This window comes from Delphinus delphis, chromosome 12 (genome assembly GCF_949987515.2).
Source record: "Delphinus delphis chromosome 12, mDelDel1.2, whole genome shotgun sequence".
Classification (NCBI taxonomy): domain Eukaryota; kingdom Metazoa; phylum Chordata; class Mammalia; order Artiodactyla; family Delphinidae; genus Delphinus; species Delphinus delphis.
The window spans coordinates 3,671,355-3,793,353 of record NC_082694.2 but is presented as its reverse complement, the minus strand read 5'-3'; the positions used below and the strand labels follow the sequence as shown (position 1 = coordinate 3,793,353).

The window sequence follows — 121,999 nt, the reverse complement described above, 5'->3', positions numbered from 1 at the left end:
CCCACAGCCTGTGACGGAGGAGACATTGATAATTCAAGAGCTTGACAGTGCTGCGAAGGCTTCGGCCAATGAATATATCTTCACTGATTATATAGAGAAAAGCATGAGAAACAACTATATTTTAATGTTTTCCTTTTTTTAACTTGAAGTATAGTTGATTTACAGTATCATGTTAGTTTCAGGTGTACAGCTCAGCGATTCAGTTATATTCAGACTATATATGTTATACGTTCTTCTTCGGATTCCCTTCCCTTATAGGTTATTAGAAAATGTTGAGTATCGTTCCCTGTGCTATACGGTAGCTAAACCGAGAAACAACTATTAAAGGCATCTTACATCTCTCCAGAAGCCAATTTGGGTTGAAAGTCTTATTCACGGCAAGTATAAGCCAACTTGAGTCCCTCAGGCTCGAGAAACCCTTTGACCACAACACACGTCTGGCAGGCGGGGCCTGGGAAGGGTTTCCAGACCATCCTCTTTCCTGTTCCTCACCCTGTGCTACTCTGGGCAGCCTTTGCTATCTTGCAAGAATTCTTGCTATCTTGCAAGAATTCTTGCTATCTTGCAAGAATTCTTGCTATCTTGCAAGAATAACTTGCTAGAAGTACGTTAAACTTGTCACGTTCAATTCTCTGTCCTGGGAAGCAGAGTACAATGTGGCCACCCCAGTGGTTTAATCGAAAATCTGTATTAACCACATCTTTGATTTTCTGTATTCTGATGCTTTGACATCCGGGCCCTGGCTGACCCTGGAGAGGTTGCCGCTCCCAGGACTGGCTGGCTCCTGGAGACACTGAACAATTCGCCTGCGAGCGCCCCTCCAAATACAAAGCAGCCCAAGCAGCGCCCACACCCCACCGCCTCCTCTGTGAGAGCTCACACCCCGAGCTGCTATCCACCTGCTCCAATGCCCCAGGGCCAGGGCCAGACAGCCAGGGACAGCCCCTGGGCCCAGAGCCCATGGCAATCATTCCACCTCGCCAGCCCCAAGCCTGCCCAGCTGCCTCACCCCTTCCTTCCCTTGGAAACCACAGTGAAGGCTCCTGCCCACGTTCTCCGACCCGCCCTGTGCCTCCTGCCTGGCCCTGGTGCTTCCCCATGTGGCTGGTGTGCCCCCTCCCCTGTGAGGAGGGTCTCCGGGATCCGTTGAGTATAAAAACTATCTTTTCAGTGGCAATTGTCTCCTGATCCGTTGGCCTTACTATACCTCCAATTTTTTATCCATGTACTATATTTCATTTAAAAAAATTTTTTTTTAATTTTATTTATTTATTTATTTTATTTACCTTACTTTTGGCTGCATTGGATCTCCATTGCTGCAGGCGGGCTTTCTCTAATGGCGAGCGGGGGCTACTCTTCGTTGCAGTGCGCAGGCTTCTCATTGCGGTGGCTTCTCTTGTTGCAGAGCACAGGCTCTAGGCGTGTGGGTTTCAGTAGTTGTGGCGCGCAGACTCAGTAGTTGTGGCTTGCGGGGTTCTAGAGCGCAGGCTCAGTAGTTGTGGCGCATGGGCTTAGTTGCTCTGTGACATGTGGGATCTTCCTAGACCAGGGCTCGAACCCGTGTCCCCTGCCTTGGCAGGCGGATTCTTAACCACTGTGCCACCAGAGAAGCCCTCCATGTACTATATTTTAATACAAGGGACTCTCCAAATAAACTGGCCACAACATTCTGTTTCTTTTTTGGGGGGCGGGACTCCTTTCCCATATAAATAAAAACCATGTAAAGACCAAGATGAATGGACCCAATACCAGATGGACACGCTGGCTGAGGCTGCCCCTGGTGGGGGGACTGCTGGTCTCTCTACAGCACAGACACCCGTGTTTCTCTTCCCCCAGAACTGGGATGAAGCCTCGGCCTCCAGCCTCATCTGTCACTGTCCCCTGCCGCCTTCCCGCGCTGCAGAGTCATCAGATCCTCTTTCTCTCCATCCCCACGGGGCCATAAGCCCGCTCACCCCCTCACCCTGAGTGTAGCACTCTCCCTCCAACTCCGTGCATCTGGTCCACCGGCACTGCGTCCTCCGGCATTTGTCCCCCGGGGCTGTCATTACCTCCAGCAGGGCTGAGACCAGATGTGTCTCTCACCAGTTTTTCTGCAGAACGGAGCACGATGTCTGGCACGGAGCATCTTCCACTATATACTTGTGGAATGAATGAATGAATATACGAATAAATGAATGCATGGATTGAAAAAGGAAAACCGCCCCCTTAGCACCTTGCGTACAGCTCTTGGTAAGGTGAGTCTTTTAGCCCCTCAGCTCCTGGCCCGGGGGGGTGTGCGCCCCTGGCACGGAGGCGGGTTGGGAATGGCTGAGCTTCTCTGTCAGCTGCTACAAAGCAGCGTATTTTCTAGTATTTGTACAAACACCAGATACCTGGAAATTACACCAGGAAATTACACCAAGCCCAAACAGGAGGGTGGCACAGCCCCTGCGCGTTTCCAACACGCGGTTGCATGCAATTACGGTCAGAGGAGCAGAGGGGATGCTTGGTTACGGGGGCTCACATGTGCCACGTGCCGGGACAGCCAGCTGCCCACCTGCAGTTAGGGAACCCTTGCTGCAGGTGACCCGCAACACAGGTCTGAGTGCAGGTGTGGGAACAGCACCAGACTCCTCCCAGCAGACAAAGAAGCCAGATGGGAGGAAACGGGCTGGTCTAACTCCCTGCTTCCCTGATTAGCATGTTGGAAGAGGTGAACTGCAGTCCTCACCATCCCAGACCCCCCCCCCACGCCCATGCACACACACATATGCACGCACACACATCCACATGCTTGCACATACACGCAGGCGCGCACACACACACACACATACACATGCACATACACACACACGCACGCACACACTATGTGACCTACCTGAAGGCAGGAACCGAGCCATAATAGCAGGACCGACCACCTAAGCAGGGGCAGGACCAGGGCTCTGGGGACGGGCATATCTCCTTCCCTCCCTGAAAGATGTTAGAGGTTTGTGTAAAGAGAGGTTCAGAAACCACAGGGAACTCTGCTCAGTGCTCTGTGGTGACCTGAATGGGAAGGCAATCCAAAAGAGGGGATATATGGATACATAGAGCTGAGAAACTAAACAGCAGTGTCATGCAACTATACGCCAATAAACATCAATTATAAAGAAAGAAGAGAAGAGAAAAGGGCAGCCGCAGACCAGCTCTGGAGCCAGGGGCTGCACAGAGGGGCCTTCTTGCTGATTGCAGCAACGCAATGAGATTCTTGCAGCTGTTGCCCCGGGCGCTCAGACACGTCCGCGAGGCCGCTGCAGAGGAGTTCCTGTGCGTCCCCGAGGCCCGAGGTCCCAGAGAGCAGCATTTGGCATCCCAGGCTGGCCCATCCCGCTGCTTTGTCCTGAGACTAAGGCCTAACACCCAGAGGGCCCTCAGCCACCACCTCCAGGCTATGGGTGACACCACGGCCGAGGGGAGGTGGCCTGCCAGGGCCACAGCAGAGGGTGCCAGAGCCCAGTGAGACCCTAGTGACAGCGTTTTACTTCCCAAGTCACACGTGGCCTGCGGGTTGTGTGTGTTGCTTTCTAATTCCTTCTTACCTCGTGTCTTGTTGCACTAATTTAGGACTCTGGATTGCAGGCTGCATTATAACTATTTGTTTCCCTTCCCCGGCTGCAAAAAGCTGCAGAGAGGGGCTTCCCTGGTGGCGCAGTGGTTGGGAGTCTGCCTGCCGACGCAGGGGACACGGGTTCGTGCCCCGGTCTGGGAAGATCCCACATGCCGCGGAGCGGCTGGGCCCATGAGCCATGGCCGCTGAGCCTGCGCGTCCGGAGCCTGTGCTCCGCAACGGGAGAGGCCACAACAGTGAGAGGCCCGCGCACCGCAAAAAATAAATAAAAATTTTTTTTTAAAAAGTGCATTGTTTAAAATGTAGTGAAGCAACACCAAAGGATTTGAGGAACGACCAATGCAAGTGCTTTTGCAGGAGCTGGAAGGCACCACCAGGGCAGATGACTAAGTTCTATGGCCCTTGGGCTATTAGGCGCCACGCGAGCGGAAACCATCACGTCACCGAGACAACGTTTATTTAAAAAACAATTACAGGAGGGACAAAGAATCAAAAGAATTTTAATAAAATCAACAAGTTTACATTTGTACATCTTGTGTATTTGGGATCCAACCAGGGGCAAAGGGTAAAGTTGAAAGGACCAGGTTTCCGTAGGTGGGCGAGGGGGAAGCCCAGGTTACCCTGGCTGTGTGACAGGCAGTGACTCAAGGGTGGTACCCAGGGCCCTTGCAGCCCCACTGCAAGCACATCCGGGGCTCAGGCCCGGGCCTTCCGGCCCTGCGCGTGGGCTCGAGACTCCATAGCCCACGTGCCACTCCCACATGGATACCTGATAAGCGACAGCAGATAACCAGCTCGTGAAAATGAAGAGTCCTGCCCAGAGAATACTAACGTCAGCTGAGTCCAGTTCATGCTATTTTAACTAGGATGGTGACATCGAACCGACCCAGGGGGACAAGGGCCAAGTGATGGCTCTAATTCCTCTAACCAATGGCACAATCACAAGACAGCAGGTCTTTAGAAAGAACCACGTACTTCTTTAAAAAATATGATTTGAGAAAACGGCCTTGTGGGAGTTAGAGAAAGGCAAGGTTTTTAACAATTCTGCACAGGGTCAGAGAATTCTGCTGCATTAGAGGATTCTAGAGTAGAGATAGAAACTGCTCAACTTCAGTTCCCATCATGCTAAAGGATAACAAACATTTCAAAATATTGATCAATGTTCAGAGCAGAGAGAGACCAGTGCCCCCAAGTGAGAAAGGAACAATCAGAAGGCTTTTCCAGGACTGTACCCATCTCGTGGAGAGAAACAGTGCTTTTAAAGGTGCAGTTTTCCGTGTCCTAGTCACTTGTTCTCTGAGGGATAACCCCAAACTCACGAGTCGTAATGGGAACGTCCCCAGTGACATGGCCGTTCCTTCACAGCCATCCGCAGTAAGACTCATGACTGGGCTTTCATTCACACCAGCTTACACAGCACACGGCTGAGCTGCAAGGATTTCTTCATCATTTATTCTTTAGAAATCGAGACACAGTAGGGAAGAGTGCACAGATGCCTTTGTTTTCTGGACCCCCTGGAATCACAAGAGGAAAGAGAACAGTGACCGTGATCAGTACAGAAAGCGTCTTCACAGAAGGGAGGATGAGCTCTCCACCCTGTCTGTTAAGGGCTGGGCTGAAGGAGAGGGGCCAGATCCCGGGGTCCCCTCGTCACACGCACGAGCTGATGCACGTTTGCCAGGCGTCACGGCATCTTTCTTCTTAGTCCCCGATAGAGTCGATAATCACCAAGAAGAAATTCAGAAGAGGGCAGTGAAGTAACAACAGTGTCAGCTTCTCTGCGATGCTGGACAGAGACGCGGAATGGACGCGGGGTCTGTGATGCGGGGAGGTGTCTGTCCTGTGTGTCCAGGAAGCCGCAGGGCAGGCGTGTAAAGTGCTAGAGGTAAGGCAGCCCGCCTGGACTTCCTCTGGGGGTGGCGCTCCCTCGGGAGGGGTGACATCCCCATCGCGCAGGGCAGCCGTCACCCACGGCCCGCCCTGGCCAGCGTGGAGGTGACCACCAGCCTCCCCGGAAGACACGCTCAGCTTGTGCTCACGACCTTTCCCTTTTAATTTCCCGAGGAATCAGTGGGGCGGGGGGTGGTGCAAAGAAAAACGTCCCGAATGAACATGATGGAGGTGAATTTCCAAAAGAGAGAAGAATCACCACGAGGATATAACGCCAAATTAAAAGTTCTAATCGAACATGTTAATCACGGAGTTATAAACCGGCGGGCGATGCGCCGTGTGCTCCTGGCCCCACCGTCGGCTCCAGACCCACGAGCAGCTCGTTCCGGCGCGTCACAGCTTCTCGGAGCCTTCACTTGCGAGGCAGACAGAAGTGGATGAATCTACCCCAAAGGGAGGGCCTGGGTACCCAGGCAGACCTTTTAGGGGCTGCAAGCCAGATGGGATACCTCCCTGAGGTCAGCTGTCCCTCAGGGCAAAGGCAGAGCCCACAGGGTGGCCGGTGGCCAGGCGGTGAGGATGGAGAGCTCTGCGCCCTGGCCGCTCGCCCGCCAGGACGCGGTCCCCTCCGTGCCACCGGAGCAAACGTTTCCAGTGCAAATACGTGTCTACAGATCGGGGCTCGGGGTGCGGGGTCTGGTTTGTCCGGGTGGCACAGGAAGGCTCATTTCCTTTCAGAGCAGACATCTGTTTTGGGTGGCGATGTCCCTGGACGGGTGAATCTGGCCTGTCTCTATTTCGGGGATTATCCATTTCCATCCGATGCAGGGGGTCGGCCGCATCCCATTTCCCACGACTGAAGCCCCCCGGCACCAGATGGCGGCTGACGCGGCCGCCTACTCTGTGCACCTGGCCGGCTTGGTAAGGCGCCCTTGGCCCAGCCTCTTCAAGTCCGAGCCCCGGGGCTGGGGGAGCTGGGGTTCGTGTGCCTGCTGGCCGCACAGTGGGTATGGACGAGACCACCGTTGGGATACCTAACAAACACGGGCTCGCAAAAGGGGTTTCGGCACATCTGGCAAAGCTTTTTGTCCGAGAGCCGAACTGAGCTTCCTTTCAGCTTCATCTGCAAAAAGAAACAAAGACAGGGACGCCTGTGACATAAGTGACACCGGTCTTCAGAGCTGACACGCATCACCCCGGGGGTTGCTACCATCACTGGTGAGGACAGCGTTAAGATCAATTTCTCGAAACAGAGTATCAGCGGTGAAAATAAACAAAAACACCCTCCGGAACTGGAGAAGTCAAAAAAGCTACAGAGCTGCCTTATTTCACAAAAGCAATTGCTGCTTGTCTGGCGGAGGAATTTCTCACCAAGATCTTTCAGACATTCTCTGAGCTCTGATCTATTCAAGCAAGGCCTATTACAGAATCACGGGGCGTTAGAGCTGACAAGACCATGGAAGCTATCTAATTCCCTGCTCCCCTCGTTTGCAGACAAGAAACGTTAAGGCCCAAATAAGAGACTGGGTCAAACCCATGGGGTTGATCCGTGGCACGTTCCCGACTGGCCCCAGGAAACGTCATTTCCTTTCTTTAAATGTTAACTAACAAAACTTTATTATTTCTTGTCTGATTAAACAGGACTTGAGCTCTGCAAGCTAAAAGCCTTTCTGCACAATTTGCGTGAATCAGCCCAGCAAGTCAGCCTAGTGGCAGGACAGAGCGACGGCTTAGTGAATTCACCCTACTCATTAGTTTCTTTAGTCATTCAGCAAACATTCAATGCCTTCAAGATGCCAGGTTGGCTCAGGAATACCGAGATAAGTAAAGGAAGTTCCTGCCCTCAGAGAACCCAAAGCCTAACAGGGAAGGGGACAGCTACAGACGCAGCACGTGAGTCGGCACACGGGGCACCCGTGTGCTTCAAGGGATGGGAAGGTTTCACAAAGGAAAGACTGAGGCGGGGTTTCGAGTAGGCGTTCACCAGGCGCAGAAGGAAGAGGTGAGCCGTCTCAGGCAGAGGAGACGGTGGGTTCTAAGGCCGTACGTACGAAACGGCAAGTCCATCGGGAGGGTCTGAGCACCCGGGGCCGGGCAGGGACAGGCCAGAGGAGGGAGGCTGAATTTTGCCGGCCTCGGCTTCTCCACTGGGGAGTCAATGAAGGCTTCCCAGCGGGAGGAACACGGCGGATTCCTGCTCTGGAAGGACAGGTTCCTGGCTGCGGGGCGTCTGGGCCTCACCAGAGAGAAGCCTCCTCTGGATAAGCTTGGGGATGTTATGGACTGAATGCCTGTATCTCTCACCAAACGTCGAGGCCCCGACCCCCAGTGGGATGGTGTTTGGAGGTGGGCCCCCAGGACAGCCTCAGGGCCCTTATGGAGGGGAAGAGACCAGCGCTGGCTCCCGGCCCCGTGAGCTCAGCGAGAAGGGGGCCTCACTGGGCCCCGAATCTGTCGGCGTCTGGACCTCGGGCTCCCGGACCCCCGACGGTGAGAACCGGATGCGTGTCATCTGAGCCCCCGCCTGTGGGATTTGTTACTATTAGTCACAGCAAGCCCAGGGGACAGAGATGGGGACCCGGAACGTGCAGCTCTGAATCGGCCTGCAGTCCACAGCCGGGATCCTGTGTCCTGTGTCACCTCCTGGTGCCCCTGCCCCCCTTCTGTGACGGGGACGCAATTGTGCCCAGAAGCGCTGTGTGGATGCAGTGACACCGTGACGTGCAGCGTGGACCAGGGCCCGGAGCGCGGCTCTGCGGACCGTCAGTGTCTAAAAGGGGCGGGAAGCTGCCCCAACCATACACCTGCCGGCCCGGCTCCCGCCTGGGCTCACACACCTGTGTCTGAGTGAAGAAATCACGTGTGTTGAAGTTACAGAGAAGAAACGGACAAGGACTCTTTTTCCACGGGTAAAACCGACCTCAAATCACACGTCTCGCCCGAGAGGGCCGGGCTCTCACCTTGTCGTACTTGTAGATCAAGTTTTCGGACTTGGCCAGGCCCATAGCCACCTGAGTGGTCCTCCGGGCGTGGACGCTGTCCCTCACGGCCCCCGTCAGGAACGGGCAGAGCAGCTGCACCGACCACGTGCCCGGCAGCAGCTGCAGGACCTGGGCCGCGTCGAACTCGGTGGCACGGCGGTTCAGGAGGTCCACGGCGGCCATGGCCAGCTCGGGCGCAGAGGGGCCGGGGCCCAGGTATATGGCCAGCAGCAGCTGAAAGAGCCGCCGGCGGTAGGGCGGGGCCCGGCCCTCGGAGCGCCACAGGCAGTAGCCCTCCGCTGCCGGGAAGTCGGCCAGCTCGTGGACCAGGATGCGCAGGGCCTCCTCGTGCTGCTCCAGCTTCCCGAGCAGGATGGCGCTCTCCATGGGGAGCCCGGCGCCCCGGATCCTGTCTGTGAGGTGGGACCTGCTGGTTAGAAACGGCAGGGCCCGCGCCAGGCGGTGCCAATCCAATGCCACAACTGAATGAGCCACGCGCTTAAGAACGGGCAGAGCAAGCCCGGCTGCCTGGACGCCCCTGAGCTCTGCCACCAGGCTGCCTGGACGCCCCTGAACTCTGCCACCCGGGCTGCCTGGACGCCCCTGAACTCTGCCACCCGGGCTGCCTGGACGCCCCTGAACTCTGCCACCCGGGCTGCGTGGACGGCCCTGAGCTCTGCCCCCTGGGCTGCCTGGACGCCCCTGAGCTCTGCCACCCGGGCTGCCGGGACGCCCCTGAACTCTGCCACCTGGGCTGCCTGGACGCCCCTGAGCTCTGCCACCCAGGCTGCCTTGACACCCAGAGTTTAGGGGTGTCCACGTAGCCTCCCAGGAGGGCTGCCATGTGCCTTAGGACAAACTACATGTGTCACACGAGCATCATTCAGGCCTGAGTCATGTGCTGCTGGCCACGAGCTCAGTGTCATTGAATCAACAACATACGTTAAATAAGGTGTCTTTAAGCAGAAACACACATAAAGAAGGTGCCATATTGAGCGGTTGGTGAAAATGATGTGACCAGAGGCTCTCAGGAGCCTGACCTGCATCCCTCCAGGTACGACGGCTCCGTGTCCGAGAACTCAGTGTGGAGACTCTACAGGACACAACTACCGCGAACAGTGAGAATGGGTGTAGTTAATGGTCAGAGAGCGGTGTTAAACGCTGCTAAAGAGAAAGGTATTAACCCAGTAAGGACAACCCGGAAATTCCACGGTGCCCGATACCGCAAGAGGCAAGTTCAGTCTGCCAGGTGCTGCTCGGAGGCTCGTACACAACATGGACACCGTGGTTTCTGCCCTGGAGGAAATGAAAACCAGACGCCCTCCAGGACCCCCGCCTTCCTCCAAGCCTGGGGCAGCCGAGTGGGGTGCTGGGGGCAGTACCACCCTCAAAGCCGTGATCAGAGCTGGAGCCTCAGAAGGAACTGACCTGAGGGCTTCCAAGCCGAATAAGCAAGTTCAAAGCAGCTCATCTCAGCAGACATGCAGACCTCCCAACGCCCAGGGCAGCCTTCGTGTCATCAGCTAAGGGGCCCTATCCGTTTCCAGAGGGTGGAGGACGGACGAGGGGGCTCGCCTGCCCTCCAGGAGGCTGACTTTGTGCCACAGAGGCTCACAACCCACCCCCTGCCCCCAAACAGAGACCTCCGTCCCTGCCCCCACCCCCCACCCCCGCCGGTGACGTTTATGCAGAGAGATGCACTCACCCAGCAGAAAGTGGACTTGGTACAAATCGGATTGCTGGAGCAGGCGTCGTAGCTTCGCCTGCGTCTCGGTCACTTCTGCATCCTTGCCACTGGCGCTGGGCCTCTGCTGCAGCACCTCGTCCAGGTAGAGGACGGCTAAGTGCGTGTGGTACCCCTCCTTCTACAGGACAGGAGGACAAGCAGACAGACAGCAGTTGCTAGGGGAGCCCAGAGAACGCCCCCTAACCAACCAGCCAGCAGGTGCCTGAGACCGGACGTGCAAGGTGAGCGGGGGCTACAGGACAACCACAGAACACGCGTACTGGGGCAAGAGTTTTCAGAAACCACAACACAGAGGAGCTGAATCTAAAATCTATGGGAAAATATCTCATTTTGAGAAGTAAGGGCCACGGGATTCAGGTATTCTCCAAAAAGGGGACAGCTTTCCTCATTTCCTTTAAGAATAACAACAAGGAAAAAAAACTCTAAAAAGAATAACAAGGAAGGAAAAGAGAAGAAAATATAAGCGGAGGGGACAAGAGATGGAAGGTGAGAAAAAAAGCTACTTGGGCCGCGGGTCTCTTTCACGAACATCCGGCTCCCTCCCTGACCTCCCACGCGTACAGACTGAGTGCCGGGAACACGAGACATTACGTTAGACCCACGGGCCAGTTCAGGTCCCCGTGATGCCACCGCAGCCCACGCAGCTCAGCCTGCGCTCTGGGGCCTCACCTGCAGTCTCCTGTCCATGACCAGATGTTCTAGGTACTTGACCAGGGCTTGTGGGTATTTCTTAAGGCAACTGATGATATCGTCTGGGTTAAATCTACTCTGCTGTTCGTCCACAGGTCTCTTGGTGAAAACTTGAACTCCGACCTGAAAGAAGAATAGGAATTTATTTATCATGCTTTGCAAAGACCCCATCTTATCTTCATTCTGAGCACTATACGCTTTGGTTAAAACCACTGTCAAACCCATGATGATTTGCGGGACTTCCCTGGTCATCCAGTGGTTAAGACTTCGCCTCCCAATGCTGGGGTTGCAGGTTCGATCCCGGATCGGGGAACTAAGATCCCATATGCCTCGCAGCCAAAAAACCAAAACATAAAACAGAAGCAATATTGTAACGAATTCAATAAAGACTTTGAAAATGGTATACATTAAAAAAAAACAAACAAAAAAACGTGACGATTCTGAAAAACAGTGCAGATGAAGCACTGACAGAGACAGGAAATGCCGCAGAGCTCCAGCTGGAATTCCTTCTAAAAGGGTCGGAAACTAAGGAACCAAACATATATTGGTGGTAGGTTTTGACAATCCACGAGGCAACAACTCTGTAACATTTAGATCATCCTTGCTGGATCATAAGTGAAAGAAGATACAAGCGGCTGAAGATTCAGTGAACTCGATTCTCCAAACGCCCATACCCACCGTGTGCATTACCCACGTGGGACCCAAGCCCACGCAACAGCAGCAAAGACCCAACACAGCCAAACATAAATAAATAAATAAATTTATTTTTAAAAATACTAAAAAGAGCCCCTTTCAGTTATTATTGCCAAGTAATGCTGCATTTTGCGCATATACATTTTATTTATCTAGCCATCAAGGGATGGACACGGTTTCTTCCTTCTTTTGGCTGTCGTGAATAATACCGCCATCAATATGCATGGACAAGTTTTTATGTGAATCGAGGTTTTCATTTCTCTTGGATGCAAACCTAGGAGTGAGATGGCTGGCTCACATGATAACTCTGTTTAACCGTTTGTAGAACCGCCAGACTGTCTTTCAAAATGACTGTACTGTTTTACTTTCCCACCAACAATGAACGTGAGTTCTAATTCCTCTGCATCTTTGCCAACGTGTACTATTGTTGTCTTTTAAATTTTAGCCGTCCTACTGGGTGTGAAATGGTTTTGATTTACATTTCCCTTAAGGATTAATAAAATGACTGATGAAAACAAACAACAAAAAAGGGCCCTTCTATGTCCCCAACCCACCCCCTCAAAGGGGGTTGGGGACATAGAAGCAAGGGCGACGGTTTGCCTGATGTGCCCCAGGCCCGGCTCCACGCCCTGCAGGGCAACAGTCTGGTCTTTCTCCAGCCCGCAGAGAACAAGGGACCAGATGCCGTTAGGGATGGGGGTCAACACACGGGTGTTTAAGAAGATGCTAAGACCTGACCTGCGGTGCCTTCTGCTTTCCTACACAGTGGCCTGCCCCCGACACAGGTGTGCAGAAGCACCGAAATGCAGAAATTCCTCGAGAGCTGGGATTCGGACGGCTCAAGCCATGTATTAAAAGGGGGGGAGAAAAAAAGCGGAGAGAAGGGTTAAAGTGTAGCTTGTTTTCCCACCTAGAATCAACTTTTCTGTCCATTTTCACCAGTCCCCCTGACGCCCCTGAACGAATGCGTTTACGAAGCACAAACCTCCGGATTTTTCTGCAAGACCCAGTCAGCATACTGCCACACGAGGTCCGCGTCGAGGCTGTAGGTGAGGAAATCCACGATGTACTCGTACAGGTCTGAGCGCGTGGAGTCGTGAATATCCCCGTTGACGATGCTCACCCACAGCTGGAGAGGAATAAAGTAGAAGGTAGGGGAGGTTACGTACCTCTTAGAATTCGCTCAGAAAGGGCACGTGTTTGTTTGTCTGGCCTTTCAGTATTTCAAAGTGGCGGGAGAAACTTTAGAGGCTTAAATCCATTTTAATTTTTTCACACACATGAAAACAAAAACGAGGGGACACGGTCCAGGAAATCAGGAACATAAAGCACCAGGTTCTTTCTCTTTCCTTTTCAATGAGATTACAGTAATACAAATAGTAAATAGAGCATATGAGGAGACTTGGATGCATTAAAAAACGTCTCTTCCTGAAATAAAATCATCACTGACAATGTTTGGACACAGAAGAAATTCACCTACAGCCATCAGCCGGGCTGTTTCAGCCTTCTCCGTCACAGGAATTTCTGATTTTGAAGACCTTTTGGGACTGTGAGAGTCTGATGTGCTTTCAAAACCTCTGGTGACCCTGTGCCCTGGTGTTCCTACTGTCTTTTGCATGGGGGCTCAGGGTAGATTTTAATAATAAAGTCCTTTGCTATTTCATCCAGACACTTCCTTGCCGTGTAAACTGAATCTTTTTTTTTTAATGCTCCACTGTGCATATGTACTATTGTTTTCATTTTTATAATTTTTATTTATTTTATTTATTTTTTATTTATTTTTGGCTGCGTTGGGTCTTCGTTGCTGCGCGCAGGCTTCCTCTAGTTGTGGCGAGCGGGGGCTGCTCTTCATTGCGGTGCGCAGGCTTCTCACTGCGGTGGCTTCTCTTGTTGCGGAGCACGGGCTCTAGGTGTGTGGGCTTCAGTAGTTGATGTTCGTGGGCTCTAGAGCGCAGGCTCAGGAGTTGTGGCGCACGGGCTTAGCTGCTCCACGGCATGTGGGATCTTCCTGGACCAGGGCTTGAACCTGTGTCCCCTGCGTTGGCAGGCGGATTCTAAACCACTGTCGTCACCAGGGAAGCCCCTGTAAACTGAATCTTACTTTCAGAGCCTCAGAATGAAATGGCATCACGAGGCGTGGCAGAGACGGGGGCTGCCTGAGAGCCCCCCTGCTCATCGTCCGTGCCACGGTAGCAGCACACCAATGTTTTTATGTTACTAGTTTCTTCAGCGCTGAATTCCCCAAATCAAACAAACTATTCACACAGCCATTGAAATGTGTCATTAAAAACCTTCTGCCCTATATGGTGATTTATTCCATATGATTTCAATTTTGTAAACTCCTGTCTATGTAGCTTTGCTAATGTTATTAACATACTTATAACAAATTCTCAGAACATGGTGTTTTAAAAAAATAAAAATTTTAGCTTTGACACCCAAATCTGCTCTTAGCCATGGGGTGTATGTTGATGGGAACCTTTTTTTTTTTTTTTTTTTACCTATTCCACAATCATGCTACCATGGTAATTTCTCAAAGCAACCGGATACGCTTGGTGAGTTTGGTGAGCAGAGCTGATGCTCTTGGCCGCTCACAAAAGATGCAAGACAAGAGACAAGATGAGAAATTTGGGCGCGAGAGCCTCTGCCAGGGCCCTGAGCACTGGCTCAGTCCCCAGCTCTCCTGCTGACCAGCGGTGCCACCCGGGCAAGTGACTGGCCTTGATCAGCTTTAGTTTTGTCACAGATGACATGACAACCCAGCTCTCTGGCGAGACTTATTGCCATTAACAGTGGAAATTACAACCTGTTACTCACAGCCTTCATTTTTGATAAGGCAGTGGAGTCACAGGTCTTGTGGCTCAGTAAGAAATCCTATTTTTCTTACATTTTAAACAACTCAGTCTTGACAATGTTCTTTAAAGAGATGGAAAGATGAGGCTTCCCTGGTGGCACAGTGATTGAGAGTCCGCCTGCCAATGCAGGGGACATGGGTTCGTGCCCCGGTCCGGGAAGATCCCACATGCCGTGGAGCGGCTGGGCCCGTGAGCCATGGCCGCTGAGCCTGCGTGTCTGGAGCCTGTGCTCCGCAACGGGAGAGGCCACAACAGTGAGAGGCCCGCGTACCGCAAAAAAAAAAAAAAAAAAAAAGAGATGGAAAGATGAAGAAAAGAAAATTCTTGGGGTTTCCCTGGTGGCGCAGTGGTTAAGAATCCGCCTGCCAATGCAGGGGACACGGGTTCGAGCCCTGGTCTGGGAAGATCCCACATGCCGCGGAGCAACTAAGCCCGTGTGCCACAACTACTGAGCCCGCGTGCCACAACTACTGAGCCTGTGCTCTAGAGCCCGCAAGCCACAACTACTGAGCCCGCGAGCCACAACTACTGAAGCTCGCCTGTCTACAGCCCGTACTCCACAACAAGAGAAGCCACTGCAACGAGAAGCCTGTGCACCGCAACTAGAGAAAGCCTGCGCACAGCAATAAAGACCCAATGCAGCCATAAATAAAGATAGAAGAAAGAAAAGAAAAGAAAAAAAAGAAAATCCTTGGCCAACATTTCTCAAGCATTCACTTTCTAAAACAGTACTATTTTTGTTTTGTAAAAAAGGTTGTAGATCAGCCAAGACTGGTCTCTTTCAATTTGTAATTTTTTTTCAAACAGGCTCAGTAGTTGTGGCACACGGGCTTAGTTGCTTAGCAACTTAGTTGCTAAGTTAATGGTGGTGATTTTTAAACAGTGCTGAGATGCCTTTGAACTCACCTGAACGGCAGCAGCGTCTTGGTGGTTGTAATGATAGAGCAGCCCCAGTGCAAAGTACCTGGAAGAAAACTCGGGTAAGTGCACCCTCTCCTGACCACCCACTGCGGGCAGTACCCCCACAGCAACGCCCTTGGCCCTGGGCCCCCAGCCCCACATGTGCTATTCAACTCAGTTCAACAACAAATTTCAAGCACCAGAAAGATCCTCCTTTCTGTTTATTTACTTATAGTCTGAAAATGTATTCCCTATCAATTTCCAGAAAGGACTGTATTCACATCTAAGATGAGCTAAAAAATAAAACTATAATGATACTATGGAAAATCACATTTGGAATTGCTTTGCAACTTGCTTCAAATACTAGTGTGATTTGCCATCTCTTCAGTTAACCATTATTAACTTATCACGAGGTATTAAGACCGTTTGGAAGGGATGCTGTCTGAGCCATTCTGGGGTAAGGATTTTCAACGGCAATAAACGCCAACAGTATGCAGGCACTGCAGAGAACAGAAGGTCAGGGAGAGTCAGGCTGGGGGGACCCAGAGTTCCAGGCCCTGACTTTCAATCCAGGCTTCGTTACTTCGGGACTGTATGACCTTGAGCAAGTAGGTTACCTTCCTTGGCCCTTGCCTCCTCATTTATAAGCGGACAGGGTCGGTGACAACACAGGCATCGCCCAGGCTGTGAGCTGTTGCCACCCTCCCACGCTCACAGGTGCGTCCTCTCCTGGCCCTCTTCCCCAGCAGGTGACCAGATCAAGCTGCCCCAGGGGGCCATCGGATTTCTTCCCTCAAAGAGCAACCTCTCAAGATATTGAACTATTCCCTAGAACCCTTCTCTTCTCCCGAAAGCTTTTAGAAAGTTACACTGACCCCGCCAGACCCTGCCATCCCAAGTCACTGCCATGAGCTGTCAGTGCATTTTCTGGTTCCTAAATAAATCACTCCATTCCACGGTGCCTTCGGGAAACTGAGGGAAACGGCTGAACGAGCCACTTCCCACGTGGAGGCCAGTCACCAGCCCATGACGTCCTGCATCTGAACAGGGTCTGGATCGTGAGCCTGGGTCTCCGTGGAATTTCACCAGCACCTCCGCCATGTCAAATGCATACCAAAAGTCACAGACAAAGAATGTTACAGGGAGCGCTCAACCCCCCCAGGCCTAGAAGGGTTAGACCACCGCCTGCCCCCAGGATGAAGAAGCTGCCCGACTTAACCACGTCATCACTGCAGACGGGCCCCCATCGTACCCGGTGGCCGGTCGGCAAGCGGGTGGGTGCCGACCAGCTCACGTCCGTAATGAAGGAGTTTGACCCCATAACCTTTTATCCACAAGATCCGGAAGCCTCCCTTTCTATCTGTTTATCCAGATGCCCATCTGTCCACTCAGTCTGGCCATCAGTGGCTGCAGCGCACTATTGGTTTACCGACACGCGTGTGGCATCTCGCACGGCTGAGTCCCAGCCAGATGGACACTGAACAAGCACACCATTGACTAACAAGGCCTGTGACTGTACGATCTGTCAGGAAGGAGCTGGCACGAGAGTTGTGCCCTCTAAGACCCCTGCGGTGGATCTGCAGACCGTGATGAGGCTGATGGATCCCGAGGGTGCCGGGTGGTCCCCTGATGAATGCCTGCGACTCAGAAGTCACGCTGGTGCCTCAGCTGCACGACAGCTTCCCGTGGGTGGGGGCGGGGAAGGGCCAGGCAGGGAGGCCCGGGTTCGGGGGGAGCGTCCGGGGGCCAGAAACACTCACTTTTTGTGCTTCTCCAGCCAGGCGGCGCTGTCGGTGAGCAGACAGAAGTTCTCGGTGACCAGGAGGTCCAGCAGGCTGTCGTGGTCAGCCTCCGTGTACAGCTTGAGCAGAGCTGTGTCGATGTCCTCCTTGTAGCCGTTGGCCACCTCCGTGCTGCGGACTTCGTTCAGGTAGCTCATGAGGAAGCGCTTGCACTTGGCCACCTTCTCCTGGTCGCCCTGGGTCAGCTGGTTGAGGTCTGCAAACTCGTGCAGAGGAGGGTGGGACCGGGTGAACGAGGAGGACGTGGGCAGCAGGAAGGGGTACAGGGAGATCAGCTCCCGCACGTCGAGCTGGCCGCTTCTGCAATTACAGTGTCAAACTAAATGAAGCAAAAAGAGAAAGAGAGTGCACGTAGGCACACAAGACGACACTGGACGGGTGCACTGTCTGCACGCCGTCCACAGCTGCACGGGCTGCAAAGTACTGCGAGCCGGGCACCGCCCACCCCCAGACCCCACGACAGAGCAGAGGGCTCGGCGGCCGCAGACATGGCACCTCCAGTGCTGCAGTGGGACATGGGTCCCCGCAAACCCAGATGGGGGGAAACAGCAGGAGGCACAGCGGCTCTGATCAAAGGCAGATTCGGAGGAGGCCCCGTGTACATCTCCTCCATTACGGCTCTGAGTCGTGCGGAATCTGTTCTACGCGAACATTTGGAAAACTACTTCTACAGGCGATGCCTTCGTGGGACACTGAAGGGTGATCACAGCGGGTTTAAGTTCATCTTCTGAGCGAGCGTGAAGAGCACTGCTTCCCAGGGCACACCTGACCCCCAGCCCAGAGGAAGGGCTGCTGGAGGGGGGAGGGGCTGAGACAGGCCTGGGCTGGGGAGGGAGAGGGGTGGGATGGGTGCTGGTGAAGGGGGAGGCCCACGCGTGCAGGATCCATGTCACGCGGAAGGGACCTCAGCTTCCTAAGACGGTGGGTCAGGAGCGTGCCGTTTACAACGTCCTCAGAAGAACAGTTTTTCAAGTCTTCCCAGAAGCACCTGCTCTTTCTCTAAACTCAGAGCTTTTGGTAAAATCTCTGGAGGAAAGGGAAAGTGAGCCATCGCGTTTTCCTAGGAATCCTTCACAGGGCGTCAAACACGCTCTTTAGAGTTGCCTCCTCGGGCTTCCCTGGTGGCGCAGCGGTTAAGAATCCGCCTGCCAACACAGGGGACACGGGTTCGAGCCCTGGTCCGGGAAGATCCCACATGCCGCAGAGCAACTAAGCTTGTGTGCCACAACTAATGAGCCTGTGCTGTAGAGCCCGTGCACTACAACTACTGAGCCTGCGCTCTAGAACCTGCGAGCCACAACTACTGAGCCCATGTGCCACAACTACTGAAGCCCACATGCCTAGAGCCCGTGCTCCGCGACAAGAGAAGCCACCTCAATAAGAAGTCCACTCGCCGCAACTAGAGAAAGCCCGCTCGCAGCAACTAAGACCCAACACAGCCAAAATCAATCAATCAATAAATAAACTAAAAAAAAATTCCATGTTCCTTATAAAAAAAAAAAGAATTGCCTTCTCCTCTCCTAGAGGACCACTCTGCGCCTTATCTGCCCTACCTTCAAGACACAGGACAGTGACCCTCGGGCTAAGGGGGGCAGGGGGCACGAGGGGTGTACACACGACGGCCTTGCTACTTCTCGCCGGAGCACAGCACCCGTGGCGGCCTTTCCCATCACAGCCACAGTGGAGGTCCGACCACGGAGGGACACTTAGAAGGCTTGCTACCGACACCGCAGTGGAGGTCCGACCGCGGAGGGACACTTAGAAGGCTTGCTGCCAACACCACAGTGGAGGTGTGACCGCGGAGGGACACTTAGAAGGCTTGCTGCCGACACCGCAGTGGAGGTCCGACCGCGGAGGAACACTTAGAAGGCTTGCTACCGACACCGCAGATTACCTGAAGAGTTCTTTAGCCTCCAGGAACTGAAGCTGCGCAAACTGTATGAAGCCCGCCTGCTGCAGGATCCGCCGGTACATGACCTGCAGGGAGAGACAGGTTTCATCACTCTGACCTGCCCTGGAACCACGACAGGAGGCGAAGCTAAGTTTCTGGTCATAATCCAGGCTAACTGTTAACGATTACATGGAAACCTAAAGTTACAACGTAAGGAAAAAACGAGGCTTATACAAAATGATTTTCAACATATACACGTATACATGTCAATCAACCCCTCATTCCCGAGACCAAGTTGTTCTCTGTCTAAGCATCACTTTCTTCTTCGTGGATTTCCCCTCCGTCCCGATCCGTATTCCTCCTCCCGCGCTCCCTGGCTTTCTTGATGCTTCCACCTCTGGTGCTCAGACGGATGTGAACATCGCCGGCGTCCCTGGGAGCCCGGAAGCTGCCCATCCTTCTTCATTCTTGTGGAACTGACTCTTCACACCAGCACTTCTGAGCATCCTTCCAGAGCACAAGGCCTCTCCCATTTAACGACAAACAGATAAATACGCAGGTTTTCCTGCCGAAGCTTGGGAGACACTGTGTGTTCTGTCCCCTCCCCCCAGCAGTGATACACAGCCACATCCACACCGCAGTCCGAGGATTCCTGCAATAAAAGTGCCGTCGATCTGTGTCTAATACAGTCCTACCCAAATTTCCTGGACCACAGAGCCCTTTGTTCTGGTAACTTCCAGAAATAGCAACGCACTTAAGGAAGCTACCCTGTGGTGTCTGTAATGCCAACCCCTCCCTGTCACTGTCCAGCCGGTCAGCTTCAAGCTTTGTCCGCCTTTGTCTGAAAGGCTTTGTGGACCCGTCTCTGCTCTGTCCTCACTGGCTCCATCACCACAGCCCGGGCCCTCACCACCTCACAACTAAAGACTCTAACTGTGCTTAAGACCCTAGGACTTCAATTCCTCCCCTTTCCAATCCGTCCCACTGTTCGATACGCCATAAATTCCTTGAAGGCATGTACATAATTCATCTTAGCATCCCCACACCCTGGCGGAGTACCTGCCGTTTAAGTAATCACCTATTGACCTGATCAGTTTTTATGAAACTCCACTTTGTCACTCGCTGAGCCCGTTTTACAGATAGGAACATCCTGTTCAGAGATGCTAAGTTTTCAGCCCAGAGTGACTAACGTGTAAGTGGTTGAGCCAGGGTTGAAACCCGCCCCTTTCTGCTTCTAGAGCCCAGTTCCTCCCTCTCACTGGCTCACCCAGGTACACAGCAGGAGGCTAACACTGTTACCCCTGAAGAAACGAGGGAGATGGAGACACCTAAAGGCTGTTGCTTCTGATCAGCTCTCAGAGGGGCTTGTTCGCCAAAGCACAGCAGCATCTCCTCCCGTCCCTTCAGAGCAATTCCTGCAGAGACGGCAGGAGAGGCAGCTGTTTTTTCATGACTCTCTTCCCCGACACCAGCTACGTCTGACGGGAAAACTGGCCTCTGTATGCCACCAGCAGTAAGTAGACAGGAGCGAGGCCAGGTTCTGTTGTGAAGGAATGCCAGTTCCGTCTCTGAAAGGAGAAGCAACAAAGGCCAACCGCTTAGCAAGAAGGATAAAAAGGCCCCGTCAGCTGCGGCAGAAGAATTCTCATTCACACTCTGGCTCGCTGGTGAGAAATCCGCTGAATGACCATTTTTTCCTCGTGGCTGCAGGATTCAAATGTCACCCACTCTTCCCCTTCCTAAAGGGAAATAAAAAGTACGTTTGCGGGGCTTCCCTGGTGGCTCAGTGGTTGAGAGTCCGCCTGCCGATGCAGGGGACACGGGTTCGTGCCCCGGTCCGGGAAGATCCCACATGCCGCGGAGCGGCTGGGCCCGTGAGCCATGGCCGCTGAGCCTGCGCGTCCGGAGCCTGTGCTCCGCAACGGGAGAGGGCACAACAGTGAGAGGCCCGCGTACCGCAAAAAAAAAAAAAAAAAAAAAAACCCCGTCCCTGGTCACAGGTTAACACGTGTAATTGTGGGAGTGCAGAGCAAGCACTCAGGGATGTGGTGGACTCAGAGAAAAGGGCATATCTGAGCAAGGTATCGAAACCTATACTCGGTGGAGTTTAGAAGTTCACTCCACTGATAGAAAAGAGCACAGATAACAAGTAAAGAAAACAGGGCGTGCGGGGAGGTGGGTGAAAGCACGGGGCGCTGACGGGGCAGCGAGGCTGGCCCGGCCTCACCCAGGGATGCGCGGAGGCCAGCCGTCCCTGCGGTGGGTCTCTGGACGGTGGCACTGGCTGTTCCTGACTTGTTCTCAGGATTAGAAGTGTTTTAGGATGGCTCCCGGAGCGCCTGCACAGTGCAGGGCTCAGGCGCAGGCGCAGCTCAGGCCGGGGTCACGGGGGGAAGGAGGCCCCTGGTGCAGACTTGACTGTGGCAGGGAGGCACCCGCGGAAGGATTTCCAGCTGAGGGTTTGGTGGACGCGTCAGAAAGCTCCTTCCGCGGGGCCGTGGAGGACGGACTGCAGACACGCAGGAAAGGGGCTGTGAAAACAATTCGGGCACAACGGGATAATGCCCAGCAGCCACGTGGGCCTGAGAACGAGAGCCAAGTTCAAGGTCACTGGGGGTGCACGTCTGGGGCACATACCACAGGGGGAAGGCGGGGTGCGTGCTAGGTGGACAAACCCCAACTGGGATGGCAGACGGCAGAGCCAGACGAGCGCCAGCACCATCCACTATCCACTGCGCAGCTGCTCTCAGGAAAACGGGAGGAAAAAGCAAAAATCCAAGAACACGGGCAGCCTCCCTAAGAAAATGGGACCCACTTGAGGCGTGCCCTTGGGTGTGTGCAAGGAGGGGGCCCCCGACACGTGCCCGTCCAGACACCCACGAGCTCCCGGGGCCCACCCTCGGGACGGAGAGGAGCTGAGAGCGGCAGAGCAGTGGCCAAGGCCGTCTCAGCACCCGCCTCCCACGCGGACGCGCAAGGAAAACGCGGCAGAAACAGGCGCTCCCAGCACAGAAACACGCCCTGAACTGACGGGTTTCTTCTTTGTGCTTTTGCTGCCCCCTGCTGAATGCTCATAGATCATCTCACTCAAAAATGAGGAATACGATGGGCAAGGGAAGGACTGAGTGTGGGCTTAGCAGATGCAAACTGTTCTCTGTAGGACGGAGAAACAACAAGGTCCTACTGTAGAGCACAGGGAACTACAGTCAACAGCCTGGGATAAACCATAATGGAAAAGAATATGAAAAAGAATATATATGTATAACTGAGTCACTGCTGTACGGTAGAGATGAACACAACACTGTAAATCAACTATACTTTAATAATTTTTTTTAAATGAGGAGTAAAGATGGAAAGTTGATCAGTATTTATCCTGTGACCATAAATGACACGTCCTGACCTCTTCCACCTTCTACCCTCTGCAGCATAAAGCCACTGAGGCCAGAAAGCACAGCTTCATTCCACAAACCACATCGTCCTGAAAATCTGGCCAACAGAAACAAGAAGGGGACCGCTATGAATTCATTAGAACGTTTAATGATGGACTTAGATGTTCACACGAAGCGTGCACACACCAATACTACGCTTTATAATTCTCAAATACATAGAGTAACCCGAACTCACCTCGCAACTGATCAGGGAGCAAGTTTTAGGAAACCTGATTTCATCAGACATGAGAACAATTCGTGTTTGCTTCATCAATTGTATTGATCATACCAACGATATTAAAGTTAGCGTTTCTAAAATGCATTAAAAGTTTTCTCCTAAGGAAATGAATTAGATGGATTCCGGCAACATTAGATGGTTTATCTAATGTTCACAAAGCTTTTTCTGTAGATAACATAAACCTAAACTCTACAAATTCAACCCCATCCCAACAAATATAAATTCTGAATTGGGAGACAAATTAACCTGAGGTTCCCTCTTTTCATCTGTAACAACTGTGCCCTGAGGCTCCTCTGGAAGAAGGACGATGATTAGAAATACAACTTGGTGAATTAAGTGCGGGAATTATGTCAGAGGCTCAAATCCCGACTTCGCCTCTGCCGGCAGCGTGACTTCATACAGCTGTTGGTCCGGCTGCTCTGCAACCTGCTTCCTTATCTGTACAGCGTGGAGACGCAGAGAAACTTGAATGATGGACAGGAAGCAGTCTGCAGGGCCTGGGCACTTAGATCCTAACGTTTTCTAAGCCGGCGGCCTGGGGGCCCACTGATTACAAACCTGAAATTTTTCCTTTGGAATGTTCCTCCGGGCGCCTTTCGCTAGAACCAGAGCCTCCTCCACTCTCCGGCTTGCTAGAAGATCCTGTATTTGTTTTTCCAGAGGTAACGGAACCAAGACGTAAACTCCTTTACTCGTGGCGACGATCAGTCTTCCTGGGAAGAAATGGAACATGGTTGGAAAGGGTAAGAACACAGTGCTGGGAAGAAAACACACCCCCTCGCCCAAAGACAGCACAAGCGGATGTGTGACCAATGTCATCACTGTGCCCCAACCCCCAGTTCCCATGGCAACCAGAAACGAATGCTTCTCTTTCCTTCTTCCCACCATCAGAAAAGGGCGAACTCTTTTTTTTTTTTTTTTTTTTGTGGTACGCGGGCCTCTCACTGTTGTGGCCTCTCCCGTTGCAGAGCACAGGCTCCGGACGCGCAGGCTCAGCGGCCATGGCTCACGGGCCCAGCCGCTCCGCGGCATGTGGGATCTTCCCGGACCGGGGCACGAACCCGCGTCCCCTGCGTCGGCAGGCAGACTCTCAACCACTGCGCCACCAGGGAAGCCCAAGGGCAAACGCTTAACAGTACATTTCCGAAGTATGGGATATTAAAACGTTTGGCCTTTTTTTTATTCTGAAGTGCTGCTAAATTTAAAACCAGCTGAGTAGGTCCATAATGAGGCTATAGTGCTCAGTCCTGGAAAATAAGCAGTAAGAATTACGCTATCCCTCATATAAAACTTCTGAAAAATTCTTTTCTCTCCAGGGTAGTCAGTTTACAGGAAACTAAGATTACAACGCAACATTCTGAACCATAAGATAACGTTTCACACTCGCCCATCATCCAGAATCACCCGATCTCGGCGTTACCTTCTCCCTTCCCCACAGCCCCCTGGCACCGTGATGCCTGGCACGGTCCCCTGGGGAGTCGGACCTGCCACCCAAGGCAGCTCCACCTGCCAAGCTTCGAGAGCGACTTCTGCTCCCTCTGGAGACACGTTTTAAGCTAAACTATCACCTGTTCCCAGGAAGCAGTAGAACGACCTTGTCTGTCTGTCTGAAGGTCGTTCAGGGTCAGCAGAGCCTTTTCTTCTCCGTCTGCTCCTCCCTCCTTGGGAATCATCGTGTGCATCCCAGTCCCACCGCCTGGTCTCTCCCCGCCTGCATCTCCCCTTCCTGGCCTCCCTGCCCGGCTCTCTGTCTGCATCATCTGTCCTCCATGTCAAGCTACATCACTGTCCTCGCACTCAGATGAGGTTCTGCCCCTGCCCTGCACTGGTGTCCCTCCTTCTGGGAAGCCTCCCCGTGTTCCCGCCGGGGGTGGGTTACGTTGCCAGCCTCTGCGTGCCCGCAACCAATCCCCTGTGCCCACCACCACCCCTCAGTGTGCACAGCACGGAACACTGTCATGAATAAGCTCTCCCGGCACGCGTGTCAGGGCCCCAGTCAAGCCCTGACATGCTTCACGTGGGACCTCGAGACTCAGCAGGTCTGCATCCCCAGCACCTAACATAGGAAGGGCAACGTCTGGGGAGCCCCAGTCCGGACACGGCAAGGGCAATGCACAGATCTAGATAAGCTCCTGGTTTGAAAAGGATATCATCAAGGGCACTCTTAGGAAGCCGGGGAAATCTGACCACAGGCAGGGGCTGAGAGCACATTTCTGGGGTGTGAAAAGGGCTTTGTGGTCACGCGGGAAAACGCCTGCTGAAGGATTCCGGATTAAGCGCCATGGTCTCCTCCACTTACTTCCAAACTGCTCAGCAGCATGTGAACCGGTACGAAAAAATCTAGGTGAATGGGGGGCAGGGATTCAGTTTGTTTTTCTTTCAACTTTTCAGCACGTTGGAAGACGTTCATAATAAAATTTAGGAAAAGTAAAATAAATCCCTCCCTCCCTGGTGCCCTGGTCCGCTGCGGCCTCACCCAGGCCAGCCCTCCTCATACAGCAGGCGCCACAGTCCCTGTGAATCGCTTGCGTGGCCCGGAGCCCAGAGTTCCTCCTTCGGCAGATTTGCGCCCGCCTTCCCCTCTGCCTGAAGGTTCTTTCACACCACATCCACTTGACAGGTTCCTACTCATCCTTAAAGGTTTGGCTCAAACACCGTCTCCTACAGGAAGCCCTCCCTGGTACTTCTAGGAAATACTTCCTCCTCTGCTCTCCCAATTGGCCTTATTTTGCTGCTATCAAGCTCTCAAACTGCTGTGGCCATTTGTTTCACTGTCTCCCTTTAACCTCGGTGCCCCTGAAGTGCAGAGACTGTATTACCATTGCCTGCGGATCTTCCATGCTCAGCAAGAGGCCAAGTTCCCAATGGACCCTTAAGAGCATTTAGTGAAGAAATACAAGCATAAAAGATTGACAGCTAAATGTTGTTAAGATTCCGTGGAAACTAGTACCTTCAAAATCCTGGAGGATGTGACCTTCCTTGAAGGGCAGGGTCTGCTTTTGCTGCTGGTCCAGCATGCTGTGAACGGTGATGAACTCGCTGTCGAGGGCAATGACGTATGGGAAGCAGACGGCTGCCCCAACCACGTTCTCTGACCAGTGCACGGGCGCGCGCTGAGATATCCCGGCCACCGTGGCAAACATGCCTGGGAAAACAGGAAGGGTCAGGAGGGCTTCAAGGAGCTGGGCTTTGCTTGTTTGTTTTCTGTAGATGTGTCTCAACGCAGAATACCTGCCCCTTCATTACATTTCGAGATGGGAAAGATAATATAACAGCGGCGTGTGCAAAGGACCCTCCGTGACTATTCTCGTGAAGAGAGCCGCTTTCCCCAGGATGTCTACATCAGTATTTCCTTCCAATTAAACGTGACGTTAAAAACGTGTACATGTACCCACATGAAGGTGTATACAGCCCATGTCCTCACGTGTGGGGAAAAGTGACTTTCACACAATTTAAGAAGTTCACGAGCTTGCTTCCACGTCCGGTCCTCCAGTGGGTTTGCATCTCTAAGTGCCAGCTCTTCCCTATACATTCACTCAGCACTGAACGCATTCATTCAGATACTTATTGAGCACCTACTGTGTGCCGGGCACTCTACAAGGCTTCCTATCCAGAACTGTCTCTGTTCAGAGTTCAAGTCTAATTCTGGATACACGTTCTCTCTGATGCAGGGATACAACCAATCTTGCAACTGAAAACAGAGAGCTGTTAAGTGTTTGTCAACGATAACTTCCATAGTCAACCACGGTTCATCTATTTTGTACACAAAGCACTAAACGAAATTTCCAAATGAGCTGGATAGAGTCCATAGATACTGGGGTTTATGAAAATTCACATTCACCCAGTGAAGTCAATCCATTTTAAGTCAGTTTTCAAAGTGCTTGACATAAGACACCTTTAAAAACATGGTATGTAAATCAACTATACTTCAATAAAAACAAAAAACAGCATGCTATTGCCTGCAAATGATAAGGTATTCCTACAGTAGAAAAACGGTTTCTATTACACAACAGAGAAGTGGGGAGAGGGAGAGAGACAGAGAAATACAGACAGTACTTTAAAACAATGGAAAGTATCTCAAATATACGATAGGAGCAAACTTCCTAAGCCTATGAAATCACTGACCCTCCTAAATTTTCCATGGTTACAAAGAGTGAAATGTATTGCACTTAATCAAGTACAAACCTAGCTCTTTTCCTCCAAAGTAGGCTGTTCTTGAAAATGGGTATCAGGGGCTTCCCTGGTGGCACAGTGGTTAAGAATCCACCTGCCAATGCAGGGGGCACGGGTTCGAGCCCTGGTCCAGGAAGATCCCACATGCCACGAAGCAACTAAGCCCGTGCGCCACAACTACTGAGGCTGCACTCTAGAGCTTGTGAGCCACAACTACTGAGCCCACGTGCCACAACTACTGAGCCCGTGCGCCACAACTACTGAATCCCACGCGCCTAGAGCCCGTGCTCTGCAACAAGAGAAGCCACCACAATGAGAAGCCCGCCCACAATGAAGAGTAGCCCCCGCTCACCGCAACTAGAGAAAGCCCATGTGCAGCAACGAAAACCCAACACAGCCAAAAAAAGTAAAATAAATAAATTTATAAAAAGAGAAAATGGGTATCAGGTGGGATCACACATGCGTGTCCACGCTGTGCTCTTGCCTGACACAATCTGGGGCACCTCCTGCAGGGGCCACTTGTACGTACAACACTTGTTTGGTTCTGCTTCACACTTAAAATATTGGCTCTCGTCACGTCAGTAGCACCAACCAAAACCCTGTCAAGATGACAGAGCAGTGAGCCTTAGAGAGAGAGTGAGAGAGTGTGTGTGTGTGTGTGTGTGTGTGTGTGAGAGAGAGAGAGAGAGTGCATCTCCTACTAAGGAAACACATTCCTTCCCCTTCAGTATTTCCTTTCCACCCTTAAAAGTCTCTTAAAATCATTCCGAAAAAGACTAACTCAAGAGAAAAACAAAGGATATGCATCAGTAATTCACAGAAAACAAAATGCAAATAGCTAACAAATTCCTGAAGAGATTCCCATATTCCTTAGTAACCAGGGGAACAGAAATTTAAAAAAAAAAAAAAAAAGTAAAAAACCAACTTACACCCATCAGATTGGCCAAAGGTTTCAGACTAACAGCACCAAGTGTTGGTTTGGTATGAGGAACACTTTTGGAGAATAATTCTTTATCAGAACTGAATAGACACTGACATGTTAATCTGCTGATTCTACTTTTAAATCGATGGCCAATCGACAAGCACAGTGGTCACTGGGGTGTTTTGAGGAACAGTGTAAAATCGAGAATAACGCCCCGAAAGAGCATGTGGCTTCGGGTGAACCCACCACGAACAGAAGAGAGAGCTCAGGTATTAGATGAGAACAGATGAGAAGAGCTGTAAGTCCGCATGCGGGGCGTCAGCTTAAAGCGACAGCCGACCCGAGCCGCGCCCAGGAGCTCCCGGCGGTGAAGGGGTTCAGGGAGATGCACTGGTAACTACCTCCCCGATAAAAAGCAGACACAGGAGGATGACAGGAGGCCAGTGAGGCCCCCGCGGCAAGAAGCACGAGGGTCCCCGGGATGCAGGGAAGTGCGTATGTGGCCCCGGAAGAGAGCAAACCCTGCCTGGGATGTTGAGGGTCAGAAAGTCAAGTTCAAGTTCGGAGCAGAGCAGGAAACGCTGACGAGGAAAGTCAGGCTGAATTCGTTACAGGGTTACAGGGGCCTTAGGAAGGCTGGCCTGGCAGGAGCCTGGAAGGAGGGACAGACCCAAACTCGGGGGAGGCCAGGCAGCCGCCAGCCACCAGGAAGGAGCCCTGAGTCAGGCCAGCCGGGGGGTCTGACCGAGGAGGGGTAACTTCCGGGGCGAATCATGGAACTGGGCACCTGACTTAGAGGGAGCGAGAGTCAAGGCCACTGTGCGCCATCAGAATAAGGACCGACACGATCGGGCGGGTCTGAGACCAAGCCGGGGTCAGGATGCAGGGCTGGCAGGGCATGGACCTCTGGGAGGGGCGCCTGGAGCTCCAGTGCATCCTCAGGGGTGACGGCACCCTTCCTGCAGCAGGAGAGCCAGGGGACGCCAGGCCATGGGGAGAGGAGGTTCCTCTGAGGCTGGCGAGCGCTCCTCCTTACTTCTTTCCAGAGCAGACCAGGAGTCAAGGAGTTCGGTGGAAATGTGGAAAACCCCGGAAAGCTCAGCGCCAGCAGGTAAGAGGGGCCGACAGGGCGGTGGGTTCTGGGCCAGGGGTGGAGAGGGCACAAGAGTGAAGGCATGGACTTTGGCACGTCTGACACTGTACAGTCACAGAGAGGACGGAACTAAGGTCTGAGTTACCCCACAACTGCATCGCCGAACTATTCAAAGAGCGTGAAACACATGGAGGGAGAGAAACTCGAGGTGCAAAGCTGGAGCTTGGCAGGAGGAAATGAGGTTCGCGCCCTCTAGAATTTTCCGAGCATTTAGAACCAGCCAGCGAAAGAGCCCGAAGGGAGAGAAAAGCACACCGTCTGCACCCAGATGTCTGGCAAACGTAACCTGGTGACGGGACAAGCATACGGCAACCCCAAAGAGCCTGTGAATTTCAGATCAAACAACCGTGTTCTGGATAGCACAGCTCTCATGGGAGCACGGACACCAAAACGCTGTCCAGCCTCGCCCTGGAATTAAATCAGGGTCGCCGCACTTACCCGCTAAGGCCGGGCATCACCCGACCGGGGACTGTGCAGCACAGAGGCCCAGACATGAATGTTCTTGCAATGAAAAGGGCAGAAACCAGAGATCCAGAACAGAGGCTTCCACACAAAAAGGAAAGCACAGGATTTCACCGGAATAAAAGAGCAGATCAGTAACTGGCAACCAGGGGTCCAGGTCAGGTGGAGTTAAGGCGCCACAGGTCCACTCAGGAACAGGGGCACCGTTGTTGACACCCACCCACCGATTCTATGCTTGAAAGCAGGTGACACGCGCTATTGTTTCTGTATTGTCAAAGGCACACAAGTGCTGTCAACCTGCAAATGTACCACGTTTGTAAATGGTACACCTTCAAAAACCATTGTTTTCCACTGCGTTATTTTTCCATTTAGACGGTTTCCACCCTCTAAATATCAGGGGACCCCCTTATCTGAGCTGGGAGGGGGAAGGGGGGCCATGAGAGGTACGGAATAGCTGAATTATCTACACTGTTCAAGAAGCATTATCCAAGGATAGAGTTTAAAGTCACAATAATCAATTGTATTATGAAATTTTCAACAAAGCGCTGCTTAAAATAGTGCGATTTAAACTAAAGCAGGGAGTTCCCTGGTGGCCTCGTGGTTAGGATTCTGGGCTTTCACTGCCGGGGCCCAGGTTCAATCCCTGGTCGGGGAACTGAGATCCTATAGGCTGCACGGCCCCGCCCAAAAAACAAAACAAAAAAAACACAAAAAAACTAAGGCAAAAAGTTAAGAGCAATTTCTCATGACAGGGCAGTGGGCACATGTGATCTTCAGGGGGGAAGGCAGTGGGCAAAACGAAAACACACAGCGTTCATATGTCTGATGGTGCATGTGCATTCATTACAGTAATTGGCTTGAACTTAATCTCTGAAGCCTTTTAACGATGGTGGTGATTACTGTGTTGTACACAGAGCCTGCATACAGTGATGTATTACAGAGCTTACGAGGGATCTCCAATGTGCTTATAATCACACCTATTACAAGCAGAACAACAATTAAGAAGGTTGGTTCATTTACCATGAGGCCCAGGTAGTTGAGACAGATTAAGTTTGAGGAAAAATGAGGCCTGAACATGATTGACTACCATTTCCCTTCAATCTGGACACTAAAACCAACACAAGGATACTGGAGTCAAATGTTTTCACAGCAAAGCCTTTACATCCAAAGCAGGCTCCGGCTCATCAATAAGCAATCGGACTGATGGAACAAAGCAGGAAACCCATCAGGCGAGGCCCAACGGCATGAGGAAACTGACTGTACCCGAGAGGCAGCCACCGCCACCAGCGAGGAAAGACAGACTCCTGAAGCAGGTGTGGGGAGAGCAGACAACCACACAGACGAAGAGGAAATCGAATTCACTCTTCACTGTAAGAAATGAAACCATAAAAGTACCAGCAGAAAATCCGGGTGAATCTGTCTACAACCTGGGAGAGGGGGAAACATCCCTAATAATTATGACTCAGAAAAGAAGCAATGAAGTACAAAGGTTAATACATTTGATTATATGGAAACGTGTAAGAAACGCTTTTTCAGGGTAAAAACTGGAGGTATTTGAAACATGTCTCAGACAAGTTGGTATCTCAAATATATAACAAATGCTAAAGTAACCAGCTAGTGAGAAGGGATAATTATCAAAAGAAAGGCAAATGGCTCTTCAATTCTTGAAAAATGTTCCATCTTGCTTACAAAAGGAGAAATGTGATTAACACCACTGAGATACCATTCCTCATGTGCCAGACGGGCAAAAACACGAAAGTCTGACAATATATGGACGCTGCTGGCAAAGCTGAGGGGAAACAGGCGCCAGGGGAAGAAAAAACGGTACCTACCACCTTTGTCGGGGGTGGGTGGGGGGTGGGTGGTAGTGTCCCCCTCCAGATTCACATGCGTTTACATGTGGACTCAGCAACCCCATCTTTAGAAAGATTTCCCACAGATACACTGGAAAAATCCAAACAGGTAAGCTCCTACTAATACCATGGACTGGAAAAAACCCAAATGCCCACCACCAGGGCCTGACTGAGGCACGGTGGTCCCTCCACACGGGAGAGACAGCCTGCAACTCTGAAGGAGGGAGATACACATATCTACATATTCATTTATAATTTTTATTTGAAAATGAAAGGACAAACACTAATAAAGGTTACCTCTGGGGGAAGGAGAGAGTAGGGGAGTGTGCCTTGCTGTGTGGATCTGACGTGGAAACTTGTACATATTTACAGAAGAAAACAATGAGAGAAAGCAATTTCTAGAAATGGAAAGTGAAACGAAGCACATCCGTCTAACTGTATATCCCGTCGTCGGCATAGCCACACGGATGGGAACTACTCCCAGTGACTTTAAACGCAGAAATGTGACTGCACGTTCCTAGTGGGTTACACGGCCCGTACCCTGAGGACAAAAGAACTACAATCAAACGTTTTCTGGTGATTACATGGCGGACGCAGTGGTGTCGGTCCTGTCCTTCTGCTCTGTGTCCTGTGGGGCAGATCAAAGGAACAACCACGTCACGGTGGGAACTTACTAGGATTTGGGGGTGGGCGGGAGGAGACACAGGCACGCAGACAGACGGGGTCAGGGCCCGGTAGCCCCAAACTTGTTCCAGCGATATGCTCTCATGATGGGTTTTATCTTTAAATAATGCATACTTCCCAGCTCTGTCCACCCAAGAGACCTAGAAACAGCAGACCCCAAGCACCTCCAGCACCCAGACTGCGGTCTCTAAACATCAGGGGTCCTTGGAGAAATGGCGGAAACCAGATCTAGGGCAGGAAACGTACAGAGGGACCCCGGACACCTTGTCACAGCAGAAGGCAAGGGAGATACCAACGTTCCCAGGGCGTGGGGAAGGGGCTTGCCGTCAACCTGAATAAACCACCCCCAAGGGCAGATGGACCGAAACGCCACATACATTTACATCCATGATTCATGGCGACACTTCACTTAGGGAAGACAGAAGGGTCATCTTTCCGAAAACCTCCTTCTCCTGCCTTTCTTATACGATGATCCTGGGGGCAAACCAAGTTAATGAGAAGCTTCTCTTGCAGAAGGTTCCAGTCGACAGGAAGGAAGAATGGACAGCAACAGAATGCTGCCCTTCGGCAGCCCCTTGGGACTTAAAGGATCCAGGCATAGCCACGGACATCACCAAGTTGTAAGAGGGCAGGAAGACAGGTTAAAGACTATGGGTGTTAAGGGAGACTCACGCGTCTCAGCCTCTGCTTGTCCCAGACACACACACTATGAACCATCCACGACCATGACCACAGACGACATTGCCAGCTCTGATTCTTAGGAGGCAGCGCGGAGAATGAGGAAGGCTACACCAAACAGCTCAAGCCCTTTTAAGGAGCTAGCTGCTAGACGCTTTTTGGTGGGACGAAACTGCAGTCAGTAAGAGAAAACCGGGGACATACCCTTGGAGCCTCCACCTCTGAAATCATCTGTTAAGTGAGCTCCCTCAGCTCCTTTCAGAATGGAGAATAAAAACAATCCGCTAGGAAACCCACCCACAGGAGAAAATCTTATCGAGAAGTCTTACAGATTCTTCTTCGCGTCCTTATCCCCTTACTGGAATCCTCTCCCCAGAGCCATCGTCAGGCTCTACTCTGGCACAAAGGAAATGTGATTCTAAGAGCGGCCTAGTTTTGTTCCATTAAACCCACACTCACAAAACCATCTAATGAAAACTGCGCAAGCACTGGGCGTGCAGTTCTGTTTGCACGAGCGTCTAGCTTTCAGAACCACAATCTGCCTCTCCGATCTCAGCGTGAATTCAAGGACGGAACGCGGGGAGACCGGGCAGAGGTCGGCCAGGTTAGCCGAGGCGCCTCACCCAATCCGCCGGGGCCTGCCAGGAGGAACTCCTGTCTCCCTATCCTCTTGACGATGGGCCGCTTCTCCTCGCTGCAGAAGGGAAACAGGTCCTGGGCGACGCCCGTGCTATAGTTGAGGATGATGTACTGGGTGGTCAGGGCCAGGCACAGGAAGTGGCCGTCCACCGCCACTGCCAGGGGCTGCTCCGGAGTGGACACCTCCCTGACGATCTGCACGCGGTCCTCGTACACCAGGAACACCTGGATGGTTCTGCGCTTGACGGAGATGATGCAGACCTCCACGCAGAAGGGGTCTCCGCTCACCGGGTTCTCATTCAAGGCGAAGGCCGTGGCCCCCTTGATACGGGCGCCCGAGGGCACGGGCTCCAGGCTCAGCATGTGGACCAGGGTGATGCAGCCGTCACAGAGCACCAGCAGCCGGTGGAGGGCCGACGCCGCCCGCAGCTCATTCACCGGCTTCTTGAAACCCAGGTGTCTGTGCAGCTGCTTGGTGGCCGTGAACGTGGCCGACCCGCCGGGCACGGTCTTCTCCTCCAGCAGGAAGTGGTACACGAAGCAGTCGCTGGTGCCCACGTACAGGTTCCGGCCGCAGCACTCCACACACTCCAGTGATACCCATTCCCTGTCGCCCATCAGCTGCTCCCGCTCGACGGCGGGGACCAGGGTGAACGCCTTGGTGCTCATCATGTCTGCGGCTGACCTGCGGGAGAGGAAAAGAAAGGTAAGTTAGAGGAACGAGGACTAAGCAGAACCATTTCCGGTCACGATAAATATACGTGGATTCCCAGCTCTGATTTCAGGGAAAGGAAATCATTCGGCGCTATTGGAAAAAAGTGAAGGAGAGAAAAGATTTCCGGGCTTCCCTGGTGGCGCAGTGGTTGAGAGGCCGCCTGCCAATGCAGGGGACGCGGGTTCGTGCCCCGGTCCGGGAAGATCCCACATGCCGCGGAGTGGCTGGGCCCATGAGCCATGGCCGCTGGGCCTGCGTGTCCGGAGCCTGTGCTTCACAACGGGAGAGGCCACAACGGTGAGAGGCCCGCGTAGCGCAAAAAAATATATATATTTCCCACTTGGTCTCCTCCCACCAGGCAAACAGAGACCCCGGCAGGAGAGCACACGCGCGCCTCTAACGAAGTGTCACCCTGCCCGTTCTCAAGAGAGCTGAGACTTATAGGAGCCTCCTTACACCGCTCCTGGAAACACACCTGTGGGCAGAAGACAAGCACACCTGTTCACACAGACAACGCAACAAAAACACTTCAGAAAAAGGCACAAGTGATCCTCACTGATGTTCCCCTGAGCCTCACCAGCCACTAGACTCGGTGACTAAGTGAATGGCGGACAGCAACCTACATTGTGTGGTTAATTCCTGCCCCTCAGATCTCGCAGGAGACACAGAGGCAGGGATCACACCCCAAATTCCCTTGTATTTTTCCCACTGAGGTACGCACATTGCCCCAGCACCGTATTTGGCTCCCAGAGGAAACTTGTTCGCTGGAGCAGTAGACGTGCCTCGGGACTTCCCTGGCGGTCCAGTCGTTAAGACTCCGCGCTTCCACTGCCGGGGATGTGGGTTCGATCCCTGGTTGGGGAACTAAGAACCCACATGCTGCACGGCGTGGCCAAAAAGAATAAAAGAAGAGATGTGCTGCAAATCTCCGAGGCTTGCAGGTGGTGAGTTGAGGTACTCAGTGGATTTGTGAGGTTACTGACAGGTCAGTTAATGGATTACTTCCACCAGAGGACAGACTGCCCCACACTCTAACCCTGGGCTTTCTACTTCTTCCTCCGGAAAGGACACTGGTTTCACACTCCACAAAGTTAGAGGCAGCAAGAATGAGCAAGATGGCTTTTCCCTGATGTTTCCGCTGGCCAGAAAGCAGACTCACGCCCAGTAGTCCCTGACAGCCTCAAGCAGGAGAGGGGGATTATGCAGCTCTAAAGAGAACTGCAGGGCCTGATGAAGTCAGAGGGAGGCTGGCTGGACTTCTTCTCACTTCCCGTATCCAAAAGCGTTGCCTCATAAGAGACCAAACCCCTAATTCTTTGATGCGTTCCAGCAAAGGCTGGAAGTGGAAGACCTGTACAATGAAAGCTACAAGATGTTGATGAAAGAAACTGAAGAGGACACAAATGGAAGGCTACCTATTGAATATGTTCATGGATTGGAAGAATTAACATTGTTAAAAGGTACTTACTACCCCAAACCATCGATAGATCCAATACAATTCCTATCAAAATTCCAGTGGCATTTTTTACAGAAATAGAAAAAATAATCCTAAAATTTGTATGGAATCACAAAAGACCCAAATAGCCAAAGCAATCATGAAAAAGAAGAACACAACTGGAGGCATCAAACTTCCTGGTTTCAAGCTATACTACAAAGCTATAGTAATTTAAACAGTATGGTACCGGCATAAAAATAGACACAGAGATCAATAAAACAAAATAGAGAGCCCAGAAATAATCCTCCACTTATACAATCACCTAATATTTGACAACGGAACCAAGAATACTCAATGGGGAAAGGACAGTTTCTTCAATAAATGATGCTGGAAAAACTGGATAACCACGTGCAGAAAAATGAAATTGGACCCCATCTCACATCACTCACAAAAATTAAATCAAAATGGATTAAAGATTTAAACATAAGACCTGATACCGTAAAACTGAAACAAAACATACGGAAGAAGCTCCTTGACTTTGGACTGGCAATAATTTTTTGAATATGACACCAAAAGCACAAGCAACGCAAGCAAAAGTCAACAAGTGGGGCTACATCAAACTAAAAATCTTCTGCACAGCAAAAGAAATAATCAACAAAATGAAAAGGCAACCTACAGAATGGGAGAAAATATTTGCAAACCATATATCAGATAAGGGATTAATACCCAAAATATATAAAGAATTCATGCAAATCAATAATAATAACAACAAACAATCCAATAAAAAGTGTGCAGAGGAACTAAATAGACATTTTTTTCAAAGAAGACATCCAAATGGCCAACAGGTACACTAAAAGGTGCTCAACAACACTAATCATCAGGGAAATGCAAATCAAAACCCCCATGAGACATCACCTCACATGTGTTAGAATGGCTATGATCAAGAAGACAACTAGTATTGATGAAGATGTGGAGATAAGAGAACACTTGTATACTGTCGGTGGAAAACTGGTGTAGCCCCTATGGAAAACACTGTGGAGGCTCCGCAAAAAATTAACAATAGAAATGCCATGTGATCCAGCAATTCTATTTCTCGGTATATATCCAAAGGAAATGAAAAAAAGAAGTTCGAAGAGATCTCTGCACTCCCATGTTTACTGCAGCACTATTCACAATACCCAAGATATGGAAACCACCTGAGTGTCTGTCAATGGATGAATGGATAAAGAAAATGTGAGACATATGGACACACATACACGCACACATACATACATATACGTCTGTACAAAGGGAGTATTCTTTAGCCATGAGAAAAATGAAATACTGCCATTTACAACAGCATGCGTGGACCTTGAAGGCATTATGCTAAGTGAGATACGGCAGAGAAAGACAAACACTGACTGATCTCACTTATATGTGGAGTCTAAAAAAGCTGAACTCCTGAAAACAGAGAGTAGAATGGTGGTTCCCAGGTGCTGGGGGCATGTTGGGGAGATTTTGTTTAAGGGTGCAAGTGTGTATCTAGTGCTAGATAAAGTCCCGGAGAGCCAATTCACAGCACAAAGGTCAACAACAGTGTATTATAAACTCCAAAGTTGCTAAAACAGAATTACATGGAGGTAAATGAAAGCTGACACTAAACATTCTGATACTTAAAAATGATTTATTCCTTTAAGCAGCAGGAAAATTTCCTCCATGATCTAGTCGCATGATAAATTTACTTGGATAAAATAATGAATCACAGAAAGATAAACTTTAGGCTCTACCTCCCTATATTAAGTCCACCTTACTGGGGTCTGAATTCAGAGAGGTTTTAACATGGTAATAAGATTAAAAATTTCTCTAAAGTGTACAATTCATACTTTATCGTGTGATTGCAAACTGATCTGATATTTAAACTAACTTTTTCTTAGAACTGCACCTTAAAAGCATGGCTGTAATTTAAAAGATCAATATTTCAGTGTTCTCAAAATTACAAAATATATACCTAGAGAAAAAAAGGGAAAAATATTAATGCATTCATGGACAATAAAAACAGATAACATTACATATGCAACAAGCACCTGTATGTGGGCAAAAAATGTTACAAGACACTGTGCCTTTCCCCAAAGTCTCCCAATCTCATTAAGGACATAATAGAAAACTACACAAGTAACAGTATAAAGCAACATGTGTGCTAAGGGCCAAAATTTAAATATTAGTGATTACTTTCCACCAAATTAAGAATATACACACCACCGCTAGTGATAATCAGAATCTGACTGTCTTTGAAAATGTTAATGTAAAAATACTAGTTTTCTTCTACAGATGTACACAGTATCTTGTAGTTACACCTGAAGCCACTGTCCAAAGAACCTGTTGCTTTGGCAACTTCCTAGGTCCCTTTAGGTTTCCTAGGAAACCTCAGTTCAATAAGTCCCTTCTTGCTGCTACACAGAGACCTGGGCAGCAGATTTTGAGATTACCCATAAGCTTCAAAAATGTTTTTCTGTGTTCTTTACTTGAAGAACTGTTACAACAGCCTTCTAGAGGCCCTACTTCTCTTCGTAGCACTTGGCCGAGCCTGGGAGAGCTGATGCACTTACACAATGCAAGACCTCGGGCTATACTCTGATTACATGGACACTGTCCCATAAAATAAGCACCAGGTCCAGATGCATCTCCTAACAGTTCTACCAGACCTTTGGCAATCGCATAATTCCAATTTTACACAATACATTTTCCTGAGAATAAAAAAGAAGAAGGAACGTATCCTACTTCATTTTATAAAGCCAGTGTAAAGTATAACTTCGATATCCAAACCAGATAAGGATATAGGAAAAAGGAAAATCATAGATCAGTCTTATAGATAAACATGCAAAAGTATTAAATGTTAGCGCACTGAGTCAAGCAACACATATATATGTGTGTGTGTGTATATATATGAACACAATATGAATAAGTTGGCATGCAATATTGGTTTAAGGTAATAAAATCTGCCAAGTTTAACTGAGCACATTTAAAGATTAAAAGAGAAAACACATAAAAGAAGGAACAAGACCCTTATCATCTCTTGTGAGTTGAATTATATCTCCCCAAATATGTTACAAAGTCCTAACTCCCGGGCTTCCCTGGTGGCGCAGTGGTTGAGAGTCCGCCTGACGATGCAGGGGACGTGGGTTCGTGCCCCAGTCCGGGAAGATCCCACATGCCGCGGAGCGGCTGGGCCCGTGAGCCATGGCCGCTGGGCCTGTGTGTCCGGAGCCTGTGCTCTGCAACAGGAGAGGCCACAACAGTGAGAGGCCCGCGTACTGCAAAAAAAAAAAAAAAGTCCTAACTCCCATTACCGGTGAATAGGACCTTATATGGAAATAGGGTCCCTCCAGATAATCAAGTTAAGATGAGGTCATTAGGGTGGACCCTAATCCAATATGAGTGGTATCCTTATAAAGAGGGGAAATTTGGACTCAAGACAGACATACGTAGAGGACGGACACGTGGAGACCCAGGGAGAAGATGGCTATCTACAAGCCAGGGAACACCCAAGGCTGTGAGGACCTCGGGGAGAGGCCTAGAATAGATTCTCCCTCACAGTCCTTAGGAGACATCACCTCCGCCACCACCCTGATCTCACACTTCTCTACTCCAGACTGCGGGACAACAAAAATTTATATTGCTTAAGCCACCCAGTTTAGGGTACTTTGTTACAGCAGCCCTAGCAAACTAATACACCATTGGTAGTCAGCATTGTAATGGAAGTCTTCGCCAGTTGAAAAAGAATAGTTACAAAGAATTGAAGACAAAGACATAAAACTATAATTGTTTACAGGTGATAGTACCGTTTGCGTGGAAACTCACAAATAATCTATTAGAATTAATAAAAGGTTAGAAATATCCTTTAATCAAAAAAATCAGTATACCAAAGTAATCTTCATTTCTACACACAAACAACAATTAGAAATTTTAATCTTGAATAAAGGACATTTACAGTAGTATAAAAAAATTAAGGTATGAAGAAATTGTCTAGCAAAGACGTGTAAGAACTTCAAGGAGAAAATCATAAAATCTTATTGCTAGATATTAAGGAAGACCTGATTTTTAATCTCAGCATACATTTCTGCAGAAATTGACAAGCTGGTTTTAAAATTTAAATGGTAATCCAAGTACCTAGAATAGTCAAAACAATCTTGAAAACGAAGAACAAAGTTGAAGGACCTACACTGATTTCAGCAATTGCTATAAAACTGGAGTAATTAAGATATCTGGGTAGGAAAATAGATCAATGGAACAGGAGAGAAAGTCCAAAATTAGACCCACACATATGTATTCAATTGGTTCTTGACAAAGGCACCAATGAAATTCAGTGGGGAAAGTAAAGTCACTTCCATCAATGGCACTGGAACATGTGGATAACCTTAAATGGGGTTAAGAATTAACCTCAATTATCCCTTCCTCATACCATGTACAGAAATTAATCTGAGATGCGTCAAATTATTTTAAAAGCAAAAACTAAAACTATAAATCTTCTAGAAGAAAAGGCAGAAGAATATCTTTGGGGCCTCGGGGTATATAAAGATTTCTTAGGATACAGAAAGCACTAACCAGAAAAGAAAAAAAAGGTGATAAACTGGATTTTATAAACATTTAAAATGTGAATCCATTGAAAGACACCATTAGGGAAATGAATAGGCAAGCCCCAGGCTGGGAGGAAAATCTGTGATATACATATCAGGCAAAGGGCTCATTTTCCAGAATATGTAAGAACTCCCACCAACCAATAATAAAAAGACAACTTTAGTTGTTAAATGGGAAAAAGATTCAAAAGTGAAGGTATGTGAATGACCAATAAGAACATGAAAAGATGTTCACCATTATTAGCCATCAGAGAAATCTATTTTAAGCCATGAGATACCATTTCACACCTATTAGAATGGCGACAATTAAAAAGACTGACATGGGCTTCCCTGGTGGTGCAGTGGTTGAGAGGCCGCCTGCAGATGCAGGGGGCGCGGGTTCGTGCCCCGGTCCGGGAAGATCCCACATGCCGCGGAGCGGCTGGGCCCGTGAGCCATGGCCGCTGAGCCTGCGCATCCGGAGCCTGTGCTCCTCAACGGGAGAGGCCACAACAGTGAGAGGCCTGCATACCGCACAAAAAACAAACAAACAAACAAAAAAGACTGACAACACTAAATGTTAATGAGGATAAAGGACAACTTGAAACCTCATACTTTGTTGGAAGGAGGATAAGATGGTACTGTTGCCTTGGAAATCTGGTGGTCTTTTACAAAGTTAAACATGCATATATCCTGTCACCCTGCAGTTCCGCTCTTAATGTTTCCATTTCTCCGGAGTACATGCCAACACCCACAATAAGACTTGTACCAGAATGTGCATAGCAGCCTTATTCATAATAGCCCCAAACAGGAACCAGCTCAGTTTTACCCATTTGTACCCATACGTGGAGTATTCACGAAGCAGAATACAACTGGGAAATAAAAAGGATAGACCACCGCTAAAGCCAACAGCATGAACCTCAAAAACACTGAACGAAAGAGACCATACACATACGTGTGTCTGCGTGTATATGATGTGCAAAAGCAGGCAACACTCATCTACAGTGACAGAAGTCAGAACACTGGTTACTTTGGAAAGAAAGGGGTGACACAAGGGAACTTTCTGGGGTGACACAAATATCCTACGTCTTGTTTGAGGCATTGGTTGCACAGGTGTATGGGTTTGTCAAAATTCACTGAACTGTGCGCTTAGGTTCGGCATATTTTACTGTATGCAAATTCTGCTTCCATAAAAAGCAAACTTGCCCCTAAAAGACACAGAGAAAAAAATGCAATTCCAATAAAACTGTAACAGGTATATATGTGTGTATCTGTGTGTGTGTGTGTATAACTCAACATGAAGACTATAAAATTCATATGCAGAGAAGGACCAAAAAAGGCAAGACACTTCTGAAAAAGGTAAGGTAAGGGGACTTGACTCAACAGATAAGATGAAATATAAAGTGATGGCTATTGGGATACTGTGGTGCTGGTACAGGACGAACCCAAGAGAACATACCCGAGGGCTCAGAAACAGACCGTGCATATACGGAACCTAGAAATATGGCAGGGGGGCACTGCATATCACAGGGTGTATACAGAGCACTCATCTGCTCAGTAATCACTGCTGGGCAACTGGATATCCACACAGAAGAAAAAAGATAAACCAGAGTCCTACGTTACACCATACATCAGAATTATTCCAGATGGATGAAGAGTCTTAAGTTTGGAAGGCATAACTTTAAAACTTTGAGAAGAAAATAGGGGAAAAATATGTTAATGACCTTAAGGTAGGGAAGAACGTCTAGAATAAGATAAAAAAGCACAAACCCTAGGGAGAAAGATAAATTTATTCACGTTAAAATGTAAAACCTACGTTCTTCAAAAGATACCATCAAGAAAGTGAAAAGTTAAGATGAAGAAACATGAGGATGGGGGAGAAGACGCTGACCTCACACGTCTGACGAAAACACGCCCGGATGGTCCAGAGAACTCGCACAGGAAGAAAATAACACGAATCTCACAGAAGATCGGGCAAAAGGTGAGCCGGCTTCTCACAGAAGCGGAGACGTGAATGGCCAGCAGCCGTGGAGGAGTGATCAACCTGTAGAACCATCTGGAATTGCAAATTGCAGCTACAAGGAGACTTCGCTGCATATCCACCAAGCGGACCACACCTCTGAAGTCCTACGACACTGGGGATTTGCAAGAACCTGGAGCAATGGAAATGCTCACGCTGTGGGTGAAAGTCACAGCAGAAAGAATGAACATGGAATAAAAGCAATGTCTGAGGTAGAAAGATTATCTAGACGCAGAAAGACACTCGTAGACCCAAGGTTACAAGATTAAACAAGGAAAAAAATATATATGTACATATAGACTCCCGATCTGAGCCAGAAATAAATATATCCTGCTAAAAGAATGCTATGACAAAGGGCTGTTTATCAAGATGGGATCCTCGCCAATAATTACTTTTCTTGAACCAAAGGACACTGTTTCCTCCTGTCACAGAACATTCACATAATATGAGAACAGCCTTAAGATGGGCATGGCATCCTGTGTGTCTGCAAAGAATCACACATTTGAGGATTACATCAACACTTTAAAATCAAACAAACTCTATAGAGCCCTACGCAGCATATGTGCACCAGAGACGTATCACTTTAGAGGTGAAAACCCATCAATGGGTATCACAGCCCTATCACAGGAGGTGCTTCCCTATGGACCAGCTAAAGATTAATTCTTACCTACATTTTAAAAAGGACACTTTACCTAAAGGCAGATTTGCTATTGTCCCATTTTACTTTTTTTTTTTTAATTTTCTGATAGTCCTTTATAAGTGAACAGAGATCAAACGGTCATTCTAACGTTTGGACCAGAGCCAGGCCTGATTCTAAGCCAACACAGGAAGATGGGCAGGACCATGGACCTCACATCTCAAACATCACGTCATCACCCCCCTTAAAGTGCTTCGGAAAGTGTGCCACTGCCTAAAAGATAAACTCCAAACTGATCACAAGATGCGAAACCCTTAAAAATGTAAACTTGGCCAACCTTTCCTCTTCCTTATAGAGAAGTTACAGTCATTAACCTATTCATATTATTCCACATCAGTCACTTGTTTTATTAGCTACATTCAGTTCTGAATCCTTGAATTCCTCAGGCACTTGAGCTGGAAAGCCATGTCTACGTCTGCAAGCACGTGAGGTGCTCTACAAACCCACCAGTTGTCAAAGGGGATCGGGGGCAAAAACCACTCCCTGGGCACCGTTTCAAGGGATGGAAACCATTCATTAGAAAAGAGATTTCATTGGTGGTCCAGTGGTTAAGACTCCACGCTTCCACCGCAGGGGGCACGGGTTTGATCTCTGGTTGGGGAACTAAGATCCTACATGCCGCAGGGTGCGGCCAAGAAATTGAAAAAGAAAGAAAGAAAGACTCTGACTGGGGGTCAGAGTCTCGGAAGTGGGCCCAGGGAGCATGGCAGAGACCCTCCGAGAGCCTGCCACTGGTCAGAGGAGTTCAGGCGTTAGCTGTAAGAGAGCTTGCATTCCTTGAATCTGCCTGTCATTTACAGTATTTCTACAAATGCAACTATTAAAAAATTTTATTTTGCCATTTTAACAACAGACTTCCATAGAAAAAAGTTTCGTAAGAAGTTTCTCGATTAACCTGGGTAAACGCATTTATAAAGACCTGAGATACCAATACTCTAGAAGGGGGAAATCTTTGGGAAAACTGAAAATAGCAGTTCTACTGAAATCAGGTCTGAAAATATCAAACCTACAAGGGAATTAAAGTTGTCACACATTCTCACGTTCCAGGAAAGGGCCAGGGGGGACATACACAGCCTCCCAAGTTTCACCAGCTGTTTTCAACCCCACGTCAACGTCACGTTGGTCCCATACGATCAGGAGAGACAGCTAAGGCCCAGAGGACGGAGCTGAGTGGAGGGGTCGGAAAGGAGGGTTCACAACACCGCAGGTCACCTGGCCTCTCTCCCACGGAGGCTAAGAAGGAAGCTTGGGGCCAGTTTCTCGTGGACCCAGGGAGAAGACTGAGCAGACGCTGGACCAGGGTAGCCGGGAAAGTCTGGGATGGACTCAGGTGGACAGAGTGTATTCCTGGCAAGTCACTTAAAGTCTGCGCCTGTCCCCTTCTTGAATCTGGGTGGATGACACGCTCCCTCTGGGCTATTCTCTGGCTCCTGTGGAGGACAGGGTAGTGATAACAGTATCCTAGGGAAGCCACGACCCCTGCGATGCTCCTCACGTGCCAGGCTCCGGATCAAGCGGGCTATTCCAGCTTACCGCGGTGGCCGACCAGGCCAGCACTCTCATCACTCCACTCCGCAGGGGGAGATGGAGCTCTCACAGGCTGAAGGACCACGGAGAGCGGGGCCCTAACCACTGCACCACACTGCCCACCCCGGGCTCAAGGCCGCTCTGAGTCTGGATGAAGGGTGGGCACCAGCTGATTGTGGCCCTGGGCCCCGGGTTTGGACAGATGCTTCGCTTCGAGAGGCGGGTATCACTGTGGACACAGAGGCTACAAAGCCGCAGGTGAAAAAACTGGGACTTCAGCCCCGTTTCTGTTTCTGACTCCAAGGCCACGTTCTTCCTACTGCATTGACCAAAGGGGGCGAGTGTGACTTCGGATCCCCGAAGAGAACTCAGACAACCCCAGACACAGGGGGCACCATGGTGTGAGGCCCTCCCCGGGGGACCCTCAGCAGTAGGTCCTCGCTTTCCATCCCGAGGCTAGAAGAGGGGCCCCAGGACCCGCCTCACCCTCCCTTCTAACGTTTCTCTGTGGCCAAACGCCTCGCCCCCTCCCCACGCCCCCTAAACAACCTGTGTCACAAATAAACGCTTCTTCCCAAATGGAGTGCAGTCAGCACCGCCTTGCTCAACCTCAGATACAGAGTGACACGCGGACACGTTTCTCCGCTAGCCCGGTAATCTTATCTAAACGGGACACACGTTTCTGTGGCGTCAATTGTTCTGAGGGACTGCAGCCCATGCTGCCCCTGTGCTTCTCTCAGCTCTCACAGCCGGCTGCTCAGTGACCCGGTCCTGAAATCCGCCAGGAACCGAAAACACATTTACCAACCTGCACCAAAGACAACTTTTCCCCCTTTTGAAAGTCAGGACACCACTGGATGACCATTTAGTGTTCTCTTTTGCACTCATGTGACAGAGATATTATAAGGCTAGTTACATCACAATAAACCTGTTTCAATGACCTGAAAGAGTATCTTAAAACAGAAGAAAAAAAGACAGCTAAGGCTGAACAACTAACTTGTCATCTTGATCGTTTCCCAGTACATACCTATATGTAACTATTCATAGTTGGGACCCTTTTCCTGGGCAATATTAATCAGAATTATTTAAATACGTATATATGTGAATATACACACACAAGTGTATGTACACATACATATATACACATACCACATATATGCATTTGCGTGTCTCTGTGTATATATATCATATGCGTCCTGGAACAGCAACATCAGCAGTTATAACTGAAGCAGGGATTTGGGAAGGGCGGGGCAGGGGAGGCGGAAAAGAGCAGAGGAGGAGTGTGGATCTCCAGGCATTTCCTTTGTGACGTCTTCCTCAATACTGGACCTTCAAACCATCATAAGAATCACTGAGGGCCTACTGGATGCTAGGCAATTGTCCTCTTCCACACGTTATTTTTCCTGAATCTTTAATTTACCCAACAGCAGCTACTTGACTATCAAAAGATCTTGATCTCAAATCATCTGCACGATTTCACAACACGCTCAATGACTACTCCTGCCCTTCTGCATGGGGCACTCCAGCTCATTCGGGGTAGCCCCAAATTAACTTGTTACTTCTACGTCCATTTTGTAGTACAGCATTGCTTAAGAAAGAAAAATGGGTCAGGTTTGCCACAGAGGAGATAAGTTATAAAGTACAGGCCAAATTGTCAGGCGGTATACAAACACCTGGCTACCACAAATGATTAACGTATTTCTAATGAGAACTGAGACCAAGATGAAGATGCTTAACTCGTTAAGTCAAATTTCCTCGAGTTTTCTTAAAGGATCACAAAATTTTAATCTTAGCCTGAAGGAATAAACCATAATAACTACTTTTTTTTTATGAACAGAAATGCTAGCTGCAAATCAGGCCTGGAAATTTCACGTTTTTTAAACAGTGAGCTCTGTGCTTTTAAAACTTGTCAACTGGAGCTGCCTGAGGGAAGAACAGGCTCCTGACAAAAATCCCTGTCGCTGGAGGGTTAGGCAGAGGCTGGAGCGTCCTGGGAGCCTGCAGTGGACGGCAACTTGCCTCCACCTGTAGGACCCAAGGACTGCTGTTCACCGTCTGAGTGGAAGAGAAAAGGCAGAGGACGTACCTGAAGGCGAGGGCTAGCACCACACCTGTCCCCCGTGTCTTTGTAAAATGTACACAGCAAACTGGAGTTCAGAGCCCCCGGGGAGTCTCACCCCAGAAGAGAGCCCTCACTGGGTTAACGGTTACTCAGAGCCAACACCACGGACTTCAGAGCTGAGACAGCTACCACCCCACGTCCTCGTTTCTATTTAGTAACAATAATTCATCGAGCACCTACTAAGTGCCAGGCTCTGTGCCCAATGCACATTTTCTTCCTGGAATGCATGTATCTTTCCTCATATTCCCCCTATTTTGATTGAAGAAAGTGAGGCTCAGAACGTCCAGTGAATGCCCTGGGCTCCCAGTTAGGAAGTGGCAGTGTCAGGGTTTGAACCTGCAGCTCCACGCCCACCACCGCCATGGAGCAGCACGGCCCCTTTTCACAAAGGAACGGGGCCTGCGAAGGCTAGCGGTAGATGGCCTCTAGGGCCACACGCCAAAGAGGCCGCTTCAGTGACCACTGAGGCTGTGTGGCTGTCAGAAATGGAAGGAAAAATAAAAGGAAGCAGCTGGCCAGATGTTCCTTCCTATCCGACCACAGGGCTGGAGTTTCCGGCTGACCAACAGAGAAGCGCGGCCAGAGGAGGGGTAGTGGGCTCGGGGGGCGCCTCCAGCCGTGAGCTCTGGGCCAGGGTCTGCCAGCTCACACCGCAGCGGACCCTCCTCACACATTCTCCCGGGTCTTCACCTGCCACCACTGTCCCCGCGGCTGCCTGCCCTCCCCAAGCGCTTCCTCAAGGATGGAACCCTGATCCGACAGGTTGGGACCCCAGCACCCAGTACAGTCCGTGTGCATTAAGAGGCGCTGTGTGAACCCCCATTTCCAGCGGCCAGGTAGGGCCTGGGGGGTGATGGTCACCCAGCAGCCCGTGGCGGAAGCAATGGCAGGTGCGGGCAACTGCAGGCGGGAGCTTGTGTCTTGAAAGCCACCCCTTAAAACACAGGAGGCGAGAAGCGGAGAACTCAACTTCCTTCCACCCGTACATCCCAGGGGAGAACAGGGGCGAGATCTCCCCTCGTCCCATCGCACCCCTGCCCCGTCTCCCAGTACAGGCCAAACAGGCCCGAATGTGGCCCGGAATCTGCACCCTCAAATCCCACGAGCTCCAGGAAACGTCAAGCACAGCGACAAAACCATCGCACGCACGGGTGGAGGGGAGACGGGCGAGGGGCACGGGGTGTCGTCCCGCCGGGCTCCTCCCTCCAGAACAGCGAAAGCCCACCCAAAGCCGGACCAAGTCTCGGGTCTTCCCTGCCCCGAAAGCGCGCAGCCGCACAGCCGCCCCCTCCCGGCGCCGCGCGCCCGCCACCCGCGCACCTGCCTGCGCGCACCTGTCCGCGCACCTGCCCGCAGGCCGCCGCCCACCAGCCCCTGCCGACCCCAGCCCCACCCGCCCCGCGCTCCCTGCCCGCCCCGCGCTCACCGGCCCGTGCTCCGGCTGCTCCGGGCCCCGCGCCCCGGGCTGCGCGCTCCTGGGCCCCGGCCCCGGCCCCGGCTCCGGCTCCAGCCCGGCCCCGCCGCTTCCCGTCACGTGGACGGCCGAGGGCGGGAGCGCCAGGCCCCGACCGGCCTGCTGCCCCGCGTCGCCTGCAGACCCCGCCCCGGCCCGGGCTACGGTGAGGGGAGCGCCCCTCCGGCCTCAGGTGCCGGGGGTCTGCAGGCTTCCCGGCGCGCCTGCCTCGGGGGTCCGGGGGTAGACGCGCCGATCCCCGCGGGCGCTCGAGCGGAGCCTACCGGGCGCAGGGCGGGGTCGGTAACGCGGCGAGGCCGGTAACGCGGCGAGGCTGCCGCTGTCGGGGCCGCGCTTTCTCCTCCCCCGCGGCCTGCCGGACTCGCTCGCCGTCCTGCTTCTAGCACCGCGACGGCGCTGGGCAGTGCACCTGCCGAAGGAATGAATGAATCCATCCACCCATCCATCACTCCTGGGAAGGGCTGGACGGCGCTGCCACCTGACGAAGTCGGGCTGTAGGAGTGGACGGCTGCTGGTGGCCCCCCTGGAACCGCAATGTAGTGCTGGGCATGAGCCGCCCGCCTCCGGCCCACCGCTAGCCGCGAGCCCCAGGGGCAGTGTATTCCAAGGTGTCCGTACTGAAGCAGGGAGTCCTGGGGCTAGTTTACCCACTCCTTAAGGAAAGCCCATCAATAGCTATTCCTTTGGGTCAAGCCACAGTGAAGACTCCTAGGTTACGAACAATCCATGCGCCTCTCTTCAATATATAGTCAAAATCCAGTTTCACGATGAAAAACTTAGAAAACTCCCTCCAGAGCTGTCAGTGCTCAATTATCAGCATAAATTATAAAAAGCCCAATTTTCTCAATGATTTTCCCTGACTTTAGAGGTCCCCTGTGACCTCAGCTTTCCTCCAGCCCCTGGGGATTACAGAATAAAACCGTCCTCCAGAACCAGGAGTCATACCAGATTCTACTCTGTGGTCCTCTGCTTCAAATGGAGAAAAACAAATGACACCCCCCCCCCAAAAAGTTAAATGAAGGAAATAAAGAACCATCAGGAATTAATCTTCTATGGCCTTTTACGCCCTTCCCTTCTGAGTTCATGGCCACACATGTGCCCCAGCCCCAGACAGTGCTTCAGCCCTGACCCAATGGATCCAGTGTCACTGGCCCAGCCTCCAGGTGGGGAAGGGGTTTCCCAGAGTGCACAGCTATGTGTGCTTCAAGGACAAGTGGCGATGAATGGGCTCCCAAGTCTAGTGCAGCCAGGGAGCTGGAGAACACCAGAGTAAATACAGCCGTCTCCTCATTTTGCCCAGGCCTGTGGAGAATATGTGACTGGTCTTCAGCTCATCACTGGCCCAGCGGGAGCTTGAATCCACTCTGCGCTTTTTCATTTCAGCGCTCTACCATGGCCTGGCATGAGATTAGGTGCAGAGGTGACACCTACTGACTGCCAGCTGGACATTGGGCTAAGGGGCTCACTGCAGTGATCTCATCTAAGCCTCGCCATATCCTTATGAAGTAGGCACTGCTGATTTCTGCATTGTACACGCGAATTCACAGACGCAAAGAGAAGTGAAAGGCTTCTCCCAAACTCCATGGAAGAAAAGAGCAAGGATAAGAACCCAGAACTCAATAACACCATAAATTTTTTTATACATAAAATTAAGTTTTGTTGGTTGAATGGTTTATGGAATATTTGTGTTCTGCTTTAAACAATCTAGGAGTGCAAACGTGTTAACGAAAAAGGGGAGTAAAGGAGGTAATTCAGAAATAATTATTTCCTTTTTGAAAGGATTTGCCATAAGATTCTTAAAATGGCAAACTCCACATGTGCTCATTATTCCATCTAGAAACATTTGTTCTTCCTGAACTTTCTGAGAGGTCTATTTCACATATGTCCGGCAGCGGTATGTAAGTAACTATTCCATAAATGTGCAAAGATCTGCATCAGGCTAATTCAATATTTCTCATGTTGTTTTGATTGGTCATATTTATGAATTATCAAAGTCATATTTTCAAAGGAATTATTAACTTCATTTATTATATTTACTAAATATCCCTTGGGCTCATACTACACACGTTAGAGTATTTTATAGAGTTTGAAAAAAATGGTCTAATAGATTAAGCGTTGAATAGGTACAACCGAATACTTTTAATAGTTGCTATCTACTCCCAAAACTTAACATCCTCACTTACACATAGCAGAACTGTGGCTCTAAACAGCTAAAACCACGGGTCCAAAACATGAACTGTTTTTTGTTCTATTCACTTTGAAGCATTTTATGGATGCTCAGATATAGTTGACAATACATCTGATAAAATATTCGTAAGTCTCTTAAATATTACACTGCCAACAAGAGGAATCAACACCCCAGGTTCTCAGTTTATATCGTGTTCACGATTCATTCATTCAGTAGACACTTACTGAGTACTTAAGTACAAGCGCTGTGCGCGCCAGGGACCGGGCGGAGATTCCAAGGACACATATGTACCCTGCCCCAGAGGAGCTCATAGCCCAGTGAGGTGATGATGCCAGGCAGGGCAGTATTTGTTCGTTTCCCTCAGCTTTGTTCTTGTCGACTACAGGCACCAAATAAAAATGTTAATGAAAACCTCATGATGTTTGAGTGAAGGGAAAATTCTCATAATAAAACTTAAGCATTTATGGTTACTATATAAAACTCACAGATAATACTGTAGCAGGAATAAACTTCAGTCTACAAACTTAAATATGCAACAAATGGAATTTTTTCTGTAACTGAGCTTTATTTCTACTTTAAGCCCCCACTCGGCTGCAGTGACAATAATCTTATCAGCGGAGGCCGGCCCCCTTCCTCAGGACTGTGTCTGGTTAGGGAATTTGTGAAGTACCAGGGGTGAGGAGAAGCGAGAGAGGTCAGGTCCTCGCATCCCTGGTCCCCACACGGATTCTGACATGCTCTTGGGCCACTCTGGGGTTTGGTTTTCAGTCTTTTGGTTTTGGTGCTGACAGGCCTGACCCTTCCAATCACGGTAAAGGCCTGGCTTGAAGGTACCTGTAGCTTCCTTATTTCGATGTGACAGGAGTCTCTGTGAGGTGGTCTTTCTGCCTGGACACGTTTGAAACATAACCTTAGAACTTGTTAGAAACGCAAATTCTCCCTGCCCTATTTCCTACATCAGAAACTCTGATTAAAACACAGCAGACCACATGTTCTCGTAGGCTCCACTCTTTAAGCCTCTGCCCAGGATGGAGCCGGGGCAGGCGTTACCAAAGACATAGTCTCTCCTTCCCTGGAGCAGGGAGGGGTGTTAGAACCGAATTCTACTCCCTCCTCTCTGACTCTTGGTTTTTTCCTTCTGCCCAAGGGACGCTCTCTCTATCCTGAGATGTTTGTTTCAGAGGTACCATGAGTTATCTTAATGGCTTTAGTTTTAAGCAGGGAAGTGCTTTTAGCTTTAAACTGGAAAATATCGGCAGAGAAAAAGCGCACAGATCTCACCTGCCATAAAACATTTTTGCTGATGAAGAGCTTGAGGCTTCAGGTTAAGTCCTGAAAACCACAGGGAGAAAGAACACAGCAAGAACCGGTAACCCCATTTTCAGGCTCTTAAATTCTTTTCCCCCACCTACACCACCGTCCTGCCACCTCTCTCCCCTGATGACAGTCAACAGGCTACAACAAATGTCCGGGTAGATAGAGGTAACAGGCAAGGGACTTTCCCTGCTTTGGCTCCAACTTCACAACACTGTGAGGTGGCGTTATCATTCCCATTTCACAGCTGCGGAAGCTAAACAAAAGTGCGGCCGTGTCCCCGGCGCTTCTCAGACGTTATTTTCATGTTTGAGCAGTTTCATTCCGAGTATTATTTCAGGGAATAAATACTTGAGTGCCTACTATGTGCCAGGCGGTGGGGTTTCAGGTAATTAAACCCTCTGGCCTTACACCATATTGAAGGAAGATTAAGAAACAATAAAACGGTTAATAAAAGAAACCCGAGACGCTCCCCACGCCATACTTGGGATAACGTCTCACCCGCGCCGTCTTCCCGCGAGGCCATCCTGGGGCTCCCATTGGTCTCTGCCCCTGACGTCACAGGAGGCGCGACCGGGCGCCAATGGTGGGCCGCTCCGTGAACTTCGCCTTTCCCTCTCTTCCCGCCAGACTGGAAACGCCAATCGTTTCCTCGGCAGAAAGACCTTTCACTTCTTTCGCCCCCGGGGGTATTCCCCGGCGAGACCCCATTCGGCGCCCCAGCCGACCCTGAGAGGCGGAACGGGACGAGCGGCGCAGCCAGAGTGACGGCACACCCGAGGCCGCCGCGCCGGACGGGACGTCACTTCCGGGACGCTTCCTCGCGGGGCCTTGTGGGTAGCCGGCCGGGGTCTCCTGGCGACGATGATGGCGGGGGATGTGGGCGGTCGCAGCTGCCCCGATTCGGAGCTGTTGCTGCACCCGGAGCTGCTGTCCCAGGAGTTCCTTCTTCTCACCTTGGAGCAGGTGCGGCGCGCCGGGGCGGGCGGGCCTGCTTGGGGGAGGCGCTGGGACTTGAGCTCGCCCCGGGGAGTCCTCGGCGGCGCCGGACACACCCGCCGCCGGCACGTCGGCACGTCTGCCGCCAGGTCGAGCTTCTCTCCGCCCCGCTCGGGCCGGCCGGGTCTCCTCACTACCCTGTCCGGGAGAGAGACGTCCTCAGAATATCAGGAACTCCCGGGAGTTAGGACTTACGTTTTTGGGTCCTGGTGACTCGGAAAGGGGAGTCCAGGCGACCCCCGCGGCCTGGATGTAAGCAAGAGCCTCCGAAGAGAGGGGCTGGGGTAGGTCGTAGAAGAACGGGAAAGACGGCTGGCGGTCCCCGACTGCCAGGGCTGGAGGGCATCGGAGAAATCGACTGTTCTCCACTCTCACTGCGTTCAAAGATGGGGAAACTGAGTCCCAGAGAAGTGGCATCACTTCTGTGAGGTCACACCGTTGGTAGATGGTGCAGACAGGCGAACTGGCTCTCAGTGCAGCGTTTGCTCTTTTTCAGCTGGTGTGGCCTCTGATAGCAGAAGAGAAATAAGACCAAAGAAGTGATGAGTTTTGTTCAAAGTGGTAGAGAATTACCGAAAGCTTTTGAAGGGGTTTAAGTAGCATGTTTTGTTGTTTTTCTTGTGTTTTTTTCCTCCCTCGGTACTGTTGCTCTGGTTTTCTCAAGCTCCCCTGCTAAGTAGATTATTTTAGGGATGTCAGTTACCTTTCTTACCTGTGGTTCTCAAACTTTTTAGGTAGGTCACAGTCACCCCGGAGCTTGTGAAAGCACAGACTGCTGGGCTTCGTATCCAGAGTTTCAGATTCAGTAGTTTGGGGTGTGGCCTGGAAGTTGCCATTTTTAACGAGTTCTTGCTGCTGGTCCAGAGACCACAGTTTGAGAATCACTGTCCTGGGGCAGTGCTTCCCTAACTAAGGTGTTTATGGATTCCGTAGGAATGTTGTCCAAGAGAAGCCCTAGCGTTTCCCCGTTCTTCTGAGTGAGTACAGGTGACACTTGATAATAAAGAATGGTCCAGTATGAGAGATAAAAGAAGTAAAATTTGTGCTTTAAAATTTTGAAGAACAAAAGGAAAGGGGATCAATTTATCCGAGGGCAGATTGGATTTGTTTTGTCAGTTCTAAGCACAAACGTTTCCACGCCTTTCTGAATTGTTGAGCCCACAATCTCCTTTCCATCCTTATTTTCCTTCCTAAATCCAACTCTATCCGTAACTGCTCCTATGTGTCTGCTGTATGTTTTCTGTTGAGAATGAATCGGAAAGTGAGGTGATGCAGAGAGGGATAGTTGGACGATGACTGGGAGCCATTGAAAGGACTGGTACAGACATGAGGGGCCGCTTGTTCTAGTGTGTGCTGTTATCAGGACCATCATCAGTAAGGGGAATGCAGCTTCCATCCGCAGAGCCATTGAAGTCTGGGTGGTGAACTTCAGTTTAAGAAGCACTATTAGGGAAACATGGGGAATAATATACAGGGTGAGACCTCCAGCCCGCTAATCTGATCATGATAGTAACACTCCAGATAACTTTTTGACAGGATGTAGTAATTGTTATCATTGTTTGTTTTCTTTTGTCTGGTCTCCCCAGAAAGTCCCTCATTTTCAGTTTTGTTCATAGATTAAGATGCTGCTACTGGAAATGGTCTTTATGCCTCCTGTGTGGGCTGAGCAGTGTGGACAGCTGTCCTTGTCGCACTGAGGACATATGACCGCTGTCTTTAAGATGAAGCTGAACCAAAACTTTGAAGAGCTTAGTGTCTCTGTAATACTGTTTCTTGCAGTATCATATAGAATGTTAGGCATATGTCTAAACGTGAAAATGGTTTTATACTTGTAATTTAAGCAGTTGTGTTTTACCCTGTTAGGTGGGCAGTTGGTTAGTTATTAAAATGAGAGATGTTGTTTTGAAATTACTTTTGTTTCCTTTTTTACAGAAGAACATAACTGTTGAAAATGACATGAGAGTAAACAAAGACAGTCTGACCGATCTTTATGTTCAGCATGCAATACCACTGCCTCAGAGAGATTTGCCAAAGAATAGATGGGGGAAGGTGATGGAAAAGAAAAGAGACCAACATGAGATAAAAAATGAGACGAAAAGGTACTTTTCCGTCGTTCTGGTTACCGTCTTATCTTATATGACTAAACAATTTTGCTTTTCTTTTTTCCCCAGATAAACTTAGGTAAACAATATTGACTCAGCGACTGTTTATTGAGTACCAGGTACTGTGCTGTAGCCTGAATAAAACTGACAGAATTCCTTGCTCATATTTTAATTGGGAGAAACACAATAAAAAAGTTAAGTAAAATACAAGGTATGCTACATTGTGGTAAATGCTAAGGGAGAAGTGAAACAGGGAAAGGGATGACAATTTACCTAAAGTGGCCAGGAACAACTTCACTGAGAAGTGACATTTCAGTAGAGAGACCTGTAGAAAGTGGAGGGCAAGCCAGCGTCCCAGGCCGAACCTGAGAACCTGGTCAGGAGTGTGTCCACACGATGTGCCAGGAACAGCCCAGAGGCCATCAGGCTGGGCAGGGAGAATCAAGGGCAGAGCAGGGAAGGAGGTGCACAGGGGTGAGTGCAGGAGGTGGTCAGTCGTAAGAACCTTGGCTTTGCTCTGAGATGAGAGCCATCGGAGAATTTTGAGCAGAGTGATGACACCATCTGATGTACATTTTAAGAGGTTTACTTTGGCTGCTGTACTGAGAAATGATTTAAGGTTGGGGGAGGGGAATAGGGAAACCACTTAAGGGGTTGTGCTGTAATCCTAGCAGCAGATGGCAGTGACTTTGACTGAAGTAGTGGACTTGGTAAGAAGCGGTTGGGGTCTGGATGTGTTTTGGAGGCAGAGCCAATAAGATTTGTTGAATTGTCAGAAAAAAGTGGTGTCAGATAAGACTCTGAGGTCTTCGAATAAAATAGAAATGAAGAGATGGTCGTGTAGCTTCAGGTATACTATTTTAAAGTTTTAAATTCCAGAAAATTTTTCATAAAACCACAAGCAAATGAATTTCCTTTTATAAAGAAAGTTACATTTAACTAATCAGTGTAGCTGGTTAGTGAGGACCAAGTATCCTAAGATCCCTGAATGGGCTAATTATTTCTTTTCTTGTGTCTGTTTATCACAAGTGGGTGCTATTGATTAATTGCTGAATTTCTTTTCAGAGCCTTACTATCACAGGCAGTGCACTAGAGAAAGTGGGGGAAGATGGAGTGAGAGGGCTGGGTGAGGAGAGCGCGGGCTCTGAGTTAGTGGCTTTAATCTCTAGGTACAAAGAAAAATTCATGACTGATAGGGAGATCGTTCCCCAAGTCTGAGAATAGTTGAAGAACGTAACGTGTGCTCATCTGCGTATAGTCTTTTGGAGAACAGATGTGTGTGCAGTGTCACTGTTGGTCAGGAGCACATTCAGTTCAGGGTGAGCATCACTTTAACTCCGTGGTTACAGGCCGTGTATTAGTGTTAACTGTTGTAAACCTGTGAATTATGCCGTGTATACCTTTAATTTATTTTTGCTGACTCTTGTTAAGAAAGTATTTTCTTCTTGACCTGCACATTCAGGCACATGGTCGTAAGCAAAGCTTTCAATACTATTATGTTTTACTTCCTATGGTAATCCCTCTTAATTCCTCTATATCATTTTGGAAAGGGTCTTTGACTGTTTGTAAACATCACAGTTTGACTCTCAAATCAGAGCATTAAAGCTGGAAGGATCTAAGAGACCATCAGGCCTTTTTGAATTGCTGATGCTTTTCCCGGAGGAGCTGAGCTCCAGAGGGGCTCCGGTGTCCCCCAGGGCACACCACGCAGGCCCGGCTCTCGCTGCAGCGCTTCTCCAGCTTCAGCGTGGTCCTGAGTCTTAGGCCGGCCTCTCCCCAGCCGGAGTGTCCTGCCCTCAGTCCTGCTGTCTGTTCCCCTCTGAGGTGGCAGTGGGTGGACATTGAGCTTGTTTTTCATCTTCTACCAAATGGTGTTCACTGGTGACCTAAGAATTGGTGAGTCTGGCCAGTCACCTAGGATCTGGGTAAAATGCAGATTCTGCATCGGTGCAGGTCACAGCCCAGGTGCTGCGTTTCTTTTGAGCTCCGAGATGGTGCTGAAGCTGCTGGCCCCTGAGCAGCAGAGCTGAAGTGCTCTTCCTGATGACTCAAGTTCTTTTACCATGTTTATTTTAAATAAACAGATCATTTGAGGTATAATTAATAATGAACAAATGAATGCTTTTATTATTCATCTTTATGATTAAGAGTGGAAGTTAGGTTTTCGGAAGCTAAATGTGAAGACCTGCCAAGTTATAAACTTAAAATTATACAAATGTTACAGTTAGTTTAGAAGATGCCGTGGCTTTAAAGACCTTTAATGAATGGAGTAGGATGTCCTGTCCCGTTGTTTGTAGACTGCCATTATGGTAGTTTAGTATAGTTTTATAATCTGTTTCCTTTCTAAATAATCATTGATACATGGGTAAGATAACCCTATCAATAGGATGGTGATTTTTAAAAATTAAAAAAAAAATTTTTTTGTTACTAGGAAATCCTGTTTTAAGTTTTGGGGTTAGTTGGTGGATTGATGCTTTAAAAATAACTATGTACACATGAAAGGTAACTTTAAATTTTTGTCAATAAATATTTTAAACTTAAAAGCACTGGAAAATTATCATTTCACTTAAACTAATCATAGAAAACTGCATTTCTTGCAGTCCTATTTCCAGTAGTCCTACTTAGAATAGATTAGTCTTATCAATAAATCTTTTTCGGTCATTGTTTTACCTTTGAGTCCCAGGGAACTGGTTTGCTGTCCAGAGGGTATTTTTCATGACACATCTCTCCGATTTCAGGAGTAGCACTGCAGACGGGTTTCGGAAAAGACCCCTCATCGTGTTTGACGGGAGTTCAACAAGTACAAGCATAAAAGTGAAGAAGACGGAGAACGGAGACAATGACCGACTCAAGTCCCGGCCTCAGGCCGGTGCTACCAGTAATGCCTTTCGAAAATTGTCAGATTCCTCTTCAGGTGTTTCACCCCTAATTTTGTCTTCCAATTTGCCTACGAACAATAGAATGGAACACAGTAATAATGACACTAAACAGAACCATGACTTAACACATAGGAAAAGTCCTTCCGGCCCTGTGAAGTCGCCGCCTCTGTCGCCTGTAGGCAGTACTCCGGTGAAGTTAAAGCGCGCCGCTCCCAGGGAGGAGGCCGAGGCCGAGGCCGCGGTGAGTGTGGACAGGACGTGTAATCGTTCTCCAGCCCGGCAGTGAGCCGGCTCACTTGTGCACCTCGTTTCTCGTGTGTTTGAGTCCTGGACTCCATGATGATAAGCTAATGTTTCTTAAAGTGCACTCAGTTTATTTCTGCTTAAAATGTGTAAAGAGAATGTCTCTTAGGCCGTTTTCCTAGATTTTCCTCACTTAGATCCTTTAACTATCTTGGAACTAAAAGAGAGAAATAGTCCTTTGTTAGCAAGGCTTAGAACATTAACTCAGTTGCCCAGGGTCGCACATTTATTAAGTAGCATTTTAGAGCTTGACCTTAAGTCTGTTTTGCACTTACCTTGAAATCACACCAGCATCTCTAGGAGTTACCCCTTGCCTCCTCCACCCCTCACACGTGCCTGTCTTTAGAAGGCTGGAGTCTCCTCTGTTGCGCTCTAGTAGACTTAGCATTTGGATGCCTGGATTTCGTACGGCAGATTGCTGTAGTTACCGTGGTTTATTTTGAGTTTAATTGAGATTTTACATATCTATATATATTTGATCTTCCCATAGTCTTCTCAGAAAAGTGATTTCACTTTTAAACATCCAGCAGTTTTATAGCTTTTATTCCTTATTTTAGTTCATTCAGGCTGGTATAACAAAAAATACCATTGACTGGTGGCTCAAACAATAAACACTTATTTCCTACAGTTCTGGAGGCTGGAAGTCCAAAATCAAGGTGCTGGCAGGTTCAGTGTCTGGTAGGGCCCACTTCCTGGTTCAGAGTCAGCTGCTTTTCACTGTGTCCTCACATGGCAGAAGGGGCAGGGGAGCTCTCTGGGGTCCCTTATGGGGGCACTAAACCCCTTCATGAGGCTCCACCCTCATGACATAAGCGCCTCCCAAAGGCCGCGCCTCCCAAAGGCCCCGCCTCCAGGTACCATCACATGGGGGATTAGGTTTCAGCACAATTCTGAGGGGACACAAACATTCCATCCATAGCATTCCTGTAAGTATACTTTGGCTTTATTATCATCTTCAAGTTGTGTGTCAAAGGGAGCAAAACACTGAGTGGTTCAGACCTTCTAAAATAGCAGACCTGGGGCTTCCCTGGTGGCGCAGTGGTTAAGAATCCGCCTGCCAATGCAGGGGACACGGGTTCAAGCCCTGGTCCAGGAAGATCCCACATGCTGTGGAGCAACAAAGCCCGTGCACCACAACTACTGAGCCTGCGCTCTAGAGCCTGCGAGCATTAACTACTGAAGCCCATGTGCCTAGAGCCCGTGCTCCGCAACAAGAGAAGCCACCACAATGAGAAGCCTGTGCACTGCAACGAAGAGTAGCCCCCGCTTGCCGCATCTAGGGAAAGCCCGCGCACAGCAACAAAGACTCAACGCAGCCAAAAATTAAATTAATTAATTAATTAAAAAAAAATCTAAAATAGCAGACCCTGGAGAAAGCAAGCTGCTCTGTATCTGAACCGCCCAAAGTTCTCGTGTTAGTTCTTCACTGACTCCTTCCAGCAACCCTGTGAAGGAGGTGCAATAGCTTTTCCCCTTTCACAGATGAGGGCAAAGAAGCTTAAATAACCTAAATGACCTTGTCCAGGTTCCAGAGTCAGTAAGTGGCCAGCCTGCAGTTTGAATCCAGGTCTGTGTGGCCTCAGCGGACGCACTCCTGACGGCACCGTGCTGCCTCTGCCCGCACCCGTCACTCCTGTGGGGTGAGCGGGACAAGCAGTCCAGACCGTGACTATTGGGATAAGAGTGAGCTTCGAGGAGTTTTTCCCCAGTCTCTTGGAAAGCATTTTTCTATCCAGAAAGCTTTTACTGTTTCAGAGGTGTGATTTTTTTCTCTTTTAAATCTTGTATTAAGGTCTTAGATTGTGAGGTTGGGAGGAGATGGGCTCGGCAGGGAGGAAGCAGGTTGGGAGCAGTCAGTGGTTCTCAACTCCGCATGTGCCTGAGGTCACCTCGAGGGGCTTCCAGAAAACCTGGCCAGAGCCGGAGCCTCGTCCCAGCCCCCTCCCGTGGCCGCTGACTGAGTCGGTTCTGCGATAGGGCCCAGGCCTGGGCATGTTGGTTAGTTGGTCAACTTTACCGTGGGTGAGTCTGCAGGGTAAACATCTGAGAACCACAGCTGGCAAAACGGGAGCCCGGGGCTTGCCTTATTTCCTCACCTTCCCCACCAGGTGGCAGCAGTGCCCCACCGTTTCTGCCTCGGTGGTCAAGCTTGGTGGTTTAAAATGTGCCTTTTGGGTATTCTCTGACATTTCTGCAAGTGTAAACTGACTTCTTCTCATGTCTTTTCAGAATAACCTGAAGCCCCCAGAAGCAAAGAGGAAGATACAGCATGTTACGTGGCCGTGAAGGAAAGTTTCCAAAAACGTAAATATAACTGTAACTGTAGTTTTTCAAACAAGTTCACATTTACTGACAGTATTTACAGAGATCCTGATTATTGTGGAATTTTCTTAAGAGGTTTAAATTAGGTTCAAAAAAATAAAGTCCTTTCCTTTCCTTTTTCCCTCCTTTTCCTTCCTTTGGGGGGAAGAAATCTTGCCTTTCATGCTCCAATTAGGAAACAATCTTTTTAAACAAATGATTTAGTATAAATCATTTATATTGGCCCTACTCAATTAGCTGCAAGTCTGGTATAAAGCATTTGATGAATTTTAGGAATTATTCGCATTAGTCTCTTTTGGTCTTTGGGGAAATTTGAGGTTTTTTAAACTCGGATATTTTAGAAGTTCACAATTTTCATTTCTTTTCCCAAGCAAAAGAAAATAACAATTCATTGCAATATTCTAGTGAATTCTGCCAGACTCCTCCTCAAGGTTCCCCGTGGAAAGCTGTCCAGATATACAGATAAAATGGCTGTTCTTTAAGTGCTCATGTTGCCTCTTTCCCTAAAAATCAGAAGGGGAACCAGTGCTTGCTATCGCTCCTTCCCTCTAATTGTGAATTGACTTCTTGTGAGTAGACCGGCCCAGCCCTTGGACGCTCCTGTCATGTGGCAGCCCTGCCCCTCTTCTCGCGGTGGCTCTGACCTCCCTCTCAGCTCCTGTATCACTCTCTCCTGGGAGCTTAATCTTTTCCAAATGAGGCCGACTTCAAACTCTTCAGGGGAAGTAATCACTTTAGAGGTGGTACCTGATGGCAGAAAGCTTACAGGATAGGAAGGGTGGGTAGAATTCTAGAACCTGAGAATCCAGGAAGCCTGGCAGTGAGGGGAACTCAGCGCGTGTGCAGTCTGCAGAAGGGGGTTTGCTGAGTCGGAGGTCACGAGAGAGCAGCGTGGGGGCAGGGCCCGGCACCCGCGGAGGCACTGCTGAGGTTTCGTTGGTGTTAAGTGGTGTCACTCCAGTTGTGTAGCAGAAGTCAGGTTCACGAGTTCTGGTGTCCACTTGCTGCTGTGTATTTCTAACCAAGGCCAAGGGTACTTTATACTCTTCCCTCGTATGACTGATCTCCGAATGGGGTTTGCCTTTCAACACTTTTTAGAGCAATCCATTCCTTTTTTGATATGTTAAAACAAGCATTTTAGTTCAGCTGTTGAATAGCCTTACAAAAAATTAATTCAGCCTTGCAGGTAAGTACTGTACTAAAACTTTAACCCTACAGTTTTTAGCCTTTCTGTCTTTATCCAGACTATAAATCCATACCGGTAAGACGAAAATGAAAGACACTGAGTGTGGCATAAGTTGTTAATGTTATGCTAAATTGTTAAATGTTTGGTTGTCTGCAGGGCTGATATTTGGAATATTGTTGAAGGACAGCCATAATCCTATACACAGCTGTGTGTTAAGGGAGCTTTTAAAAGTGCAGATTTCAGGGTAGAATGACAAAGTATATTCTACATTCTGTTGTCTCTTCTGCTTCCATCTGCATTTCTCTCTTAGTTAAGAGAGAGTTAGCCATTTGACAGTTTTAAGTCAGTGGAAACTTGTTTTTAGTTACTCAATAAAATTAGTTTTTAATTTGTATATTTAACTTACAGAGTAGGTTGGTAATAACAGCTGAACTGTGTAACATTGTTGCTTCAAATTGAAGTTTATATTATGAACATTCAGAATCAGTGCTCATATAGCAGCATATTATTGAGCTATTTTGAGTTTGAAAAGTGGAGAAGCCTCAGCCCTGTGCCGTGTGTCACGTACACTGACATCCGAGCGCTAGGCCTCCTCGCGGTGCGCGGACACAGCTCCGTGGGCCACGGTAGGGATCCGAGGTGGTGCTCTGTGGGCTTTAGAGCTTCCACGGCCTTGGCGTGAACGGCGCACACCTGGACCCCCCCTCGCTCCCTAGCGTGGGCTCATCTGGTGGCTTGGAGCCCTTCCTGGGGTCAGCGAAGGGCAGTCGGTCGAGTCAGGTGGCTCCCAGGGAATAGGCATGTGTCCACTTCCTGCCCTTAGCAGCTGGTCCTGTTCTTCCCCCCCCCCACACTTTGTTCTCTGTTTTCCTTTCTCTTACTCTCCCCTCCCCCACAGCTCACTTTCTCTGCTCCTTCTCCGTCACCCTGCAGACCCTGAGCTCCAGGCTTAGGTTTACAAGTTGTGTTGCTCGGCCCGCTTATCGCTGGGGCCGGGGCTAGGCGAGCGCCGTGCTTCTTGAGGACCGCAGACGCTGCTGCGGGGGTCTGCGAGTCTCAGGGCCCTGCGGCACCGGGCGCTGAATTGCCGCAGCGGCTCTGGAGGCGGGGTGGTTTACCAGGGCGGCTGCCAGGCGCTCTGCAGGGCTGGCTCAACTACTGCTGGGAGGCTGTGGTATTTCTGCTAGTATTAAAATTCTTCATGATTGCAGTTATTGTTTGAAAGAGTGTTTTGGTTAACTTAAGTTTTGAGAGGTGATGCTAAAACTGATCTAGAGACTCATTTAATAGCAACAACCTGTTAAAAACTTACATTAAGTGAAACTGCCAGTGGATTAAATCATATGTATGTAAGAGCTTCCTTTGTTTACTACTGTGGGACCTCAGTAGTTCTGAGGCTCCAGAACGGTCACAGCGTTTGTAAGTGTTGTGCTCTTTCCATTAAATGCCTGTGCAGGTTTTGTAATTCGGTACAGAAAGGTTAACCTTGTAATGTACATTTTTGTATGTAAAAAGTCTTTTAAGGAGCCTTATCCTTATTTAAATAAAAGGAATAAAATTATTGAGTAGGTTTCTCATTCACAAAAAAATAAAATGGAAACACACTCTGTAGTGATTTGATCTCTTTCCATTTCACTAAACTATGTCAAAAAGTGTTGTTTATTCTTTATAGTACGGCCTTCTGTGCCCAGGTCAGTGGGGCTCAGCCCTGGTGCCAATAGTCCAGCCGCGTCTTGGGCCTGCGGGAGGTGCTGGGTCGCCAGGGCAGCCTGCTGTAGGGAGGCCTCCTGCGCGGCTGACTCGCTGGCGGCCACTGCACTTCGTGGGGTGGAGACACAGTCCCCCGGGCCTGTCCTGTGCAAGCTTTCCTACCAGGGGGGCACTGGCCAGAGGTTCGGTCGGGGGGTTATTTGTGTTGGGAGTGATCTTGAAAAGGTTAATGTTTTTTACTGGTATCTTAAAGTTGGAGACTGAAGCTCTAAATTAACTAATTAACTTGGAAAAGCCTCCGGTAACTTTAATACCTTGAACTTAAAAGTAGATCTTTCATTTTTTGTCTGGACAGAAGAGACGAAAAAATCTCATTTCCATTTAGATCGTTTTTTACTAAAGTGCCCTTTGCTGGCTCACGTGCTCTGTGCTGTGGCGCTGAACTCGGTTGTCTTCCCTACTGAGGCAGGAGAGTTAAAGACGTGCGTTAGCAAGTTCCTGCTCAGTGAATGACAGGAAGAAAATCAGTCACGAAACAGTTGAGGGATGGGGGGAGGGCGAGGAGTGGTTAGGGAGGGCCTCCGAGAAGAGATGATGCTTTAGGGAAGGCGGTTTTGGAAAGCTTTCCGGAAGAGCTTCCTGTTGGCGGTGGGTTTTAAAGGGCTGCATGGTCTTTGTTGCTTCTCCCGTCGAAGGCGGAGTCCGTGTCCCCTGCTGGGTGTGGCCTGGCCTGGTAGTTTGTGTTGATCAAACTGGTGCTTCTCACTCGTGGAGCCCTGCAGCAGCCGTGGGAAAAGGCTGTGGGAGAAACGTGTCCCAGCCAGCAGCCAGCACTAACCCCCAGACCTGGGACCGCTCGTCACCCTTCCCCACTTGCTGCCAGGTGAGAGCAGCCCAGGCAGCTGACTCGGAGCCATGAGGGAGCAGAGTGAGGGGTGTACAAAGCCACCAGGTGTTGGAGTGCTTTGCTCCTGGCCCTGGATAACTCAGATGCCAGCCAGGGGCAGAGTGGAGCCCTGAGGCTGGACAGGATTTCACGGCAGAAAGGCTGGTGTGGCTAGGATCAGTGAGAGACTTGGGACGCTAGTATGAAATGACCCCAAAGCAGGGGGCCAGGAGCCAGGTTACACAGGACTTAAACGGGCCGTGTAAGGACTTCGGATTTGATTCTAAGAGCAACTGGAAGCTCTTTGTTAACTGTGTTCAGACTTAACCAAGCGTTCAGTTTAATCAGAAGACTGAAATAAGACTAGTTCAATAAGTATATATAATAGCCCTAAACATTTTTTTATCTAGTAAAATTATCTAAGTTTTTGTTTTAGCATATTTGAATTAAAATATTCATTTTAAAAATATGGCTAATAGAGCTTCCGTGGTGGCGCAGTGGTTGAGTCCGCCTGCCGATGCAGGGGACACGGGTTCGTGCCCCGGTCTGGGAAGATCCCAAATGCCGCGGAGCGGCTGGGCCCGTGAGCCATGGCCGCTGAGCCTGCGCGTCCAGAGCCTGTGCTCCGCAATGGGAGAGGCCACAGCAGTGAGAGGCCTGTGTACTGCAAAAAAAAAAAAAAAAAAAAAAAAATGACTTAAGTACAGAAACTAAAAAGTGTAACACGTTTAAAATTTTTTTATTTTGATTGAGATATCATAAAATACTATGACTTTTAAAAGTCTTATACAGCTCAGTGAATCTACATATATATGTATTTATGAATATATGTATATAAAAAAACACTGTCCAGATCAAGATACAGAGCAAGGTTGGCAAACTTTCTGTAAAGGGTCAGATAGTAAAAATTTTAGGCCTTGTGGGCCATGCAGTACATAGATGAATGGCCATGGCTGTATTCCAGTATAAATTTTTAAGAAAACAGGTGGTAGGCAGGATTTAGCCTGTGGGCCAACGATACACAGAACGTTTCTTCTAATTTGATAAAAGTCTTGCTTAATGTAAAGGATTATCAAAGAACTGTATTATTTTAGAGCCAGTCAGAAATATTGTGCATTGCAGTGATTCCACTGATAGAGGGTGGGTGGGTGGGTGCGGGGTAGGCAGAGGCAGGTGTTGTGTGTGGTGGGACCAGAGGCGGGTGTGGCAGCTCAAGCCGTGGTTCGCGTTCCAGATGTTTCCTTTTATCTTTGGCTTTCAGCGTTTAGACTGTGATGTGTCTGATGGATCTCTCTGCATTTTTCCTGCTTTGAGTTTGTCATGCTTTGTGGATGTGTTTTTATTTTATTTTTTTGGCTGTTCCCCAACCAGGGATCTTACAGCGTGCCGGATCTTAGTTCCCCAACCAGGGATCAGACCTGTGCCCCCTGCAGTGGAAGTGCAGAGTCCCAACCACTGGACCACCAGGGAAGTCCTGGATGTGTATTTTTAGATGAATGTTTTTAATTGAACTGGGGGGAAGTTTCTGGCCATTAATTCTTAACCATTTTTTCTGTCCCTTTTCTCTCTCTCCCTGGTGTTCCCATTATGCATATGTTGCTTCATTTAGTGATGTCCACATTTCTCTGTTCATTTTCCTTTATTCTCTGTTTTTCAGTTTCATAATCTTTGTTGATCCATCTTGAAGTTCACTGATTTTTTATCTTCTCCCAAGTCAAATCTACTATTGACCCCTCTAGTGAATTTCTTCATTCTGGCTAATATACTTTTCCACTACAGAATTTCCACTTGATTCTTTTTTTTTTTTTTTTTTTTTGCGGTACACGGGCCTCTCACTGTTGTGGCCTCTCCTGTTACGGAGCACAGGCTCCGGACGTGCAGGCTCAGCGGCCATGGCTTACAGGCCCAACCGCTCCGCGGCATGTGGGATCTTCCCAGACCAGGGCGTGAACCCGTGTCCCCTGCATCGGCAGGCAGACTCTCAACCACTGTGCCACCAGGGAAGCCGTCCACTTGATTCTTTTCTATCATGTTTATTCCTTTTTGGTTATTCCCTGTCTGATGAGTGATTGTTCCCACGCACATTCCTTCAATTCTGTAAATGTGGTTTCCTTTAGTTCTTTGAGCATGTTTTTTTCGTTTTTTTTTTTTTTTTGGTTTTTTTGGTTTTTTTGGTTTTTTTGGTTTTTTGTCTGTGATGGGTCTTCATTGCTGTGCAAGGGCTTTCTCCAGTTGCGGCGAGCAGGGGCTACTCTTCATTGCGGTGCGCAGGCTTCTCATTGTGGTGGCTTCTCTTGTTGTGGAGCACAGGCTCTAGGCACGTGGGCTTCCGTAGTTGTGGCACGAGGGCTCAGTAGTTGTGGCTCGTGGGCTCTAGAGCGCAGGCTCAGTAGTTGTGGCTCACAGGATTAGTTACTCTGCAGCATGTGGGATCTTCCTGGACCAGGGATCGAACCTGTGTCCCCTGCATCAGCAGGCGGATTCTTAACCACTGCGCCATCAGGGAAGTCCCTCTTTGAACGTGTTTATAACACACGTTCAGCAGTGTTTGGTTGGAGGATCTGTGTAAGCACCTTGAGCTAGTTAAGACCTCTGCTCTTTGCTGAGGAGCTCGTGTGGCTTGGAGAATGCTTTCAAGTCTGTTCACGTCCCACTCTGACTGCTCTTGAGTGGGTGGGTGCAGACCAGTCCATGCCCACAGTCTCCTGGCCTAAGTGGGAGCCCAGGACAGCTCTTCTCAGCTCTTTCCCCAGTTCTTTCAGTTAAACTTCAGACCTGCCTGCCGTTTGGCTTTTTGCTGTTCGTATCATGGAGCCACCAGCCCCCTCTTGACTGCTCGCCACCAAGGTCTCTGTTGTTTTTGACAGTCCCCTCCGGCAGATTTCTCCATTCTTGGTACGAAATAGTGCCCTCCTGCAGAGGTTCACAGAGCTGCCAGTTCACAGAGCCTGCCTCCCCCCTGGGGCTGGACAGTGTTGGCTTCTCCTAGAGTTAACACTCCTTCTCCCAGGTAGGTGCTGGGGAAGTGTCGGGGTGGGGGGACTGGTAGCCCCTGGTCTTCTCAGACTGCCCCTCTGGATGTGGAACCTCCACCGCATGAGAGGTTGGGGCCCCGGAATTCTCAGCCTGTCACCCCTGGGGCAGAGCCCTCAACCATAGGAGCCCTTCCCTTCCGGGCAGCACTAACCTGGAGCAGGGCTTCTGTCACGTGACACTGGGGAGCGGGGGTAGGGTGGGATCAGCTGGGGCTCAAATGCCACAGACTTCACTGGTCTCGTTAACATGCAGTCGAGTTTCCTGAATAAATGTTTCTCCATGTGCTGTATGCTAGGAACATTTTCAGAGACTTTACGTTATTTAGTTTGTATACAGTTTCCCCAGCTAAAGGGTTGTTCCACTGGGCAGAGGGTCAGCTGAGCCCAGCTGACCTGGGCTGACGGTGGTGCACACCACCATCCAGAAGTTCCTCCTCAAAGAAGTCAGTTCTTTGAGGCTTGGCTGGGCTGTTTGGATTCTGGTGGTTCAGCCAGCAATTTGTAGGGATTTCACACACATAACTTGGGGCTCTCTTTTCTAGAATTTTCCATCTCACTTTCCAGAGGCTGTTGGTCCCAAACTCTGGCCTCTGGTTCTTCAAGCTGGTGAGGCTGCAGGTTTTCTAACAGAGCTGTAGCTGCCCTGTGGGGCCTGCCCTGACCTAAAAGCCATAAGAATGGGAAACCTACCGGTTGTCCTCTTCTTCCAGGGCCCACGCCCCTCCAGAGTCCTCCTGCTGTGGGTCATGCTCCAGTGTTCTCAAATTTTTAAAAATATTCTGTCCAGAGTGGTTCTAACCTGTGGGAAGATTATCCCAATAGGAGCTACTTACTAGACGTGGAACTCTCCTAACCGTTAATTTAAGGTTGGGTAATTTAACGCTGGCTGTCTAGTGTGCCCGTGGCTATCATGAGGGGCAGGTAAGACGTTCCATCACAAGATGTAGAAGGCTTTTACTGTTCTAAACACAGTTTGCTATTTTTATTTTCAAAAGCACATCTGCAAGAATGCTTTTACTTTTGTATCATAAAGTAGAAGCAGCTGGCAAAACAAGTCACAAGGGATGGTGGGCGGTATTCGTCTTAAGCAAAGCCTCCAGCTGACTGTCCATCCAGAGGCCTGTCTCAGCCATGATCAAGGCTTTCCCGCACTGACCAGTGCTCAGGTCAAGAAACTGACTTCACGCATGCTCTGGACTTGACTTCTACCAGATTTTTCTGTTGCAGAGCTTATCATTTTATCATATTGCATTGTCTTAGAAAACTGAAGACAGAAAGCCGCAACTGTTGCTGTAAACAGAGAAGCATGCAATGCCCTACCTCATAAATTGGCTCAGTGCTTCCCAACTGTAAACTGCTCTTTCCCAGACGAGTTTACAGACTACTGCCAGGCTAGGGGCTCTGAGTGTTAATCTATTTTTTACTTTTATTTGCATTTATTTCTTATGGCATTTATTCCTGGGCCATACGCTTTTGTCACTTCAGTTTCTTCTGGGATACCTTTTTCTCCTGTGCAGCCGCCTCTTCTGCTTTAGGGACAATCTACCCTTTTTCAGTGAGGCTCGTCCCCTGTGGCAGGGAGAGCTCATGTATGGGTTGAGCCCACCGTGAGCTCTGGAAGTCCTGCGCCACATCTTGGGGGCTTTGTTCACCTGGACGTGGTCAGTGACCAGAGAATCTACATCCAAGCCCTTAGGTTCAGCATTCCTTTCTGCGTTTTTGAGCAAGTGCAGTAAGAATTCAGCACTCTTTTGGGGCCACCGTTTGGCCTGGGCACACCTACCAGCTCCACCATCGTAACGACGGAATGGCACACGTTGCTTCTGTCAGGTGACATCCTTCAGATATTTTGGTGGTTTTTTGGATGTGCCTACCTTAACGGCCTGGGCAGTTTCACGTGCGTTCTTAAAGTGAACATGAAGATTTGAACCTCTTGATTTGCACAATTTTATGGGGTTTTCTGGGTCAAGTGAGTAGCGAACCGTTTTTAGAGGTTTACCGGAAAAGAGTGTTATTCTGATGGCAGCGATCCTCTCTCTCTTTACTGTCTTTCTTTTCAGAAACACTCGCTGAAGTCTCCCAGGATGCCCTCAGTTGCCCGGGTGTTGATAACTACACGGGCGACCAAGATGTCATTTCCGGCCTCGAGGGGCCTGTGTGCCTCTGCACCCCTCCATTTACGGAGGAGAAGGCAGGCCACTGTCAGGTCCGGACCCATGATGATGGGAGGGCACCGAGCTCTGTCCAGAAAAGTGACCCCATGCTGCCTGCGAGGCCGTTAGCCCACGTGCGGGGCCTGTGTCACTGCATCAAAGGCAGAGCACTGAATTCCAAGAGAAAGAAATTCCAACTGAGACTTTCTCTTAAATAAAAGGTGTGATGCCGTTTCAGTCGACACCCACCCAGCCCGCCAGAGTGATGAGTGGCACCCGCAGGAAAGTGTTATTCGTCCTCAGAACCTGAATGCTGCATCACCACTTCACACACTGCGCCTGGCAAAAGATTTTGCTCTGGGTAACTTTATTGTAAGCCATATAATCTTGCTTCGGGCCCCGCACGACAGGAAGTTACACTGTTGTACATACCAACTCTTCATTACCGTACGTAGCTTGGAAATGTTCAAGTTCGTGACACATTAATTGCACTTAAAAATTAAATATGCAGTGAAAGAAAAGCGTTTATAAAGGTATCACTCAAAAGGATTTTTACACTTTGATTGGCCTCGCCTGATTACAAAAACTCAAAACCCTCTTCCCGCCTCAGGCTTCCATGGCTTTTCTCCTTCTCTAACAGAATGAGCGCAAAGGGTAGATGAAGGGTTTAAACAGACGTGAGTAGCGCTGAGCAGCGCAGAGGCAAGTCCCCAGGTGGCTGGTGGAGCCAGGTGCAGCGTGAGCAGGGCTTGGGGGGGCTGCAGGGGGGTCGGGGAGGGGCTCAGATGTCCTTCCCGCAGTCAGGGCACAGGATGTCGTCCCTCTCCGTGAGGAAGCCTCGCCCCACCAGCGACAGGGAGCACTTCTTGCAGTTAAAGCAGTCGTTGTGCCACTGCCGCTCCTCGAAGGAGATGTACTTAGTGCCGCCCAGTCCTGTGGACGGAGGAAAAGGACACGGGTGAGGATGGGGGCGGGCGGGGGGAGTCCCGCGTGGACGCGTTCCAAGCCCGGCTGGTACGGTGTGATCAGTGCTGGGCTCCACGTTTAAATCCCATCCTGTGCTCAGGTCGGGGAGCTCCTGAATCGCGGGAGAAAGAGAGACAGACGGGCTCCACAGCTACATGACGATCGCCGTCATTATAAGAAGCCTGCGGGGTGTGTGTGTTCCTCCCACCCGAGTGAAACACGTGAGTTACAGAGCCGATTTCTCCCACCCCTTCCTTCCCTGGGTGCCTCAGGCCTGGTGCTCAAAAATTTGGCGATTAATGAATGAGGCGCCAAAGGGAGCATAGATGAGAAAGCTGTGAACCGTCTCTGGAACTGCCCAGAACGGCCTCACGAAAGAGATGCTATATGGGCGTCTTGTTTCGATAAAGGATGGCTTTCTCCACTGCCCACATGTCCTCACCCCACGGAGGTCTAGTGAGGCCGGTGGAACGTGAGAGCGGGTTAGGAGGACGTGTGGGCAGTGGAGAAAGCCATCCTTTATCGAAACAAGGGAAGCAGGAACTCATTTCAGTTGGGGTGTCTGACCCTGTCTGACGTCTACTTATCAAATGTTTAAGGTACGTTGGCTACCTGTTACAATACAGGTGGTCTGTCCGGCCACCAAGGCCCCTGAAACAAAATGGTATCAAATACACGGGGTAATCCTTGGTGAAATTTGGATCATGACTTGCAATTACAAACTCTTTCCAGAAATAACGGCTCAATCTGCCAAGTTAAGAACAAGTAACAACACTGGCTAATAGTTGGAGGTCTCAGAGTAGCAGAAGTCTGTCATTCACCCAGCAGTTAGCTCCTTTTGTAATTTAACTGCCTGCTGTCTGGCATTAAATCCATTCACATGTGGGTGGCCTCAGGCTAATCCCCTGGGCTAGTGAGTGACAGGCCTGGGGGTGAACCCAGGTCTCCAAGGCTAGTTCTCTTTTTTTTTTATGATCTGAAACCTAGATAGGGACTTTTTTTTTTCTAATTTAACTTTTTTTATTTTTTACTGAAGTGTGGGACTAGCAGATGTAAACTATAATATATATGATGGATAAACAACAAGGTCCTACCCTAGAGCACAGGGAACTCTATTCAATATCCTGTGATAAACCATAATGGAAAAGGATATCAAAAAAGGAATCTCTATGTGTATAACTGAGGCCAGTTTTCTGATACCACACTCCCTCTGCTACTGGTGGAGCTGCACCAGCAAAGCTTTTCACCTCTTTCCCTAAACATGTTAAACTGCCTTTACCCATCCTAGGCCCACAGTGACTATGAGAGATGATAGTGACCCGCGGATCACAGGCCCGGGCCCTGGCCCTGAGGTCACCCGCTGTGACCGGCGGATCACACGGCCCGGGCCCTGGCCCTGAGGCAGAACCAAACGAGTGATTCAGGCCAGAGAGTCTCAGGATTTTCTGCATATATGAATCATCTGAGAAGCTTTTAAAAATTCTAACACCCAGGTCGTCCCCCAGAGTAATTAAATCACGACCAGGCAGCAGACATGTGTAAAGTTCCCCAGAGGTGTTTAAAGTGGGCGCATTTCCAGGGCTGGAGTCTCACCAGCCATCTGCTCTCCGCTCTGAATTTGGGGCACATTCTGTAGTTCACCCGGATTTGGGCTCCACCAAGTGCCTGGGGGGTGGGAAGGGCCCACCCAGAGCGTGCCCCCCGCAGAGGCCGGGGAGCATCTGCACAGCCCAGCTGCTTCCCGGGGCCTGTGCGGGGATGTCAGAGACTCACAGCCTGCGGTTTGGAGAGAATCCAGCCGGTGGAGAAGAGGCCGTGGGGATCGGGGGTGGGGGTGGGGGGCAGGGAAGCGCGCCCAGCGTGCGGGGGAGGGGAGCGCGGCGGCCCAGAGTCTGCACACGTGAACAGATGCACAAGCCAAAGCCTGGCAGCCACACGAGGGGCAGGGGCGGTGCAGGCCGGGAACCGGACACTCACCGCTGATGGGGCTGGCGCAGCCGGCGCATTTCTTGGCGTACAGGTCGCAGAAGCAGCCCAGGCAGTAGGCGAACTCGTCGCGGGACGTGAAGCGCTGGCCGGACAGAGGCTTCTTGCAGGCGGTGCACACGAAGCACTCGCGGTGCCAGGGCTGCTCCCGGTACGTGACGCCCCCGCTGGTGATGGGCTGCGGGCAGAAGGGCGTCAGCTCCCGCAGGGGCCTGTGCCTGGTGCCCTTGTCCCGGCCCTCGCCTCTGGAGGACGCGCGGTCCTCGCCCAGGACACGCCGCACCGGCGTCCGGGTCCCAGAGGTGCTGTCCTCCGGACGGCAAGGTCACCCCGCCGCCCCTTCCCCAAGCTGCCAGGCCCAGGCCCCCGCTGCAGACCCCGGATCCCCGTTCGTGACGTGGGTACCAGGGTGTCTGCTGGGACAGCACTGCCTCCTGGCCGGCAGGAGGGCGAAGCAGGGAGACTGCAGCTCAGGGGCCGGGGTCTGATGTCACGCAGCCCCTCCTCAGCCCCACCTGCGGGCAGATCTCTGCAGCATCTCTCTACCACCAGGTGCACCTGCTCCAACAGCCTCCTCAGCTACTCGGGGGGAAGGAAGAGGCTTAACGGACACCGTGGGGCTGGCTTCCTGGGTGGAAAAAATGAGCCCAGAGCCTGCCTTCCCACCCTGTCTGTGGTCTTAGGACGCTTTTCTTTCTTTAACCTGACGCAGCCCTGGATAAGTGATGAGGGATCTGTCCCCACCCCAGGGACAGGCCTTTCCAGTTGCCTTTTCCCCTCCCCGTCCCCCCACTAGGTCTAGGGCCGTTTCTTGTTTATTCAAGGAGGGCGATGAACAAAGACACCTTAGGGATAGGTGGACGGTCTTTTGGAAAGGACAACAGGTGTGCAAGGGCCAGGGGGAATACGAGGTACCTTTTTGCACTGAACGCACTGCAAGGCATACTGCCTTTCATAGCAGGGCACGCAGAAGTTCTGGCCGTCCTTCGGGATGAAGCTCTTGGTTCCGATGGGCTGCTGGCAGCGATGGCAGATGAAGCAGGTCTCGTGCCAGCTGCTACCCTTGTATTCCATCTTACGGGTGCCTGTCAGGGGTCGGGGAGAAAGGGCAATCGTGATGCTCACTAAAGGCCACAGGCCAGACCACACGTGCCTTCTGCATGTTCTGAAGGACAGTCTTCCGTCCACCCCAGAGCTCGGGGTACTGTCCCGTCCCAGGTCCGTGGGAGGGCGCCCGCTGGCTCCCCGCAGCCCCAGAGGGTTGGGTGCAGACCGTGTGGTCCTTGTGCAGCGTCGCCAGCAGAGGGCGGCAAAGCTCCTTCTCACGGGCTGCGGGTGAGGACGCGCCTCCGACAGAGTCCACCGCCTGGTGGAAGGGGTGTCTTTTTCTGATTCAAAGGAGCAAGTGAGGAACCCGGTGAAGGCCTGGTGACAGCGTGACCCTGGCCCGGAGGCCGTGGTGCACCTGCTAGTTGGGGCTCAGCCTCCCTGGGTGGGGACGGAGCCGTGCCCCGCGGCTGGTGACTTGCAGGTGTGGGCAGGGGGGCGAGCTTTGCACTGAGCGGGGGCCTCTTGTCCTCTAACTGATTTCGCTGCAGAAGCCACACTGACCGTCTGCACCGCTTCCACCTTGATGTGGCTGTAGCACTTTCTAAAATCGAACCAAGGAAGGGAGCTAGCGCTCAGGTCTAGGTTTGTTTTTTTGGTTTCTTTCTTTCTTTCTTGGTTATTTTTTAAAAAAAGTATCTAGTGCTTGCATTTATTTATTTTTTTCTTCACACACCAGGCCTCTTCCAGACACCCTGCCTCTGGTGCTCGGTCCATTTCCTCTCCTGACTTCTCCATCTGTTAAAATCAGCTTGACCTTCGAGGCTGCTCAAAGGTGACGGCCCCAAGGCTCCCCTTCCTGGCTGCCCTTCTCTGGGCTTGTGCCTCTGTTAAGGAGGTACCAGCCAGGCTTCTCCACCGTTTCTACCTAAAACCCCCTACAGCAGAGACGGTGAGATGCACATCCCTGGGGAGGAGGAGGGCGTCGTCTTGAGATCAGCCTGCCAGAATCAAGAAAAATTCACCTTCTTCTCTAAGATAGACATATATTTGTCAAAGCGGCAGTTAATATCCTTCTTCCCAGGGCTTCCCTGGTGGCGCAGTGGTTAAGAATCCGCCTGCCAATGCAGGGGACACGGGTTCAAGCCCTGGTCAGGGAAGAGCCCACATGCTGTGGAGCAACTAAGCCCCTGTGCCACAACTACTGAGCCTGTGCTCTAGAGCCCGCGAGCCACAACTACTGAGCCCGCGTGCCACAACTACTGAAGCCCGCGCACCTAGAGCCCGTGCTCCGCAACAAGAGAAGCCACCGCAATGAGAAGCCCACACACCGCAACTAAGAGTAGCCCCTGCTCGCCGCAACTAGAGAAAGACCGCACGCAGCAATGCAGCCAAAGATAAATCAATAACTTAAAAAAAAAAAAATCTTTCTTCCCAATCTGGAATTTCCAGGCTGTCACCCTGGGAAGCTGTGCCTTTCCCCAAACGCGTGGCCCACAGCTCGGGTCCAGGCAGCTGGGCATCTTCACCCGTCAGTCTCCCCACGGAGTCAGGAGTCTGACTCTAAATTATCCCTGTAGCCTCGATTCTCTTCACATGTCAGGGTGACCCCAGCCGCTGTGTGGGCTAGGAGGACTCAGCAGGGTACCTTGGTTTCTACAAATTGACATTCATTCTATTGAAGTTGAAAATTCAAAACCCTCAATTGAAGTTCATCCTGCACATCTTTATCCTGCATTCATGAATACAGAGAATTTAAAAAATTACTTTTAAGGTACATTTCTTTGTGTTCAGTTCCATTCACCAATGTAGTGAACTGAACTCCTTTAAAAGGACACTTGAAAATTTAATGTATTTGACATGCCTTTTAAGAACCTCAACCAGCAAACCAAGCCTCAACTAGCAAACCGCACCTCAAGTTCTTCCTCTTTTTTTTTTTTTTAAAGTAACCCCTATTTTTCTTTTCTTTTACTTATTTTTTTGGCTGCGTTGGGTCTTAGTTGCGGCACTCAGGATCTTTTGTTGGTGCGCTCGGGCTTCTCTCTAGCTGTGGCACACGGGCTCCAGGGCGCGTGGGCTCTGTAGTCTGCGGCACTCGAGCTCTCTTGAGGCGCTCAGGCTCGGTAGTGGCAGCGCGCGGACTTAGTTGCCCCGGGGCATGTGGGATCTTAGTTCCTCAACCAGGGATCGAACCCTCATCTGCTGCATTGGAGGGCAGATTCTTTACCACTGGACTGCCAGGGAAGTCCCTTAAGTTCTTAAGTAATTGTTGTTGAAATGAATTAAACTTATAAATATGATGAATCCTAAAATATCTTAAGCATCAAAACCATTTACAAATTAAGAAAATTCCAGTGTAAGACCACAAGCCTAAATCACTTACCTGACTGCACACTTTCAGTCAGAATCATAAGGTTAATTTACTCTTTAGACCAAATTTTTTCTAAACTTCACCCACACGTTACCAGATTATTTAACACACTATTATTGCTCTGAGTTGGGTTCTCTTTATATGTGTGCCCTTAATTCTGAACCTTCGCAGGACTAAAGGAAGTATATCTACCAAAGAAGCTGTCCTGAGAACAGATACCTTCCAGGGCAATTTGAGGGCTCCCTGCGCAACTGTATCGAGCTTCCTAAGAGCTAGGGGTCCCGGCCTGTGCCCCTGACTCCCACTCCCCCAGCCTGAGCCTGATTCGGGGGCCACATCCCCAAAGTCAGTCAATGGACAGAGTCCTCTCCGGGTTTTAGGTGGCTCTGGTAGAGATGCCAGGTTAACGAGGTCCCAGGTGGGATCAGCTGAAATTCCGATGTGTCTGGGAGTCCTGTATTTTATTTGCTAAATCTGCCAAGGCTGTACCGTCCAGCCACCCCTCACTGGTCACACAGAGGACGTCACTGACCCTAAGGAGCCGATGAACCATCCCAGGTCCAAATCTTAGGCTCTTCTCGCCCGCACTGTGTGCGTGTCTAACAAGATTCGTTTTTTAAATTCTGTATTGAAAAATTCCATGAAGTATTTTTGTCCACTCTGTCCTTTAAAATGAAAGATTCCTCTCTCCCATAAAACAAAGAAACCAAAGTCCCCCCAAAGAGCAAGGGACACAGTCCCATCCTCCCCCACCAACAGACAGGCCACCCATCACTGGCCTTGGCACTGGACCAGGAACATAACCTGCCTGAGGGCACAGCGCCCAGCTCCCGGCCCAGCACCCATCTGCGGCAGTAACCGACGGGGCAGGAATTCTGCGTGTGCGCAGAGGGCGCGGAGAGGGCGGGGGACGCGCGCATACATGCACACTCACACCCGCGCGCGCAAGCTCTGCGGGGGCGGGCGGGAGAAGCGCGCACACGCACATTCACACGCACGCGCACAGACACTCTCTCAGCGGCTTGGTGCCCACCTGGCATGATGCTCTTCTTGCACTCCTGGCAGCGGGACGAGTACTCCTGCGAGTAGCAGTCGGTGCAGAGCAGCTGGTCCTCCTTGGCAGCGAACGGCTTGTCCACAAGGGACCCCCTGCACCGCGAGCAGTGGAAACAGGCCTCGTGCCAGTGTCGGTCCTTGTAGGACAAGTCCTGCAGGCCCAGAGCACACGAGACGTGAGACGTGAGAGGGGCCGGGGGGCGTGGGCTCTGCTGGACCCACAGCGAGGGGGGCAAGCGGGCAACGAGGGGCTGGAATGAGTTAGGTAGGATGCTTCTCCTGCTGTTCTTAGGGCCACTGTTTAAACAGGGGTGTGTGCGAGAAATGCGTCTGAAAAACGAGTGGCTTTCCCTTGGGGACTGTAAGAAAGAGAAACGGCACGTGAAACTCATCAGCGCTTCTCCTGGACACAGACCCCGGGGGTCCTCTGGCCGCGAGGACGCTGGGCAAACCCAACTGTGCTGGATGACGTCTGTGATCCCCGCAGGAGGGAGGCCGGGCTGCTGGGAAGCTCAGAGACAGAGCCTGAGGACGGGGCCCTGGGTCAACCTGGTGGAAAGCAGGTCGGGAGAGATCCAGTAGGTACCATCAGCTGAGCGTCGAAGACGTGAGCTGGGCAGAGAAAGGGCACAGGCCGGGAGGGCAAGACAGAGGGGCGCCGGGCGGAGCTGTGCCGCGGCTCCAGGTAGCCGGCTGGGAGAGCTCCCACCCGGCTAGACCAAGGAGGCCAAACGAATGAATGCAGTTCAGCACTGTCTTTGTTGAGGCTTTGAAAGTCGAACAAACCATTTAAAGTCCCATCCGCTGGGAATTCCCTGGTGGTCCAGTGGTTAAGACTCCGTGCTTCCTTGCAGGGGGCACGGGTTCGATTCCTGCTCGGGGAACTAATATCCCACATGATACAAGCGTCGTGGCCAAAAAAATTTAAATAATTAAATAAATAATGCCCCGTCCACTAAGAACAATAATCAGCCTGATTTAAGAAGACGAGGAGTTTCTGATCATGGGATCACTGTTACGACACTGATTATAGAATAAATGCATTTAGGGCTTCCCTGGTGGCGCAGTGGTTGAGAGTCCGCCTGCCGATGCAGGGGACGCGGGTTCGTGCGCCGGTCCGGGAGGATCCCACATGCCACGGAGCGGCTGGGCCCGTAAGCCATGGCCGCTGGGCCTGTGCGTCCGGAGCCTGTGCTCCTCAACGGGAGAGGCCACAACAGTGAGAGGCCCGCGTACCGCAAAAAAAAAAGGACTCTGCAGACCCACATTCACAGCAGCCAAAGGGGGAAGTCACCCCAGCGTCCGTCCACAGATGACGGATAAACATGGACTATTATTCAGCCTCACAAGGGAAACAAATTCTGACACACACTACAACATGGATGAACTCTGAGTGAAATAAGTCAGTCAGAAAAAGACAAATACTGAATCATTCCACTTATATGAGGTCCCGGAGGAGGTAAGTTCAGAGACAGGAAGCAGCAAGGTGGGTACCCGGGGCTGGGGCAGTGCAGGTGTGAGTGGGGACAGAGCTTCAGTTTTACAAGATGTAACGGTCGCACAGCAGAGCGTAGGTACTTAGCACCACTGAGCTGTGCGCTTCCAAACAGTTAAGATGGCACACTTTATGTGTATTTTACCACAATTAAAAAATAAGTTTTGATTATCACGTGGCATGTGGAAAGCACCCTTCCAGAAGTTCAGCGGGTCCCCTCCGTGAGCCTCACCCCGCTGAGCTGCGAGCCGGGGCAGGGGACAGCGAGGCGGCGAGCGAACCGGGAAGAAAGGAAGCCAAGTCCAAGGACATCTGCCTTTGGGGCCTGACCTTCAACACAGCCCAGGGGGACCCTCCACGGACGACATCGTGAGAGCGAAGCCACCAGCTGTCACCAGTTGCCCTGGTTAGCGAGTCCCATAGGAGGACGGAGCCGCGCGTGGTTAGGGGACTGGACGGTCAGAGGAAAGCTCATTTAAAACGATCTCGTGGGTCAAAAGCACTGCAGAAATCCACTTGCCTACGGTTAACATTTCCGGCATGAAAACACATTAGCTAGGTTGACAAGAGCTGATTTGTTGACAGACATCTGACACTAGAAAGTTCCCTAGAAATCTGGGTACCACTGCCCTGTCCTGACGAGACCATAAGCACCCAGGCAGGACTTCTAGACCTTCTGGAGGCCCAGCTCCTAGCCTCCACCCTCCCGAGGCTGCTGGTCACTTGGTCACTTGCTGTCCTGCGTCCCGCATCCCGTGTTCTGTATTCAAGGGAAGGACTGCTCACGCCCTGGCTTCTGCCTAGCCCTCCAGGCTGGTAACAGCAGCCACGTGGAATCATCCCCCCTTCCTGGTCCCACCCTCATCCCGCCCCAGCGAGCTAGTCTCTGTCCTTCCCAGATGCCAGCTCAGCTGAGTCACCAGCTGTCCCTTCCTTGGAGCATTGTGACCTCACACAGCTGCTCCCTTGTCTGCCCCTCTCAGATGTGCACGCACACGCGCGTGCGCGCACACACACACACACGTGTTTCTGCATTAACACTCCACGGCCCTGAAATGTTCGTTCAGGGGCATTTGATAATTCTCAAACCTTCTGATGAAGTGTTTTTCCTTGAGATAAATACCAACCCACACTCCTGCTCTCAGAAGCCTCAGTGAGTCACAAACAGTCTCTGATCAAGCTAGCATCACTGTCGGGGGCGGGGCCGTGGGGAACTGGCACCGGTCCACCCCTGTTCCAGCTGCAGCCAGCGGTGACTGCCCTCCGGTCACCAACCTGCACACCTGCTGTGCCACCGGTGCCCTCGGGGACCCAGGAGCACAGTGTCGAAAACGCCTGATGCATTTCATCCCAGTGCTTAAAGCGGAGGGGTCCAGACGCAAACCCTGGCTCTGCCACGTATGTACCTGCCGTGGGGCTGGGGGCGAGTCACCTGGCCTCTCCCAGCCCCAGATCCGCCCGGGGAAACAGGGATGATGGTGAAGCCCTGACAACGGTCCTGGCACACTGACACGGCTCAATTAATGTCAGTCTTAGATGCCAGCTCGTGGTGACAGCAGGTGCCCCGAAGCGTCACTTGCTGAGATCACATTTACTCGTGAAGACGGGGATGGAACGGACGCCCTCACCTAGGCTCCGAGCTCCTGGCTCAGTCACTGCTCTGTACAGTGCTTTTGGCCTCCACAGCCCTTCTGATTCTAAAATTCTTAGTCCCCTCTTACTTGATTTCAACCGCACAATAACCCCACCCCATGGAATAAGGTTTATTCCCATCTGATAGGTGAGCAAGTTTAACGTAACAATGCTAAGACACCATGAACCCCGTTTCTTGCATCTCTCCTGCTGACCTGCAGCCCGGGAGCATCTCTGCAAGCAGGTCTCGGCGCGCTCGCCCAGCCTCACCCTCTGCCCCAGTGTCCTCTCTCACTCCGTGCCCATGCCCTCAGAGCCGAGGGGCCGGGCCCCTCCGCCCCCTCGGCTGTGAGGCCCCGCGTGGGCACCAGCCACTCGGTGACGCCTGTGTGGCCATGAGTGATGGTGGCCCCGCAGGACCCTGTGCCCCTGGTGCCACCCCCGCGGGCACCCCCGGAAAAGCCCACGTCATGCAGCTCGTTCAGGACCGCACATGGAAGCCCTCATCTGCTGCTGTGCCGTCGGGTTTCCCTTAATTCTCCTCTTGTGGGGTCCTGAAAAGGGAGTCTGAGTCAAGTTGATAATTCCTGAACTCACTTCTGCAGAGTCCATGCCCTGTGGGAGCGGAGGTGGGAAATGCCACTGGCTTTGGGGGCTCGGGGCTCGTGGGGATGGACCGGAAAATGGCACAGAAAGGCCAAGGCTCCAGGTTAGGTTGGGCTGATTTGACCCGGTGCCTGAACCGAAATGCACGGCTGCTCCGAATGCTCGTCTGTAAAACTGGGTTCCTAGCGGCTCTTTCCACCTCTGGTGTTCACGGCTCCAAACAGAGTTTTAGTTTTGGTTTTTAGTTCCGAGCTAGTCTCGTCTCACTTAATTCTGTTATGTGTCAAGTACGCCACGTGGTCCCCAAAGATACCATTTAGATGCTGGAGGTTCAAGGCTAAGACATATGGACGCGCTGACTTTCAAGAACTTGGAAATGTTCTAGAAATACCCTGGTTTTAAGGTTCTGTAGAGAGAGAGCACGAAGGAGAGATACAAAAAAATGGAAGAAAAAAAATCTTTGACACGTCGCAGAAAAAAGACCATTGCTGATCTTATGCACGCAGAATGTCATAAACTGCAGTAAAATGTCTGATTAACAAGGTAAGATAAGGCCCAAACACTTCCTTTCAGAATTTATATTTTTCCATTTCAGAAATATTCCTAATATGGGAAGCGCTTGTGGCTTTGCTCCGAATGTGCCCTTGTTGAGACCTCAGCTGAGCCACAGGGGGAGTCAGTGGCCTGGAGGTGCCCCCTCGCCCACAAGTTAATGAGGGCAGCTCCGGGCAGGGGGGTCCCTCATCCTCCTTTACACCCTGTCTATCCCTCCCAGGCTGGGAGAAGCTCAGCTGCTGATTCCCAAACCAGCCAGTCCTCAAAACCACGGGATTTCACCTCATCAGTGGATCTGCCGTGTCATTCGTGCCCAGCACTTTGAAAAGGTGTTCTGCACTTTGAGACTGTCAGGCTACCACGTCCCCAGCTGCACGTTCTTTCAAATCCTTGAAGAACGATGCTGTGCAGCCCTGTCCCAGGTGTGCCCTCAAGGGGACCTGTTTACTTATTTTTTTAATTTATTTTTCCTATTAATTTATTTATTTATTTTTGGCTGCATTGGGTCTTCGTTGCTGCACACAGGCTTTCTCTAGTTGTGGTGAGCAGGGGCTACTCTTCGTTGCAGTGCACTGGCTTCTCATTACGGTGGCTTCTCTTGTTGCAGAGCACGGGCTCTAGGCGTGTGGGCTTCAGTAGCTGTGGCACGCGGGCTCAGTAGTTGTGGCTCGCGGGCTCTAGAGCGCAGGCTTAGTAGTTGTGGCGCACGGGCTTAGTTGCTCCGCGGCGTGTGGGATCTTCCCGGACCAGGGCTTGAACCCCTGTCCCCTGCGTTGGCAGGCGAATTCTTAGCCACTGCACCGCCACTAGGGAAGCCCCTAATGCTGGTTTTAGAGCTGCAGAAGGTCCTTTGACTGTCACCACGTCTTCCTCTTTGCAGCCCCCTCCAGGCACGCGGGTGGGTGGGTTTGGAGGCCCGTCTGACTTTATGGCACTGCCCGCAGGGACACGGAAAACCCAAAGTCTGAGCCAGTACGTGGCCCAGAGTTTGCTAAAGGCACCAATGTGCTGATGGGAGGGACCAGCAGCCACCTCTGAGTACTGGCCCAGCTTATCTTTTCTTTGGTTTCTTGACTTTTTGAAGCCCGGGACTTAGGTAGCCCTATCCCCTGAAAAACATCTGTAATCAGGCAAAAATATCTATATATATTTTGCTGGTATCCACAGGTGTCCAGGAAAAATTTCTGGAAGAGCATAAGGTCAGAGGATCATAAATTTTTATTTGTATTACCTGTTGTCCACTATTCCACTGGCCATAAAAATGAATGATTTTTACCCTTGGAGATCACAGCATTTCCTCAGAGTTAACTGAACGGAAAGAAAGGACAGAAAGAGAGTCTGCGTAGAAATGATGCTGAAACACAGGTAAGCTACCTATGGAAGCACGTCATCCTGAAGTCCTGCCTACCTCATTTGAAAGTCAGTCAATACAACATCGGCCTAATCCCCAGTGGCTTGCAGTATTTTAAGTTACACACAAACGTCCTTCAGAGGGAGACCCAAGTGGGGCTTACGGCACCCCTGCTATTTTCAGACAAAAGAACGGCCACCAGACCCGCCAGCCTAGCTGCTCTGCCCAGTGGCCCACCTGCCAAGCTGGGGCTTCTCTTCCCGAAGTGCAGAGGCACATTTTTCCTGCCATCACTTCCTCCACAAAGCCAACTGCATAATTACTTCTGAAAGCCAAGAAGACCGTTCCAAATATTCAGAAGCCCCAAATGGCAAGGTCTAACTGCAAGTTCACATCTTTTCCCTTCCCACATGCGCAGAATCACGTGGCGTAACTCCGCAGAGAGCGAACCGTTATCCGGGTTGAAAAGTTCAGCGTGACTGACGCCTGACTTTGCAGCAGTCTTGTTGATTTTGGCCCCATTTGGGGAATTCTTGTTTATCTGCTCCTAAAGCATGTGCTGAAGGATAACTAGTTTCAAGGGTCTGTCCACTAAATCATACTGAAGAAATGATCAGTGACTTCACTTTTGTTTTTACTTTAGCTCCCAGGCAAGGATGATGAGCCCTAAATCTCCAAAACGTCTCCTTTAAAGCAGAGTTGTTTGTCAGAATGATATCTGAACCTCTCACTTACTTATGTCTTTTCCAGGTAAAGCCTTTATAAAATAATAATTGTTTTCTCTGCCTCTTAGTTCTTCCTCAAAGCGGACATTTTTACTGACGTTTCTCTAGTGAAAACTGATGAAGAGACAGGGCGAAGCTTCGAGAGGCAGGGGGAGGGAGCACGCTGCAGGGAAGCAGTCGGAAGAGAAGAGGGGGTGGAATTTTCCACACCATCAGCCGCTCCTTAGAGCGCTGAGCGCATGGCGGCTACACACCACGAGAACCCATAATGCAGGCTCCCTTGTTGTAGCTCCCTTTTTTTTTTTTTTTTTTTTTGCGGTACGCGGGCCTCTCACTGTTGCGGCCCCTCCCGTTGCGGAGCACAGGGTCCAGACGCGCAGTCTCAGCGGCCATGGCTCACGGGCCCAGCCGCTCCACGGCATGTGGGGTCTTCCCGGACCGGGGCACGAACCCGCGTCCCCTGCCTCGGCAGGCGGACTCTCAACCACTGCGCCACCAGGGAAGCCCTGTAGCTCCCTTTTATAAACGTGCGGAAGGGCACAGAGGGGTCAAGCCATGGGCCCACGATCACACAGCCAGTGAGACGCAGAGCCAGGACGGAACGGGGCAGCTCGGTGTCCGAGCGCTTGTGCTCGGCCTGGAGATGAACGCAGAGGGGCTCGGACACACATCACACAGAGCTGGAGGTCGGAGGGCAGGCGGCTTTCAGACAAGCAAGAGCAGCTACGTCTGCCCGTGGTCGTAGCCAAAGCTCTGGTTGTTTTAAGGCTTCCACGGGACAGGTGCCGAGTCCCGTTTCCCTTCCGCTCCACGTGCCACTCCTCTGTGGAGCCACGACACGTGGCTGCAGCCTGGGCTCAAGTGGGGGCATCCCACACCCTTTGTCTCTGCTCAGGGCAAAGGCTTCTTCCCCGTAAGATGGAAATTATCCCTCAACTGTCACTAAACACTTAGCGCCAGTCAGCCGGCTGCTTACTGACCGTCATGGGAAGGATGGATGCGACAGAAACAGGGCAGACGCGCGCTGGACCACTCCGGATCGCCCCCAGCAGAGCCAGCCCTAACTGCTCAGCTGGCAGCCACACATCCTCATCGTCCACACGAAGAAGAGAAGCTCCCCCGACGCCCCAGTGCAGGCAGGGCCTCTCAGCCCCTCCAGCCGGGGGTGGGCGCTGGCTCTCCCACACGCACGCTCACTGCGCCGATACTAATCGCGCGGACCTGCCCCACGAGTCAGCCCAGGAGGGAGAGCGCTGCCCTCGGGGGACCACGGGATTGGGCGGCAGGTGGCCGGTTAGCCAAGAATGCTGACCATGGGGCCATCAGAAGTGGACCTGGGATGCTCGGCGCACACGTCCCGGAAAAGCCCCGACCAGGTGCGGCGGGACTGGGACCGGCAGAGACCGAGTCCGTGGGGAGGAGGCTGGGAAAGGCCAGTGGAGGGTCCGAGCCCAGCAGAGGGGCCTCCAGGGCGTCCAGGGCGATGACCAGGACGCGAGCACAACTGTGCTGAGAAGCACGTGGTTCCTGGGGAGTCCAGTGTGGGTGTCCCTTGGGAGGACCGGGAGCACGGGGCTGGGGGATGCCCAGGGGCGGGTACCTTGCAGTCGCAGCCAATCAGCTTCCCGCACTCCTCGCACGTGCTGGCGAAGAGGGCCTCGAAGCAGGCCACGCAGTAGGGCCGCTCCTCCCGCAGGATGTACTTCCTGCCGAAGAGGGAGTCCTCGCAGTGGTGGCAGTCGAAGCGCTCGGTCATCCTGGCACCAGATTTGTGCCACCTACCAGGGAGGAGAGAAAGGACAGGTGCGGTGAGCGCGCCCGATATCCCGTGCACACGGCAGTGACCGTCCTGCTCCGTTAGGGTCACCGTTCCCATCACCTTTCCCATCGGTGGCTACATCCTCTGCGTGAGCAATCGACACTCACCCTTGAATCGGGTGTAATTTTCAATGATACTTTTAAAAACTTAGCTGGGGGCAGTTCTGTGTCCGAGTACATTCCACTTCTTTAAAAGTCCCAATTCTGGCTGACTGTGTCAGAAAACGTGATCCCAGTTTTGGACCCAAGAAAGAGCTGGCATCAGAGCCCTCATCCCCTGGAAGGAGCGCCTGCTTCCAACGTGGGACGCAACCGCACATCTTCCCATTCTCCCCGCCCCCAAAATAGCACAGCAGGGATAGAAAACAAGATGCTCGTTGCTATAAAAAGACTTTCCGTGAGCTCCCCTTTATGATTCATGAATCTGAGTAAGAAGAAACCACAGAAGCCAAGGGAGGGGGGGTCAGAGCCGGTAAACCTGCGGCCAGGGGAGCATCACCTCGACCCGGCTTCACTGGGAAGCACGCCCGGCCCCTGCCCAAGAGGAGGCGCCCCGGGGGCCTCATTCCTCCCAGATGACAAGACTATCCTCTCTCAGCCCAGATATCCAGGGAGCAGGAGAAAGGGAAAGGCTGGCTTCCAAGGACGGGGATGATCACGGTGGGAAACACAGCGACGGCAGTCAACGGCCACTCCAGGCGACACCTCGAGCTGCATTTTTCCAGGATGAGTGTGGCGTGTGTGTGAGCAGAAGGGACAGGGTAGGGGCAGAGGAAGGCGGGAGGTTTCACCCTCCCCCGCTCCCCATGTGGTTCCTGCACAAACATGTCAGCACTACCCCAGAAAGAGCCAGTCTACCCTGGGAAGGCTAGGTGTGGAGAAACGCCTCCGAGCCATTAGAAACACGGTCCAACTGCTTTAGAAATATCTTCTCAAGTGGCAATATGTGATTTGCTACAAGTGAAAAGCTTTATAAATTATTAAATAGGGAGACAAGTTGACTGTGTAACTCTGAGCGACGTTTCACAAACTCTGATTAAACTTGATTCCATTTTCTGTCATTTCCACCCACTTAGGAGTGAAATTCCAAAATCATACCCCAGGATGCAAATGAAATATTGCTGCCTGGTTTATGAGATAACAGCGAATTTGATAGTGTTTATTTATTTTGTACCCTTGTGTATATAAGATCCTGACAACTGTAAGCAAAGAAATGGACAACTTTCAAGCAACCATCCTTGGTTACTTCTGTGTTTATAGGACAGTTTTTTCCCAAAAGTATGAAGCATGCAGCTGGACACATGAATTGCTCTTCCTGGAGAAAACATTGTCTGAACATTCTTGCAATAACATCACAAGATGAGGCTCTTGAGCGTTTGAAGTTTTGCTCTGAAACACAACATGTAAATATCCTTTGTCCTAAGGCCACCGTCAGGTTGCAGCAGCTATGCTGGCAGAAGATGCAATGCTTTCCTGTAATTCCTCAGTTACTGGCCTTGCAAGCGGCCAGCGTTTAGCTCATCTCAGTTAAGCGCCGTCCCTCTAACATATAGATTTTTCGAATAAAGGCTGCCATTTACCTGTGGAATCTTATTTGCCTATTCTGGTCACACAAACGTAAGAATAATGACTTGAGGATTTGAAATAAGAACAAGGAAAGGAGATAGGGCTATAGATCATAAAATTTTTTAATCTGGAAATAATTTGGGAGATTATCTATGACTACCTCATTTTATGGATGGAAAAACTGGAGGCCAGGAATATTAATGAAAACAGAAGATTCATGAGCATTCCCAAACAGCCGTCTCACTCAGAAAAAAGAAACTCCCGATCTAAATGGAAAGGTGGTTCCATGTGGGTTTGGACAAGCACAGGCCCTGCGGGGGAAAGGAGACGACAGACCATAGCCTGCACCAACCCCACTGAGCACCATTCCTGTGCTCTGGAGTCATCAAAGTGGGGAACTGTTTTTATCCCAGGTGAGGCCCTGGTGATGCCTACAGACCTGGGATACGCTTTCTACCCCCTCCAACTCTGCAGGACTCAGACAGAAATCATCTAACAGAGTAAACTGCGAGAACACACAGGGCTCTACGTCGGCTGGAGGGGACAGAGGTGACCCCGAGACAACGCCCCCATCACTGAAACCAACCCCCAGGAGGACCAGTATGGCCGCAACGGGCCCGGAGGGTCCGACAGCCCCCGTTTCTGCAGAACTGTCTTGGACGCTGGTGGATCTCTCTCCCATCCTGTTCCTTATCTCCTCTGAGAAGTCACTCCAGTTTTATTGACTAGGACAGCACTTATGCTTAAACCAACAAGTTGGGGTGGAAAGTGAGACCATCACTAATGAGGGGCAGAGCAGAGGGACACAAATCTGACCGCATTTCCGGCAAGTTACAAGAAGCACAAACCCCTCAGCATCACAATCAGTAGCCCACGAGCTACTGAGGAGACCAAGAGCGTCCCTTCCACCGCAAAGTGTTTAAAACCAATTCTTCTTCAATCAACTGCTACCAAATAGAAAATTATTATACAAAATTGTGTATTTAAAGTTATACGATCCATCTTAAGCCTCTTTTTAATGGCAAAAACTTAGCTATAGCCTTGCATTAGACGCCTCCTACAACTCCATTTTTTAATCTTATAAAATGCCTGGTTGGGCTTCCCTGGTGGCGCAGTGGTTAGGAATCCGCCTGCCAATGCAGGGGACATGGGTTCGAGTCCTGGTCCGGGAAGATCCCACATGCCGTGGAGCAACTAAGCCTGTGCGCCACAGCTACTGAGCCTGCGCGCCACAACTACTGAACCCACGTGCCACAACTACCAAGCCTGTGCACTAGAGCCCATGCGCCACAACTACTGAGCCCGTGCGCCGCAACTACTGAAGCCCACACCCCTAGAGCCCATGTTCCACAAAAGAAGCCACCGCAATGAGAAGCCCGTGCACCGTAACAAAGAGTAGCCCCCACTCGCTGCAACTAGAGAAAGCCCGCATGCAGCAACAAAGACCGACCGCCGCCAAAAATAAATAAATAATTTAATTAATTTTAAAAAAACAAACAGAATACCTTGGGGTTTTTTTTGTTTTTGTTTTTGTTTTTTTTGCAGTACGCGAGCCTCTCCCGTTGTGGAGCACAGGCTCCAGACGCGCAGGCTCAGCGGCCATGGCTCACGGGCCCAGCCGCTCCGCGGCATGTGGGATCTTCCCGGACCGGGGCACGAACCCACGTCCCCTGCATCAGCAGGCGGACTCTCAACCACTGCGCCACCAGGGAAGCCCATCTTGGTTTTTTTTAACCTAACTGTGCACAATCTGCTTACCCTCTCTCAACTGCCGTATCCCTCCCCGCGGGTTACCTGTCACTCCTGCCCATCACCTGGTGCACAGGTGCTGACAGCATGAAGCAGAAGCAAGCAAGGAGACATCTGGACCGCAGGTGTGACTGCTGACTTGTTATTCATGAACCAAACCCAAATCCCAGCGTCTGGGAGTTCTCACCCCTCCCCCGGGGTTACATCATCCTCTGATATCATCCCCCTTGGCTCTGAACAAGCACCCGGATCTTAGGGGGCAGGTTTACAGGTGTGGCCACAGGCTCAGCCACTGACCACAGTGCTGGGAGAGGAAAGTCCTGGGGTGAGGGGCGGGTGCAGAGCTTTAGTCTCCGATTCAAACCAATTCTCCACCTGCGCTGAGTCCGAGGCAAGGACACAGGTTCAGAGCGCAGCGGGCAGCAACGCGCAGGGCTGCCCCATGGAAAATAATGACTATCTGCGAGGTCCACAGGCTTATACGTGTGGGCTATTTTTATCTTCTCAGGTTTAAGAACTGTCAGTGTCTGGAGTTGCGGGCTGCTGGGGGGGGGGAGGGAAGGGGGGACGGAAGAGAGAAGAGAAACAAGAAGGGAGGAGGAGAGGAAGTGGAGAGGTGGGGAAAGGAGAGAAAGGAAGGAGGAGGGAGATGGGAGGAGGGCGTTCAGAGCCCAGGAAGCACGTGCATTTTTTTTTTTTACCGGAAACATTTCTTGGGAATCAAGGGAGGCGCAGAGTTTCAGGTGTTTCCTGAACAGGAGGCCCTTTGGGCCGCACGAGCGTCCCTGGAGCACCCTCTTCAATGCTCCCTTTTCTCAACCACGTACTTTAATCTGACCCCAAAGATGCCATTTGCCTCCTGCCCCTCGAAACCCACACGTCTTTCTCTATCCACGCTGCTCCAGGAGACTGCCCTAACATCCTCGATTCCTCCAGAGGAATCTGTGAACATTCCCAAAGCCTTTCCACAGGCAGGAAGCAGCCTCAGGAAGTCAGTGCCGAAGAAGCCACGCCCAGCTTTAAATGCCACCCGGGTCCCAGGTGGGAAACGCCGTGGCTTACCAGCATCCAGAGCTCTTTAGAGAGAATTAAGAAAATTGGTCTGTTGGATGCGGGCTCTTCGCTCTTTTGAAGAATGTACTGGAAAATGCAGTGTTTTCATGACACCACAGGACGCTGACTGCCTGTGCACCTCCCAGCCCCCAGCCGTACGCCCCGCAAAGGTGGACCCTAGGATCACTGCGGCCACACCAGGTGACAAACACGGGTCAGGCACTTCATGAACACCTGGGGAATGAATGAACGGACACGTGGATGGGCGGCGGGTGAACACAAATACCCCAGAGCACAAACACATAGGCGACATCCAGAGTGGAAACGAGGGATGTTTTATGTGAACAACCACTTTGCATAGCAAACCCCAGATGTAATGGGGCTTGGCATCAGATGCTGGTACAATTTCTAATGCAACAGATCCTGAGCTGCATTCTTTCTCCTCCGCCTCTGGCCTCTTCCCCCTTCCAGATACACTGCTGCTTCCACAGAGGGTGGAACTGTTCTGACTGTGTTTTGATCCAAACCCACGTGAACATACAGCTGCACAGCCCCGGATGAGGCCTGGTCAGGCCAAGACACTCAAGCCTCACCATGAGATGCTCCCAGCATTTCTGTGCGGACCTGCCAGCTCCCCTGACCCAGGCTCCAGGTACCAGTGGGGCCCTGGGTGCCCTACACGGACGCAGCAGCCTTTAAATCAGAGATCCTCTGTCCAAAGGCAGGGGCTCTCACCCCAGAAGGGAAGCCAGAGAACACCCTGCACCAGTTTGTTTTTCTATGGACAGAAGGATCAACGCACGAACCAGCTTTGCTACCCCGACACTCTTTCCATTCGTCCAGCTGAACCGTTTCTCTTAAATAGGAATTCTGGTGAAAGGGAGAGGGACACCAGCTTAAGGGATGTCGCTATTTTTAAAAACATATTATAATATTTAAAATTCATCTGAAATCCATTTTGGGATTCTTCTAAGAATGACTGTGCCTACTGCTGTATATTTATGCCTTCATTTATGAGCCTTTTCTGACTATATAGACAGGGATCAGGGAGGTATTATAACTTGATATATAAACTGGTAACTTTCAAAAACGTCTAACAAGCTTGATTTGTCTATGCTCATGTTAAGAAATGCTTTGTGTGAGAGACAAGGCTTGAATAAGGTGAACTGCTGTCTTTGGAATTATCTTTTGGATACAGAAAATGGGAAATAACAAATGTCAGATTCTGACCTTAAGACCATAAACTAAGAATAGTGACACTTGTTTTGATGTCCTGCGGACTTTTAAATCCAGCCAACAAGGATATATTAAGTAACCTCTCTTTTCTAGGTACCGTCTTAGGCCCTGGGAGACTGAGATAAAACACACAGTCTCCGAAAGAGGTTAGTTCTAGCTCCAAAGAGTTTAAATCACCTTTAAGATACTATCTGGATATTTAATCTCGAAACGTGTCAGTTCTATCTACGCAGGACAAGCATCATTACGCGGGCTAGGACGGCGATCGGCCTCAGGTCCATAACTAGCACGTGGTGTGTGTGTGTGTGTGTGTGTGTGTGGTGTGCGTGTGTGGTGTGTGTGCTGTGTGTGTATGGTGTGGTGTGTGTGGTGTGGGTGTGTGTGTGTGTACAGTGTGTGTGGTGTGTGGTATGTGTGTGTGTTGTGTGTGTGTGCTGTGGTGTGTGTGTGATGTGTGTGGGTGTGTTGTGTGTTATGTGGTGTGGGTGTGGGTGTGTATGGTGTGTGTGGTGTGTATGGTGTGGATGTGTGTGGGTGTGTGGTGTGTGTGTGTACAGTGTGTGTGGTGTGTGGTATGTGTGTGTGTTGTGTGTGTGTGCTGTGGTGTGTGTGTGTGGTGTGTGTGGGTGTGTTGTGTGGTGTGTGTGTGGGGGTGTATGGTGTGTGTGGTGTGTGTGTGTGGTGTGTATGGTGTGGGTGTGTGTGGGTGTGTGGTGTGTGTGGCTGGGGGGCGTGTACCCCACCCTCTCTCCCTCTGCTTCCCGGGAACGTGTGGTCCAGTTATCCATGTCTGTTTACACAGAACAAAAGGAAAACCCCTCACTGCCCTTCATGCGTCTCCTCCCGTCTCCAAAAGGCAGCTCTCGGTTTGATTTGCTCTCACCCTGGCCCTCCGTCTGCAATGATCCCAACTTCCAGGGGAGGCTGGCCCCTCACTGTCCTCGCAGCCCTGCTCCCCGTGGTGCTTCTCTAGCACAACCATCAGGGCCCTGGCACAACAGGCGTGCACACCTCCTGCTGCTGGCTTCGCTTGCTGCCTAAGTTGGCTAATTCTTATTTGTTCCAAAAGTTGTACCACCAAACATAGACAGACCTATTTTCTTTTCTTCTTTTTTTTTTTTTTTTTTTTTTTTGCGGTATACGGTCCTCTCACTGTTGTGGCCTCTCCCGTTGCGGAGCACAGGCTCCGGATGCGCTGGCTCAGCGGCCATGGCTCACGGGCCCAGCCGCTCCGCGGCATGTGGGATCCTCCCGGACCGGGGCACGAACCCGTGTCCCCTGCATCGGCAGGCGGACTCTCAACCACTGCGCCACCAGGGAAGCCCCAGACCTATTTTCTTGAAACCTAAATGTTTACAGGCTTCAAGGATGCTCTTTTACACTGGTTTTATTTACCCATAAAAACGAGGCAGACGAACTTCCCTGGTGGCACAGTGGTTAAGAATCCACCTGCCAGTGCAGGGGACACGGGTTCGATCCCTGGTCTGGGAAGATCCCACATGTCGCGGAGCAACTAAGCCCGTGTGCCATAACTACTGAGCCTGCGCTCTAGAGCCTGCGAGCCACAACTACTGAAGCCCACACATGCTCCACAACAAGAGAAGCCACCGCAAAGAGAAGCTCGCGCACCGCAACGAAGAGCAGCCCCCGCTCTCAGCAACTAGAGAAAGCCCGCGCGCAGCAACGAAGACCCAATGCAACCATAAATAAATAAATGTATTTTATAAAAAACCAAAAACAGAAACGGCAGCCACTTCTCCTGTGGGCACAGACACTTAGAAACACCTAAAGGAGATCTGTAAGTCACAGGCTAAATCAGGGCTGCCAACTTGTGGCTGACAAAGGCCAAGGACGAGTAGGGTGACGTGTGACATCCAAACTCAGTGTGTGAGAATCACCCATGAGACGTGGACTAAAGATGGACAGACCAGAGGCTGCCCTGAACCTCTCATCAGAGACCCAAGAGGGTGGGCAAGCACATTTTACAGCGAAAGGAAATTGAGGACCACCAGCAGGAAAGGGGTGATGGAACCTCAATAAAAACAAGACTGAGAGCTGGTGGGCAGAACTGGGAAGCAAAGTTACTGGGGAACGGTGGTAGTCAGGGTTCTCCAGACAAACAGAACCAAGGGGAAATATATATATATAATATGAAGAGGTTTATTATTGATATTAGGAATTGGCTTATATCATTATGGAGGCTGGAAGTCCCAAGCAGCTAAAGAGCTGGAGACCCAGCAGAGCTACTGGGTGGTTCTAGTCTGAGTCTGAAGGCCTGAGAAGCAGGGCACCAGAGGTTTAAGTTCTAGCTCAAAAGCCGTCAGGCTCAAGACCCAGGATGAGCTGATGCTTCAGTCTGAGACCAGAGCCTGGAGAGGACGGAGTCCCAGCTCCACAGCAGGGCAGGGGGAGTCCGCTCCAGCTCAGCCTTTTATGCTGTTCAGGTCTCCAGCTGATTGGATGAGGCCACCCACTTGGGAAGAGCACCCAGGCTGCAGATTAAAATGTTAACCACACGGAGAAACAACCTCACAGACACACCCAGAAATAACATCTGTGTCTCGGCGCCTGGTGGCCCAGTCAGGTCGACACAAAATTAACCACCGCAAGAGCTAACGCCGAAATCCACCAGTCAGGACAAGTCACAATGCCAGCCTGGACTCCGGAAGACTGGGCTCTCAGTCACTAGAGAAGGGCTTGTGCGTTCAGTTCGAGGTGGCCATCTTCAGGAAGGGACTGCTCAGTGTAAGTCCACGGGACCCATGTGGCTCTGATCAAACTGTCCTGAGAAAACCACCTAGGAAGTATCCAGTGTCTCTTTCTGCTCATGGGAGCTCACAGAACTGGGTATCTCCCGGCGCTGAGTCAGAGCAGCTTAGGTAAGTTACCTGCCTGCTCCAGCCCCCTGCTGATAAGGAGGCAGCCTGAGCCCCAGAGGCTGGGGAACCAGCCCAGGGCTGGACAGGAAGAAAACCCAGACCTCCTGGGCCCAGGATGATTTTTTTCAATATCCTGCTGGGTGGGCCCTTTTGTCTACAATTTAGAGTCTTTTCAGTCCTGGAAGTGGTTTAACAACAACCTTGGGTGAAAGTATGCAGACTAAGCCCTCACTGAAGTGTTGGGGTGTATCCGCCATAGCTCAGTGGTTAGAACTCAGGCTCTCAAGTTAAGAGCTGCCTGGGGTCAGCTCTCAGGGTCCCCATTTCTAGGCTGGAAAACCTTGAGCAAAGTTACCTTGATCTCTCTGTGCTGCAGTGTATCTGTAAAGACGAGGGTAATATCCAATTTGCATACACTGCTTCTGATGTGCACGTCAACCATGCAAAGCAAGCCACCCTCTTATCCGTGTTTTCCAGCTGTTGAAACTGAGGCACCATGAGATTAGGTGACTTGGCCAAGACTTGCACCGCTCGGGGCTGATGGACGGGAACGTAAGCGCAGGCAGCCTAGCTCCAGCCCAAGCACACGGGCTACCTGCCACACCTGCCTCGTGGCACGTTTGTACCTGAGCCTACCCCTCTGTACCTGGCACTGCCCGGCCTGTGGTAAGCCAACACGGCCCTCTGAACATGTAGCTGTGCAGAAGCGCTGAGGCATGCCGGGCTAACAAACACTGAACCCCATTCTATACATTAACTGATAAGCCTTAAAAATTCAGGATGAAAGACACTGTGAAAAAATTCATATAGATGCACAATAAAACGTTCTTCACTGTTTGCTTTTATAGGAGTTTAACAGGCAGCCTAGGAATTCCTGTACTTCTCAGACTTGCCCCAAATGTTTTTTAGTCGAAATCACCTTCAGGATACCAAGGCCTCTCCCTCTAACGTATTATTACAAAACACACACAAGCAGGGGTTAGCGCCAAAGGGGTGGGAAGTATTTGGCACTGGTTCTGAGCACAGTTCTCCCGGCTATGAGCCCCAGCTGTGATTTAAGTGCCCTAGTGCAGCTCATTTAACCTGATTAGACTAGTGGGAACGGAAACCCAAATGGGCATCCGAAAGTAAAGAGAACTCTCTTCATTTGTCAATAAAGCATTTAACACTCTCTTCCTGCAATTTTAGGTATGTTAAGGTATCACACAAGTACAGTTTAAGATTACTACTGTGTTCGTCTAAAACAAGCCCCTTTTTTTTTAACCCTGGTGGTTCAGTAGTTCAATTTTGGGGCGGGGTCCCTCCCACCCAAGGTACCCCCGGGGTGTCCCCGTGGCCCAGCTCTCCTGTCCCCATGTCCCCCCACTGCCCCGCACCCCCTCCCCAGATGCCCCCACCGCCCCCGGTTCCCCTGCCCCGGGGTCCCCCTCCGCCCAGGCTCCCCCGGCCCCAGGTCTTCCTCCGCCCCCGGCCCCCCTGTCCCCCGTCCCCCACTGCCGGCCCCCTGGCCCTAGCCCGGCTGGAGCGCACTCACCGCGCGGCTTCTCGCGGACGGCGGACGGCAGCGGAGGTCCGGGCGGCTGGGCCCGGGGAGAGGCGCGCCCCGCCCGGAGAACCCCGCGTGTCATTTGACCAAATAAGGAGACGCTCGCTGGGCGGCGCGGGCGGCGCTGCCGGGCGGGCGAGCGCCCCTGGGCTCCGGGGCGGCGCTGGGGACCCCGGCCCTTTGTTTGCCGCGGGCGTTTCCGCCGTCCTGCGGCGTCGCGGGCGCCGGCTCCGGGACTCCCGCCGGGTCCCGAGCGCGCGGCGGCCCGGCCGGGGAGGTGCGGGGGAGCGCGGCGGAGGTGCGGCCACTTACCGGGTCCGGAGGAGTGGGAGGCGCACCGAGGACGGGGGTTGCGGAGGGGGGCGTCTCTCCGCGGCCCCCGCGGCCCCTCTGCCACCAAGTGAGCCTGCCGATGGCAGGAAGAATGGGGAAGGCCGGGTCTTTGTCCCGCTGGGGAGGGGAGGGGAAGGACCAGTCGCCCACACTCCAGGCCGAGGGCTCCTCGGACGTTCTGTGGCCCCCTCCGGGCCAGGAAGACCTAGCAGAGGAGGAGAAAGCGCCTCCCACACCAGAGCCCAGGCCCCCGAGCCCGGCCTGGGGGGGTCAGAGGCGGAGAGCTCACGGCGGCCGGGATGGAAACGTCCTCCGCGTGCAGCCCGGGCGCAAGGTGGGCAGAAGGACCGCGGGCAGGCGTGTCGCGTTTAGCATCGGTGGGCCTCAGAGAAGGGAAGCTATCTGATTGCTTTCCCTTCTTTGATGCTCTGTGTCCCGTGATGTTTTAGCGGCTCCCCATATGGGCCTCCATCACGGAATCACAGAACCTGAGCGCCATCCTATTAGCTACCACCTACATCCTATTAGCTAACACCTACATCCTATTAGCTAACACCTACTATTAGCTACCACCTACCATCTAGCTCCACCGGGCATCTCATTGGATTCTCGCCCCTTAAAAGTTAAGGGTTAATAATACCCCCGTTTTATGGTGAAGCAATTTCAGCTCACAGACCTTTGCTCAAGGCCTGCTGAGCAGTAATTACGGCAGCTGCCGTCTGACCTGGAGTGTGTCAAGGCCAAGCCCTGGTATCTCACAGGAGAGGAGGTGCCCCTAGTCCCATCAGTGACTCCAGGGCCACTAGGGTCTGAGACTCACCCCAGACCTGAGCCCCCAGAACTTTGCGTCGCCCGCTTCCTGCCTGAACCTTGCAGCTTCTCACCAAGAACGGAAGTGTGGGCTCCGGACCCGATTTCCCACTGACAGTCAAAGCAGGCCCTATCTTGAAATCCAGGGCAAACTGTAGAAAAGCCTTTCCCTCTGACAGTTACCTAGGTATGTTGTCTATTTAGTTGCAAATTACAAAATGATCTAGTTCTCAAATGATGAGCCTAAACTTTCAGTTTGTAAAAACAAGTTGAAAAAAATAATGAAAGCTTAATTTCTGCATTTATCTTCTTTTCGCTCTCTTTTGGCTTACTTGATTTTATTTTACTTTTTCTTTTAGCTTTCTGAGTTGAATGTTTAATTCATTTATTTTAATTTTTTAATCGATAGTTATTTGGTTCTATAAATTTTCTTCTAATAACTACTTTAGTTATGTCACACAGACTCCTATATGTTGTGTTTTCTTATTATTTTAAGAAATTCTACAGTTTAATTTTGTATATTTCCTTTGACCTAAAGGATAGCGGAACATATTAAATGACCCTATGGGGATGTAATCAGCAAAATCGAGACTCTGGAAGCAAATTCACTCTGTTTCTACAGTAATGTCACTCAGGGAAAAAAAAAAAAAAAGAAAGAAAGGAGAGAGATGGAGGAGGAAACCAATAGATTAAAAAAAGCCTGCAATGAATGGATGGATCTTACTTAGATTCTGAATCAAAGAACAAACTATTGGAAAAATAAGTTTTCATGAGACAATCTTGGGAAATGTAACACTAACAAATGGTGACATTAATAAATAATATTAATTTATTTTAGGTATGATAATGAAATTATACACACACACACACACACACACATATTTTTAAAGCCCTTACTTTTCAGAAATAATACCAAAATGTTTGCCAATGAAAAAACATAATGTCTGGGGCTTCCCTGGAGGCGCAGTGGTTGAGAGTCCGCCTGCCGATGCAGGGGACATGGGTTCGTGCCCCGGTCCGGGAAGATCCCACGTGCCGCGGAGCGGCTGGGCCCGTGAGCCATGACCGCTGAGCCTGCGCATCCGGAGCTTGTGCTCTGCAACGGGAGAGGCCACAGCAGTGAGAGGCCAGCGTACCGCAAAAAAAACAAAAAACATTATGTCTGGGGTTGTTTCAAAATAATTTGGGCTGAAGGGTATATATATATGAAATAGTATCAGCCATAGATTAATGGTAATCGTTGAAAGGTGGTAGAAGTTCATGATACTGGTCTCTCTCTTTACTGAATGCTTGAAATATTCAGTAATGAAAAGAATTTTAACTACAAATGCACATATCATTTGCCCTTAACCCGGCATTTCCCCTTAAAGGAAATTAACTTACAGGTAGACTTGCTCATGCGTAAATTCACATACATACAAGAGTAGTCATCGTAGAATTGTTTGTAATAGAAAAATATTGGACCATGTTATATGTTCATCAACTGGGCCTAATTAAATATCACATGGTACATTTTAGAATTATCTCTATATGCAGCTGTTAAAAAGAACAGCTGTTCTATATGCTGTTAAAAAGAACGAGATAAGTATATTTATTAATTTGGCAACAGTAACCAACCATTTGTGTTAATAAGGAAGGGAAGAGGGAAGACAATATAGACATATAATAGTGGTTGCCACTGGGGAGTTCTGGGTGGCTGGGGGTCAGGAGTACAAGGAAGACTGATTTTTACTGTAAATCCTTTGTCTTTTTTGAAATTTTGAGCTATACGTATGTATTGTCCCTTCAAAAAAAAAGTATTTTAAAAGTTAAAGCAACACATGCTCCTTCTTTAAGAAAAATAGGAAACAAATTTGTGAAACTGAGTTTTTAGAAAGTCAAAAGTGGTTTGCTAGAAAACAAACAGAGGAAGGCGGAATGCGTTCTGAGCTTAACGACATAGGTACTTTTCTGAACAATTTTAACCAAAGGACAAACTGCTAAAAAAATAGTTCACTAGACATTCTGGGAAAATATATTGTGTAAAGTTCTATCTTGTACATCATTGTACAGTTGTCTCTTTGTATCCGAGGTGTATTGGTTCCAGGACCCCTGAGGATACCAAAATCCAAGGGTGTTCAAGTCCCTTCCATAAAATGGAGTGGTATTTGCATATTACCTCCTGTATACTTTAAATCATCTCTAGATTACTTATAATACATAAACTACGTAAACAGTTGTAAATGCTATGTAACTAACTGCGAGTCTGGCAAGTTCAAGTTTCGCTTTTGGGAACTTTCTGGAAATGTTTTTTCTTTTTTAATATTTTCCATCTGAGGTTGTTTGAATTTTCAGATGCAGAACCCACTGATACAGAAGGCCAACTGTATTCTCAGGACCTAACTATAGGGCATGGCACATAGTATATGCTTATTAAATACAGGATTTGAATGAATGGTTGGGTCACAGAAGAATTGTTTAATACGTGATGTCTCTCATTTTGTAATTGATTATTTCATAGTATAGCAGATGGAATACTAGAGAAAATATAACTATCTGTAGCAATATAGCTGAACTCTGGAATCAGGCCCAGATTTGAATCCTTGTCCTACCTGTGACTAGCTCTGTGGCCCCGGGCAGCCACAAAACCTCCCTAACCCTCAGTTTGCTCATATGTAAAATGGGCCAATGACATATCATTTGCAAAATTGTTGGGAAGATCCTTTGACACGCTGCATACACACTGCTTACCACTATTACACACTTGGTACCTAGTAGGCCCTCAGTAAGTATTAGCTTTTATTCTGTGGGTAAAGGAGAGATGAATATGAATAAGAAGGAAATGTGAAGGTGATTAAACAGTACAAACTTTTTTTCAGTTATAGATAAATAAGTCCTGGGGATCTAATGTACAGCGTGGTGACTAGCTAACAATACTGTATGGTATAGTTGAACGTTGTAACAGAGCAGATCTTAAAAGTTCTGTTTACAAGAAAAAATTTGAGGTGATGGATGTTAACTAAACTTACTGTGCTCATCATTTCACGATATATACAAATCTCAAATCACGCTGCACATCAGAAAGTAATATAATGTTGTAAGTCAATTAGATCTCAACAAAGGAAAAAGCAGGAGACAGAATTCTCATCAGGAAGGATTACAGTTTAGATCCTGTTCTAAAGATAAATGATTGTCTTTTTGAGGGAAAAATTCTCTGCTATAGATACAAGTCTAGTTCATAGAAGAAGAAAAATTAAGAAATTGTATTTCCTGGGAGAGGGATCCAGTGACAATATTGATGGGTTATCCAAGTTCCTCTAGTTTATTTCAGTTCTCCTAATGTTCCTGCACCAGCCAACACCGCCCTAATGGCTCCTTCCCCTCCTGTTGGGGGTTCGGGGAGAGGTTCGGGGAGAACGGGAGAGAAAGGGAAAGCTTTGTGCGGTAGGCCAGCGTTTCTCCAAGTGACCTGGAACCAGACGCATTAGGACCACCGGAAACGTGGCAGAAGCAAACGTTCTCAGGCCGGCTCTGTGTCTGAACAAAGCGCTCCAGGTAATGCTGATGACTGATAAGTGCTTTGAGGTGAAATACCCGCCAGGGACTCCCTCTCTGGACTCAGTAATTTACCAGAAACTTCTATGGGGGCGGGAACGGGGGGGGGGGTAGACTAATCACAGAGCAGGCCCAGGGACTCAGATCCAACTGCAAGTACCACTCAGGCTGTCGGACACTTGTCGTGAGGGAGCCACAAGGTAGAAACCTTACAGGGCAAGAAGTTCCAGACGCCTCTCGGTGCTGCAAACGCTGAAACGGAACTTTCTTCCCGGCCCTGAGAGGAGGGCCAGCTGCAGAGCGTGGGCCTGCTGCAGACCCCCGTGACGGGCACCTGGGCCCTCACCGCCGCCAGGAGGAGAGGGCTGGTTACCCTAACCCGCCATCCCAGCGGAGATCTTCAGGACACTTTTCTCCCATTGCAGAGAGCATTTCTCACAGGCAGTCGTTCCGCCCACTCCAGCCCTGGGCAGGAAGCCGGCGGATGATTTGACCCTGATTCAGAGGTAATCATCCGTAATTGCCTCGTGATTGGAGAGGGAGTGAATGTCTCGGATCACAAGGCTGGCGGGACTCCCGGGAGGGGAGGGGAGGGGGCTCAGGATACCTGCACTCCCTTTTCCTGAAAGTGCATGAGGCCCTGTGTGGGTGCTCACGGAGCAAACAGAAAGAACTTGGTCTCGTTACAGTGGCTCGATCGCTCTCTCGTGAAGGACCCAAGTGTTGTTCCTGTGCCTGGTCGACGTTCAGGAAAAGCTCAGCCCTCACCAAAGCCAAACCCTGCCCCTGCCCCTGCCCCTCACGCTCTGGTTTGGAGGGAAGATGCCTGGTTCCTCGTCAAGATGCAGAGTTTCCACATCCCGTTTCTTCCTGCTCCTTTCCATAAACTTTGACTTACTGGGTGTAAACGGTCGTGTGTAAAGCCTCCAAACACATCTGACTTGGAGTCAAATCCACGAGCAGCTCCGGGGTCCCGGACTTTGCCGTCGTTGGTTCCTGCATATTTGAGCATCTGACACAAGTTTCCAGGGTGCCTTTGCTAAGTCAGTAGGAACGGTTCTGTCCGGTGGCTTAACGTCCAATGAAAGGCAGCCGTTCCCGCCGCAGCTCCTTTGGGTCTGTTTCGGATCAGGAAACGCTGTGCTGTTTCAGAGGAAACTATTTCTACTGTGGGCCCAGAAAAACTCTGCCTCTTGCTTTTTCTCTGGGATCGTTTGGTCTCTGATTCCAGTCCTGTTCTGTAGCAGGCAATTCACTTCTCTGCTTGCCAGCAGTTTTTTGTGTTTTTCTTCCCCTGTCCAAAATCCATTTAAAGAACATGTAAATGTCCCAGGTCTGTGCAAACCTGGCAAAAGCCTGTTTTAAAGGAACCATGTTTGGGTCCTCTGACGGTCCTTCCTGGCATCCTCGATAAGGGAGCTTTTCATGCCTTACTTATTTCTCAGAATGTTGATTTTCAACCACACTGAAATCGCAGTTACTCTTTGTGAAGTAACTTTATGAGTGAACACTATAACTTTAAAATCCCAACATCTCTCTTCCTGGTCACCAAAATCCTTTTGTACTATTTGCCCCTAAATCAGGGTCATTAACAGAAAACCTGGTGGTCTAGCCAGGAAGAGCCTGGGCGCCAGGACCTCTGATGGAGCGGCGTGGCCACAGGTAACAGACCTCAACCTCACCTGACCTGTGAGACACTTCTTACCATAAAGGGTTAAGTATCTAGTTTTTATTCAACTCACTGTTATGGCTAATCAATAATGGAAAGATTTCTGGAATGTCTCCTGTGGATGGATCTTCACCATCGTGTGGATTCGCGTGTGATGAAGAACCATAGTTTAAATTGATTTACGTTCCTCTAAAAAACAAGTTAAGGACTATCCTCCACCTATTTCAGAAAGTGCTTTGACACTGGACCCGAGAGTCCTGGCAGAGCTTTCTGGAACGGTCAAGCTTCTTCCTACATCATTGCAACAGTGGACTTCAAAAACCAGGAAAAGATTTTCTAAAACGTCTGACCTTCAGCCTCTCCTGGCAGTACTCTTTGTACCTCAAAACATCTCTTAAAACTCTGGGCCATCCTCACTGCACAAATATTTTTTGGAAACTTCTGCACAGTTAGATGCTGAGCAATTACTCTATAACTGCACCAGATTATTCATGCGCCTCCTGCAGGGATGGACCAGGGGCAAGTTAACCACCAGATGTCCAAAACATTCATCTAGTCGTCCTGGCATTCGGGTGCTTTCCCCTCCCCTCCCTCCTCTCTTCCCCCTCCTCCCTTCCCCCTCCCCCCTCCCCCCCCCTCCCTTTCCTTCTTCCTTCTCTCCTTTCTTTCCCCTTCTTTTCAGCAGTTTGCAATTCTCTTTTTACATGGCAGGTGGCCTCACCATAACCGGGCTCCCCGACCTTGTTGACCTTCTGTGGACTCAGCTCTCTCTCCCACCCTTTTTCTGTGGCGTGTCTACTTCCCTACACCGATATTGGTCCCTTGAGTCCCCAGGACTTGCTAAAATCAGTTGAAGGAAACGCTTGAGAGGTTTCCTTTTTCTAAGAACGTGTTTGGAAAGTTATCGGGTCAGGAGCGTGGGGACTGAGAACCTTGGCGAGCAGGTCTCGAGGCCCCGCCCACAGGTCCCCCTGCAGCCTGGGAGGAAGATGCCTTTCATCCTGTGACCTGCTGCAACTCCTCACCTCGCTCCGCTCTGCCCGGCAAACTCCAGTGTACCCTGTATAACCCAGATAAAGCATCTGGCCTAGGGAGGCTGTCTGGGGTGCCACTGGTAGCCTCGTTTTCATCATTCCACACTGCCTCGTCTTTCGTTCGTTTAGAACAACAGAGGAGAGAGTGTGAGCTGCCGATGGGCCAGGACTGGGACGTTTGTTTCTATATTTCAATATTTGCTGAATTCACATCAGCTTTCCTGAAAACGCCCCAAATAATAGGGCCTCCATACACAGGCTCACATGGGCCTCTTTGCAGCAAACAAATCAGGCCCGTGGTCCCTCTGGGCAGCTCAGTTATCAGGGCTCTGCGCTGAGATGCAACTTGCAGACAACTTGAATTAAGCAAAGCAGAAGGGCCTGCCCTTCCAGATGGCCACACGAGGACTTGTAATCACGCTTCCTGCATTACCTGGAGGAAGCCCGGGGGTGTAGCATCTGCAGGTATGGACGCTGAAAAGGAGGCTACAGGGGTCAGCGGGCGCTCTGGGGATGGTCCTCCGGCTCTTCCCCAGGGACGGAGGGCGGTTCCTCCTGACCTGCTTCTGCCCACACCCCCTACTGGCCTTATTCGTGTCTTTAAATAACACTTGGGGCATTTTGATTTCCTCTTAAACGCTTTCAGCAAACTCCATCTATACAAATGGGAGCATACCAAACAAATTCTCCCTCCCACAGAAATCAGCCAGGTTCCCTCCTCCATAACTGTAGCAGCCTGGGTTGCAGACCGTCTGTGGGAGCGTCTTCTTGAAATCAGTGGCCTATTTACCAGCAACGACTCTGCTGGAGCTTTGAAGAGGGGCCCCAACCCTCGAGGAGCGCCTTTGACGGGCCAGCCAGGGACACAGCCCAGAGAGGAGCACACTATTCACCTCCATCCAGCAGACTTTTTTTTTCAGGCAGAATCACTCAGAAAGAAAACCGCTGTATTTTCTTCATTCACTGTAACAGGGAAGAGCTAAATGGGACTCCGGGTTGGATCTGTTTCTTTGACGTTAACCTTTGCTTTTCATTGCTTTTGTTATTATAATCATACGTAATGGCCTTCTTGCCCCAGCTCCTAGCCTCCGATTCATGAGCCTGTCGTGCGGCTCATCTTACTGATGTATAAACATTCCCAAAGGTGGACCAGAGTGATAAACCGGTACTTCCCTTGGCCTTGGCCAGCCACACCTGGCCAGAGGCGAGCATGGGGGCCCAGCAGGTGGTCTGCGAGCCCTTCCTGACTGGGACTGGGGCCAGCACCGTTCACCGGCAGAGTGACAGCCTGTGCTTATGAGACGGACGCCCTCCACAGCCAGCTGGGGCTGCAGGGGGAAGTGGCTTATTCTGGAAAGATCTCTCTTGCTCACAGGCATGGGGCGCACACAGAGGACACGTCTGTTTGCTGGAGCAGAGCCAATCAGGCGGAGAGTCGACGGATGTCAGCTTGACGTCCCCGATTCATTATCACCGTTACAACAAATGGTTTTGTTTGTTTGTTTGACTGCTGATGTGGCGGAACGTTTTGTAGAGAAAGGTGAGGTGGTTGTGGATTTGATAGGGAGCAGAAAAGCCTGTGTCCCCCATTTCTTCATTACAGGAAATAGGCTTCATTCAGCCTCCAGGACCTTCCCTGAGTTCCAAAGGGCAGGTTCAAACAGTTGCTAATTAGGGAAGGGAGAGGATGCAGAGACCAGGGAGGAGCAGTCAGGAAACAATAGTGCAGCCTTGGGGCAGGGTCCTGGTTCCCCCTCGAGGGATGCACACAACCATATCCTTGAGCTGTTTTGCAGGTACTGAAACCCCCTTCAGGCGGGAGAAGTTCACTGTCTGCTGCTCACAAGCACGGAGACCCCAGACCGCTTGGAACCAGAAGGTTGTTGATGCCGACTCCCGATGACCTCACCACCAGCCAATCAGAAGAGTGTCCACGAGCTGACCACGCCCTCTTTGAACCATTTCTATGAAACTCCTCAGGACCCCCTCCAGGGTGGGACACACAGTCTTGAGGGCATTAGCCCACTGTGGCCCCTTTTGCCTGGCAAAGCAATAAAGCTCTTCTTTTCTACTTCACCCAAAACTCTGTCTCCAAAAATTAATTCGGTGTCAGGATCCAGAGGCCGGATTCGGCTTGAGATTCAGACTCGGTCTGTGCAGATTCCTGGCTTCCCCTTTCCCCCTGAAACCCCAGGAGGACAGGCGGTGTGAGGTGGGCTCTGCATCCACGGTGGGGCGGGGGGAGCAGAGCGCAGGTGGGAGCCCGCGGCAGCCGCCGTCCCGGGGGGCCCCTCCCGATGGGGCCAGAAAACAGATGGAGATGGTGGCAGGAAAGGCCTTGGGACATAGTGATGGAGCCGCAGAGGCCTCCTGGGAAGGATGCACGGAGGGACAGTGTTGGCAGGAAAGACAGATGGAAGTGAGGGAAGGAAGGAGGGAAGGTGGTGAGAGCAGGTGACGGGGAGCTTCCGCTGGGGAAGCTGGAGGCGGCTGCTTCATCGACGCTGGCAAGTGAGGCCACTGTTCACCAGTGATGCCTGGAAGTTGGGATGGTTTCCGGGGAAGAAGCTGAAGTTACCCCCAAATTCCCTACCCCTTAGCTTCACACTCAGCTCCAGCCATCCCAAGTGAGGCCAGGACACTAAGCCCAGGAAGATAGCAGCCAAGGGAAGGGGAAGGGGGGCCCGAGACCTGGCACTTCGGATCAGCCGCAAGTTCATGGTGAACTTGACCTCTCTGTTGCATGGAGTGGTGAACGAGGCTGTGCGCAGGACTAACCGGGTGGGATGGCCCTTGGTCGGCTCTTACAGACGCCTGCTTAGGCTGCTAGTAAATCCTGTGATATTATTGTTTAACGCCTATCCAGGCTCTTTGTCTGAGAAAGAGGAGGCAGAGCGGGGATAAAAAATCCACCCTGCAGGGCTTCCCTGGTGGCGCAGTGGTTGAGAGTCCGCCTGCCGATGCAGGGGACACGGGTTCGTGCCCCGGTCCGGGAAGATCCCACATGCCGCGGAGCGGCTGGGCCCGTGAGCCATGGCCACTGAGCCTGCGCGTCCGGAGCCTGTGCTCCGCAACGGGAGAGGCCACGGCAGTGAAAGGCCCGCGTACCTAAAAAAAAAAAAACTCCACCCTGCAGCGTCTCAGGTGTGTTCTGGCCTCCCCTGGAGTCTGGAGCCGCCTGGAAGAACCCGGGCTGCGCTCTTCCCTGGGGCAGGTTACTCAGCGAGGCTCGCGGGGCCTCCCCAGCAGCTCTGCCAGGAGGACAAGCCGACTCCTGCCTGGTTCCTGCCATGGGGCCCGAGGCCAAGTTAACCCAGGGGAAGGGACATTCCAAGGAGAGATGGGAGGTAGGGGGTGGACCCCGGACTACCCTCTACCCGCGGCGAAGCTGAAAGCAGAGTCTGTGATTTGGGGGCGGGGAGGCTGGACCAGCAAGGACAGGAAAGCAGGAGGGCTTTGTCCCCCCGTGGAAGCAGCTCATCAGCTGGAAGGAGACCCAGGGTAGCTTTATGGCGAATCCTTCAGCTTCTAGCATCCTGGCCTGTCTACCCACTTCCACGGTACTCACGATAAGCAGACATCTGCCCCAGGAAGGGAAATAACCCCCAATAACTGCGGGGTGAATGATTTTCTCCTCTTGGCATCTGAAGAGTCCAGGACTGGTCTCGACAGATGGAGAGGAGAGGGTTAAGCTGAATGTCGGTCTGCGTGAATCCAGGGCAGGGCCACGACCGCTTTAGCTGAACATCCCTGGCAGGCCAGTCCTCAGCAGACACTGCTCTGAATGGCAGTAAACTACCTGCCAGCAGGTGGATGAGGACAAGGCCTCTTGAAGTCTGTTCTCACTGCTCACCTCTGGGAGATGTCATGTATTGCCCTGCGAGCTGATGCTGGTGTCTGAAACCAGCACTTTGGATGGTCTTACTAAGACCAGGAGGCTTTCTCGGCACCAGGAGCCCGAGGGCGGAGTGTGGGATGCACATCTTCTTGTATCGGCTTGTGTTTCTGTGATGCTGGCATCCACATGGGTGGAAAGAAATGCTGAGAGGCTTAGGTGAGCAGCAGTGACATGAGTGATCCTTTCGGACAAGTTAACAGCGCTACAAAGCCGAAGGCAGGAGGTGAGTATTTAGAAAATTTAGGTGATGAACACGCTTGGGTATCTCAGGAAGCGACACACTGCATATGGCGCGGGCTCTCGAGCGCAGGCTCAGTGGTTGTGGTGCACGGGCTTAATTGCTCCGCGGCATGTGGGATCTTCCTGGACCAGGGATCAAACCTGTGTCCCCTGCACTGGCAGGCAGATTCCCAATCACTGCCCCACCAGGGAAGCCCTGACACTCTGCTTGTTAAACCAACCTCAGGTAAGATGTCATGGGACCAGTACATAGAAGGATTTTATTTTAATATTTCCAAGTTCCATTTCATCATTTACAAAACGTTCACCATTTTGGCCCTGAACCCATGGCTTGTTTATTAAATCCTCATGAAATGTAAAGGGCAGGGCAGGCTGGGGGGCAAGCAGTAATGTGAACCAACATAAAAGAATTCCAAATGGGCCTCTAGGGGTACAAACATGCACATTAATATCATCACTATAGATACTTAAACTCATTCACTTCAGTCAATAAAACTGATCCTAAAATGAAGGCAGTCTGACACCCAATATATCTTAACCTGTGGACAAAATTAAAGGACATTAGCATAATTTCCTGGTATTACCTTTGAGGTAAAGTTTAAAACGGTAACTTAAAAAGAAACACAAATTATCACTCTAGAAAGAGTATTATCAAATATCAATGCTGTCACGTTTAGAGCAAGTTTTTAAAGAAAACTAAGTGTCACGTGTAACATTTCTTTCTCAATAATTCGTTTGGAGCACAACTTAACAGCCCTTGTCTATTATTCCTGGCTTGAGTTAGAATCTTTTTTTCCCTACTCACCCAGAATTCTAATCTTTGAAATGAAAAAGTTGTGCCTGGAATTTGGCACTGTTTTGATATTAAAAGCTCAGATGACATCCTTCTGAGAGCAATTGGATTGAAGAGGATGTGCAAGAGGAAGTTATCAGGCAGGACCTTGCTGTTTGCTGAGTGAGTCATCCTCACCAAGCCACTGCAATGAATAAAGCTCGGGCCATTGCTCCCAGAGCTTAAAGTCTAGCATGACCGGAAGGGAGGTTGCCAGCTTGGTAGAGACGAAATCCCAATACCATCTGTCAGGGTTAAGATATAGAAAGTGTATCCCACTCCCAGGTATATATTCATAAGAGGTGAAAGCAGAGTCACAAAGAAACATTTGCACTTGCACGTTTATAGCAAAGTAATTCACAACAGCCAAGAGATGGCAGCAGCCCAAGTAGTCATCAGTGGAGGAGCAGATAAACGAAATATGGTCGATACAAATGGCGGAAGATTATTCAGTCTTAAAAAGGAAGGGAATCCTGTTCATCACAGGATCCAACACGGATGAACCTTGAGGACATTATGATGAGTGAAATAAGTCAGTCACAAAAGGACAAATACTCCATTTATATGAGGGACCTAGAGGAGTCAGATTTATAGAGACAGAAAGTAGAAGGGTGGGTGCCAGGGACTGAGAAGAGAATGGAGCAGGGAGTTGTTGTTTAATGAGTATAGAGTTTCAGTTTTGCAAGAAGAAAATGTTCTGGAGATCTGTTGTACAACAGTGAATATACTTAACACTGCTGAACTGTACACTTATAAACAAAGATGGTTAAAAAAATTACGGAAAAGTGCAAGTGTAGAAAGTGATGGGAATGCAAGAAAAGCACTTAGCCCAACCTGAGGGTCTCTAATGATTAATTTTGTGTGTCAAGTTGGCAGGGCCATGGGGTACCCAGATAATTGGTTAAACATTATTCTGGGGACTTTTGTGAGGGTGTCTTTGGGTGTGATCAGCATATGAATCTGCAGAATACAGCAGATTGCCCTCCCTACCGGGGGTAGATCCCACCCAAGCCACTGAAGGTCTGCAGAGAACGAAAAGCCTGACCCTGGGTTTCCCTGGTGGCGCAGTGGTTGAGAGTCCGCCTGCCGATACAGGGGACACGGGTTCGTGCCCCGGTCTGGGAAGATCCCACATGCCGCGGAGCGGCTGGGCCCGTGAGCCATGGCCGCTGAGCCTGCGTGTCCGGAGCACAGGCTCCGCAATGGGAGAGGCCACAACAGTGAGAGCCCGCGTACCACAAAAAAAAAAAAAAAAGGCTGACCCTGCCCTGCGTAAGAGAGAATTCTTTTTGCGTGATGACCTTCAAGCTGGGACATCAGTATTTTTCCTGCTTTTGGACTAGAACTGAAACACAGGCTCTCCTGGGGGTCTAGCTTGCCGACTCACCCTGCAGAGCTTGGGACTTCTTGGTCTCCAAAATCATATGAGCCAACTTTTTAGAATAAATCTCTGGAGATTTATTTCTGGAGAACACTAACTGACTGACTGAGACAGGGTCCTGGGAAGGCTTCTGGAAGGGATGTCATTGGATCTGAGCCTTGACAGGTGGCCAGTTGGCTGACATGAATGGGCCACCGAGGCCCCTGTGGCACGTCAAGCATTAGTGGAGCCAGGGATGAGGGTGTGGAGGTGTGGCCAAGCCATGGAGAACCTCGTGTGCCCTGTCAGGGAGCGTTATCCTGTGGGCTGGCATCTCCCATGAGGTCTGCCGATGGCAACGTGTAACAGGGCCTCACACAAGACACCAGCGAGATAGCGTGCAAGGCCAAGGTCAGAGAAGGTGGGTCATTCCCAGGTTAAACAAGGTTCATAGGTTTCTTTACTGCAGGATTTTTCAGAGCCTTTAATGGGCTGGTGTGCAGCACAGATGTTCAGGAGGAGATGTTGGATTTTAACATGGACTCCTCCCCTTGTCTACTTCTGATTCCTATTAAGATGGGGAAGAAAGCCAGTTTCCAGAGGGTGCTGCTAGGAGACTGGAGGCCTCTGAAAAGGCTGACGTGGAGCCTGCCCTGCTCAGCTCTTTGATTGGTTACATCAGCGGTCCCCAACCTTCTTGGCACCAGGGACCAGTTTTGTGAAAGACAATTTTTCCATGGACCAGGGGGTTGGGGGCAGGGGATGGTTTCAGGATGATTCAAGTGCATTACATTTATTGTGTACTTTATTTCTATTATTATTACATTGTAATATATAATGAAATAATTATACAACTCACCATAATGCTGACAGGAGGTGGAGCTCCCGTGGTCATGAGAGCGATGGGGAGCGGCTGTAAATACAGATCAACTAGGCTCGCCTGCCACTCACCTCCTGCTGTGCGGCCCGGTGGGCTGCAGACAGGATGGGGACCCCTGGGCCACATGACTCTGGCTCAGGTGTACCAGTGGCTCATCTAGCAGGTTCAGGAGATCCTCTGCTCAGACCCCCTGGGGTCCCTTTGCATCCCTTTTACTGCTTCTGTGTGGATTCCCCGGAGTGGGGGGATGTGGAAGTCCAGCCTCCTCCTGAAAGTCTGGTACCCAGAGCATCCCTGCGGGATCCGGCTAAGGCTGGGACTTGACCTGAAACTACGTCCTGGCTCAGCCCTCCCCCTCCCTGTCCTGTTTCCCCACTTCCTGTGGAGGGGGAGCACTTCCTCACAAAGCCCACACTCTGCTCCTGGGAAACCCAACCTGTGACAGGTGGCTGCCGCTCGGTGGAAGGCGTGCGATGAACAAGGGTGGGAGTGACTGGGGGCGGGGGAGGGTGTCAGCTTCAAGAATTTTAAAGATGTCGACTCAGTAGAAATGATATTACTGAGGATGAGTCTAAGATAATTTCTTTGGCTTGGAAACCTGGAAGGTACCAGTATCAGCAAAATAGAAAAAACAAGTTTTTGTTGGGGATGAACGCAGTTTTGACCTATTGATTTTTTTTTTTTTTTTTGGCCTTGTGGCTTGCAGGATCCAGTTCCCTCACCAGGGACTGAACCCGAGCCCTCAGCAGTGAAAGCGTGGAGTCCTAACCACTGGACCGCCAGGGAATTCCTGGGTTTTAACCTATTGAAACGGAAGCACTTTGGGGACAGCCATCCAAATAGAAATATTTTCCAAATTTGTATGAACACTTGGGGGAGGTGAAAGCAGGTGATGTGGATGGGAGGCTAAATGAGTTAAGAAACACAGCAAGTCACCCAAGAGAGGATATGGATTGTGAGGGGTGGGTCAAAGGTCAAGTTCCAGGAGGCTCCAGGGTTTGCGGGGCAGGCAGAAGAGGAAGCACAGGACTGAGGCGGGCTGTCCAGCAGCGATGGGGACCACGAGAGAGGGCGGTACGCTGGCGACTGACATACCCCTGAGAGTCGTGGCCGGAAGTGATGGTGGGTTGAGGGCTCCCTGGATGTGGCCGCGTGGAGACTGAAATGTATTTCAGCGGGACAGAGGCCAAGCCTCAGTAGGTTGAACTCAGTGCAACTGAGGATGTGGCGTTGGTGGTAAGACAAGTGTGATAGTGAGACAGGCTGGGACCCGGGACCCTTTGCTGCAGTGCTTGCACGTGGACGCACCTCTCCTTGACCAACAAAATACAAACAAACTGTATGGAACTAAAAGTAACTGCGTGCATGAGCAAGTCCGGGCAAATTCTGGACCCAAAAGATACAAAAGAGACCAAAAAACCCCAACTGCCACTTTTGAAGAGCCTGGAGCAAACACAGGGTGTCAGGAACAAAAGCAGGGTACTGTGCTTGCCCCCTGCACTCAACACCACCTAAGGGGTGGACAGAACACCTAAGCCAGCCCTCTGGCCTGACCCCTGGACACACCCCTACCCTCACCAGCTCGTGCCCAGCTCAGGGAGGGAGAAAGCAGGGAAGCTGTCGTTTGCTCTCACTCCCCCAGCTGCAGCAGGGGCCCCAATAGAGCCTTGCCTGAGTTTCCTGTCTGGCCTCTCGTCAGTTTCTATTGATTAAGGAGGCTGAGAATCCGGGTTAGTAACAATGCGAATAAACAGAAGCAGCAGAGGTAGTCACCCAGGTAGGAACCGAGGCCCGAGGGTCAGTGATGTGCCCAACATCGGAGGTCACGGTGTGGACAGGGGTCAGACCAGGAGAGGTTGACTCCATGGCCTGCGGTCCTCCGCCCGCGTTGTGCCGCCTTCTGGGACAGCTCACCTCCTCTCCTCACACCTCTTCCTTCTCAACCAGCACAGGAATAAACTCTCCAAGAGAAAGGCAGAGCCTCTCCCATCCCTTTTCTCTCCAAGGCTCCTCCCTCCCTTCACCCTCCTGGCAAAAATGGACAGAAACTTTCCAAGATCAAGAAGCATAAAACCTGCTTTTTCTTCCTAGTCAGAGAAGGAAACTTTCCACTCTCTATTTTTTTTTCCTTTCCACTGTGTTTTTATTATTATTATTATTTTTTTTTTTTTTGCGGTACACGGGCCTCTCACTGTTGTGGCCTCTCCCGTTGCAGAGCACAGGCTCCGGATGCACAGGCTCAGCGGCCATGGCTCACGGGCCCAGCCGCTCCGCGGCATGTGGGATCTTCCCAGACCAGGGCACGAACCCGTGTCCCCTGCATCGGCAGGCGGACTCCCAACCACTGCGCCACCAGGGAAGCCCCACTGTTTTTAAAGGGAAGACCACCTCCTGTCCCCAGAGCTGCGCTAACAGCGACTAAGCTAAGAGCTGCTTGCCCTGCAGCTGCTTACCAATCGCTCTCGGGACCTAGGACATCACTTTCTGTGATACACTGTAGTTTAGGGATGTCATATGACAGACCCTGTGTTGTACTTGTATATATTTATTATACACAAACACACATGTACAAAGACATTAAAGCCTTGTTCACAGTAGCAAAAGATGGGAAACCATCTAAAGGCTGATAGGTAGGGGAGAGTCGAATAAACCATTCATCCTGACTGTGGAAGCCAACAGCTGTAAGGAATGAGGCAGGCTCACTGCATACGGAGCATATGTGCTCAGAACACTCTCCAAGTAGGGTGTGAGAGAAAAGAGCACAGTGCAAATCACTGTGCAGAGCACGCCGCCCCATGTGCGTAAGGAAGGGACTCATGCCCACCGGACACGTCTAGAGCATCTCTAGTTGGCAATCACAGCTGCCTCTGTGGAGGAGAGGGAGCAGGAGGTCGGGGGAGGAACCGCTTTTCATTATTTCTCCTTTTGTACCTTCCAAATTTTGCACCTTGTGCATTGATGATCTACTACATAAAATAGAATAATAAATGAAAATGTGGCATCTCTTATTAGAGCAAAGACAGTTTAAATAATGTCTTTAAATAATAAAATTCAATAATGCTGGGCTTCCCTGGTGGCGCAGTGGTTAAGAATCCTCCTGCCAATGCAGGGGACCTGGGTTCAAGCCTAGGGGTTGCATTGGTCAAGATACCAAAATCTTTGCAGTGTGATTATTTTTCATTCTGATTTTTCCACTCAGTAGACACTGTGTCCCTAAGATGGCTAGGGAACCATGGTGAGGACTTCGGTATCAGAGTGTTAATTTTCTCTATCTCTTGTTTCTTGCCTTTCCCTGCAGCTCAGATGGGCCTGACTCAGGCAGTGGTGTCCCTGGGGCCCCTCTTCCCTCCCCATCTCTGATCTCTGCCCCCAGAGGAGTGAGGGTGCTCCTGTATTTTGCCACAGAACTAGGTAGTTCCTGATACCCAGATGCTAGGAATGGTCAAGGGAGCAACAGGGCTCCAACACAGGCCATGGTGCAGCTCATTGAAGACTGGAAATTGTAGCTCAACTTTCAACTATTCAGAAGCCACTTGAAGATTTCAAAAGCGTATTTCATGACAACGACCCTTGACAAATATGATTATCTGCATCTTAGAGGAGAAGTGAGGAAGTGCTTGCTGGGGCCCTGGGGTGAGTCCACCACGTCTCTGCAGCGGGAAGGCTGTTTATCTCTACATCCTGCTGCTCTGGGGAAAGGAGCTGCTTCCTCTGAGCAGAAGGGCCGCAGCATCGCATCATCGATCTCTTCCATGCGGATGCAGTGTTTTACCATCTGCATTTGTCAAAGTGCCCTGGGCTCTTGGAAACATGCGCTCTCTAGTCCCCTGAGGAAGAGGGAAAAGAGAAATTCCCTGCCTTCTGAAAGGTGATACGCTCTCTGTCTCAGCCACTTCCCACCATCCCCAACACCCCCACCCCCGCAAAAGTCAGTATTCATTTTTGAGATAGAAAAGCACTTGCATCTAAGTTGCCTGAACCAAGAGACAGAGCTCCATAATTCAAGTCAAAAGTAACCAAAATCAGAATGAAAAACACATGGCCAAGAATGGAAACGGCATGTCTATTAAAATACCTTTGCAGTTTGCTTTCTCTCTCCTTCCAGACGTCCTGCTCCCTTCTGCTCTGCACGGGGGGCCCCTCTTCTCCCTTCCCCTGGCCAGCAGTCACCAAAGGCAGCCTTTGATGTGGGAACCAGTGAGCACCCCCCAGCCCTTCTGCCAAATTACAGGAAGAGGCTGCATGGCTGCAGAGACCATGAAACAATGCGGAAGGGGCCCCCAGGCTGTGGTGTTGTTACTTATTTCGGGACCAAGAAGGGAGGTGAATTAGAGGAGCACACACACTCATGCACCTCCAGGCCAGGCGCAAGTGGTGCTGCAGGGGAGACGCTGCAGGGGAGACGCTGCAGGGGAGACGCTGCAGGGGAGACGCTGTGGGGGGGGGGGCACGTCTAGCCTTTACCCCAGAGCTCTGCTCACACGGCTGTCTCCCTCTTGGGTGAATGGCACAGGTTGTTGTGTTTTGGTCTTTGTTTCCCTTTTCCTTTTTCCACGAAGACTCACATTTGTAGAGCTGATCAAGTAGGAAAGCATTTCATTGGCTCCTGCCTTAAGAAGCGCAAAGCCATCTGCAGAGAGAGAAGAGTATCTGAGGGGGGCTCATAGGCGTCAAGAGGACCCAGGAGAGAGGGAACCTGCACATGTTGACAGCGGTGCTTCCAAGTCTTTGACAGCAACACAAGCTAGGAAGTACATTTTTACATCCCCACGGCTTCCCCCAGCCCCACGTGCAGTGCTGGGAGCGATTGTCATGAAATAATTCTTATCCTCACTATGCTTTCTGTTCTTTTTTATTCTATCTTTTCCATATTCTAGTCTTTTTCATTTTATTCTTCAAAACGTGAAATGGTGAAGGTGATCAAAATGTACAAACTTCCGGTTATAAAGGAGACCTGGAGATGTAATATACAGCATGGTGACCGCAGTTAACAATACTCTACTATATATTGAAAGTCGCTAAGAGAGTAGATCTTAAAAGTTCTCATCATATACAAAAAAATTTGTAACTGCGAGGTGACGTATGTGCACTAAACTTATCATGGTAACGATTTTACAATATAAACATTTCAAATCAAAAAAAAAAAGTGCAGGTCTCCATCCACTAGATGGATTTCGTGACTCACTAAGACCTATGACGTTCACCCCCAGTTTGAAAAGTTTGCATTTGGCGGAGAATCAGGCAAAGGAGAACTTCTTGTGAACGTGTGGTTCCCTTACAAATGTGTGGGGAGACAGCAGAGAAAAAAAGCAACCGATTCAGGAACACATCACAGAAGAAACCTCAGAACTGTCAAATGTCAGTTGTCTGTTGGAGAAAGGACACCTGCCTTTAACACGGTGGCCAGCTAAGGGTCAAATCCCAGATGTTCCTTGTACGAAACTTGACCTGTGGCTTCTTATCTTCCTTGTGAAAGGAACAGAAATGTCTGAGGCTGCAAGAAGCCTACAGGGTTTGAAACCCCCTCTGAATGATCGTGTTTCCAGACAAGGCAGCTCCATCCAGGGTCTTCGTGCCTGTGAATGAGGTCGGGGACCCAGAGCCCGGCCCCTGCCCAGCAGTGCCACCAGGCCGGCCCGTTTACACTGCTGACCTGCGCGCTAATGAAAAGCATCCTCTTTGCCTCTCACATGGCCCAGCCCAGCCCACCAGGTGCCGTCCAGGTGTCAATGCCATGGCTCCAGCTGGTTGCTCTCTTATGGGAGCGGGAGGCGTCCTGGCTCTGGGTCTTTGGCAGAGGCTCCGCATCCTGCGTCCAGGCAGCCCCGCTACTCTGACCCCCATGGGGGGTGCGGCATGGGCTGTCTCCCGGCGGGGCTTTCATTCCCACTCTGCAACCGACTTTTATGGAGTGTCTGTGGTTTCTTTTTTTTTTTTAATATATAAATTTATTTATTTTTGGCTGCTTTGGGTCTTTGTTGCTTGCTGCGCGCAGGCTTTCTCTAGTTGCAGTGAGCGGGGACTATTCTTCGTTGCGTTGCACGGACTTCTCATTGTGGTGGTTTCTCTTGTTGTGGAGCACGGGCTCTAGGTGCGCGGGCTCAGTAGTTGTGGCCTGTGGGCTCTGGAGCGTAGGCTCAGTAGTTGTGGCACATGAGCTCAGTAGTTGTGGCACGTGGGCTCAGTAGTTGTGGCATGTGGGTTCAGTAGTTGTGGCACACAGGCTCAGTAGTTGTGGCCCACGGGCTCTAGAGCACAGGCTCAGTAGTTGTGGTACGTGGGCTCAGTAGTTGTGGCATGCGGGCTCAGTAGTTGTGGCTCACGGGCTCTAGAGTGCAGGCTCAGTAGTTGCGACGCATGAGCTTAGTTGCTCCGCGTCATGTGGGATCTTCCCAGACCAGGGATCAAACCCGTGTCCCCTGCACTGGCAGGCGGATTCTTAACCACTGTGCCAGCAGGGAAGTCCCTGTCTGTGGTTTCTTGAAAGTCAATACTTACTATGTTTGAGGTTGAAGTGAGACTGATTATTTAAAACTGGCCTCGATGAGATAAAGTGACTTTTAGAGTCAGCTGTGCTGCTCTGGCACCCATAGCCGGTGAGCAGGGCAGAGGGGATGAATGGTCTTGTTCAATGTCGAAGACAAAAACCCGAATCTGAGATGCAAGTTTTCCACCCTGCCTTCGTTACTCCCAGGGCTTTCCGTGTCCTACTGTAGCACAGCCGTCAAGAGACCAGCTGGATGCCAACCCCAGTTCTGTCGCTTAATAGGCAGGATAACAGCTTCCCAGCACCGTTCATGTCCTGATCTCCAGAATCTGTGAAGGACCTTTGGAGGTGTGATTAGATTAAGGGCCTTGATACGGGGAGACGATCCTGGATTATCCAGGTGGCCCAATGTCATCACGAGGGTCCATAACGTGGGAAAAGGAGGCAGGAGAGTCAGAATAAGAGAGATTTGAAGACGTGACAGTGCTGGCTTTGCAAGTGGGGGAGGGCCCACCAGCCAAGGCGCACAGGCACCTCTAGAAGCTGGAAAAGGCCAGGAAACAGATTCCTTCCTGGAGCCGCCAGAAGGAACACAGCTTTGCCCACACCTTGATTTTAGCCACGGAGACCCACTGCAGACTTCTGACCTCCTGAACTATAAGGTAATATATTTGTGTTGTTTTCAGACAATAGTTTTGGGGTAACTTGTTACAAAAGCAACAAGAAACTAATATAGTAACTATGCCTAAGATACTTTTCTGGATTTCAGTTTGTCCTCATACCTGTCAATCACAGGTAGCTATTATTACTGTTGTGGCTGTTGCCTTGTTGAATCCTCCCACGTATTTAAGAGGTTATTGTTATAGTTATCCCCCTTTTAAAGACAAGATTCTGGGAGGTTGAGGTCTCGCCCTGCTGTAAATGGCAGAGCTGGGGACAAAGCCCAGGCAGCCTGACCCCCCAGTTCCCACTTTTCTCCCTGAACAAACTCCAAATGCAGCGGACGTTTTTGAAATGAGGTTCAAGTTGTGGACAGGAAAGCCTGAGACTTGGACCCCGATAAGAATACTTTGTAAGGGTATTGATATATGAATGACACTGGAAAAGTTTCTAAGAATTCAAATGAAATATGAAAGTGGATCGTTGGAGCCTTCGTCTCTCACAGATACTCATTCTGCGCCTACACGGCCCTTTGTGGGTGTGAGATAAGTGATCTGAAGAAAAGTAAACCAGGGCAAGGAGCTAGGGAGTGGCAGAGGGTGTGATTTCAGGTGGGACCCTTGGGGCTGGCTCTCGCATGTGGTGTGATTGAAGGGGGTGGGAGGCGTGTGGTTTCCTCAGGGGAGAGCGTGACCGACTAGCGCAGCAGCAGGTGCAAAGGCCCTGGGGCAGGGCCGTGCATGGCACAGTTGGGGCAGGGCGGTGTGACAGGAGCCTCCTAGGTGGAGCGGGAGGAAGGAAGGAGATGAATGCAAGTTCCAGGGTCTGGATCCTGTAGGACTCTGGAGGCCATGTAGCACTGGACTTTATTTTGACTTGGGAAGCCATTGGAGAGCTTTGAGCAGAAGACAGACCGGTCTAATATAAGTTGGAACATGAGAGCAGAGTTTAAAGAGAGACTTGAGGTTCAATGGAGCTCACGTGGGCCTCTGGAGCTGCCCGGCTTCTGCTGCCTGAGGCTGGCTGAGGTTTGCTGATACTTCCCAGGAGATAGAGAAGTGTCTCCTGCCAAAGTAGAAACAGCTCAGGGCGGCTCGAGGATCCTGCCAGAGCTCATCCCCCGCCAGGCTGGAGGATTCGTGCTACTGCTGCTCAGAAACGGTGGCCGAAGGGCTTATCGTTCTTCTGTCCAAACTGCGTTATTCAAATGATGTTGAACTTGCCGGTATGAATTCCGACTTGTAGAGAACTCTATCTTAATTAGAAGGTGCTCCCTCAGCCCTCCTTGCTGCCTTGAGAGTTTTTCCATCTGACGGTATTTTAGACGTGGGATTGTGGTCGTAAATATTTCTTCCCTCGCTCGGACGGTTGTTCACGCAGCTTAATTCGATGCCAGCAAGTTTGCACCTGTTGATAGCGTTTTTGCCTGTTCAATTTGCAGGAATAGAGAGAGGTGCCTAAAAGGAGTTTGCCTCACGCACTTTCAAAACCTCTGAGCTTTCTTTGTGTTGCACACACATGATTATTTTTTCATGGAACCGAACTGATTTGAAAGTCTTGTGGACCTGTCTTGATTTAGGGATTGGAAGGGCATAATAGCTGGTCTGTAATTCACTGCAATTAAAATTGGGGTTTTGAAATAAGGGGATTCCTCTCTCACCTGCTCTTTTGTCTCTTGAACTATATTTGAAGGGAGCAAAATGTTGTTGTTTCCTAATAAATTAAGCAATTCTTAACAAAATTGGAGAGTTTTTTAAAAAGGAAGCTTACGGCATTTAACATTTATCATCTCCACGCTCTTTCCCTTCCCCCAGCACACACACACACACACACACACACACACACACACACACACACACAGCATCTCTGCTTCCTGAGGGCCCCGCCCTACACCTGGCAGGCCAACCTGCCCCCCTTTCAGCATTCCTTACTTCCTCCATCTCCACACCACAGTGTATGCAGCCTCTACCCAAGGACTCCCTTCCCACTCCAAGTAGCGTTCCTCAGGAATACCAGCCACCATGCCTATAACATTCCCGCAGGCCTTCAGAGCACGCTGTGCTTCTGACCCCAGCTGGATCCCAGGCCCTTTCTTTCACTGGGTTGCACCTTCTGCACTGATAACACTCTTCTAAGCCTGCTTCCAGATCTGAACGTAGGAATAATAATAATAACAACAATGATAATAATATCCACGTGTGGGCTGGTGGTACGTTAGATGAGCCAATAATACATAGTTCCTGGACAGAGTAACCATTCGGTAAACTTTACCCCCTGTTTCAAGAGGCTGAACATTCTGATAGGTTATTTACAGTCTTTATAATTGGTGGCAATAATCAGAATCCTTTACGTTTGCGTGGAATTTTGCCATAAAAAACTTTCATGATTAGTCTCCGTGTAGAAAACGTAGCAAACTATTTAAAATGTGGAGAGAATATAAACTTACTACTAATCTTATCCCTCAAAAACAATAATTGTGTATATTTCGGTATATTTTTTCAGCGTTTATATATTATATAGGTTAAGATTATTAATTATAAGAATATAGCTTTGGGGCTTCCCTGGTGGCGCAGTGGTTGGGAGTCCGCCTGCTGATGCAGGGGACACGGGTTCGTGGCCCCGTCCGGGAAGATCCCACATGCCGCAGAGCGGCTGCGCCCGTGAGCCATGGCCGCTGGGCCTGCGCGTCCGGAGCCTGTGCTCCGCAACAGGAGAGGCCACAGCAGTGGGAGGCCCGCGTACCGCAAAAAAAAAAAAAAAAAAAAAAAAAATATATATAATATATATATAGCTTTGTATTCTGATTTTTTTAATTAAAAATTCTGTGCAAACGTTATTTTTGATGGTTATACATCATCCATCCCTTGGCCATATCATAATTTATTTAACCATACTTGACTTTTGAGCAATCTCACTGTTGACCGTTTTAGTATTATATATAGTATGTTGTCATATAACTATTTGTGCCTTCATATTGCCCATTTTATCTTCCTACAAAGGCTACGAATTAGAGAGAAGTAGAATAATCAACACCATTTACTTTTCTATTTTGCATTCATGCTAAATCCTGGTCAGGGTTTGTCAGCACAGACCTGAACCCGAGCAGGAAGTGCTCTGGTGACCTCGACTTCCGTGAAGGCAGTCGGTCCCCCTGCCCCTTCAGGTCCCCTCCATGCTGAGCAGGCAGGTCTCAGGCGGAGAAAGAGGGCTCACTTCTTAAAAACCAAACGAAAACTCTTTCTCTTTCCCCGGAAAGCCTAATTATGCAACCTTCTTTTTTTCTTTTTTTAAAAAATGTATTTATTTATTTTTGGCTGCGTTGGGTCTTCGTCGCTGCGCGCGGGTTTTCTCTAGTTGCGGCGCGCGGGGGCTACTCTGTGTTGTGGTGCGGGGGTTTCTCATTGCGGTGGCTTCTCTTACTGCGGAGCACGGGCTCTAGGCACGCGGGCTTCGGTAGTTGTAGCACACAGGCTCAGTAGTTGTGGCTCGCGGGCTCTAGAGCGCAGGCTCAGTAGTTGTGGCGCACAGGCTTAGTTGCTCCGCGGCACGTGGGATCTTCCCAGACCAGGGATCTAACCCGTGTCCCCTGCATTGGTAGGCGGATTCTTAACCACTGCGCCACCAGGGAAGCCCTGCAGCCTTCTTAATAAAACACCTGGAGCATGTTTCATGTGTTGTTGGCTGGATAGGGTTTTACTTCAGTTCAACTTTTCAGCATTACAGTTTAACTGTAACAAAGTCTTCTGTTAAAATAAATTTTTGTCTGTCTTGTATCTAAAATTTCTCTTTTAGATTTAAACAAAGCCCCAAATTGTAAAAATGCCCTCAAAGTTAAAATTGGTTTTATTTTTATAGGCTTACACTTAAAAACATTTAATGATATTTATGAAATATATCTGTTAAATATCATATTGCTCAGAACTTACGTTCCTTTCTGTTTTTCAGCCTTACGTTGGTATATTGGAGACTAAGTATGAAGACTGACAAATCAATGATAATGAAAAAAAATCAATGAAACAAAATTTAGGGGGAATAAAGATCCAGGTCCTGGATGTTTGAGTTGTTTCTCTTATTCAGTAGGTAGCGTTAATAGTGTAGAAATCAGCAGATCGTACTTTGAAACAAGTTGTATGTTGATAAAAATTACTTATCTAAATCTCATTTTATGATTTTTTTACGTCCCACTTATCCAGCTCTTATGGATATTTTAATATTCTGGCTAAATGGAAAAGGTCATAATTTAGTATATAAAAAAATTGAAAAGCAATTTTCAAAGAATTAGAGCTTGAATGCACAGTAAAAATACACTGACTATGAATGGCACAAAAAGTAGTTTACCAAATAACCTGATCATATATATATTTTTCCTTAATTACAATTTACATTTTCCCCCCAATTTATTGTTTTTGGATTCATCTTAATCTGTACAACATAGGGGGAAATTTTCCCCTCTCTTTTAAAGCTAGCATTAAATTAATGGTTGATGTGACAATCAAAGACCTCTTAGAATCAAGAAATAGTTACGATACACAATGCAATGCTAAGAGTTATCTTTGAGTAGTAAGACTGCACATCATTTTCCATTTTTTTCTCTCTGCTGGTTTGTACTTCCTGTGGTGAACACATATTTGTACAGTAAGAAAAAACAAAAGAAAATATAAACACTATGAATATAATTTCACCTCTTTCTTTTGTGGTGTTAAAAACAAGACAACAGGCCCCCAATGGAGTCACCTATTGTAAGCCCCACGTCTCCAAACTGAGACTTCATTACAGTTTCGGCTCTTCCAGAAATGGAATCTTAACCCAGTCAATCAGGAATGGCTTGACCAGGACCGGTGTGGTCACCTGCCTGATAGACCCCTGCCGTCCCCTAAAGGAAAGTAACCTTTCAATAACCAACTTGCTTTTTTGCCGAGTACAACTTCCTTGCTGCCATTCCCTTCTGCCACGAAAAGTCTTTCATTCTGTCCAGCTCCTCAGAGCTTCTTTCTATCTGCTGGATGGGAGGCTGCTTGATTCATGAATCATTGAATAAAGCCAATAAGATCTTTAAAAATTTACTTAGTTGAATGTGTTTTAACAAATGGGGAAAAGAGAATTTAAAATCAGTGTTTCTTGGCCATCTATCCTTAAATATGAAGTGTTTTAGGACACACAGTAGGAGGTGTGTAGGTGCCTGTGTTGGAGCTGAGGGATGCAGAGAGAACGGTGGGGCCCAGCCTCAGGGACCCCAGATCAACGGAAGCACTAAGAGGATGGTGGAAACTAAAGGTGCAAAATGTTCTCGAAGACAGGCGAGATGGGTGGGTGAGCGGTCAGGGTACACTTTATGGGAGAATATGCAGGTTTTCATGGAAGTGGTACATGAATATTTCCTTCATATTAGAAAAAGCCTCCAAAATGTAATCATCTGAGTTAAGTTGGCTACTCCATTAAAAACAAAAACTTGTTTTACAGTAGAATGGATCCCAAAATGTAATAGACTATTAAAGCACATCTGGTTGTTATAAACCCGGCAATAAAGCAAGATTCAAATAACATTGCTCAAGAGACAAAACAATACATCTAAATGGAGCAAACGCGTGATAAAGCAGCATTAGCCTGTAACACAGCTATTAATCTATCTCTTGACCGCAGAATTATTTTAAAAAAACTGACCTCACAATTATTTTCCTTATAGATTGGACCTGATAAAATG

The 121,999-nt window shown here is 50.2% G+C and overlaps 3 protein-coding genes across 9 annotated transcripts; 1 reads left to right on the top strand and 2 right to left on the bottom strand.

Annotated features, from left to right (window-relative positions):
• Nucleotides 1–2,036: 2,036 nt before the first annotated feature.
• On the bottom strand, nucleotides 2,037–52,106 carry TGFBRAP1 (transforming growth factor beta receptor associated protein 1). 3 transcript variants are annotated; one of them, XM_060027221.1, is made up of 13 exons: nucleotides 51,851–52,106; nucleotides 33,250–33,950; nucleotides 25,652–25,846; nucleotides 23,260–23,414; nucleotides 19,039–19,121; nucleotides 17,103–17,444; nucleotides 15,349–15,406; nucleotides 12,576–12,719; nucleotides 10,877–11,020; nucleotides 10,166–10,325; nucleotides 8,440–8,873; nucleotides 2,861–2,952; nucleotides 2,037–2,141 (listed from the first exon to the last, which is right to left on the bottom strand). In XM_060027221.1, exons 2-13 carry the CDS (start codon nucleotides 33,935–33,937, stop codon nucleotides 2,135–2,137), a joined length of 2,502 nt encoding a protein of 833 aa, XP_059883204.1. In that variant the 5' UTR covers nucleotides 33,938–33,950; nucleotides 51,851–52,106; the 3' UTR covers nucleotides 2,037–2,134. The 3 variants fall into 3 exon arrangements, with proteins under 3 accessions (XP_059883204.1, XP_059883202.1, XP_059883203.1); XM_060027219.1 differs by lacking the exons at nucleotides 2,037–2,141; nucleotides 2,861–2,952 and adding an exon at nucleotides 5,506–6,602; XM_060027220.1 differs by lacking the exons at nucleotides 2,037–2,141; nucleotides 2,861–2,952; nucleotides 51,851–52,106 and adding exons at nucleotides 5,506–6,602; nucleotides 47,800–47,877.
• A 71-nt stretch (nucleotides 52,107–52,177) lies between these two features.
• C12H2orf49 (chromosome 12 C2orf49 homolog) lies at nucleotides 52,178–69,444 on the top strand. Of its 3 annotated transcripts, none has more exons than XM_060027215.1 (5): nucleotides 52,201–52,315; nucleotides 54,281–54,447; nucleotides 57,189–57,570; nucleotides 59,862–59,936; nucleotides 68,832–69,444. In XM_060027215.1, the coding sequence occupies exons 1-4, from the start codon at nucleotides 52,214–52,216 to the stop codon at nucleotides 59,916–59,918; spliced, it is 708 nt and encodes a 235-aa protein (XP_059883198.1). In that variant the 5' UTR covers nucleotides 52,201–52,213; the 3' UTR covers nucleotides 59,919–59,936; nucleotides 68,832–69,444. The 3 variants fall into 3 exon arrangements, with proteins under 3 accessions (XP_059883201.1, XP_059883198.1, XP_059883199.1); XM_060027216.1 differs by lacking the exon at nucleotides 68,832–69,444 and adding an exon at nucleotides 66,604–66,624; XM_060027218.1 differs by lacking the exon at nucleotides 68,832–69,444 and having other exon boundaries at nucleotides 52,178–52,315; nucleotides 59,862–62,734.
• Nucleotides 69,445–69,560: 116 nt separating this feature from the next.
• FHL2 (four and a half LIM domains 2) lies at nucleotides 69,561–95,203 on the bottom strand. 3 transcript variants are annotated; one of them, XM_060027214.1, is made up of 6 exons: nucleotides 94,874–95,203; nucleotides 84,315–84,492; nucleotides 76,328–76,502; nucleotides 72,792–72,961; nucleotides 71,868–72,054; nucleotides 69,561–69,857 (listed from the first exon to the last, which is right to left on the bottom strand). In XM_060027214.1, exons 2-6 carry the CDS (start codon nucleotides 84,468–84,470, stop codon nucleotides 69,706–69,708), a joined length of 840 nt encoding a protein of 279 aa, XP_059883197.1. In that variant the 5' UTR covers nucleotides 84,471–84,492; nucleotides 94,874–95,203; the 3' UTR covers nucleotides 69,561–69,705. The 3 variants fall into 3 exon arrangements, with proteins under 3 accessions (XP_059883197.1, XP_059883196.1, XP_059883195.1); XM_060027213.1 differs by lacking the exon at nucleotides 94,874–95,203 and adding an exon at nucleotides 94,550–94,816; XM_060027212.1 differs by lacking the exon at nucleotides 94,874–95,203 and adding an exon at nucleotides 87,893–87,995.
• Between the last annotated feature and the right edge of the window lie 26,796 nt (nucleotides 95,204–121,999).

What these genes read in the sequence shown, in the direction of transcription:
- TGFBRAP1 (XM_060027219.1), bottom strand. Translation starts at nt 33,937, where the DNA reads ATGATGAGCACCAAGGCGTTCACCCTGGTCCCCGCCGTCGAGCGGGAG. An exon ending in GGCAGGCCCCGGCGGATTGG is followed by an intron (nt 25,847 to 33,249) that starts GTGAGGCGCCTC and finishes CTGTTTTCCCAG; the next exon opens with GCATGTTTGCCACGGTGGCC. An exon ending in CCAAGTCCACTTTCTGCTGG is followed by an intron (nt 8,874 to 10,165) that starts GTGAGTGCATCT and finishes CCCACCTCACAG; the next exon opens with ACAGGATCCGGGGCGCCGGG.
- C12H2orf49 (XM_060027215.1), top strand. Translation starts at nt 52,214, where the DNA reads ATGATGGCGGGGGATGTGGGCGGTCGCAGCTGCCCCGATTCGGAGCTG. An exon ending in TTCTTCTCACCTTGGAGCAG is followed by an intron (nt 52,316 to 54,280) that starts GTGCGGCGCGCC and finishes CCTTTTTTACAG; the next exon opens with AAGAACATAACTGTTGAAAA. An exon ending in AGGCCGAGGCCGAGGCCGCG is followed by an intron (nt 57,571 to 59,861) that starts GTGAGTGTGGAC and finishes ATGTCTTTTCAG; the next exon opens with AATAACCTGAAGCCCCCAGA.
- FHL2 (XM_060027212.1), bottom strand. Translation starts at nt 87,936, where the DNA reads ATGCTGTCAGCACCTGTGCACCAGGTGATGGGCAGGAGTGACAG. An exon ending in GTGATGGGCAGGAGTGACAG is followed by an intron (nt 84,493 to 87,892) that starts GTAACCCGCGGG and finishes CCTCCCTGGTAG; the next exon opens with GTGGCACAAATCTGGTGCCA. An exon ending in AGTGCGTTCAGTGCAAAAAG is followed by an intron (nt 72,055 to 72,791) that starts GTACCTCGTATT and finishes TTCTGCCCGCAG; the next exon opens with CCCATCACCAGCGGGGGCGT.